This window comes from Mirounga leonina, unplaced genomic scaffold (assembly GCF_011800145.1).
Source record: "Mirounga leonina isolate KUSES-001 unplaced genomic scaffold, KU_Mleo_1.0 Mir_174, whole genome shotgun sequence".
NCBI lineage: Eukaryota > Metazoa > Chordata > Mammalia > Carnivora > Phocidae > Mirounga > Mirounga leonina.
In genome coordinates this window covers 15715594-15859772 of record NW_023270451.1, presented here as the reverse complement: position 1 = coordinate 15859772, position 144179 = coordinate 15715594, and the positions used below count along the sequence as shown (strand labels likewise).

At 40.0% G+C, this 144179-nt stretch overlaps 1 protein-coding gene and 1 pseudogene across 1 annotated transcript; both read left to right on the top strand.

Annotated features, from left to right (window-relative positions):
- Positions 1–22576: 22576 nt before the first annotated feature.
- On the top strand, positions 22577–137996 carry ABCB1 (ATP binding cassette subfamily B member 1). Its single transcript, XM_035020489.1, has 28 exons — positions 22577–22762; positions 23190–23260; positions 28609–28660; positions 45897–46068; positions 59450–59501; positions 61942–62133; positions 62537–62708; positions 71812–71936; positions 78321–78492; positions 87615–87728; positions 88050–88160; positions 88342–88467; positions 88577–88780; positions 89110–89280; positions 95450–95611; positions 96483–96659; positions 97600–97746; positions 100029–100136; positions 104876–104953; positions 107593–107676; positions 114856–115059; positions 120614–120714; positions 121964–122104; positions 125608–125764; positions 126258–126455; positions 133237–133443; positions 136457–136603; positions 137394–137996. Exons 2-28 carry the CDS (start codon positions 23196–23198, stop codon positions 137595–137597), a joined length of 3843 nt encoding a protein of 1280 aa, XP_034876380.1. The 5' UTR covers positions 22577–22762; positions 23190–23195; the 3' UTR covers positions 137598–137996.
- On the top strand, positions 101131–101903 carry LOC118021241 (annotated as a pseudogene).
- Positions 137997–144179: the final 6183 nt, after the last annotated feature.

Genomic DNA, 144179 nt, shown 5'->3' with positions numbered 1-144179 from the left:
TTCATGAGCTCTGTGTCACCTTGGGGAACTGACATTTCTACGTCCTTCAGTTTTCTGATCTCTGAAGTTTGTATAATGATGACAGTACCTATTACATAGGGTTTGGAAGAGATTAAATGAAATACGAATGAAACTCTTAAGACAGAGTGTATAGGAAGTGTTTAACAAGTGTTAGCTATTAACTATTATTATTAATTGTTCTTCCTGGAAGAAGAACCAGAGCATCAAGCCTGGATTCAGCCAGTATCTCTGAAACTGTATTACGTGGCTTAGCAAAGGCTTTGTGAAATTGACCTTAATATTGTTTTCTTTCTTTCTTTCTTTTTTTTTTGAACACAAGAAATTGTGTCAGTTCCAGATTGGGCAGAAGATCTATCCTTCCTTATCAGACATTTCCTCTTCATAGTTTTATAAAGAATGTTCTCTAATTGTCCAGTTTGCCCAATTGGTTATTCTGAATCATCTTTGTTGTTTTCTTCTATACACTCACACTGCACAAGACCTCCAAGAACTCACAACCCAGAAGTCACAACTCAGTAACAGCTCAGGATATGCTCATCCTTAAGATGCCTTATTATTCCAAGTAATAGAAAATACCAAATATAAGATATAAATAACACTCAGGTACATAAGTTTCAGGGCAGATGCTTCTTATTATTTTATCCCATTACTATTACATCAAAGTTTATGTTAAAAATCTACTCTCCTTGGGGCGTCTGCCTTCAGCTCAGGTCATGATCTCAGGGTCCTGGGATCGAACCCCACATCGGGCTCCCTGCTCAGTGCAGAGCCTACTTCTCCCTCTCCCTCTGCTGCTCCCCTGCTTGTGCTCTCTTTCTTTCTCTGTCAAATAAATAAATAAATAAAATGTTTAAAAAAATCGACTCTCCTTAAAATGTCTTATACTTACTTGGAGCAATAGCCATAGAGATACAAATTACACGTTCCATTTACTATGAACATACTTATTTTTTTTTAATTTTATTATGTTATGTTAATCACCATACACTACATCATTAGTTTTTGATGTAGTGTTCCATGATTCATTGTTTGCGTATAACACCCAGTGCTCCACGCAGTACCCATCACCGGGCTAACCCCTCCCCCCCGCCCCAGAACCCTCAGTTTGTTTCTCAGAGTCCATAGTCTCTCATGGTTCGTCTCCCCCTCTGATTTCCCCCCCTTCATTTTTCCCTTCCTACTATCTTTTTTTTTTTTTTTAACATATAATGTATTATTTGTTTCAGAGGTACAGGTCTGTGATTCAGCAGTCTCACACAATTCACAGCACTCCACATACTTATTAACAAAGCCAAGAACAAGGTTAATTGTTAGGCTCTCTCTCAATGCTCTCTTCGGTAATCTGAGTATCCTTCAGCCCCACCAGCCAAGGAGATTTTGTAGATCTGTACTTTCTGTGGTCTGTATTGAAAAATCTTTTTTTCCCCAATATAAAACTAGATTAAACGTACCTTTTCAAATTTATCAACCTTGGAAATTCTGATATGACCACTTGCCCTTCTTCTCCTTCCTCCTTTGGTCACTTCTACAATCTTGTTGGCAGTGTCTTCAAAATATATGGAGAATCTGAACATTTCTCATTACCTCCACTGCTACTCCTCTGGACGGGCTTCCTTTCTGCCCTGGTCCTCCAACAGTCTCATTTCAATTGAGCAGCCAGTGATGATTATGTTACTCCTCCGCTCCAAACTCCCCAGTGGTTTTCTCTCTCCAAGTGAAAGGCCCTACAGGATCTAATTATATGTCACTGTTAATTCTATGACATGGTATCCTACTGCTCATGCCCCTTGGTCACTCTGCTCTGGCCACACCAGCTTCCTGCTGGTCCTTGGACATTCCAGGCATGCCTCGGGGCCTTAGGGCCTTTGTACTGTTGTACCCCAGATAAGAACAGGACCCATGCTCTTTCTTCTTTCAGTCACCTACTCAGCGAGGCATCCTGATACCCTATTTGAATTACAAACCCTATTCTTCCGGATTCCCTATATTTTTCTTTTCACTGCTTTGTCTCTGCAGCACCTATCACCATCTTAATACTATATTATTTTCCACTCATCTATTTGTTCCTTTTCTATCTCTTCTCACTATGACATAAAATTTCACTAATGCAAAAATTTTGGTGTTTTGTTCACTGATGTAGAACAGTATTTGACATTTGATAGTTGTTCAATTGTTACTTTTTGAATCAATGAGACCAGCCTCAGCTTTCTTTTCCTACTTTATCTCCCTTTTTTTCATTCACTCATCCTTGATGAGTGCTTGTATTCTAAGTATTTTGCTGGCGTTACAAAAATTAGTAAGACAGCTTCTTCCCTCCCTCGAAGTGCTTGGACTGTGATAGCAGTTGAGAGTCATCGAAATGTTTTAGTCAGAAGAGTACCCCGGTTAGATTTGTTTTTCTATCAACCTTAAAAAGGTCACTCTGGTGCAGTATAGAATTTGAATGGGAGGGGATTGAGATTGGGGGCAAGGAGCAGGTAGATTATATTACAGTAACTCCCCATTTTTGCCTTCTTCATTTCTAGGCCTCTCGTTAACTCCATGGAGTGAATGAACAGCCCAACCTTATTCATTCATTAAGTCAACCAGTGCAGATGAAACCCCTATTCTGGGCACAGGCTTTGAGGAATTACAGAAGTGGACAAGATACAGAGCTCTTTCCTTAATGAATTTACAGTGTAGCAGGAGAGACAGGAAACAAACCAGTAATACAAATAAAAGGTGAAACCAATAGTTTAATTGTTGTAAATATCTAAACTGGCTGACCTTTAACACACTATATTTTGCTTTATTTTGGATTGCAATGCTCTTCTTACTTAATAAGATTTACCTTGAGAAATATCGTTATTTGATCTGATGCTTTGCAATGCAAGGTCATGCGTGAACTTTGAAATGCTATAAACTAGGAAATGTTGTAAGCTACAGTACATAAATACTAGTCAAGTTTTTTTTTTCATCATATTATAATTTTATTTTTTGGTTTGGGATAGAGAACTAACTTTATAAAGTAAAAGAATTATTACAGTATTTAGAGTAGCTTGGTTAAAATGAGGAGCAAGCAAGTAAAGGAAATTAGATATTATCATGAACCTAAAGGATAGAAATAGCTGTTTTTACAGGTTAATAAACAGAAATAAAGCTTTCAAAGTTGGCAATTTCCCATTTCAGAACTAATATTTGACTGAAAGAAATTCAAGTTTTATTTCTGAGCAAAGAATATTTAAAATAAAGTTTCTGTAATGTAGTTCAGATATCTCTGGGAAATAAATTACAAAAAGACAAAAACAAAGAGAAGAAAAACAGAAAAGAAAGTTTATGTGGAATAGTTGTGTTTGAAGTATTTGCTCTGTTCTTAAGAGCTGTAATGAAGTTTTCCTACTGAACCTGGATATCAGATTGTCCTCTGATGGAACAATTTTAAAACCTACATGTAATGACTCAGAATAAAAATATACCAAAACACCCTAAAACCTATGGAAAGCAAGATATATTCAATATATATGGAAGTATTAATAAGGAAAAAAATGGGAACAGTTAGTACCTAGCTTAAACAGCCCTGAAAGCTGTTTTTTCAAGTGTTGGCAGAGACCAGTAGAGACCCATTCGTGTGAGGAGTGCCCTCACTGAAGGTGCCTCTTTGCCCCTTGGGACAAGTAATTCTCCACTGTGCACCTAGACATAAGATATGTGAGTTTCAGGGCGCCTGGGTGGCTCAGTTGGTTAAGCGACTGCCTTCGGCTCAGGTCATGATCCTGGAGTCCCGGGATCGAGTCCCGCATCGGGCTCCCTGCTCGGCAGGGAGTCTGCTTCTCCCTCTGACCCTCCTCCCTCTCATGCTCTCTGTCTCTCATTCTCTGTCTCAAATAAATAAATAAAACCTTTAAAAAAAAAAAAGATATGTGAGTTTCAGTTAAACCTAAATGTAATAGTTTCCACATATCCTCATTCACTGTCTCCATGAGCCTTGACATACCAATAGGTAGGCATCTCAAACTTAGTCTTATGCTTCAATAACTCAGAACCAAAGTTTTAAAGGGTGCGTTTCTCCTGTACTAAATTCAACTATAAAAAAGAAATCTTATTATATGGCAACACTTCATTTATTCTACTAATTGTGAGTTTCTTAAAGCCAAGAGCAAATTTGTATTCTTCTTTATCTTTTTTATCTGAAACATGGGCCACAGAGCACAATGCCTTGCCCATTACATAAAATCAAATATTTAAATGGGAAAACTGACATTAAATGGGCTTTTAAAAATATATAAACTCTTCATTTTAAATAATAATCCTTTATATTCTGGTAAGACTTTATGAAATCAAAAGCTAAAAGCATAAGTTTTTCTTTCAGTAAAGTTTTACTTAAAGTTATATCAGGCTTCTCATAAAATAATAGTACATGCTTATTTTTAAATTTTGGAAAGAATAATTCACATTTTCTTTACCCAAATATTCAGGGCTTTTTTGTGTGCAAAGATTATTATATAATTGTAATCATATGCTAAAAACAATTCTATACCCTGTGTTTTTTACTTACTTGGATCGTAAACTCTTGCTGTGTTATTTCAGAGTCCTTTTGTATATGAAAGTGGTCATAAACCATAATTTACTTTTATATCCTTATTGTAGGATAATTAATTAGTTTCCAGTGCATTACTTGCACTTCAGATAATACTGTGATAGTCACCTTTGTCATAAAGCTATTTTGTATTTAGAATTACTTTTCTCAAACCATTATCTAGTAATCTAATTACTAGAACAGATGTTAATATTTGTAAGGTTGTTTTTTTTTTTTTTAAGATTATTTATTTGAGGGAGAGAGAAAGAGTGGGGGTTGGGGGGAGGGTACAGGGAGAAGGAGTCTTAAGCAGACTCTGCATTGAGCGTGGAGCCTGATGTGGGGCTTGATCTCACAACTCTGAGATCATGACCTGAGCCGAAACAAAGAGTCAGAAGCTTAACTGACTGTCACCCAGGTGCCCCACTTGTAAGGTTTTTGTTTATGTCTTTTGGGTTTTTTTTTAAAGCCAAATTGTTTTCTAAGAGATTTACATTAATTTGCAAATATAATGGCAATGCTGGGGTGCCTGGGTAACTCAGTTGATTAAGCGTATGATTCTTGATTTCGGCTCAGGTCATGATCTCTGGGATGTGAGATCAAGTCCCACCTCGGGCTCTGGGCTCAGCAAGGAGTCAGCTTGTCCCTCTCCCTACCCCCCGCCCCTCCCTCCACTCTCTCTCTCTCTCTCAAATAAATAAATAAATAAAATCTTAGAAAAAAAACCAAAAACAAATACAATGGCAATGCATAAAAATGCATGTTTCACCACACCTTACCAGTTAGATTACTTTTAAAAAAGTCTTTCCATAGAAGACAGGCAAACACAAAACAACAACAAAAAGGCTAAGTTATTGTTACTAAGTACCAATTATTATTTTGCCCTTGGATTAAATATTTCTATCTTTTAAAATGTCTAATTTTGTTTAGCCAAGAGCCACATGCCATGTATCTAGTGTTATCTCAGCACTGTAAAGTCATTAATTTTCTTTATATTTGTATAATGGGAAACTAAAAATAAACTCATTAGTTGCTTACTATGTGCTAGGACTTGTACATACATTATTTCATTTAATTCAAATAAAAACCCTATAAGAGACTGTTTTATCTCCATTTTGCAGATGCAGACATTGAGACCTAGTAGGAATTCTCTATAATAGAATGTTCACTGGTCAGTAAAGATACTGATTTTTGGTCTTTCATGTCTGCTGTAAACATTTTCTCTAGTCTGGCTTGCCTTTAAATTATTTTGACCCACAGAGGTTTTATGTCTTTATGTTGTCAAATCTGTCAATCCTTTCTTTTGTGATTTTTTTCTATTACTTCTAAATTTACAAAGTTCTCTCTTTGGAAGTTTGATATGTATCTAATTATATCTTCCAATTCGTCTGTGCTTTCTTTTTTATTTACTTTAAAGCACGTGTCCAAAATAACCTTGGTAGGTGGTATGAGGTAAAAATCTAAATGGATCTATTTTTACATAAATAGCCAATTGCTCAAATAAAATTTATTGAAAAATCCTTCTTCACCATTACTTGTAATGCTTCTTTTACTACATGTTATTTTCTAATATACAACAGAGTTAATTTATGAGTCACCACACTGTTGTCTTCTGATTATTCAGTTTGTGCCAGTATCATCTTTCAGCACTATAAAGAAAATAAAGCATTGGGGCACCTGGGTGGCTCAGTCGTTAAGTGTCTGCCTTTGGCTCAGGTCATGATCCCAGGGTCCTGGGATGGAGCCCCACATGGGGCTCCCTCCTCGGCAGGGAGCCTGCTTCTCCCACTCCCTCTGCTTGTGTTCCTGCTCTTGCTATCTCTCTCTGTCAAATAAATAGATAAGATCTTTAAAAAAAAAAAAGAAAGCATTAATTTTTTTAAGTGCTTCTCTGAAATTCTTTGATCTGTGCAGATTTGGCTTTTGGTTTTGTGTATATTTTGCAAATAAAAGAATCAGGACATGAGGTTTCATGAAGAAATCATTTTTGATTTATGACTACATAAATATGTTACAGAGGTATACATTAATCATGTGTAGTTATGCATATAATGAATTACCCTTATTGAAGAAAATTACATAATTTGGAATGTTTTTAGATATTCTGGTATGATCAAGATTTGACCAGTATTGGAAGGAGTTCCTTGCTCTTTGCCACCACATACTATGCCCTGGTAATCTGATCCCAAAGGAAATACATTATTTTAACATTTTTTAATAGAATGTTGCAGATGTTCCTGGAGATCTAAGAATCCTGTAACAACAACATTTGACAAATATTTATTGAGCAATTGTACTGAGCACTCTGGATACAAAGAGAAATGAGTTAGTCCTTTCCCTCAAAGGAGCTCCTAATGCGTTTGAAGGAAGGAAATAAAAATAATGACTAATATTTTTTGAGCTATAAATCAGGTGTTTTTTCACACAATCCTGACACAAGCAGGGCTATGATTATATTCATTATAAAGAAAGGGAAATGAAGATTCGATGAAATTAAAAGGCTGTATAATACCACACAGTGAGTGAGTGGCAGAACAGAAATTTGCATCCAGGATCCCAGAAAGAAATTTGAATTCTAGAATCCATATATTTAACCACCTCTCCATGCTTCCTCAGGTTCAGAACATTACATGTTTAAGAAACAGAATTTAGATTTTTCAGACAGCTAGTGTACTACTTAAGGACTTTTTTTTTTTTTGAGAACCCATATTTCCATGTTTGATTTTTCTCCCCTAAGTAGACCACATAAGTTAATACGAAATGTAACTATATCAGTTTGAGAGGATAAATATTCGAGGTGCATTGTTTTGTTGTTGGAAGGAGAACTTAAAATGGTCTCCATCAAGGTGCCAAGGAAAGCAATTTGAGCTCATGAAGACTTCAAGCCAACCTGAACTAGTGATTGTTATGTATTTTCAAGCTTCTCAAAGGTAAAATTAGGCCTAATAAAACTCATGAGCTGGAGTATATTTGAATGATTTGATGAGTTATTTTCAGAGTTAGTTTCTGGATGACATAGCACTCAGGATAGATAGCCTTGGGACATGGGAAGATCAGTAATTAAATCCAGAAAGGTGTTGTCAGAGTCTCTGTGAGTGGAGTGTGTGTGGGAACAGTTTTTAATACTGGGAGTAATGACCTGGGAGTAATGGCATGGAACCTTAGTCTAGATGTTTGATTTGTACAATTCCATGTATTCCTTCATGTCTTCTTGACTAAAAGAGTAGACTAAAAGAGTATCATGTATGATGATTCTAGGATGGTGAAGAAACACCAGTATCCTACTTTAATGGTTTTGTGGTTTTTAAATGTTTTCTTCTACAATTTAAAGAAAGGGTGTTTAAGAAGCAAAATCCTGGAGAGTTAATCCCTAGTGGATCTAAATGTCAGTTTGATCAAGGTATCCTTCCTAAAGTCCTTCATCCACAATACTAGGGTCATGCCAGTGTTTGTAAGAAAGCATAAAGGAGTTTTCAATCTATGTGGCAGTGAGAAAATTCTACTCCAAGAACCTCAATCTTACAATAAACTTCATGAAAATTTGCCTTATTTGTTCTGATGAGGCAGTTCAAATCAGGATATAAATTAAAAGTTAAACTTTACAAAAGAAAAAAGCCCCTCTTCTTTCTAAAGTCTTCTCCATCAAGAGGGTTACAGGATTTATGCAGTTATTTCCTTTAAAGGAGGCAAGGGAAGTGTCTGAGAAATTGGGAATAATTGGGATAATGAGGAAAGACATAGAATGGGAAGGTATGAATGCATATGTTTTAAAATCTTTTTTCCCCTCCACATTCTGACATTCCATAAGCCCATAATTTTTAATAATGAGTTGATGGAAGATAATGGCTTTACATAATACAGTATTCCGTGAATATTATCACTGTTATCACTGTCCTAAACATGGTGTGTAAGAAAGAAAACTTCAGCCAGAAGCATAGACCTTTTCTCAAGGTATATAAGAGTTACTATGATTTCTTAAAAGGAAAGTTAATGACGAGCTATTCTATACTCAATGAAATGAGAACATTGCCTTTTTAGCTGATTCTCTGTAGTCAGGTGGTCAGTGAATATCTTATCTTTCAGAGCTTATAGAAATGCTAAAACAATCTGTTTTAAGCATCATCTAAGAGATAATACTCAGATACCATGCAATTGATATTGAGATGTATTTGTTTATAGAACATCATTTAGTTATAAAAGGTGTGTACATGTCACTTAGTTTCTATCCACAAAACTTGCATACTACTTCAAACCCTAAAGATGGAAGATGTCCAAATCTAATAACAAGTATTAAGGAAGTATTAGCATTTCCAAGTATAATTAATTCAACATAAGCCCAAAAAGCAAATCTCCATAGATCCAAGAATTTCAGACATGTTCTAGCCAATTTTTTAAAAAAATACTAATGTGTTACTTTCTTCCTAGTCTCAAGAGATGGGGCTCTTTCTGAGGATGACAAATGAGAGTAGTCATGTTGTTTGCCAGCTAAGATCTTGTAATATTGTTCTACAAACGTGGAATGAAGATTGAAAAACAAGGGTACCCAGTAGGATATAATGAGGGGGAAATGAGGGGAACTAGCAATGATATTAATTTAGTCATTCCTTCATTCAAACAAATATTTATGGAGTGCACACTGTGCTTTATTTGCTGGGAAACAGAAGAACAAAGCAGAGATAAACTGTGCTTATAGAGCTCACATTGGAATGGGAAAGACATTTTCTAATGAGCGGAAGTTGCGATTGTGATGTGAGAGAAATATAAGATACTTGATGAACTACTATCAGGGGGCCCAAATCTAATCAGGAAGCATAGGGAACATTTCCTTGAGGAAGTGATTTTTACACTAAGCCAGAAGAATGAATGAACATTAGCAAGGTGATGAGGTGTGTGTGTGTGTGTGTGTGTGTGTGTGTTCATGCAAACACATGTTGGGCAATTGGGAGGGGTGGGAGAGGGTACAGAAAGACTGTGTCAGAAGTCCAGGCAGTAGGAACACAGGGCACAGCAAAGCTCCAAGGAGTTGCCAGAAGGCCAGCATGGCTGGATCCTGAAGGAGCAAAGAGAGAAGTAGCCTGAGTCTAGAGAGATGAGCAAAAGCCAGATCATGGAGGGCCTTCACAACAGAATCTGAGGGCAATGGGAAACCATTGCCAGTCTTACTTGGGGGTGTAACATGGTCATATGTGCATTTTTATAAGTTGTTTTGGCTGCTGTGTGGGGAGTGGATTAGAAGGGATCTACAATGGAATTGGAGAAACTAGTTAGGAAGCTCTGATATTAGCCCAAGTAAGAAAGAATAGTGGTTATAGTGGTTCGGACAAGGTTATTGTCACTGTTGAGAAGAAGTTGGATTCAGGAACTGGACAGAGAAAGCAGGGAAAAGGGGTTCCAAGGATGACTCCTGTCCACCCCCAGGTTTCTGACACAAAGTAAATGTTGTGTATTGAGATGTGCTTACTGAAAGAGAAACCAACTTGGGGACAGGATCAAAAGTTTAGTGCTCAACATGAGACCTGTTGAGCCACCCAGGTGGCAATTTCCACAGAATGAGCTTTAGAATTTACTATCTTTAATGGTAACAAAGATGACTGGGGATGAGGAAAACTTGATACAGAATAGTAAGAAGGTTTGCCTTTGCCATATGATGAAATTATAGTTGGCTTGGGTGAGCACTATTTGATTTTAATGCATAAATGCATAGTAATCAGTAAAATAAAAGGCACAAAGCTGGAAATGATAGCAGAATATTAATTGCAAACTCTATTATCAGTTCCCAGAAAAAAGCACTGTAATATGAACGGCCAATTAGAAGGAACACGATAACCACAACGTCATGCCATGCCATATCACGCAACAGAGACAGGACAGTCAAATATTTGGCAGAATTATAGAATACCTCATTGGGAAGGACTAATGCAAGGGAAATTAAAAGATAAGAATCAGATTTCATCAGCATATCATGAAAAGGTCACACAATAAAAGTTTTATGATTTTTTTACGTTATTGTGGTTAGCATCATCCCCTCAATTTATGTGTTAATACTGAAGGTATTTTCATAGATCCTCTTACTAGTAGTTGCAACAAAAATGCAACTTGTAATGAGCAATATTTTTTTCATCTTTTTCTAAGTATTGAACAATAGAATAAACCTCAGGCCCAAAATTTTACATAATTGGACTGCAGACACCATTAAGGCAAATAAATAGAATGCACTCTGGAACTGATAGCCCTTCTCCTGGGTCCTGAAGGATGGTAATTAAAACAGACTACTCTGATTGATCAAAGGCAAAAACAAAATCAAAATGAGAGAAACTTTACTTAAATATGAAGTAAAACAGCCAGAGAATATGAATGTACCTGTTCCCCTAACGTGTATCCCATACCAACCAATCTGAAATCCTCACCATCAGAATCCGCTCTCAATACGTTAAAAGAACAGCAAACTCAGTGTCAGAAAACCTATGTTGTTGGCTCGATCCTTTTTCTAACTGATTGTGTGGCCTTGGTCAAGTGTCTTAGCATTTTATTTTTTATTTTTATTATTTTTTTAAGATTTTATTTATTTATTTGAGAGAGAGAGAGAATGAGTGCACAAGCAGGGGGAGCAGCAGAGGAAAAGGGAGACCAGGCTCTCCACTGAGCAGGGAACTGGATGCAGGACTCTATCCTGGGACCCTGGGATCATGACCTGACCCGAAAACGAGAGTCCAGTGCTTAACTGACTGAGCCACCCAGGTGCCCCAGTTTCATAGCGTTTTAGAGACTTGGTATAATGAAGGAACTTCATGCAGTGACCTCTACTTTCTCTTATAAACCTTAATATCCATGAATCTAGAAACACTGGAGCATGAGAATTACCCTACAATAGAAACCATTTTACAGAAATAATTTTAAGTGTTAATATTCATGGATTTCCAAGAGTTTAACTCCTTACTCACATCTTTCCTCATTTCTAGCCTGTCTTGGCTCAAATGAGGTCATCCTACTTAAAACTGTGATCTTTCCTTGACAGGTACACCTGGTCTCCTTCTGATCTGTTTTCCCCGTAGCACTGTCCACATTTTAACGTACTAAATCACTTATTTTGTTTTATGCTTTTGCCAATCTGCCTACCCCCATCATCAAATATAAGATCTACCCGGGCAGGGATTTTTTGTTTGCTTTGTTCATGGCTACATGCCAACCTAAAATAGCACATGACATATAGCAGGTGCTCAAATACTAGTGTTGAATGAATGATTGAGTGAATTCCCAATATAAATTTTTTTTAAAGATTTTATTTATTTATTCATGAGACAGAGAGTCTCCCCCCCAATATAAATTTAAAATAAAACATTTCTTAACTTAGGTTATAACCGTAAAAGCAGATCTAACCAACCATACATTGGTCTATTAGCACAATGTTCCTTACATATGGAAGTATATTTTAAGTAGATGTGAAATAATACAAACCTTAAAAAAAAAATGAGTGAACGGGCGCCTGGGTGGCTCAGTCGTTAAGCGTCTGCCTTCGGCTCAGGTCATGATCCCAGGGTCCTGGGATCGAGTCCCACATCGGGCTCCCTGCTCAGCAGGAAGCCTGCTTCTCGCTCTCCCACTCCCCCTGCTTGTGTTCCTGCTCTCGCTATCTCTCTGTCAAATAAATAAATAAAATCTTTAAAATGAGTGAACATCAGCTCATTGAACTGATCTGACCTTGTCCCCAGGAGAGAGTTCATTTCAGATTAGACAAGTTCAAAGTCAATGAATCATAAAACAATTAAAAAACCAAAAAAGGAAATGACTTTTTTTTATGAACTCTGCAAATTCAAAAACCATTTAAGGACATGTTATTATTTTTATGTTAGGAATTCCTCAGTGCTGATGTGTGAGGGCAAAAGTTTGGCTGTTAAGTAAGACAATGATTGAATAGATACTATATACCAGGATTGATCTAACCAAATAAGTATTGAACTTCAAAAGAATTTCCCTTTAGGAAGAATCTTTAGAACAAATTTACCAAGCACACAAGAAAATTGGGCTCATTCCCTGATAGCAATATTTCATTTTTCAACTGAAACTTCTCTCAAGTAAGTCCCTTACTAGTCTAATAATAACAATAATGAAGAGAACAATAGAAGTAAACGTTCAAAACTTACACATCCCGGTACTAAGCGAACTGCTCTACATTCACGATCTCATTTTACAATTGAGGAATTTCACTTGCCGTGAGAATAAATCGATGGTTTGATGTCAATTGACCAGAACTTAAACTCAAACTGTAATGGTAAAGCCCACGTTCTTTGCTGCAATGCTAGGTTGTCTCTTGTTTCTAAAGCTTAAATTTATCAGTAAATTACAGAATTTGTTACTATTGAGGACATTCAAAACCTATTTCTGCAGACTGTGAAGACAAATTTTTAAAAAGCTCAAACGACTTTATTTCTTGGCAGGCATCATTAAATTGGTTCATAGCTTCCTTGGGTGTTGACATTGAAAAGGACAGTGATCATTTTAGATGTGAAAGTTGAGTTTTGTTTGTAAAAAAACAAAAACAAAACTATTACTGTAAATTGCCCTGTACACTAAAATTACAGTAATAGTTTTCACTCCTGAAAATACACACACACACACACACCTTGACAGACATTGTGCCTGTTTATCTTTATATCATCAGCATCTAGCAGAGTGTCTGCCACATAGTATTTGCCGTTTGCTCCCTAATAAATAGCAAACTCCACTGAGAGATGGATGACAAGAACCGGGATCCTGGACCCACTTCCTTATCCCCATCCGCAAGCTTTACACAATATTTCATTTAATTGTTTATCCATTGTAAAAATAATATACTTTCATTTTTTTATGTAATTTCTAGTTAACATAGGGGGCGCCTGGGTGGCTCAGTCAGTTAAGCATCTGCCTTTGGCTCAGGTCATGATCTCAGGGTCCTGGGATTGAGCCCGCATGAGGCTCCAGGCTCAGCTCAGTGGGGAGTCTCCTTCTCCCCATGCTCCTCTTCCCTGCTCAAGTTCTCTCTCAAATAAATAAATAATATTAAAAAATAAATTCTAGTTACCGTATAGTGTAATATGAGCTTCAGGTGTACAATATAGTGATTCAACTCTTCCATATAACACCTGGTGTTCATCACAAGTGCGCTCCTTCATCCCCATCATTTATTTCCCCCATCCTCCCACCCCCTTCCCTCTGGTAACGTCAGTTTATTCTCTACAGTTAAGAGTCTATTTCTTGGTTTGCTTCCCTCTCTCTCTTTTTCCTTTTGCTAATTTGTTTTAATATAGAAAATTGGAAAAACAGAAAAGTATAAAGGAAAAAACTGACATAACTTCCATCATTTAAAAAAACCACAAAAAACCATTCTTCACATTTTCATATATTTCTAGTATTACAGCAACTGATTTGCTTTACACAGTTCATATCATGCTGTTGCAATTTTCCCCTGCCCTTTTCCTTGAATATTAACATATGTATTTTTGAATGTCATTATAAATTCTTTGTGAGCACATTTTGTATTATACTTTCTTTAAGTGAACATATCATAATTTATTCAACCACTCACATGTAGTTATGTACTTAGGTCACTTCTCATTTTACACTGTTATCAAATAAAGCAGCAATGAACATCCTTCTGCCTGATTTTTTTCTGTACTTTGGATTATTTCTTTAGGACAGATTTCCTAAAACTGAATTGAGTCGAACATATTAAGATACATGTTGCCACATTGTTTCTTTATTCATTTTTACAGTTTTCACTTCCTACCTATTTTACTTCACTTTCGTGAACACTTAATAGTCTCATCTTTTCAAAAAGTCTTTGCTGTTTTAATTTGCGTTTTTTTATAGTTAGTGTGAACATTTCACTCCATCGCTCTTCTTTCACCAGTGTGCTGATGCCTTTTTCGTGCAAAATGCCTTTTTGCGTCTTTTGCCCAGTTCTATTTCAGCCTTTGAATTTTCTTATCAATTTATATGAGCTCTTACTATATTAAGAATATTAACTCATTGTGATATTTATAATGAATAGCTATTTGGTTAGTTGCTGCCTTTAAATTTGAATTTCTTCAATATAATTTTGATGTTCTTTTTAAGCTTTATTTAAAACAATTACTTATAATTATTTCCATATAATTGTTTTCTTTTATGCCCATCACTAGCCCTTTCTAGTCACGACACTTTTGCTCTTGAGTTCTTAATTTTTACTCTTGTCTTGGTAGTTCCTGGATCATCTGTTAGGATATCTGAGTAAAAATCCTATTTACTCAATACCAAACACTTTTCAAGTCTTACTTCTTACACAAACCTACGTGGATTCTCTTATTGTCTCCCTTTTCAGGAGGGAGAAGTTAAGGTTTTGAGAGGCTGAGTAACTTGTCCAAAGCCACTCACCTGATAAATGATGAAGTCGGAATTCAAACCCTCCTGAGCCTCCCTTCATTCTTACCTTTCCCTTCATCCTACTCCTTTTTCCTCTCTCCCATTAATTCTGTTATTCACTAAAAAACAAAACAAAACAAAACAAAACAAAAAAAAACACCCCTTCTTGTGCTATTATGGTAGATTAATTTTAAGAGAGAACAATGACTCAGTTTTAAGGCTGGTAGAGACTATAGAATTTTCAAAGGACCTTAATGGTAACCTGGGCAGTTAGCCTGCTGGTCTAAATCCTGTAAAACTCTCTGACATCAGACTCACAACACTTAATATTTTCAACAAGCATTTATTTTGTGTAAGTTGCTGTACTACTAAATTATTTTAAAAGTCCCAATCATAAATGACATTAATGATAAATATCAAATAAGAGCTACAGATAATGAACAACAGCTGGATTAGGGAGGGGGAGAAATCACTTCTGGCTGGTATAGACAGAGGGGGGTTCATAGAGGGTTAAAATTCAGGCTTCTATTTGCCATTGACTGAAGCATGACTCAGTAATTTATTTTTAAGTCAATTTATTATCACCTGGTCACTATTTCAATGTTGCAGCTTTGGCTAAATGATATTACCAGAAATAACCTCTTTGGAGATGAATAGAGTCTGTTAAGTGTCTAGCTTTTTGCTTCTTTGCTTTTGTTTTTAGACCAGTGGGGGTGGGGTGGGGACAAAGGGAGAGGAAGGGAGAATCCCAAGCAGCTTCCAGGCCCAGCACAGAGCCTGACATGGGGCTTGATCTTACGACCCTGAGACCATGACTTGACTCAGACGCTTAACCAACTGAGCCACCCAGGTGCCCTTGTTTTTGTTTTTTTAAGTGCACATATGCATAGAAGCTATCTGAGATAATCCAATGTGAGTTCACATACAGGCATTCAGTGTCCCTTGTCATTAAGACAGTCATGTGTTTTTCATACATAAAAAGCAATTGCACCCAAATGGATGGAGAATATGTTCACCCTTTATTGTTATTGCTACAACTGAGTCATTTGTCTTGATCTTTGGGCTGGAAATTTCACGTATGTTCTTTCTCTGACTCAGGTCAATTAAGTTCATTGACATGAACTTGTATTTCTTTTTTCACAATATTGAATCTTCAATTCAGACTCAGATTGGCGAAATAAAAATTGGGAGCCAGGAGAAATAGAGGACATGAATTATTGGAGATCAGGGAGAGAAACACACAAGATTTATAACAAAAGAGGGATGGGAATAAACTTCTGAAGAATTAAGAATTCCCTTCTTAGGAGAAGAAGGGAAAGTAGGTGAAAGCATAAAAGACAAATTTTTTTTTAAAGATTTTATTTATTTATTCATGAGAGACAGAGAGAGAGAGAGAGAGGCAGAGGGAGAAGCAGGCTCCCCGCTGAGCAGGGAGCCCAATGCGGGACTCGATCCCAGGACCCTGGGATTGTGACCTGAGCCGAAGGCAGAAGCTTAACCATCTGAGCCACCCAGGCGCCCATAAAAGACAAATTTTAAGAGAAGCTTGGGAAAATAATAAAGGGCTGAAGGAGCTAAGATACAAATATTTATCTGAAAATACAACCGGAGAGCCTGCACTCCCTTCACAGTACATTTTTACTCAATGTTTGTTGATTTGTAGAAACACATGTAATGGATTTTCTATTCAGGCAGAATGTTAAGCTTTTGAAAATTTCACATTTAAGAAATATAAACAATTTTTTGCAACATACTTGCAGAAACTAAAAAGGAAGGAATTAGAACTAAGATTTATTTGTGCATTGTTTAACAGGCTGGGAGGTAAGGAGAACTAATGAGAGTAGCTAAAACACTGGTAGGCCTTCCACATCTAACATCTAATCTTTTAATGCACCAGGAGAAACTCACTGCTTATGGGACTTAACATGGCAAGTACTCTTGACTTGTAAGATTGAGTTGTTTGGTAGATCTCTGCATATTCGTTTGCTTGAGGGAGGGTAGAAAGGTATGTTTCCAAAGAGGTTCATGTTACTTGGATGGCAAACAGTTTCAAAGAAAAGAAGGCAACTAGCCTGATGATAATTTTGATAGAATCTCCACCCTTAGAGAAGCAGTATACTGACTGCTATTCAAACAAACAAGTAAAACACACGATCCCAGCCCATCTGGGCCAGCCAAACATCTACAAATAAAATAATCTACACTCTCCCTAAAGGCAGAATATAATGTTTAAGTCATCCGTCACTATAATCAGCACAATGTTTGGCATACAGCAGGCACTCAGTAAATGTTTGTGGAAGAAATGTTGACTGAACTGAAGCCCAGATCCATGAAGAAACATTCCAATAAGCATTAATTATTTTCCAATAATTAGAAACATTTTAAGAAGCATACAATTTAAAAACAATGTTCTAGCTTAGAATCAAAAGCTTTTATGTAATTGTAGACTTAGTCCACACGTTCCTGAGTCAAGTGGCTCATTCATTTTTTTCATTCATTTATTTAACATATCTTTCATGAGCATTTACCATGTGCCAGACACTTTCTAGGTGCTTCAAGCAAAATAGCGTGACATTTGAGTAAAGACCTGAAAAAAACGAGGAAATGAGTCATGCTATATAGCTGACTTAGGGGAAGAGAGTTTACGGCAGACGTACTGGTAAGTGCAAATGCCCTGAGGTGGGAGCATGCTTGCACGTTCAAAGAACAGAGGCTGATGAGGGGCGCCTAGATGGCTCAGTTGGTTAAGCAGCTGCCTTTGGCTCAGGTCATGATCCTAGGGGTCATGATCCCAGGGGCCTGGGATCTAGCCCTTCTTTGGGCTCCCTGCTCAACGGCAAGTCTGCCTCTTCCTTTCCCTCTGTCCCTCCCCCTGCTCGCACTCTCTCAAACAAATAAAGTCTTTGAAAAAAAAAAAAGGACAGAGGCAAATGAGAGACACCTGAGTGGCTCAATCGGTTAAGCCTCCCACTCTTGGTTTTAGCTCAGGTCATGATCTCGGGGTTGTGGGATCAGCCCCCTGGGGCGCTGCACTCAGTGAGGGGTTGGCTTCCCCTCTCCCTCTCCCTCTGCTCCTCCTCCCACTGGCTTGCACGCACACACATACTCTTTCTCTCTCTCTCTCAAATACATAAATAAATCTTTAAAAAAAACCCACAAAGAACAGAGGCCAATGAGACTGGAACAGAATGAGGGAAGAGTAATAGGAGATGAGATTAGAAGCGAGAGGGGGCCAGACCACACAGGACTTACAGGCCACAGGGAGTATTTTGGATTTTACTCTGAGTACAAGAGGAAACCATGGGCTGGTGTCAGATTTTGACTTGACTTAGTCTTAACAGTAGACTCTGCGGGGGAGACGGTGGAGTAAGACTTTTAGGAGTGAAGGTAGAAGTAGACCCGTTCTGAAGTTATTGCAGTATTCAATATTCATGGTGACAGATGCCGGGGGGAGTGGCAATGAAGGTGTACAATGGGATTCACACCTGGATTTCCTTTCTCTATTACTCTACAGAAAGTAATAGAGGGTACATAAATGTAGCTACATACATGGGTGCTGAAGAGTGCCAAGGAAGGGCAAAAATCAATTGAGAAGGGGTATTATTACTAATTCATAGCAGTTGGTGAGTATTTGGGGCTGTTTCAGGCACTGTACTAGCCTTTTAAATGCACAGATGGCCTAATCTTTCAATGACAATATACAGTACCATTACTCCCCCCTCTCCACCAAAGACGTAACTGAAGGACAGAAAAGTTAAGTAACCCGTTCAAACTTAGGCAGCAAGAACAGCAGAAATGGGTATTGAATCTGTTTTCCTGACTCTAAATCCCAAATTGTTTAGTGGAGTCAGACACCGAAGATGGAAATTGTTGTAAATCAATTTAGTTATAGATTTACATGTGGAAAGATTCCCACTTGGAATGAAGGAAAAGAGCCAATCGTCTGAGGCTGAAATGGAACAAATGTGTATGTATGTACTGGGGGTAAGGGAGAGAATAGAAAGAGGTGAGATAGATGAAGATGTTCACAGAGCTGATGTGTTGCTGTCTTTCAAAGCTACGTGGAAACTCTGAGATATGATCCAGGGGGTGGTAGGGAGCCATTGCAGGTTTTCTAAGACGGTGTCATAAACGAAAATGTTTCATGGGGCCCAAAAAGCCGGTAGAGTGGAGTGCACTATAATAGCATTCGGCAGGGTAGAGTTAAGAGTGTAATTAGGAGGGCTGGACTACTCTGAGGTCCTGGGTCAGCTGCTAATGTAAACCTCAGTTTCTTCCCTATAAAATGGGAGCAACAAATAATAGTCCCTACTTCATAGGATTAGGATTCTTGTGAGGATCCCACGAGTTCATCTCTTTCAAGTGCCTGGGCAGTTCCTGGTACATGGCCAGTGTTTAGTATACGTTAGCTAGTATTATTAATCCCACAGGGGTGAGCAGGGACACAAATGTTGAGTGTTGGGAGAGCAGAGACAAGCTGAGGAAAGGACTGCATGCCAGTGGAGGACAGGAAGGTGCAGAATTATGGGGAAACACACTTCTAAAAAGAAAAGTAGCTGCTTGTTTGAAGGTGTGTGAGGGAAGACTTGGGTTTCACTGGAAATTAATGAAGCTCAAGAAGGAACTGCCAAGTTCAGCTGTTTGATATTACCAGGAGTGGTGGGCAGAAATGCCTGCCAGGAGTCAAAATCTTTAAAGAAGTCAAGACTGTGGTTTAGAAGTAGCTAGAATAGTCCATTGTTTTAGGTCCGTCATATTTTATATCCATATTTTCATGGCAGTGGAGTGAAAAAACTCAAAGATATATATATATAATAGAAAAATAGGGGCGCCTGGGTGGCTCAGTTGGTTAAGCGACTGCCTTCAGCTCAGGTCATGATCCTGGAGTCCTGGGATCGAGTCCCGCATCGGGCTCCCTGCTCAGCGGGGAGTCTGCTTCTCCCTCTGACCCTCCCCCCTCTCATGCTCTATCTCATTCTCTCTCTCGAATAAATAAATAAAATCTTTAAAAAAAAAGAAAAGAAAAGAAAAATAGAGCTTTGTTAAAAATCTCTGGGCTACAGATGTCCATCAACAGAGGAATGGATAAAGAAGATATGATATATATAAATATATATATAACTGAATATTACTCAGCCATCAAAAGGAATGAAATCTTGCTGTTTGCAACAACATGGATGGAACTAGTGTGTATTATGCTGAGCGAAATAAGTCAGAGAAAGACAAATACCATATGATTTCACTCATATGTGGAATTTAAGAAACAAGACAGATGAACGTAAGGGAAGGAAAGGAAAAATAAAATAAGATGAAAACAGAGAGGGAGGCAAACCATAAGAGACTCTTAACTACAGGGAACAAACTGAGGGTTGTTGGAGGGGAGGCTGTGGGGGGATGGGGTAACTAGGTGATGGGCATTAAGGAGGGTACTTAATGTAATGGGCACTGAGTGTTATATGCAACTGATGAATCACTAAATTCTACTAAAACTAATAGTACATTTAAAATGAAAAAAAAATTTTTTTAATTTAAATTCAATTTAGTTAACTAAATTGAATTTAAATTTAAATTTTTTTAAAATTAAAAATTAAAAAAATACTCTCTGGGCTATTCTAATCCTTAAACTACTTATGTTCTTGATAGAGGTTTTCACTTGAAGCTCAAGCCTGTAGGCATAGTATTACCATAATACTAAAAAAAAAAAAATCCTGCATTGTTTTAGGGAGGATTTAAGGCCATTTACATGGATACGTAAAATATAACAAGACCACATAAGCTAAAGGTGGGACAAAGTAAAACAACAGTGGAAACAGAGAGCAGTCATAAATCAGATTAAAAACGGATGTGACAAAGATGAAAGCTTTATATATTTGCCCCCGGTGGACCATAGGGTTGGTGATAGACCTTTAACCAGTGAACCCATGCTGTTCACATGCATATCCAATTACAACATAGAGAAAATTAGTGGCCTGTTAGAAAATCTAACTGATAGCTTGTAAAGAAACCTGACAGTATGGCTAAGAAAAAAAAAATCAAGGTAGAGGATATTTGGTAAAAGGTGAAAGATTTATACAATCTAAACAGAAACCAGAGTATGGCGTGGAATATTTGGAATAAAAGATGGAAAGAAAATTAGGGCTTTGAGGTATGATTTTCTTAAAGAAAGTAGGGAAAGTACACTATGCAGTAAAATAAATAAAGGTTTTTCTTCTTTTAAACTTTTGCAGCTAGCTGAGAGGCTCAGGTGTAGGTCAGAGAATGAAGACTAAAGGTGACAAAAACATCTATTTCCCCTAGGTTTATAAGAAGAAAAGCTCTGATGTGAGTTAACACTGCCTTATGAATTTTTACTGTGAAGATTGCACTCACTTTTCATCAACGTGAAAAAACAGTGGACAAGAAAAAATAGTAAATGGTAGCAGTAAATATGGAATTAGATTACAACTAAAATAATATGTTAAAGTACACGATCCTTTTTTTTAAATAAGCCGAATTAAAGTATGAGTTTAGAAATGCCTTGGGGAAAACGTGGGCATTGATCTGATGGCTACAATCTGTAAAGGTCACATACTTTTAAATATAATTTTTACCCTGAAATGTCCGTTTCCATTTACATACTTAAAAATCTCCCTATTTCCTTCCATTTATCTTCAAATAAAAGATGAACAGCTACACCTCAGAAACTGCCAAACATACTGAAGAAACACTTGCAGAAAATTTTTGCCTGGCTTTTTTTACAGGTGCTGCTAGAAAGGAAAGTTTAACTGGAGTTAACTACAGAATGGGCGAGGTCAGAGATTGTTTTATCAACTGTATTAGATGCAATGGCAAAGAAAATTTCTCTTACCTACTGGAGACGCATAGAAGCAATTGGGTTTCACTGGAAATTAACGAATATAAGGATTTCCATGGATATGGAGCGTTATGGAGATATGTAGAGACAGGACTCTTTAAAGGTTAAGTGTCCCCTATGATTCAGCTGATATGCATTTCTCTCCTGGCTCTTCCACTGAGGAGCAACAGGAGAGAACGTCCTGCAGCAGGAATGTCCTCTCCTTTCTGTTGATATGCTGATATTCAGCTGATATGCATATTCGGCTGATATGCGTTTCTCTCCTGGCTCTTCCACTGAGGAGCAACAGTCCTGCAGCAGGAATGTCCTCTCCTTTCTGTTGCTCCTCAGTGGAAGAGCCAGGAGAGAAACGCGTATCAGCTGAATCATGGGGGACACTTAACATTTATAGAGTCGTGTCTCTACATATCTACATAACGCTCCATATCCATGGAAATCCTTATATTCGTTAATTTCCAGTGAAATCGAACCATGAGAGAGGATGGACTCTGAAAAACAAACTGAGGGTTCTAGAGGGGAGGGGGTGGGAGGATGGGGTAGCCTGGTGATGGGTATTAAAGAGGGCCCGTTCTGCATGGAGCACTGGGTGTTAATACGCAGTGAATCATGGAACAGTACATCAAAAACTAATGATGTACTGTATGGTGATTAACATAACATAAAAAAAAATCCAACCTGTTTCGGAACTTGTCTTCTAATCAGCATTCAGGCGAGCAGGGCCGGAGCACGCGGAAGTGGTGAGGCTGATTGGCTGGGCACAGGGGCGCCAGGGTGTGGGCTGTGCCCTCTCCTCTCACTCCCAGAGACGCAGGAAACCAGGGCGCTTTCGAGCAGCGGCTCCTCCTGGCTCTAAGAAGCCGGGTCCGCTATTCGCGTCCGCCGGGTCTTTCCTTTAGAGTCAGACTCTCTTCTTCCAAAATTCTCATCTTGCTGGATGTTCCGAGGGAAAGCCCGAGGTAGGGGAGCGCGAAGCAGAGGGCTAGATGGGGACAAGTTCGCAGGAAGGGTCGGGCTCCCCAAGTTCCTGAGCTTGGTCCCTGTGGGAGAAGGGCTTCGGAGGGGAGGGAGGGGGAGACTCCTCGTGGCCAGTCCCCCGGGAAGCTCCTGGAGCACCCCAGCCCACAGTCTTCGGCGCTCGCCACGCGCGCACTGGGTTATGCTGCCCGGAACGCGCAGAGCCGCGCGGTGCGGAGAGCGGCTGTCGGAGCGGGCGGCAGGTGCCCGGGGCAAGCGTCACCGCCCCGAGAGGAGCCGGGACCCAGAGCCGCACCCGCGGCGGCCGAAGTCCAGGATGCGCCGCCGCCCTCCCGCGGCCCGCATGGAGCGTCACCTCCGTATCCTGCGGGTTCCCCATCTGATCGGTGGCCTGTGGTTTCTCCTCAGGTCACGATGGATCTTGAAGGAGGCCGTAATGGAAGAGCAGAGAAGAACTTCTGGAAAATGGGCAAAAAAAGGTAGCCAGTTTGTTTCACTTTCATACTTTTAAGTGGCTTGAGAAATTTTGGAGATGTATTTCTAGTCTCCAGCTCCGAAGTAAATGAAGACGGTATTTTTTTTTTCTTTTTATTTTTTATTGTTATGTTAATCCCCATACATTACATCATTAGTTTTAGATGAAGTGTTCCATGATTCATTGTTTGTGCACAACACCCAGTGCTCGATGCAGAACGTGCCCTCCTCAATACCCACCACCAGGCTAACCCATCCTCCCACCCCCCTCCCCTCTAGAACCCTCAGTTTGTTTTTCAGATAAAGACGGTATTTTTAACCTTAAACGCAAGTGGTTTTTCGGCAGAAGTTCACTGGCTGAGTGGAGGACAGCGTTTACACATTCCCACGGCCTTGATGAACTTCTTCCTCAGGCTTACTGCCCCCCACACGCCAGTGCTCTCACATCCTTCTCTGTGGTTTAGGAACTTTCTGCTTTACGAGCGCTGTTGATCGCCCACGTCCCGGGACATGGGCTGCTTGCGCTCTGCTCCGCGGTCCAGTCTCTTGCTTCTGGTGAAACAAACATTCTGGACATAGAAACACTGCATGTTTGTGGCATGGCAGATGGGACAGAAGGCCAAAACCACATGTAGGTGTTAAAAAAAAAAAAAAAGGCAATGACTATCTGACCGAGTAGAAGACATTCTGGAAAGAGAACACTGCAGTACCAAGGACACTGCTAGCATTGTGTGAAATTATTGGTAATGGAACCACAAAGGGAAATAGTAAGCAAATTTTGATCACAGTGCAGTGTCCGTACAGGAAATTTTAAACTTTGCTCAATAGTTTCATTCTTATTGTAAATTGTAATAAAAATTAAAAAATAAAGTAAGTATATTAATATTATTAGGAACCAAGCTTTTCCGTGTAAAAGAAAAAGACAAATAGGGACATCAAATAAGTTTTTAAAAATAATATTAAATTTGAACCGGACTTCAGTATGCACTCATGATTTTTTAAATAGTTCACTTTCTATCCACCAAAGGGGACAGTAGCAGTGAGTACACTCATTGTCAGATCTTGGTTTCTGAATACCATTCCTCACTAAATAGAATCTGTACTCCATGGAGAAGTGGCTAATTACAACCATGGATGTTGGGATTGGGGGCAGATACAAAATGAGCTTGGACTATCTTGTTGTTCAAAAAGAACACAAGAGCTGGCATCACTGTGCTTGACTGTGAAATACTGTATAGAGTATAGTCCATGAATCTTTAATACAATTCTGAAACGAGGAAAACAAAACAAAAAAGGTGGGAAGAGGTGGGGAGAATAAAGGAATATCTTTTTTTTTTAATAGAAAAATGCTATCGTATTGGAACCTGTGTTATCATTGATTCAGGCAAGGATTGTTATGGATCTTAAACCATTCAAAGAAAAGTTGTATCTAAGACATCCCAGATTTTTGCTAGGAAAAAAGGAAGTGGGGATTTTCACTGGAGAGATTTTTGCAGTTAGCAGTCTTAACCAAGTGATCAGACCTGGCGTCACTCATGGTGGAGTCCTGTGTTAGTGACATGACACCACCTGGGAAGTATGTTTGCAAAAACATTTAGTCTGATTCCTATCAAGCTTCTAGACTATGCTGTCCAATAGAAATACAATGTGAGACCCATTTGTAATTTTTAATTTTCTAGGAGTAACATTAAAAAAAGTAAAAAACAAGTGAAATTAATTTTGAAAGTATATTCTAAAGAAGCCAGAATATTTAAAATCTTATTTCCATATGTAATCGGAATTATTAATGATACAGTTTACATTCTCTTTTTCATACCAAGTCCTCAAATAGGCTGTGCATTTTATACTACTGCACATCTCAATTTGGACTCAGTTTGACACTGACATATCCAAGATGCAGGACAGTCTACAAGACATCTTGTTACTACAAAAAGTCAGTGTGGGTGGAGGGGGCAGAAGGACATCTAGATTTAAAGAAGAGACTGGAGACAAAACCATATAATGTGTAAACCTTGATTACATCTAAGTTCAAAATCAAAAAAGGAAAAACCTATAGAAAACATTCTTGGGCAATTTGAAAGTAGGTTGGATATTAGTTGATATAAAAATTGCTATTAGTTTTCTGAAATGTGAAAATGGTAGGAAAATGTGAAGTGCCCTGAAAGTTTGCAACTTACTTTCAAATTACTCAGCAAAATATTAACAATGATACTGTGTACTTACATAGATAAAGAACATAGGGTCAAAATGTTAACAGTTGTTGAATCTAGGTGAATTTTGTGTGGGTAGTCATTATTAGCGTTCTTTCAATTTTTCTATTTGAAAGTTTTCATAATGAAAATTTTCATATACACAAAAAGACTCCGTATAGTGGAAGGGAGATATTGCCCTTTTTGTTTTTAGGTTGTTTGTTTTGTTTGATACCTTAAAGAACTATGTCCTTAATACACAAACACTTAGGGATATTGGAGTAAGAAGTACTGAGGGTATGTGGAAAGAAATGGTAAAGAAATTCGTTGGAGCCTGCTCATACCTTCATTTTATTATTGATTCTTACCATGCCTACAGACTTCTTTTGAACAAAAAATTGTTTTTTTAGGTAAGTAATTCTTATTAAGCTGTCCTCATCATCACTGATTTAAATCTGTTCTTAGTACAACTATATATATTTTCCCTAGTCTTACTGAGGTATAATTGACATACAGCACTATGTAAATTTAAGGTATACAGCATAATGGAGTGACTTAAACATATTGTGAAATGATTATCACACTATGTTTAGTTAACATCTATCATCTCATACACATACAATAAAAAGAAAAAGCAAAAAAAATTTTTTTCTGCTTGTGATGAGAACTCTTAGGATCTATTTTCATAACAACTTTCATATGTATCGTACAGCACTATTAACTGTACTCATCATGTTGTAACACCCCTGGGACTGCCTTATCTTTGTACCTTTGGCTCAAATTCCTCTAGTAGCCACCCCCTCTCAGCCTCTGATAACCACGAATCTGATCTCTTGTTCTATGAGTTGTTTTTTTTTTAACTATATGTTCTAAATTGGAATTATAAAGAAGCATGTGGCTTTGCTAATATATATATAATACTCAGATGATAGTATCATTTGGAATATATGTATTTCTAAAGGTCTGATAAGCGACTTGCCTTTTGTTAAGTCCTGTGTTTCAAGCTGATGAGGATATATTAATGATCTAGTAGGGATGAGAGATCAATGTGGAAATGCATTTCTATATAATGCATTATCTTAGAAGTCTGAGGTTGTACTGAATAAAATAGCTTAGTGTTTAGGGGATAGGCTTTTCCTTTTAAACTTGGCTTTGTTCCAGCTGTGTGACCTTGGACAAGTTCATGAACTCTGTTCACCTGCAGTTTTCTCAGCTCTGACAGAAGGACAAAAATGTGCCTGCCTCATAGAGATTGAGATAAGATTAAATGAGATTGTGTTTGGGAAGTGTTTACTTAGCCAGTATTTGAAATATTATAAAATTTCCAGAGTAGGAGCAGTTTTAGAGAATGAAAAAATAAATAAAAGGCTTGGAGCTAAAATTCAATTATGTGTGACTGCTTTTTTCCTCTCATCCTGGTTCCAGAGATACTGAAACCATGCTTTAGTGGGAATAGGGTGGGACCAATTCTGAAGAGCTATGTTTGTGTATTTTGTGTGTTTTCATGTCCGTCTAACATCACTTTAAAGCCAAATATGGGGTAAGCTGTGGATTTTTTTTCCTTTAGAAGTCTCTTCAATTCTTTGACCTCGCTTAGCGTAAAGAACAAAGACAAAGATGAATTTAGTTTTGAACTTGAAAATCTGTATAAAAATAATGTGATTCTTCTCTGGAATAGTCTTTCATTTGTACATATGAAAATAAAGATGCAGAGGCTGCTTTTGGTCAGTTTGCTTGCATGCTCTAGGTGGCCGTCACACAGAGTGGAAAACGGCTTATAGCTAGAGTCATTTGAATCTGGACTCAAAATAATAATTAGCCTTCTTATTCCTGAGGACAGCTTTCTGATAGTTTACAGACCATCTTTTTTGATTATAGCTTTTCTAGATTGGAATTTATTGCCATAATGGTACATTTAGGGCTCCAGACATCCTTTCAGAATTAGATTGGCTCATAGAGAATGATTTAATTACCTTTCTTCTTAGGTTAGTTTATCCCCAGTATTTGATTGCCACTACTCTCCATTCATAGAGAATGATTAAGGATAATATGTAGGTAGTATGTAGATAGAATATCTACTGCTAGAATCACTTAGATGATAATTAAGAGAATTAACTCTGGAGAACATGAATGATTTTGTAATTACAGGTCTTCCTTAACTTACCATAGGGTATTTCCCCATAACCCCATTGTGAGTTAAAAATATCGTAAGTTGAAAATGCCTTTAATACACTTAACCTACTGAACATCGTAGTTTAGCCTAGCCTACCCTAAACATGCTCAGAACATTTACATTAGCCTATAGTTGGGCAAAATCATCTAACGCAAAGCCTGTTTTATAATAAAGTACTGAATATCTCATGTAATTTATTGAATACTGTACTGAGAAACAGCATGGTTGTCCGGGTACAGCATGGTTTTGAGTGTATGGGTTGCTTACCCTTATGATCTCATGGCTGACTGGGAGCTGTAGGTCACTGCTTCTGCCCAGCCTCACTAGAGAGTACTGTGTGCATATTGCTAGCCCAGGGAAAACATCCAACTTCCATACTGAAAGTATAGTTTCTATTGAATGCATAACACTTTCTTACCATCCTAAAGTCAAACCATTGTAAATCAGGGACTGTCTGTAGAATAAAAACAGGAAGCTCTCTTTTATTATTATTATTTTTAAAGGTTTTATTCTTTTGAAAGAAAGAGTACAAGCGGGGGGTGGGGCAGAGGGAGAGAGAGAAGCAGACTCCCTACTGAGCAGGCAGCCCAACATGAGGCTTGATTCCAGGACCCCGAGATTATGACCTGAGCCAAAGGCAAATGCTTAACCATCTGAGCCACTCAGGCACCCCAGTATTATTGTTTAATAATTGCAAAAGTTGTATGTCTGTGTATTCATCATAGAAAATTAGGAAATACCAAAGGTACAAAGAAGAAAATATTTTGAAAGAAATCTTATACCCAGTGATAATCACATTTACAGATTTCTAAGATACATGTAAATATGTTTAAACTTCGTAAATGGGATCATACTATTAATGTATATTTTTATGGAATAATATAGACATGTTTCTTTGTCCTATTATTAAATGTAGGATCTATGTTAATACGGTCATTTAAAAATTTACATAATTTTAAAGGTTTTGTGTAATCTTGTTGCTGTTTTTCAGTAAAAAAGATGAGAAGGAAGAAAAGAAACCAACTGTCAGCACATTTGCAATGGTGAGTCTGAATTTATTCAGTGTTCAAAATGCTTTGGAAATTTGACGTCTTCCCTAGAAAAGAGATATTTCATCTGGTATAATCTTTTCTTGGAACGTATGTTAATGGAGAGGTAAAATGAATAGGTTTAATTTAGCTTGTTTTCAGTGGAATGCCAATCATAATATGCCATGTAAATTGAGCCTCAACAGCCACTCTTCATGGCCTACATTCCAGTATTCTGCTAATTTTTTATGTGGCCAGTGGTCTGTTATCTATGCAAGCACTTGTCCCTGTGATGGTCTCAGCCATCTAGATAGAGGAGACCAGCCCCAAGGGAGTGTGGTTCTAAAAGGACACAGGGTCCCTTGTCATCAGTGGCTCTCAAATTCTGGCAGGTTTGAGGTCGAAGTCTCAGGCACCCAAAAAATAGAAGTTAACAATGCATTATTTATTACTATGAACTTAGCACATGTCATTATTCCTCTTTGCTGAATAACTAATAATCTCAAATTTGAACCTTTATATAATTCATCTCACTTTCTGGTTGCATGGTGGTTGCGTAGGATCAGGCTTGGAATAAGACAGGGATTTTATAGGTGTGGCTGGATGATGGTCTCTCTCTACCTGGATACTTCTTTTCTTCTTTCCCAAGAACCTGGAACACTACTGAACCACTTAAGTCTGGCAGTGAGTGCATACTTTATAATTCAGTCATAACACACCAGATAATTTTTAAATGGTGGTGGTGGGGGAGGGATAGGCTATCTTGTAAAATGGATATTAGCAAATGGATTATAAAAATAGTTACAGGCAGGAAAAAAACAGTTGCCTGACTTTGACACTGGGGACTCTGTTGTTACTTTACATGATCATCTTCTTGCGCTAAAGTTGCTCTGGCTATGGTTTCACCTTTTGTCCTATCACTCCTCTCTTTGGAATATTTTGGGAATGAGACTACATGTTTAGGTCATTCTCAAAAAGACTCCTTGGGAGGGTGTGTGCCTGAGTGGTTCAGTAGGTTAAGTGTCTGACTCTTTATTTCGGCTCAGGTCATGATCTCAGGGCTGTGAGATTGAGCCCCATGTTGGGCTCCATGCTCAGTGCAGAGTCTGCTTGGGATTCTCTTTCTCCCTCTCCCTCTGCCCCTCCCCCTGCTCATGCATTCTCTCTCTCTCTCTCTAAAATAAATAAATCTTTAGGAAAAAAAGCCTATTCAAAAGGGGCAGTTTTTGTTTTATATTTCATTCTTATTTATTAAAAGAACGTTTTATGTTAAAGTAGGGGTATTCCCAAGATTTAATTTCAGTTTTGTCATTTTGAGGCCAAAATGTTTCTGTCTTTTGTAGTTTAGTTTTTATGATTTGTAGCTTACATTTTTTTTAAAAGTCTTATTTTAGAAAATCTAACAGATCTAATATAGAGAGGTAATAATATCGATACAATTTAAACCACCAAAGAATAAAAATCCGGGGTTTAAATGTGAGGGAATGACAACACATACAGTATTATATGCCATGTGTTGTTCTAAGGATATAGAACTCATTCAACTGCTGCAACTCCCTTTGAGATAGATACTATTATTATTCTAATTTTACAGATGAAGAAACTGAGGCCAGACATACTAGTTTGCCCACCTGATACACAGCAGGGCCAGGATTCAAACCTGTAAAGTTCATGTTCTCAATCACAGTGCTCAGGATGGCACAGAAGGAATATACTGTAAGACTTTTGAGGAAGAGAAGTACTATTTATGTGGCTTTTCTTCATGTCTTTTTCCTGAGGAGTCTGACATAGAAAACGAAACTGGACTTGTATGTCAAACCTATAATTGACATGAGGACACATTCAGAACGTTTAACAGTTTGGTGCTGATGTTATCAGTTAAGACAAAATTCATGTGTCGGGGCTCCCCAAGAACCCCAGGTTCTATGATTCACTAGGAAGAGTGACTCTCGGGACTCAGCATATTGTCATACTCTTTTTTTTTTTTTTTAAAGGTTTTATTTATTTGACAGAGAGAGACAGGCAGAGAGGGAACACAAGCAGGGGGAGTGGGAGAGGGAGAAGCAGGCTTCCCGCTGAGCAAGGAGCCCGATGCTGGGCTCGATCCCAGGACCCCGGGACCATGACCTGCGCCGAAGGCAGACGCTTAATGACTGAGCCACCCAGGCGCCCCATATTGTCATACTCTTGATACTCATGGCTAGGATTTATTACAGCAAAAGGATACAAAGCAAAATCAACAAGGGGAAAAGGAAAGAGGGAAGCAGAGCTCCAGGAGAAACCGGGCATAAGCTCCCGGAGGCTTTGCCCGGTGAAGTCACACTTAACTCTCCCAGCAATAAATTGGGACAACTATGAAATGCTACCAGACAAGCTCATTAGAAACTCAGCACTCAAAATTTGTACTAGGGGCTGATCACATAGGCATGGCATATACCAGAATTCCAGACTCGTAGAAGGAAGGCAGGTATTCAGCATAAAGCACTTTGTCCAAATAATTTGGCCATTTTTATCAGTTAGGCGATGTTAACCCCTAACCCCAAATCCAAGTTCTAGATGCCCACCAAGGGCCAACCTTGAACACAGGTCTTGTGAAACAGCAAGTCTCAGGCTTACAACGTTAAGTTATTTCTACTATGAGACTTCCTGGGCGCCTGGGTGGCTCAGTTGGTTAAGCGACTGTCTTCGGCTCAGGTCATGATCCTGGAGTCCCAGGATCGAGTCCCGCATCGGGCTCCCTGCTCGGCGGGGAGTCTGCTTCTCCCTCTGACCCTCCCCCCTCTCATGCTCTCTGTCTCTCACTCTCTCTCTCTCAAATAAATAAATAAATTAAAAAAAAAATTCTACTATGAGACTTCCTGGCAGTCTGGACAAAGTGATGAAAAAAGAGGTAAGTAATTTCAAGTTTTTCTATGAGCATTTTTTAAAAATATTGGGCCTTGTTTCCAAAGAACAAGAAACATAAAAGTAGAATAAAATCTAAAGCAAGTAAGGAGGGCGCCTGGGTGGCTCAGTTGGTTGAGCGACTGCCTTCGGCTCAGGTCATGATCCTGGAGTTCTGGGATCAAGTCCCACATCGGGCTCCCTGCTCGGCGGGGAATCTGCTTTTCCCTCTGACCCTCCTCCCTCTCGTGCTCTCTCTAATTCTCTCTCTCTCAAATAAATAAATAAAATCTTAAAAAAAAACTAAATAAATAAAGCAAGTAAGGAAATGGGACAGATGGAAATCAGGACAGGAAAAATACCAGTGGGGCTGCAGTTCCTACACACAGCACTCCTGAAAGATAACACGCCCTTGGCAGGAAGGTGCTGCAGATTCAACTCTGAGCATGCTACTTCATGTATCTCATTGAAAAATTAATTTTTTTCAGAAGAGTTAATAGCTATTATCTATCCAGTGCTCCCTCTGTGCCAGGTACTTGTGAAGCACAGTGACCCAATGACATAGACGCTTGTACTGTTCTTACACTAGATGATGAAACAGAGAAGTTAAGCAATGCATCCAAAGTCCCAGATTGATTTAGCTAGTAAGAGGGCAGGCCCAGAATTTGCCACAGTCTGCTGACTCCAGAGCATGAGCACGAGCAGGGGGAGGGGCAGAGGGAGAGGGAGAAGCAGACTCCCCACTGAGCGGGAAGGCTGACTTGGGGCTCCATCCCAGGACCTTGAGATTATGACCTAAGCCAAAAGCAGATGCTTAACCCACTTAGCCAGCCAGGGGCCCCTCCAGAGCTAGAGCTTTTTTTTTTTTTTAAGATTTTTTATTTATTTATCTGAGAGAGAGAATGGGAGACAGAGAGCATGAGAGGGGGAGGATCAGAGGGAGAAGCAGACTCCCCGCCGAGCAGGGAGTCTGATGCGGGACTCGATCCCGGGACTCCAGGATCATGACCTGAGCCGAAGGCAGTTGCTTAACCAACTGAGCCACCCAAGTGCCCCCAGAGCTAGAGCTTTTAACAACTTTAATCACTTATGATAGTTTATGATCGGTTAAGCTTTTATCTGCTTGGAATTAAAGAGTTCTCTTTTGATACTGTGATCTTCTGGCCACCTGGTCATTCCTCAGTCATTGAAGATTTTACCACCAGGTTCAGTGTCTCCCTTTCCACACCCAGAGCTCCTACTATCTTGGGTAACTTTTATGGTGTTCTGGGTAACAGGTGCTCCGTGACCTTCATAGGCGCAGTCATCTGTTTCTCCCCTTCACCCCAGCCATCTGCCTGTATACTCACATCCTGAATTGTATTGTGTTTCGAAACTGTTGTGCCTCCAAAGTGACCAACTGAAGCAGCAGCTGAAATCAGTCAGCTATCTCTTTTCTTTTCAATCTGCTCACTATTCTCTCTGGATATTTGGCCCATTGACCCATCACTTTTCCATCAGCCCCTTCTCTTGCCCAAACTATAAACATCCTTTCACTTGTCATCCCAGCAAAATCACTGTCTGCTTTCTTTCTTGCTTTCCTTCATCTAATTGTTGTAGCACACCTCACAACAGGGTGTATTCCCAGCCGAAATCCTACTCTTCTCAGTGACTATGTCAGACCTCTACACTTTTCAGATTTCCCACTTCTCTTCTTCCCCCTTTTGTGGATGAGCTCTCCTTTTATTTCACAAACAGAATGGAAGCCACCTGACAAAAGATCATCCTCCCAATCTACAAGCATATCTCCCCCTGGATTAGATCCTTCTTCCTTCCCTCCTGATGTACCAGGAAGAATCTGGTTCTTAAAACTAATGACTCATTAGGGGCACCTGGGTGGCTTAGTCGGTTAAGCATCCAACTCTTGATTTCAGCCCAGGTCATGATCTCAGGGTCATGAGATCAAGTCCCATGTCAAGCTCTGCACTGAGCTTGGAGCCTGCTTAAGATTCTCTCTCTCCCTCTCCCTCTGCCCCTCCCCGCCCCCACACGCACTTTCTCTCACACTCTGTCTCTTAAAAAATATGTAACTCACTCATTTGTACTTTGACTCCCACATCCTCTGCCTTCTCAAGGACCTTACATTACTATTATTATCATCCTTTCTCTTCTGTATCTACAATCTCTCCCTCTCTATGGGGTCTTTCCCATTGGCATTTTTATGGGAGGTATCTTCAGTTCCACTAACCATCCTTCAAGCCACCCTCTCTTGCTCGCTTCACACACAGGAGCTGCCTTTACTTGTGTCAGTTTCACTTTGCATTCACTTCTTAACATATTATAACTTGGTTTCTGTTTCCACCACTCATCAAATTCGGTAGACATGTCTGGATTCCATCTTGACTTTTAAGTCTCCACCGTATTCTTTCTTCTCTTCGCTTCCATGATGCTACAGTCTGCTGATTTGGGTCTTATCTCTCTTTTTAATTTTTTTTAAAAAGTTTTATTTATTTATTTGACAGAGAACATGAGCGGGAGGAGGGGCAGAGGGAGAGGGAGAAGCAGACTCCCCACTGAGCAGGGATCCCGACGCAGGGCTTGATCCCAGGACCCCAGGATCGTGACCTGAGCCAAAGTCAGATGCTTAACTGACTGAGCCACCCAGGCACCCCTCTCTTATCTCTTTTGTCCTTTTGTCATTTTAGTCTGTGACGTTAGAGTTCCTTAACCCCTTATCCCAGGACTCAATGATTGTGTTGACATTTTCATACTTTCACATAGACATTTCCAAATTGTTTTCATGCAAAACTTCTTTTTCATTTGAGTTTCATTCCACACAGTTTTAGTTTCTATCCATTTGCAGTGGTTTCCTTTACCAATTTGTAGTTACTTTTGTTCCTCCATTGATGAAGTTGGCATGTAATTGCTTCTACTTCTCTCAACTATGCTCTCATTCTTCTTCTATTTGGGTAACCTTAATAATGACTCCTAGGCCTGATGTTCCTTGACCTTTTCAGTTCCAACAACCTTGACTCCTGCTCCTTTAGTAAATTACACTTGTGAACAAGGACCTTGGGTTTATCACCTGGGTGGACTCCCATCTAAGAAGTTGTAAACTCAAAGGTATCAGTCTTCAACTTTTCAACCTCAATTTTTTATTCCTTCTAGCTTAGCCTTTTTTTTTTTCAAAGATTTTATTTATTTATTTGAGAGAGAGACAATGAGAGACAGAGCGTGAGAGGGAGGAGGGTCAGAGGGAGAAGCAGACTCCCTGCTGAGCAGGGAGCCCGATGCGGGACTCGATCCTGGGACTCCAGGATCTTGACCTGAGCTGAAGGCAGTCGCTTAACCAACTGAGCCACCCAGGCGCCCCTAGCTTAGCCTTTTAACTTTGTTATCTTTTTTTGGACTTTGTGTACTCATTTCCTATTGCTATTGTAATAAAGTACCACTAATTTAGTGTCTTAAAACAACACAAATTTATTACCTTATAGTTCTGGGGCCAGAAGTCTCACTGGGCTAAAATCAAGGTGTCAGCAGAGCAGGATCCCTTCTGGACACTCTAAGATAGAATGTTCCCCCCCACCCCCCCAGCTTCTAGAGGCTGCCTGCCTTCCTAGACTTATGGCCTCTTCCTGCATCCCTCCAGCCTCTTCAGTCATCATTTTTCCTGCCACTGAGTCTGAACCCCTTGCCTCCTCTTGTAAGTATCCTTGTCATTACATTTGGTCCACTTGGATAATACAGGATAATCACCCTATCTCCAGACACTTAACGTCTGTAAAATCCCTTTTACCATGTAAAGAAACATTCACAGCTTCCTGGGATTAGCATATAGACATGTTTATGGAGCAGGGGCCTTATTCTGCCTACCACACCTGGTCAAGACTTTGCTTTCTCAATGACTCTCTATTGCTGGTCCCCTTACTCCATTTCTGCTCTTCTAAAAAGCCATTCTATCAATAGTAGTCACACCAAATCTCCTCAGTTCCTGCCTTTCCTTTGCATTTAGTTGGGAAGTTTAGAGTAAAACCCAGACTCCCTCCTCTGGCTATAAAGGCCCTGTGTAATCTGTCCTCTGGCTCATCTCTGACCTCACTGCAGAGAAATCTCCTGCACTCTGCTCTTGCCACAGTGGTAATTCTGTTTGGTCCTTGAGATACCATTTGTTTCCTTTATTCTGTAGGATGTTGTTCATTTCGGTTTCCTTCCTGTATTTTCACCAATCATCTCTGTGACTGATGTACCCATAAACGTGTGAGACGTCATTAAATAGTCTGTCCTTGATGTTGCTTCCTTGTCTGGTGCCCATTCTCTTGCTTTACCTTTTGCCCCAAGATCATCAAAAGGACAGTCAACATGCTGTCTCTATTACTTCATTTTCAAATGATTCTTAACCTCACTCTTTTTCTCTTCCTGCATGATCTTATCCAGCTCCCATGACTTCTGCTATATATGCTAGTATCATGAAACTGCATTCCAAACTCTGAATTCTCTCCATGTGCTTCTCAGATAGCACTTCCAGGATGAGCCATCAGATAGCACAAAATGAGATTTCCCTGTGTCCATTCCCTCCAAACTCTTGCCTCCTCTGGTTTGCCCTAGCTCAATGAAGGGTGCAAAGTCAATCAGCTTTTTATTACTGCTTCTATACCTCATACCCCAATCTTCTCTGAGCATACTGCTCTGCCTACTGTTCTTTCTGGCTAGAATGTCTTCCTTCTTGTTTCTGAATATATGCCAAACTTGCAAAGCTGGGAGGATGCAAAACGTCCTCTGTGAAGCTTTTCCACAAAGGGGGAAATGACCATTTGCTCAGTTCTCTGCTTTACTGCATACACTATGTTGTCTTAGCATGCAGAATATAAATTATCCTTCTTTGCTTTGCCTTCCTCCTTCTCTTTAAGCACTTTGAAGGCAGGACATAAAGCTTTGGTATTTATCTGTCTTTTATCAGCCATTAGGTAGGCATTGAGTAAATATTTATATTCATGGCCTGCTTGGTTTTATTATGGCCAGTGATTAGCTTTGGAAGTAAAAGATCCTGTGAGAGTAGGGAGAAGTGGAGAGAAATCCTTGTATAACAACTCTTTTCTCTTCCTCTACTGAGGAATTTGATATTTTATCTACTTTAATGGAGTCTCTAAGAGAAGATGAATGGCTTCTGCCTATCTCTTCCTCCCTTATTTGTGTTTTTTTAATTTTTATTTATTTTATTTTTTACTGTTATGTTGATCACCATCATTACATCATTACTTTTAGATGTAGTGTTCCATGATTCATTGTTTGTGCATGACACCCAGTGCTCCATGCAGAACGTGCCCTCTTTAATACCCATCACCAGGCTAAACCATCCTCCCACCACCCTCCCCTCTAGAACCCTCAGTTTGTTTTTCAGAGTCCATCGTCTCCCATGGTTCATCTCCCCCTCCGATTTCCCCCCCTTCATTCTTCCCCTCCTGCTATCTTCTTCTTTTTTTTTTCCTTAACATATATTACATTATTTGTTTCAGAGGTACAGATCTGAGATTCAACAGTCTTGCACAATTCACAGCATTTACCAGAGCACATACCCTCCCCAGTGTCTATCACCCAGTCACCCCATCCCTCCCACCCCACCCCCCGCTCCAGCAACCCTCAGTTTGTTTCCTGAGATTAAGAATTCCTCATATCAGTGAGGTCATATGATACATGTCTTTCTCTGTTTGACTTATTTCACTCAGTATAATACCCTCCAATTCCATCCACATCGTTTCAAATGGCAAGATCTCATTCCTTTTGATGGCTGCATAATATTCCATTGTGTATATATATACCATATCTTCTTTATCCATTCATCTGTCGATGGACATCTTGGCTCTTTCCACAGTTTGGCTATTGTGAACATTGCTGCTGTAAACATCGGGGTGCACGTACCCCTTTGGATCCCTACATTTGTATCTTTGGGGTAAATACCCAGTAGTGCAATTGCTGGGTCGTAGGGTAGCTCTATTTTCAACTTTTTGAGGAACCTCCATACTGTTTTCCAGAGTCGCTGCTCCAGCTTGCATTCCCACCAACACTGTAGGAGGGTTCCCCTTTCTCCGCATCCCCGCCAACATCTGTCATCTCCTGACTTGTTAAGTTTAGCCATTCTGACTGGTGTGAGATGGTATCTCCTTGAGGTTTTGATTTGGATTTCCCTGATGCCAAGCGATGTTGAGCACTTTTTCATGCATCTGTTGGCCATTTGGATGTCTTCTTTGGAAAAATGTCTGTTCATGTCTTCTGCCCATTTCTTGATTAGATCATTTGTTCTTTGGGTGTTGAGTTTGATAAGTTCTTTATAGATTTTGGATACTAGCCCTTTATCTGATATGTCAATTGCAAATATCTTCTCCCATTCTGTCGGTTGTCTTTTGGTTTTGTGGACTGTTTCTTTTGCTGTGCAAAAGCTTTTTATCTTGATGAAGTCCCAATAGTTCATTTTTGCCCTTGCTTCCCTTGCCTCTGGTGATGTTTCTAGGAAGAAGTTGCTGCAGCTGAGGTCGAAGAGGTTGCCGCCTGTGTTCTCCTTTAGGATTTTGATGGACTCCTGTCTCACATTTAGGTCTTTCAACCACTTTGAGTCTATTTTTGTGTGTGGTGTAAGGAAATGGTCCAGTTTCATTCTTCTGCATGTGGCTGTCCAATTTTCCCAACACCATTTGTTGAAGAGACTGTCTTTTTTCCATTGGACATTCTTTCCTGCTTTGTCAAAGATTAGTTGACCATAGAGTTGAAGAGTCCATTTCTGGGCTCTCTATTCTGTTCCATTGATCTATGTGTCTGTTTTTGTGCCAGTACCATGCCGTCTTGATGATGACAGCTTTGTAATAGAGCTTGAAGTCCAGAATTGTGATGCCGCCGGCTTTGCTTTTCTTTTTCAACATTCCCCTGGCTATTCGGGGTCTTTTCTGGTTCCATACAAATTTTAGGATTATTTGTTCCATTTCTTTGAAAAAAGTGGATGGTATTTTGATGGGGATTGCATTGAATGTGTAGATTGCTCTAGGTAGCATTGACATCTTCACAATATTTGTTCTTCCAATCCATGAGCATGGAACGTTTTTCCATATCTTTGTGTCTTCCTCAATTTCTTTCATGAGCATTTTATAGTTTTCTGAGTACAGATCCTTTGCCTCTTTGGTTAGATTTATTCCTACATATCTTATGGTTTTGGGTGCAATTGTAAATGGGATTGACTCCTTAATTTCTCTTTCTTCTGCCTTGTTGTTGGTGTATAGGAATGCCACTGATTCTGTGCATTGATTTTATATCCTGCCACTTTACTGAATTCCTGTATGAGTTCTAGCAGTTTTGGGGTGGCTTTGGGTTTTCCACATAAAGTATTGTATTATCTGCAAAAAGTGAGAGTTTGACTTCTTCTTTGCCAATTTGGATGCCTTTTATTTCTTTTTGTTGTCTGATTGCTGTGGCTAGGACTTCTAATACTATGTTGAATAGCAGTGGTGATAGTGGGCATCCCTGCCGTGTTCCTGACCTAAGGAGGAAAGCTCTCGGTTTTTCCCCATTGAGAATGATATTCGCTGTAGGTTTTTCATAGATGGCTTTTATGATATTGAGGTATGTACCTTCTATCCCTATACTCTGAAGAGTTTTGATCAAGAAAGGATGCTGTACTTTGTCAAAAGCTTTTTCTGCATCTATTGAGAGGATCATATGATTCTTGTTCTTTCTTTTGTTAAAGTATTGTATCACGTCGATTGATGTGCGGATGTTGAACCAACCTTGCAGCCCAGGGATAAATCCCACTTGGTCGTGGTGAATAATCCTTTTAATGTACTGTTGGATCCTATTGGTTAGTATTTGGGTCAGAATTTTTGCATCCGTGTTCATCAAGGATATGGGTCTGTAATTCTCCTTTTTGGTGGGGTCTTTGGTTTTGGGATCAAGGTAATGCTGGCCTCATAAAATGAGTTTGGAAGTTTTCCTTCCATTTCTATTTTTTGGAACAGTTTCAGAAGAATAGGTATTAATTCTTCTTGAAATGTTTGGGAGAATTCCCCTGGGAAGCCATCTGGCCCTGGGCTTTTGTTTTTTGGAAGATTTTTGATGACTGCTTCAATTTCCTTAGTGGTTATAGGTCTGTTCAGGTTTTCTATTTCTTCCTGGTTCAGTTTTGGTAGTTGATACATCTTTAGGAATGCATTCATTTCTTCCAGGTTATCTAATTTGCTGGCATAGAGTTGCTCATAATATGTTCTTATAATTGTTTGTATTTCTTTGGTGTTGGTTGTGATCTCTCCTCTTTCATTCATGACTTTGTTGATTTGGGTCCTTTCTCTTTTCTTTTTCATAAGTCTGGCCAAGGGTTTATCAATCTTGTTAATTCTTTCAAAGAACCAGCTCCTAGTTTTGTTGATCTGTTCTACTGTTCTTTTAGTTTCTATTTCATTGATTTCTGCTCTGATCTTTATGATTTCTCTTCTCCTGCTGGGTTTAGGCTTTATTTGCTGTTCTTTCTCCAGTTCCTTTATGAATAGGGTTAGGTTGTGTACTTGAGATCTTTCCTGTTTCTTGAGAAAGGCTTGTATTGCTATATACTTTCCTCTTAGGACTGCCTTTGCTGTATCCCAAAGATTTTGAACAGTTGTGTTTTCATTTTCATTGGTTTCCATGAATTTTTTTTAATTCTTCTTTAATTTCCTGGTTGACCCATTCATTCTTTAGTAGGATGCTCTTTAGCCTCCATGTATTTGAGTTCTTTCCAGCTTTCCTCTTGTGATTGAGTTCTAGTTTCAAAGCATTGTGGTCTGAAAATAGGCAGGGAATGATCCCAGTCTTTCGGTACCAGTTGAGACCTGATTTATGACCTAGGATGTGATCTATTCTGGAGAATGTTCCATGGGCACTAGAGAAGAATGTGTATTCCGCTGCTTTGGGATGGAATGTTCTGAATATGTCTGTGAAGTCCATTTGGTCCAGTGTGTCATTTAAAGTCTTTATTTACTTGTTGATCTTTTGCTTAGATGATCTGTCCATTTCAGTGAGGGGCGTGTTAAAGTCCCCCACTACTATTGTATTGTTGTTGATGTGTTTCTTTGCTTTTGTTATTAATTGCCTTATATATTGGCTGCTCCCATGTTAGGGGCATAGATATTTACAATTGTTAGATCTTCTTGTTGGATAGGCCCTTTAGGATATAGTGTCCTTCCTCATCTCTTATTACAGTCTTTGGTTTAAAATCTAATTTGTCTGATATAAGGATTGCCACCCCAGCTTTCTTTTGGTGTCCATTAGCATGGTAAATGGTTTCGCACTCCCTCACTTTCAATCTGGGGGTGTCTTTGGGTCTAAAATGAGTCTCTTGCAGACAGCATATCGATGGGTCTTGTTTTTTAATCCAGTCTGATAGCCAGTGTCTTTTGATTGGGGCATTTAGCCCATTTACATTCAGGGTAACTATTGAAAGAGGAATTTAGTGCCATTTATTGCCTGTAAGGTGACTGTTACTGTCTATTGTCTGTGTTCCTTTCTGGTCTATGTTGCTTTTAGGCTCTCTCTTTGCTTAGAGGACCCCTTTCAAGATTTCTTGTAGAGTTGGTTTCATGTTTGCAAATTCCTTTAGTTTTTGTTTGTCCTGGAGGCTTTTTATCTCTCCTTCTATTTTCAATGACAGCCTAGCTGGATAGAGTATTCTTGGCTGCATATTTTTCTCATTTAGTGCTCTGAATATATCCTGCCAGTCCTTTCTGGCTGGCCAGGTCTCTGTGGATAGGTCTGTTGCCAATTTCATGTTTCCACCATTGTAGGTTACATATCTCTTCTCCCAAGCTGCTTTCAGGATTTTCTCTTTGTCTATGAGACTTGTAAGTTTTACTATTAGATGTCAGGGTGTTGACCTATTTTTATTGATTTTGAGAGGGGTTCTCTGTGCTTCCTGGATTTTGATGCCTGTTTCCTTCCCCAAATTAGGGAAGTTCTCTGTTATAATTTGCTCCATTATACCTTCTGCCCCCCTCTCTCTTTCTTCTTCTTCTGGGATCCCAATTATTCTAATGTTGTTTCGTCTTATGGTATTGCTTATCTCTTGAATTCTGCCCTCGTGATCCAGTAGTTGTTTATCTCTCTTTTTCTCAGCTTCTTTATTTTCCATCATTTGGTCTTCTATATCACTGATTCTCTCTTCTGCCTCATTTATCCTAGCAGTTAGCACCCCCATATTTGATTGCACCTCATTAATAGCCTTTTTGATTTCGACTTGGTTAGATTTTAGTTCTTTTATTTCTCCAGAAAGGGTTTCTCTAATACTTTCCATGCTTTTTTCAAGCCCAGCTAGTATCTTTAAAGTAATGATTCTGAACTCTAGATCCGACATCGTACTAATGTCCGTATTGAGTAGGTCCCTGGCAGTCAGTACTACCTCTTGTTCTTTTTGTTGAGGTGATTTTTTCTGTCTTGTCATTTTGTCCAGAGGAGAATAGATTAATGAGAGAACAAAATGCTAACAGGGTAAAAACGTCCCCAGACAATATACTCTAAACAAATCAGAAAAGACCTGAAGCAGGGGGAAAAGAAAGGGAAAGAGAGAAAAAAGAAAAAGAAAAAGATAAAGATAAAAACGAACAAAAACAGAAGAAAACAAAACAAAAAATAGAATATGATCAAATATGATCAGGCTGGTATATAGATAAGTGCCACACACTAGATTTTGGGTGTATTTTGGTCTGTTAGAAGAAAGTGCCTCCCAAAATTTTAAAGAAAGAAACCTTATATATGTACAAAAATAAGGGTTGATATGATGAAGGGATGGAATATGACTGAAAAGATGAAAACTATAAAAAATTTTATAAAAGGAATTGATAAGAAGTTGTTTGAAAAAAGAAAGAAGAGGATTTAAAAAAAAAAGAAAAAAAAAAGGGAGAGAATGTGATCAGGCAGGAGAGTAGAAAAAAACCATACATTAGAGATTTAGGGTATATTTTGATCTGTTAGAAGAAACTACCTCAAAATTTTAAAGAGAGAACAACTTATATATATATGCCAAAAATACGGGTAACTTCAATGAAGGGATAGAATATGACTCTAAAAATGAAAAATAAAAATGTTTTCTTAAAAAGGGATTGATAAGATGTAGGTTAAAAAAGGGAAAAAGAAAAATTCCAAAAAAAAAAAAAGACAGTTAAAAAAAAACTAACTTTGAAAAACTAAAGAATCATGGTAAAAAAGCCATGGATTCCATGTGCATTATTCCCCTAGCGCTGGAGTTCTGCCATTCTCATTGATCGGTAAACTTGGTCTTGGCTGGCGGTTCTTGCTGATCTTCTGAGGGAGGGGCCTGTTGCCGTGGTTCTCAAATGTCTTTGCCGGAGGCAGAATTGCCCCGCCCTTGCTGGTCCGGGCTAAGTAATCTGCTCAGGTTTGCTCTTGGGAGCTTTTGTTCCCTGCAAGCTTTCCCTCCAGCTTTGGAGGCTGAGAGTGAAAATGGCACCTTCCCAATCTCTGCCCCAGAGGAGCCGAGAAGTCGGGGCCCCGCTCCTCAGTGAGCCCCCATAGAAAAGCAGTCAATCACTCCCGTCTCCCTGGTCTCCGGCTGCACTCCGTGCTCACCCAGCCTGTGACCTAGCATTTCTATCTCTGGCACATGACCCTGTGTGGAGTCTCCAAGCCCAGTAGATCCCTGTGGTGCGCTCCCGCGCCTCTCCTCCCCGGGGAAGAAGGTGAGTCTCCCCGGATCTGCCGCTTGTTGGGTCCCTGCTGGAGGAGCAGTGGCCCAACTGTGCCCTGGATCATGGTTTATGGCAACTCCGAACTGAGAACCCATGCCTCGGCTCCATCTCTGCAGCCGGCTTCCCTGCTCCGATCCCTGGGAGCTCTGCCGCACTCAGGTACCCCCAGTCTTTCTGTGACCCCGAGGGTCCGAGACCACACTGTCCTGCGAGAGTTTCACCCCCCACTTAGCCACTGGAGCGATGTCCCTCAGCAGAGCAGACTTCTAAAAGTTCCGATTTTGTGCTCCGCGGCTCTATCACTTGCCAGAAGCAGCCGTCGGAGGCCCCTCCCCTGCCGTCTATCCTCCCGAATATCACCTCAGATTCACTTCTCTGCACGTCCTACCTTCCAGAAAGTGGTCGCTTTTCTGTTCAGAGAGTTGTTGCTATTCTTTTCTTCGATCTCCTGTTTGAGTTTGTAGGTGTTCAGAATGGTTTGATCCCTATCCAGCTGAATTCCTGAGACCAGACGAAATCCAGTTCTCCTACTCCTCCGCCATCTTGCTCCGCTCCCTTATTTGTGTATTTTTTAAAGAGGTGGATGAATGCTTAGTTAAGACAAAGTAAATAATGGTAAAATTTAGCCTGTGTTTCAATGAAATGTGAAAAAAATGTCAAAGACATATTTTCCCTGTTTTAATTTGTAAAGAAGAGAATGTTATTGATTATGGTTATGTCATTAACTCAAACTTGAGCTTACTTGATTATATTTTTAAGAGCTAGAGATATTTTATATATTTTTTAAAAAAATATTCATTTGAGGGGCGCCTGGGTGGCTCAGTTGGTTAAGCGACTGCCTTCGGCTCAGGTCATGATCCTGGAGTCCCTGGATCGAGTCCCGCATCGTGCTCCCTGCTCAGTGGGGGGTCTGCTTCTCCCTCTGACCCTCTTCCCTCTTGTGCTGTCTCTCATTCTCTCTCTCAAATAAATAAATAAAATCTTTAAAAAAATATATTCATTTGAGAGAGAGAGGCCTTTGTGCTCTGCCCCTCTTGGGGCAGAGAGAGAGAATCTTCATGCAGACTCCACACTGAATGTGGAGCCCAGTGCAGGGCTCAGTCTCACGACCCATGAGATCATGACCTGTTCCGAAACCAAGAGTCAGATGCTTAACTGACTGAGCCAACCAGGTGCCCCTAGAAAAAATTTAAATGCAAATGCCTAAGTATATATTAGATATTCTTCTTATATCAAACTTGAATTTTTGCTAATTTTTTCAAAAAAGATTTATTTATTTATTTGAGAGAGAGAGAGAGAATGAGAATATGTGGGGGAGAGGCAGACGGAGAAAATCTTCAAGCATACTCCACACTGAGTGCAGAGCCTGACTTGGGGCTTGAGATCATGACCTGAGCCAAAACCGAGAGTTGGATGCTTAACCCCGAATTTTTGCTAATTTTATAACTCAGCTTTACTAGTTCTTTCCTACTTCGTGGACTGCCAGTCACTACTGCCAAGAACCATTCTGCTATTTATTTCTCCACTTGTCAATTTAATACTTACTTCTACTTGTTACTACTGTAAGTTCCTTTTTAGCTAACTTTAAGATTAGCTTCTGTCTCTTTGTCTCTAAAATCTTTCTGCTGATATGTCTTTTATGTTGCCTGATCTTGATCTTTGTTTGAGTTTATGTTCCCTGACTAGACCTATGATTTGTTTTTTATTCACTCTCCTCCCTAGCTTACAAACCTGCTGACTCTACCTCATGCATCCACAGGACAGCCACCTGCATTGGGTTTTATCCACAAACCCCCACAGAAGACTTCATCTGTCTCTGGTGCTTTTTTGTTTTTTGTTCTTTCCGTTTTCTTTCATTGTTTTTCTTTTGGTCCTTAACTAGTTCCTTGAATTATACAGGCAAAGTATTGATTGCTTCTCAAGTGGACTGTTAAGAGCCCTGAGCCCATTCCCCTTACTGTGTCTTCTTATCATCACTTTCTGGATGCAGAGAAGTCTGTCTTTACTTTTGACTTGCCTAGGATTAAAGAGATTATGCACATCTCCACAAGTCAGTCATTATGGCCATATTCTATTTTTTCAGGAAATCTCTTTTTTGGGAAGCGTGCAACTGATTCTTCCTTTCTCCTTCCTTCTTACTATTGGGGCCTAATTGCATTCAGATCATTTTACATTCATGCTAATTTCATTATGCAGCAGATCTTTTCTTTTACTCAAGCCACTTTCATAAAGCAGCAAAATATTTCCTCAGTGGTGTCCTCAGGGGCCTTTGGCAATCAAGATTTTTTTCTTGGTTAAAAAAAATCTTGAGATGAAAAGTGGTTTCAATTCTTGGAAATCAGAGCAACAAATACATATTTCTATAGTTGTACCATTAAAAACTTTTACCATTTCCCACAATGTCCCATCCATCTCATCAAATCTCATATATCAGAAAAGAAGACAAACTGAGTCCAATATGAAAAAGTAGGTCAGAACTCAATAGAAGAGCCAAATGCCCATTTCTAATTAGGTTATTATAATTGTTTACGTTGGGCCAGGATGGTAGTAGTAGTAGTCTGAGAAATGTTAGGATTTTGGATATATTTGGAAAGTAGAGCAAACTATCCATGAAACTGTGCTAATTGGTCCTATTCTTTACGTTTTCTTTCTTTCTTTCTTTCTTTTTTTTTTTTAAGTTTCGCTATTCAAATTGGCTTGATAGGTTGTATATGTTGGTGGGGACAATGGCTGCCATCATCCACGGAGCTGCACTCCCCCTCATGATGCTGGTTTTTGGAGACATGACAGATAGCTTTGCCAATGCAGGAATTTCAGGAAGCACAACTTTTCCAAACACAACTAATGGAAGTAAGTATTATTTGCAGCACTGATTTTATTGGAAACTCAAAGAAAAATCTGTTACTTAGAAGCGATGTTTAACTCTTATGAAATACACTAGTGGGTTTACTTGTGTGGGAGATGGAGGGATCTCAGCTGTAGTTCATACTGGTAATGAGTTTGAGAAGATAATATTCACAAGCATTAGAATCCACATTGGAAGTGTTGGCAGAGATATGTAGAAAAAGACAGCTCTGTTAAGTCAGAAAGATCCTAGGAAGTTTCAGAAGAGGTAAAAGAACCACCTAATCTAGACGTCAAATGATAAGTAGGAATCTTATTCTCTGACATAATGGATATGGGTGTCAGAGACAGGAGTCTAGGATGATTCTAAAATTTGTAGCCTGAGAAACAGGATAAACTGGATGTAGTTACAATCAACTGAGATAAGGAGGGTGGAGAGAGAGTAGGTTTGGGCAGTAAATACCAGAAACTTAATTTTGGGTATTGTCACAGGTTGGGCTCTTTGGAGAAATATGGCCAAGAGAAGTCGTGTGGGTGTGTGCGTATGTGCATGTGTGTGTGTGTTTTAGGATGGAAAAAATAATAGCTTGTTTGCATGCTAATCGAAATGATCCCAAAGAGAGAAGAAAATGATGCTTTGAGAGAGAGGGAAGAGATTTGTTTGCATGATGTCCTTGACAAAGGATGGAATATGATACCCAAAAGGAAATACTTGCTTTAGGTAGAAGCATGGATAACCTTATCCAGAGTAATGTGTGGAAAGAGAGAGCATGTGAGTGCCAGTGTCCAAAGCTGAGTTGATGAGGAGGTGAGAATTTGTGGAAGTTTTCTTGGGATTACTTTAATTTTCTCAGTGAAGTAGGAAGTAAGACACTTGGCTGATCAAGAAAGGAGATCTAAAAGAGTCCTCCAGGAGAGTGGGAAAGTGATTGGACTACTGAAAAGATTTGGTGTCACACACACTCTCACATTCACAGTTGATTGAGGAGGGACTGGTTGATAGCTCTGAGCTCTCATGTCACCTTTAGTCAAGCCTCGATTGATTTAAACTCAGCTTCCCAAAGACTTACAACCTGGTGGGTGCTCAAGGGGTAGAACTTTTGAAAATGCCTATTTGAGAATACACTTGAGAATACATGGATATTCACATAGCTTTTTCAACTTTTAGTCCCTGATGAATGTTATAAATCCTTTCCCCAAAAGTGTGCATATACATATTCATACCATTTTGGGGTATTTATGGATCCTAGAAACCCCTTTTTTGTAATTCTGAAGAACACGTTGTTTACCCTGAGGCAGGCTTACTTCAAATCTGTGAATGCAGGTACGAGTTGGGCCAGAATATTTTATAGTATGTTTGAACTATGTAAAATCCTATGGATTTATTATGTCCCTTTATGGCATTCAGAAGAAGCTGCCAGAAGATGTACCACCTTGGAATGGCCCCTTTTTTTTATACCATTCACCCAAAGGAAGTTCTCGGTGCTCTCTAAATTTATTGGTTCCTCCGCATGCTGTATTTGGCAATATTCTTTGGAGTTAGTTCTCCTACCACATTACAGTGGAAGAATCAAATCTTAGAGCACTCTCTGGTAGGCCAGCAGACCTTATGTGTACATCTGTTCCCATTCTTTTTTGTTTAAGATTTTATTTTATTTTATTTTTTTGAGAGAGAGAGAGAGCACACAGGAGTGGGGCAGAGGGAGAAGCAGACTTCCGGCTGAGCAGGGAGCCTGATGTGGGGCTCAATCCCAGGACCCTGAGATCATAACCTTAGCCAAAGGCAGATGCTTAATCGACTGAGCCACCCAGGTGCACACATCTGTGCCTATTCTGATCCTTAACTACTGTAATGTCCAGCGGTCTTTTTTTTTTTTAACTGCATTAACATTTTTATACACTGTATCTCCATCACCCGGATATTGTCTCTTACTTTATGAAAAAATAATTTATTTCTTTAATTGGGAGTACTAATCATTACTATGTCTACCTCCTGTAGACATGTTGAGATGGATAGTATTCAGATTCAGTTATCTAATAAGCATGTATGAGTTCCCAGGCGGTAGTCCAGCTGCAGAGACTAGCTCCCTGAGAGGCCCATGTTTCTGCCTATTGATCAGTCTCCTGGGCTGGAGAATGGCTGCACGGTCTGATCACAGCAGGCTTCTTCATAGATGCCTGCATCACATGGTTTCCAGCTGGGGTTGTAGTTCACGTTGCATTCCTTGCCCATCTTCCCATTTTTCTCACTCTTCTAATCTTGGGAAAACTTTGAAGTGTGCTTCTGTCAAGCTCTTAGGAGGTACCACATATTTAACTGTTAGGAATCAGGCCCTGGAGTTGGACTGCCTGGCTGTAAACTGCACCCCCCTTACCATCTTTTAGTTTTGAGTTTTGGGGGATTTCTTCATACTCTAATTTCCTTATCTATAAAAAAGTTGATTAGCTGTAGAACCTACTTCATGGAGTGATTGTGAAAATTAAATGGATTCGTCATTTAAGACTCATAGAACAGGGTCTAGATATTTAAAAAGCACTCAATAAATGGTCATTACAGTGGTCGTATCATCAGTGAACTCATGCTTCCATGTTCCTCACAAATGAACCTATATAACTTGCCATGATGATACTGTTCTTTATATCATTTCATCTTTATAGAACTCTGTGATACTCAATTTTTATTATTGTTTAAAGCTTGGGACATACCTAGAGTTACTCAGTTATAGATGTGGATAATTGTCCCTTTCAGCAGCATTTCCTTAGTAACTGTGGACCACTAGCCATGCCTTTCTGGGAAGGTAAGGGGTCTCAAACGATGGCCCAAGGGAGGCCAGATCTGGACTGTTGCCTCATTTTGTACTGCTTGTGAGCTAAAGGATGGTTTTCTATTCTTAAATCATTGGAAAAAATAATCATAAGAATAATATTTTGTGACATGTGATAATTACATAAAATTGAAATTGCAATATCTATAAATAAAGTTTTAATAGAATACAGCCATGTCCATTCATTTGCATATTTTCTGTGGCTGCTTTCACACCCCACTGGTAGCAGTAGAATAGTTATGACAGAGACCATATGGTCCCCAAAGCCAAAAATATTTCCTTTCTGACTCTTTTCAGTAAAAGATCACCAGTCTCTGAGGTGGTGCATTGAATAGGGGGCGGTTATTATCTTCAACCGTTATATCAGTAAATTTGTGTTAAGCTGGTCCATGTGCCAGGCACAGTACATGTCCTAAGTATTCATTCCCAACCCCCAAGAAACTTAGTAGAGTGGGAGGAATGAACACATGAACCAACAAATGTAGTCGGATATTAGTACTGTGATACAGAGATATACAAAATACCTGGGAAAGGAGAGAAAGGGCTCCATATATAGGAATCATGGGAGGCGTCCAAGAGAAGGTGATAACCAGGTCTCTCTCCTGCACAAAATAAACATGTTCTATGTAACAAGTGAAATTCTTTTAAAATAAATATTAAGTAAAAAATAAGTTAGTATCCTCCTCTCAACACCACCCCTTACTGTCACTACCCTGCTGTTTATCCTTCCATGTCTTTTCAAAAGCAGCATGTAATCTGTACTGTAATTTTTAGTCTGGAACACTCAGTTCCCTGTCACTAACCTGCTTGTCTGCAGATTCAGATTTCCAGATATCAGATCATTTGTGGGGACAGCCTCAAAGGTTTTGATGCTGGTCCTAGAGATGAGAGCAAATGAGCTCTCTGAGGTTTCTGGAGGGAGAGCCTATCTACTGGACTCCCAGGACCCCTGATGCTCTGACCTTTCTTCTTTTGCCCTCCCCCTGTAAAACCTCATTACCTCTCCATCGGGGTAGAATAAGGACTAGATCCTCCTTGTTGGACAAGAAGTATTCCTTGTGTAGAGGAGGCTTGGATTTGCTAAGGCTCTTCAAAGCCTGAGAGTTTTACACTAAACGTTGGATTTAACTAGACAGCTCTAAAAAACTTGGAGTGAGCAGATCCTTGTCTGCTGCTACAATAAACCCCTATGAGGGGTCTTTCTTTTCTCCTGATGTCTTGTCCTGATTATCAGACACTGGCCTTTGTCCTGATCTTTTTGTTGTGGACCTGATTTCTTGACACCCTACTCCCATCCGTCTTTATCTTGTTTTTAGAATTTGCTTTTGCCTGAAAATCTCTGATGACTTGGGCCTAGGGAACTCTCTGATCCTGCCATACAACTTTGGTGAACAGCACTTAACCACTGCTGAATTTTTGTGGTATTCTGTGAGTTCTCATCTTCCTCAGGAGACTGACAACTCTCTGGAAATGAGCCCAGATAAAGACAATTGTGATTTTAGACATGCTCTGTTGAAGGCGACAGGTTGGGTGCAAGTGTAAATGACAGCCAGGCAGTTGAAGAAATAAGACTGAATCTTGGCCTACAGAAAAAGACTAGAGAATTGGCAATATTTTAGTGAAAGGGATCTTAAACCTCCTGGGATAGGATGTAGAGAAAAGTAGAAAGAGTGGGAGCCTTAAGCCTTGAGAACAGACTCAGTCGTTTGCAATAACTAAAGCTAACGTTTATTGAGCATTTAAGATGTGCTGTTCTTAGTACATTACATGTATTGACTCCTTTATTCTTGACAGATTAGGACAGGGGTCCAGAGGGTTGAGTAAATTTAAACTGCCTCTGGTCATAGAGTTGGTAATGAGGATTCGAGCCCTGGTAGACTGGTCCCAAGCCCAGGCACTGAAGGAAACGGAGGGACACCCAGAAAGGAAGACACTGATGACATGCTGATCCAGAAATTAAGGGACATGGAGGATATTTTCTATGTCCTGTGGTAGTTATCAGCCCGAGATACTCTTTCAATAAACACTTGGTTATTTATTGTCTCTAATGCTTCCATTTATAGTACATCCACACTGATGGTTTTTTTTCTTTCTCCATAACTATATTATGGTTGGCTCTGTTTAGTCTCCTACCACATGGTGGGCTGAGGAATAGAGAAAACGTGAGTCACTCAACATCTAGTACAATTTCATAATTCAGACAAAAAGCAGAAAGTGGAAAGAGCTTATTTTCATATATATCATTATAGTTATCATTTCCATTTCCCTGCTCTAAAACTCATGAGGAACATAAAACTATCTGTAAAATTATCCTCAAAATAATACCTGTATTTTGCTGCTTACACTATGAGTGCATAAATCATGTACAGATATTGAGTGTGTGTTTCGAGACTTTGGTGTACACAAAGAACACATTGCCTTGTATGTCCTCAAGGCCACATTGTGTATGCTCCAAAATAGAATGATAGGTACTACTTGAATTCTAAGTATTTCATAAAAATTTCCATAATCGAACTGTTGTCTTGCATTTGCTCACGGCTTTCCTCTGCCCCTAACCATTTCACTGGAAAAATTCTTAGACGTAAATTTCTGGAAAATTGATTACCCAATATTGACAACACATTTGGAAGTATACTGTTCAGTGTGGCAGTCTTTGAAGTTTGTATTAACACTAAAGATATGGCTAGTTTTTCTAGAATAGTAGTACAATGTAGCCAGATTTTTTTTTTTTTTTTTTTGCTTATTATTAGGAGAATGCTTTTTCGGGTGCCTGGGTGGCTCAGTTGGTTAAGCGACTGCCTTCGGCTCAGGTCATGATCTCAGGGTCCTGGGATCGAGCCCCACATCGGGCTCCCTGCTCGGCGGGGAGTCTGCTTCTCCCTCTGACCCTCCTCCCTCTCATGCTCTCTGTCTCTCATTCTCTCTGTCTCAAATAAATAAATAAGATCTTTAAAAAAAAAAAAAGAAGAAGAATGCTTTTTCAAGCCAAAAAGTAGATTAGCTATGATGTCATCTCTACAATATATAATAAAGACAGCATAAAAAAAGATACACAGATAATAATTGACCTTTTTTAGATACCTAAGAAATGGGATGAACCTAATGAAAGATTGAATCGTGGGATTTTGTACGTGAAAAGAAGCCTAGAACTTGGCCCAAACCCATAATTTTATAGATGTAGAGGGCAAGGCCAAGGAAGTTGAAGCAATGTAGCCGTAATGGAATTGCTTGCCAGTTGGCAGAGCTGCCTTTTAATCTGATATTTTGTCCACTCTTCTAGTAGTGGTTTCAAACTTGGCCTAAAATTATGGCAGACAGGGGGCGCCTGGGTGGCTCAGTTGGTTAAGCGACTGCCTTTGGCTCAGGTCATGATCCTGGAGTCCCAGGATCGAGTCCCGCATCGGGCTCCCTGCTCGGCGGGGAGTCTGCTTCTCCCTCTGACCCTCCTCCCTCTCATGCTCTCTGTCTCTCATTCTCTCTCTGTCAAATAATAAATGAAATCTTTATATAAAAAATAATAAATAAAGTTTCATTGGGCACCTGGGTGGCTCAGTTGGTTAAGCGACTGCCTTTGGCTCAGGTCATGATCCTGGAGTCCCGGGATCGAGTCCCGCATCGGGCTCCCTACTCAGTCGGGGAACCTGCCTCTCCCTCTGACCCTCCTCCCTCTCATGCTCTCTGTCTCTCATTCTCTCTGTCTCAAATAAATAAATAAAATCTTTAAAAAAAAAATTATGGCAGACAATCTTTCTCTTGGTCTTTTCTCCGCTTAAGATGCCATCCTGTAGATTTGCTTATAGGTACGTCAAGCAGGGCGGCCATGCGGTATAGCTCTTCGGGCCAGGGGTGTGAAAACAGCACACCTGAGGAAAATGTCGCTCCTGGAGTCACCTGTCACCTGCAGTAAGCCCAACCTTACTGCGTGGCAGGCTTTAGCCTGGGCCAATGCCAGAGGGATTGATTATCTAGGTAAAAGGTCCAAATTCCTCTTGCCCATGGTTGACGGAGCTTCCTGTACATGAAGACTGGAAGAATTGGACTCCTACTGTTCTTGAGCGAGGATGCACCTTGTGGATCATCTCACTCTGTAATTTACTGACTCTTCTTTCATCATACCGCGCCCCCACCGCCGCTGGGTATATAATGTCTCTCATGGAACTTCTTTTTCATGGACAGGCTTCCTTGGTTGAAAGAGGCGGAGGGAGCTCAGAGCCAGGATCTCTGCTAATTGCTCTGCTACCACCTGGCCGCAGTGCTGAGTTCACTCCATGTAGAGCCCACCGCACGTATCTCTGGCTGTAACCTGTGCACGGAGTCAGCCTCGTTGCTGCCTACACGACTCTAACTTCCTAACTCCACTGTTGCCCGGCTACATCCAGTTCTCTACACACTGTCACAGTGAGCTTTTACAAACCCAAGTCAGGTCACAGCTCTCCCAGTGGTTTTCTGTTGCATGGAATAAATAGAAATTCCTTACACTGGCCAGTATGGACCACGTGACCCCGCCCCCTCCTGCCCATCAGTCTCATTGCTTATTACCTACTCAGCACAGCCCACCCGTAGCGGACTTCTCTCTGTTCTCTGAGCACTCCCGGCTCCTTCCTGGCTTGGGGTGTTGCAGAAACTGCCCATCTCTCTGTAAGGACTTCTTATCATTCACTTCTCCCTCAGAAAGAGCTTTTGTCCCCAACCCACCTGAAAGTCACTCTAGCCTTGTCGCTTGCCTCGACAAGATTTATTACTCAAAAATTATCTTGTTGATTTATTGGATTACTTGTTTATTACAGCTTGTCAAGTGGGAAGAAAGGCATAGAGAGGAAAAGAGGAAGTTCCTGGGAAGAGCTATCTTAGAAATTTCAGCAGTGGTGCCCCGTCACATGAGGTTTGGGGCTGAAAGTAAAAGCATTTCCTGCGTGCGCAGAAATCCACCAAGATTAGAACAAAATGGCTTTCTCGTGCTAGGTTGTGTCCCCAGTGTCTGAAGCAGTGCCTGATGTGAAAGCTCTGTGGGAGATGGTCTGACAATCACCCTTAAAACACAATCTCCTTTTACCACTTAGGAAATCGCAAGTGTATTTATGTCTCATACTTTTTATTCATACTGTTCTTAAGTGTTCGGTAGGTAAAATTATTAAACCTATTGAGATATTTGGGTCAGATAAAAATGCAATGTAATGTGATCCCTAAATGGTATGGAGTCTTTAATCATGGTGGTGGGCACTGTTCAGTTACAGTTTCTTTGAAGTCTTGCTTGCGTAGTAAGGTACTGGTTTAGTGCATCTCTCTCTCTTTTTTTTTTTTAATTTTTAAAAAAGATTTTATTTATTTATTTATTTGACAGGGAGAGACACAGCGAGAGAGGGAACACAAGCAGGGAGAGAGGGAGAGGGAGGAGCAGGCTTCCCGCTGAGCAGGGACCCCAATGCGGGGCTCGATCCCAGGACCCTGGGATCATGACCCGAGCCAAAGGCAGACATTTAATGACTGAACCACACAGGCGCCCCTAGTATATCTCTTTTTAATCTTATATGAGATACTTAAATACAAAACAGAATGATTGGATGGAATATTTTGGGCAATGGTCTACATGTGTGGTGGGTCTGTGAAACCACTTGTAAACCTTTGGGACAGGCTAGGTTACAGCAGTTAGAGCAGAGGCTGTGTACTGGGAAGACAAAGATGACCAAGACAGTCCAGTTCTGCAGGGGCTCACGCCAATGGGAGTGGGAGGAGGAGACAGATATCGACCCCCATACTTCTAGCATTGACTTAGTAAATTGAATCATGTGTCAGTTACTCTGGAGTTCCATGACAAGATGAATCACTCTACTAAGGGTAAGCCATTTGAGAGGAGGTCATATTTGAGCTTATTCATGGAGGAGGAATCATTATCAGAAGAAAAAAATGTGGTAAAAGGCATTCCAGGTAGAGAGAGGAGAATGAATAAAAGCTTGGAGGAAGAAAGCTGTCATCACTTCTCTCCTGAATCTCTTCTCAATATGTGGAAAATATTCTTTAGTCTAAAAGGGTGGAGCTCAGCCTCATGACATTTAATCAAAATACTTTGTCATGCTCTGTGTATTTTCTAGTCCCAAGGGTAAAGGTTTCAGGAGCACAGAAACCAAGAAAACACTTAGGCACTATTTTTTTTTTTTTTTTTTTTTTTTTTGCTGCAGCAGACCTCCCTCCAGACAGTGACTGCACAACGCCCTAGTACTGAAATGAGAAAGGTGTGGGGGTAAAGACAATGTTTGGAAAATCATTTGTTGACCTTTTTTTTTTTTTTTAAAGATTTTATTTATTTATTTGACAGAGAGAGACACAGCGAGAGCAGGAACACAAGCAGGGGGAGCGGGAGAGGGAGAAGCAGGCTTCCTGCCGAGCAGGGAGCCCGATGCGGGGCTCGATCCCAGGACCCCCGGATCATGACCTGAGCGGAAGGCAGACGCTTAATGACTGAGCCACCCAGGTGCCCCATTCATGGACCTTTCAGAAATGTTATCCTGCCAGGGATATATTGTGGCAAGACTGAAAAGGTGCTAATATGACATGTTATGGATTTTGGACTTTATCCTTGATGCAGCGACTGTCACTGAAGGCTATATATATATATTATATATATATTTGAGAGAGAGCGTGAGGGGGTAGGGGCAGAGGGAGAAGGAGGAAGAGCATTTTAAGCAGACTGCATGCCCATTGTGGAGCGTAATGCGGGGCTCGATCCCACAACCCTGAGATCATAACCTGAGCCCAAATCAAGAGTCAGACACTTAACTGACTGAGCCACCCAGGTGCCCCAATATGATTATATTTTTGTTTGCAAAAATAAAATCTGATGACAATGACCTGATTGGGTAGAAAAACCAGTTAGGAGCTCTTATTAGAGTAGAGGTAAGGGATGATGTGGCCCAGAACCAGAGCAGTGACCCTGAGGAAGGAGAGGATTTGAATAGCTCCAGTCCAGATATGGGAATCCCTAAAGCTCTGGAAGTGGCTGAGGAGTGCGCATGGAGTTCTGGGAAACACCACCTTGTAGGGAGAGGGAGAACACGAGGAACCAGTGAATGACACTAAAAAGGATCACAGTCATGGAGGAACCAGGAGAAGGAGGTTCTGGAAGCCAGAGAAGGAGAAGCAAGAGTCTAAGCAAGTATTTTATTAAAACAAAAGGCGCACTTAAATATTTGGCTTTCCTGTACTCATTATTTGGTTGATATTGTTAGGTTTACACACACACACACACACACACACGTTATATAGAGAGTTTCTGGCTTTTCCCACTGAAAAACAGTATTAATATTTGGATACTATTTAAACATTCTTCTTTATAACTAATGGTTTGGGCAGTAACCCTTGAGATCCATACAAGTAAAAAGTCACTGGACTATAGGATCTCTCCTGTTAATTTCAGCTTTAAAGTTTTGATTTTGTGGGGCACCTACGTGGCTCAGTCAGTTGAGCGTCCAACTCTTGGTTTCGGCTTGGGTCATGATCTCAGGGTCATGTGATCTAGCCCCGTGTCAGGCTCTGTGCTCAGTGGGGAATCCGCTTGAAGATTCTCTCCCTCTGTCCGTCCCTCCACTCATGCACATGCTCGCTCGTTCTCTCCAAAATAAACCTTTTTAAAAAAAGTTTTGATTTTGTGAAGGCATGCCTAAGGATGAGCCTTTTGTGAGAAGCTCATTGAGGCAGGAAAAGTCTCTGGGGCCAGAGAGCTTTTAATTAACAAGATTTGATCGGAGGAAAAGAAAAGTTGGTTGGAGGGAGTCCAATGTATGTAGCATTTTTATTTCATTGGTCAGTAGAGATTATCTCCGTCAGATGATCTGAATGCTCCGTTGTTACCCTGACTGGTACAGTGTGACCCTACTGAAGCACAAGTAAAAGGCACTTGGTGCTGAAGTTTGAGTCTGACGACTGAATCTATGCATGCGTATGCATATACATGTAGAGATACATATATACACACATATATTTTACGGTATTGTACATACAATGTACACTGACTCCTTTATGTTTTTGTACAATACATGTGTATGTATTGACTCCTTTATGTTTTTGTACGATACATACATGTATCGTACAAAAACTTTTAAAGGAGTCAATTTTGACCTTTAACATAGTTTCTTACTTTTCAAACAGTCTAAAGTGACCATGGACCTAGAAGCCATCATTACCAAAGAACATTTGTTTAAATTCTCTTGGTTCCTTACCTCTAGAATTGAGAAAACTGGTAGTAGCAATGATTAGAAAACAGACTTCTAGTTAGATTTGGAAATTTGTCTTGCTTTGGGAGTAATACACGCTAGCAACAATTAATACCAGTTAGAAACATTTCCTGGCTAGATAGATAAAATTGAAAACCCTTAATGAGGGATCTTCTAAGACTCATGCGGAGAAAAACCCTCACTCAGCTAGCTATTTAATATTTTATCCTTGAAAATACAGAGCAAAAGTAATCTCATAACTCATTTAAAAAATCAATCTGGACACATGTTGTTATTGCCTTGCCAAAGGCAATATGGAGCAATCCAGGTTCTCTGCTATGTGCTTAGCGGGGTCGCCTCTGCATCTTTTTATTACTTCCTTACTTTCTGTATTACCCCTAAATGTAAATTCCCCAGGGTTCTGTGCTTGGTCACCCTCTTCTCCTTAGCCCCTACCCTGTCCTCACATGTAAGGAGAGATGGCTTTTTTTCTTTCCTGAATTTAGCTCTGGCCTCCAGCACATGACTCCTAAATCATTCAGATCAGAACTCTCTCCAGAACGGGAGCACTATAGTCTAAGTAGTTACTGGACATCTTCAGTTGAATGTTCCGGATACCACAGAATAAAAATCTTCAAAACTGAACCAATAATATTCTCACATCTGACCAGACCTGCTTTTATTTATTTATTTACTTTTTGCTGACTTATTTCCCACCATGATACCACCACGCTCCAGATGCTTAGATCCTGATTGTTTCAGCAGTTCCTAGAACCTGTAACTTCTTCTCTGAATCTTATGGGTACTTTCCCTCTTTTCTGTTCTCATTTAAGTGATTTTTTTTTTATTTTTAAAGATTTTATTTATTTATTTGAGAGAGAGAGAATGAGAGACAGAGAGCATGAGAGGGGGGAGGGTCAGAGGGAGAAGCAGACTCCCCGCCGAGCAGGGAGCCCGATGCGGGACTCGATCCATGGACTCCAGGATCATGACCTGAGCCGAAGGCAGTCGCTTAACCAACTGAGCCACCCAGGTGCCCCTTTTCTGTTCTCATTTAGACCCTCTGTGCTTATGTGATTGCAGTAGCTCACATTGCTCAGTCTCTCTCTAGTCCAGTTACTCTTATACGTTGCTACCAGGTGCATTGCGTCATCCTTGACCCCGCCTCTAATCACATCCTCTTCTGCTCAAACTGTTGAGTGAATACGAGTTTTATATGCTTTACCTGTGGGGCCCAGATGATCCTTCTAGCCCCATACCCACCTTCTCCCATCCATACAACACACCCACACCCCAGCCAAACTGGCTTACTCCCTTTTCAAACATGCGGTGGACTTTTGTCCACATTGCTCCCTTTGCTAGAAAAACTTTTCCTCCCCTTTCCCATGCCTGTCAAAATCAGACTCATCCGAACGAGGCCCTTTATATTATGACCTAACTTTTGAAATGACTATGAGATTTAAAGTGTGCTTCCCCATTGGTCCAGCAACCTTGATTATGATAATTTATCCTATAAAAATATATACTATACATTCCTATGTAATATACCTGTGTGGGGATGTTTAATGCCCCATTGCCTGTAACAGTAGAACACTGGAAACAACTGAAATAGATCCAACTTTGAAAAAATGGAGATACACGTTTATACACACAGATTGACAGAAAATTGGCCAATGGTTGTGGGCCGTGATTTTTTTCAAAACAAGCATGTATGTGCATTTATGTGTGAGTAGACATGCATACAGTTAAAGAAACTGAAAAAATACACACCAAAATATTGAACAGTAGAGTGTGTGTGTGTGTGTGTTGGATGGGTGGTGTTGAAGTTTTAATGTACCTTGTCTAAAAATGTCGACATTTGCTAATCTTGCATGATGAGCTTGGTGGTGCTTATTATATAAACTTTTGTGTTTTATATTTTTTAAGTAAAAATAAAAGCTGGGAAAATGCAGTGTTAGATTTTAAATGCTAAGTGCTTTAGTGTCAAGTATGCAGATATTTAATTATCAGGATAGAGGCCCTAGGGAAGAGTTTTCTCTGTGTCATATTAGAGTGGTATTTCATAAAATATTTTAATTCATGGACACCAGTATTCTGGCTGACACAGTGCTTCTTAATAAATGTGGATTTCTTCTTGCAAAGAAGCTTCACTGAATTAAGTGTGTGTGTGGTTGCACGTGACCAACAGTGAAGCATTTGACTGGATGCCATAATGTTTTCACATAGTTAAAACATCAGTTTGACCTATTTTTGTGTAAATTATTAAGTGACACAAGTTTGATTCATTTTTATATGCTTATTTTTGATGGAGAACAAAGAGACATAATGGTATATGTTTGTTTTGTGGTGATATAGGTATTATGAACGATGCACCTTTCATCCACCTTCTGGAGGAGGCAATGACCACGTAATTAGACATTTTCCTTACTATTGTTAAGCTTTTCTGTATCCAGTTGTAGCATTGTATTTTTGTAGCATAAAATTTTGCATTTTTATAATAAAGAATCAGACTTTTAAGAATAATACCACTATTGGGCGCCTGGGTGGCTCAGTTGGTTAAGCAACTGCCTTAGGCTCAGGTCATGATCCTGGAGTCCCGGGATCGAGTCCCGCATCGGGCTCCCTGCTCAGCAGGGAGTCTGCTTCTCCCTCTGACCCTCCCCCCTCTCATGCTCTCTCTCTCTCTCATTCTCTCTCTCAAATAAAAAAAAAAAATCTTAAAAAAAAAAGAAAAGAATAATACCACTGTTAGTTTTCTAGGAGGATACAATATAAAATTTTTTATTTTTTTAAGAAAAGAATTTGCTGCATGAGTTGTTCTCAAGTTAAGGTTAAGCCTAGATTACATTTATAGATTTATATATGCATTGTAAATATAGAATATCATAACAGGGAGATTAGAGGAGTTCAAAGTGGCTTTTAAAAATGTAGTTAAATTAAGAATCACATATTGGCTTTGTAATTATTAACTTGCTTCTTGGACTTTTTTAGTCATGGTATGATGAGGCCAGTTAACACAGTTTTTTCTTTAACACAGCATCAAATTCTAAACAATGAAATAAAGCATTCCAGAATAAATATAGTCCCTCTGACCTTTATTCACCCTGGGAAGCTTTTGTTAATGATTTATATATCTTGAAGTTTGCTCCCCAAAACAGCTTATAGGAGATGTCCAAAGGTACGAGTTGGTTAATCAGAAGGTGATGATTCCACATTATCCTGTAAATTATCTGTTAGGTTTGAAGAAAATAGAGACTCCTGATCATATTTTGAAAGATGAGAAGTACATATTCCTATGGAGAGTCTTTTTTTTTTTTATATTGAGGAAGATGAAACAGTGCCTTGTAATCATCTTACAAATGCTTAAATATAAATATATTTTGTTTGAATTAATGTGGACTGATGGTTTAGAATACATTAACTCCTCAAGCATTCTACTTGTTAAGTGGGGTTTCTTTTGAGCTATTTCTTGCTATATCATTAATGCTTGGATAATAATTACTGAATTATCTATTAGCTGAAATTTAGTATTCTCATTACATCATCCCAGATAAATACACTGTAGTCACAAGGAATAGCTTGGGGGAGATGTGTTTACCAAGATGCCTGCTGGGTTGAACACCGTCATGTGAACAGTAATATCCATGACTCTCTGGTTATTATGTAATCATTTTTATAGCTTCTGCATGGCTTGGCTCATACCAGCCTTTTTATTGGAAGGTGGCAAGTAGTGAACTTGTAAAGTTGGGAATATTGGAATCCCATATTTAATTTTAGAATGTTTGTCTTAACCTAAAAATGAATTTGCTTAGTAGGGTGCAAGACTTGTTTGCTTTTTGTAAATATAAAGATTCAGAGCAAAGAAACATAAATTCACTATTTCTAGATGATCAAGGGTGGTTTTAGAAGATGGTCAAGCTTTTTATTGTTCGAGTTTAAACTTAAAGGTGTGCTATTTGATTCATTAGCATTTTAGGGTAACTCAAGAAGGCTAGTTGGGCAGATGATGTAAAAATACTTTTTATTTGGCTTCTGTGTTCTTCCAGAAGGCCAAGGGACCATTTCCATCTCTTGGTTCCACTTTCTTTCTTTTTTTTTAAAGATTTTATTTATTTATTTGACAGAGAGACACAGCGAGAGAGGGAACACAAGCAGGGGGAGTGGGAGAGGGAGAAGCAGGCTTCCCGCCGAGCAGGAAGCCAGACGTGGGGCTCCATCCCAGGACCCTGGGATCATGACCTGAGCCGAAGGCAGACATTCAATGAATGAGCCACCCAGGTGCCCCTTGGTTCCACTTTCTGACAAGTTCTGTCGCTTCTTTCTATTCTCCAACGTGCAGTACCCACCTCAAAGTGCTCATCAACTGATCCCAAGGCAATATAAGTAGACAGGAATACAGCGGTTGGTCCTACTTGATGCTGTGATGCTTGAAGGCACAAACAAGTCTTTCACAGTAACTGGCATATCCTCTGAAGCTTACTAGATGCCGGGCACTGGCCTAAGCTCATGTCACGCACTGCTGCCTTACTACTCTTATCCGCCTTTTACTGCAGATAAGAAGTTAGAAGACTGAGCTTTAGAAAGGTGAAGCAGCTTGCCTGGGATGATACAGCAGTTAAGTGAAGAGCTGGGATTTGAGCCAAAGCCAAAGCCACACTGCTAACCATCCCACTCTATTGGTGTAGACGTAGTTGGATGCCAACCACCAATTCTGCCTATCACCACTCCTTCTAATTTAAGGATGGCAAGGTAGCCAGGTGACTGAGAACATAAGTATGAGTAGTCTGTGGGGGAAAGCTGCAGTGATCGGAAAACTGCGTCTGTGGAGTGTTCTTGTTGCTTTGCAGGTATGCCTATTATTATAGTGGGATCGGGGCTGGAGTGCTGGTTGCTGCTTACATCCAGGTCTCTTTCTGGTGCCTGGCTGCTGGAAGACAGATACTCACAATTAGGAAACAGTTTTTTCACGCCATCATGCGACAGGAGATTGGCTGGTTTGACGTGCATGATGTGGGGGAGCTTAACAACCGGCTCACGGAGTAAGTACCTCGTTTTATGTTTAACTCAGACACGGTTCTTATTCTTACTTAAAAGAGATGTTATCAGATCTGTTCAGAGATATTAATGCATAACTCAGGAGTTATTATGAGACTGAATTCCTTCTGAGCAGCAACTATGTCTTACACATCCTTTGGTTCCCACTACCCTGGCAGGGCCTGAGGGGACTTGCATGATTAGCAATGAATGAGGGAGAACTGCCCGACTCAAAAAAGTCATCTGAGAGTGGTGTGGGAGAGCAACAATGTGATATTTTCTGAGGCAGTTTCTGAGCAAAATCCTGGATATAAACTAATTGTCCCACACTCAGAACACAACAGCTGAATGGATTCAGTTCTCTGTTTACAATTCTCATGTTTATTTCTAACACTGCTGTTCTTTTAGTGATGTCTCCAAAATCAATGAAGGAATTGGTGACAAAATTGGAATGTTCTTTCAGTCAATAGCAACGTTTTTCATCGGTTTTATAGTGGGATTTATACGTGGTTGGAAGCTAACCCTTGTGATTTTGGCCATCAGTCCTGTTCTTGGACTGTCAGCTGCTATCTGGGCAAAGGTGGGTAAGGCATGTAAATCCAGACTTTATACTGTCCCCACTTCACCCCCCCCCCATGGTGGAAGGCTGTTTTTATATCACATGATGACCTAGACTCTATACTTGATACTTGGTTTTATTTTATTTTATTATTTATTTTTTTATTTAAATTCAAGTTAGTTAACATATAGTGTAGTATTGGTTACAGGAGTAGAATTTAGTGATTCATCACTTACATATAACATCCAATGCTCATCACAAGTGTCCTCCTTAATACCCATCACTCATTTAGCCCATCCCCCTCCTACCTCCCCTCCAGCAACCGTCAGTTTGTTCTCTATAGTTAAGTCTCTTATGATTTGTCTCCCTCTCTCTCTTTATTTTATTCTTCCTTCCCTTCCCCTATATTCATTTATTTTGTTTTTAAAATTCCATATATGAGTGAAATCATATGACATTTGTCTTTCTCTGACTGACTTATTTTGCTTAGCATAATACACTCTAGCTCTATCCATGTCATTGCAAATGGCAAGATTTCATTCTTTTTGGCAGTCAAGTAATATTCATATATATATATATATATATACATATATACACACACATACACACACACACACATACACAAACACACCAATTCTTCTTTATCCATTCATCAGTAGATGGGCATTTGGGCTCTTTATAATTTGGCTATTGTTGATAGTGCTCTATAAACACTGGGGTGCATATGCCCCTTCGAATCTGTATTTTGTACCCTTTGGGTACACACCTAGTAGTGTAATTCTGAGTTGTAGGGTAGTTCTATTTTTAACTCCTCCATACTATTTTCCAGAGTGGCTGCACCAGCTTGCATTCCCACCAACAGTGTAAGAGGGTTCCCCTTTCTCTGCATCCTCACCAATGTCTATTGTTTCTTGAGTTGTTAATTTTAGCCCTTCTGACTGGTAGTATCTCATTATGGCTTTGATTTGTATTTCCCTGATGATGAGTGATGCTGAGTATTTTTTCATGTGTCTTTTGGCCATTTGTATGTCTTCTTTGGAGAAATGTCTGTTCATGTCTTTTACCCATTTCTTAACTGGATTATTTATTTTTTGGGTGTTGATTTTCATGAGTTCTTTATTGATTCTGGATACTAGCCTTTTATCTGATATGTCATTTGTAAATGTCTTCTCCCATTCTGTTGGTTGCCTTTTAGTTTTGTTGATTGTTTCCTTCACTTTGCAGAAGATTTTTATCTTGATGAAGTCCCAGTACTTCATTTTTGCTTTTGTTTCCCTTGCCTCTGGAGACATGTCGAATACGAAGTTGCTGCAGCCGAGGTCAAACAGTTTGCTGCCTGTGTTCTCCTCAAGGATTTTGATGGATTCCTGTCTCACATTTGGGTCTTTCGTCCATTTTGAGCCTATTTTTATGTATGGCGTAAGAATATGGTCCAGTTTCATTCTTCTGCATGTGGCTGTCCAATTTTCCCGGCACCATTTGTTGAAGAGACTGCCTTTTTTCCATTGGATATTCTTTCCTACTTTGTTGAGGATTACTTGACCTTAGAGTTGAGGGTCCATTTCTGGGCTCTCTGTTCTGTTCCATTGATCTATGTGTCTGTTTTTGTGCCAGTACCATATGTCTTGATGATTACAGCTTTGTAATACAGCTTGAAGTCTGGGATTATAATGCCTCCTGCTTTGCTTTTCTTTTTCAACTTTCCTTTGGCTACTCAGGGTCTTTTCTGATTCCATACAAATTTTAGGATTGTTTGTTCTAGTTCTGTAAAAAATGCTGGTGGTATTTTGGTATTTTGATCAGGATTGCATTCAATGTGTAGATTGCTTTTGGTAATACAGATATTTTAACAATATTTGTTCTTCCGATCCATGAGCATGGAATGTTTTTCCATTTCTTTGTGTCTTCTTCAATTTCTTTTGTAAGTGTTCTATGGTTTTCAGTGTACAGATATTTTACCTCTTTGGTTAGGTTTATTCCTAGGTATCTTATGGTTTTTTTGCACAATTGTAAATGGAATTGATTCCTTGATTTCTCTTTCTACTGCTTCACTATTTGTGTAAAGAAATGCAACAGATTTCTGTATGTTGATTTTATATCCTGCAACTTTGCTGAATTTGTGTAAGTTCTAGCAATTTTTTGGTGGAGTCTTTTGGGTTTTCCACATAGGGTATCATGTCTTCTGCAAATAGTGAAAGTCTGACTTCTTCCTTGCCGATTTGGATGCCTTTTATTTCTTTTTGCTGTCTGATTGCTGCGGCTGGGACTTCCAGTACTATGATGAACAACAGTGATGAGAGTGGACATCCCTGTTGTGTTCCTGACCTTAGGAGAAAAGCGTTCAGTTTTTCCCTGTTGATGATGATATTAGCTGTGGGTCTTTCATATATGGCCTTTATGATGTTGAGGCATGTTCTTCAATCCCTACTTTCCTGAGGGTTTTTATCAAGAAAGGATGTTGTATTTTGTCAAATGTGTTTTCTACATCTATTGAAAGGATCCTTTCTTTTATTAATGTGGTGTATTATATTGAATGATTTGCGGATATTGAAACTTACCTGAAGCCCAGGAATAAATCCCACTTGATGGTGGTGAATAATTCTTTCAATGTACTGTTGAATTCAATTTGCTAATATCTTGTTGAGAATTCTTGTATCCAGGTTCATCGGGGATATTGGTCTGTAATTCTCCTTTTTAGTGGGATCTTTGTCTGGTTTTGGAATCAAGGTAATGCTGGCCTCATAGAATGAGTTTGGAAGTTTTCCTTCCATTTCTATTATTTTGGAACAGTTTCAGAAGGATAGATATTAACTCTTCTTTATTTTATTTATTTTTTCTTTTTTAAAGATTTTATTTATTTATTTGTGAGAGAGATAGTGAGAGAGAACATGAGAGGAGAGAGGGTCAGAGGGAGAAGCAGACTCCCCACTGAGCAGGGAGCCCAATGCGGGACTCAATCCCAGGACTCCAGGACCATGACCTGAGCTGAAGGCAGTTGCTTAACCAACTGAGCCACCCAGGCACCCCAACTCTTCTTTAAATATTTGGTAGAATTCCCCTGGGAAGCCATCTGGCCCTGGACTCTTGTTTGTTGGGGGATTTTTGATTACTGCTTCAATTTCCTTGCTGGTTATGGGTCTGTTCAAGTTTTCTATTTCTTCCTGTTTCAGTTTTGGTAGTTGATCTGTTTCTAGGAATTTTTCCATTTCTTCCAGATTGCCCAATTTGTTGGCATATAAGTGCTCATAATATTCTTTTATAATTGTTTGTATTTCTGTGGTGTTGGTTGTGATCTCTCTTCTTTCTTTGTAATTTTATTTGTTTGGGCCTTTTCTTTTTGGTAGTCTAACTGGGGGTTTATCAATTTTGTTAATTCTTTCAAAGAACCAGCTCCTAGTTTCATTGATCTGTTCTACTGTTCTTTTTTTTAATTTCTATATCATTTGTTTATGCTCTAATCTTTATTATAGCATTTTTTATTTTGGCCTGAATAGATTTTAGGTCTTTTATCTCTGCAGCAAGGTTTCTCTCGTGTCTTCTATACTTCTTTCAAGTCCAGCTAGTATTCTTATGACTATTGTTCTAAATTCTTGCTCAGATATATTACTTACATTGGTTTTGAGAAAATCTCTGGTTCTGATTTCTTCTTGATCTTTCTTTCATTCTTTCTTTCTTTCCTTTTTTTTTTTTTTGATCTTTCTTTTGAGGAGAATTCTTCTATCTTGTCATTTTGTAGGTTTCCTGTTCCTGAGAGTAATGCTATATTAAGAAGGTGTCATACACTGTCCAGGGTCTGGTGCATTAGGAAGTGTTTGTTGTGTATGCTGTGCTCACTCAGCTGTTATGTTTTGGCTGTTCTTTACCATAGGTCAGTCCTCTGCAGAGTTCCTCCTTGCTCATAGTGGGGGCTATTTGGACTTTTAGCTAGGTGTGCTTTGATTTATTTGTTAAAATAAGCTACTTAGGGAAATGTCCAGGAAAACTGCAGCAAAGCTCCGTCCTCAGCTGGTCAGGTCTGTCAGGTCCTCCCTGAGGACGTGGTCTAAATTGTCCTGAACCTGTAGGAGCACCTCAATTTGTTCAAATCAGTGGGAATAAGTGGCTGTAACCTCACTAAGTCCTACCCCTGCCAGGACTACATGCTGTCCTGTACCATGTGGTTATTTGAGAAAGGGATAAGCTAGAAAGAGGAGCTCTCACATCTCATCCCCTGACTTCATATAAAAGGCATGCTCAACTCTTTTTTTTTTTTTAGATTTTTTTTTTTTTTAAATTTATTTATTGGAGAGAGAGAGAGTGAGAGAGAGCATGAGAGGGGAAAGCGTCAGAGGGAGAAGCAGACTCCCCACTGAGCGGGGAGCCCGACATGGGACTCGATCCTGGAACTCCAGGATCATGACCTGAGCCGAAGGCAGTCACTTAACCAACTGAGCCACCCAGGTGCCCTTTTTTTTTTTTTTTTAAGATTTTATTTATTTACTTAAGGTGGGGAGGCAAGCAAGAGAGGAAAAGCATGACCAGGGGAGAGGGACAGAAAGAGAGGGAGAAACAGGTTTCCCGCTGAGCAGGGAGACTCACATGGGGCTCGATCCCAGGACTCGGGGATCATGACCTGAGCCAAAGGCAGACACTTAACTGACTGAGCCATCCAGGGGCCCCAAGGCACACTCAACTCTTAAAGAGCTGTGTACTTTGTAGAAAATTCCATATTCACAAAGATTCAAGTTCACTAAACAACACATATGTCCCATTCAGCTAGCATTATTGATTTTAATGTTTTTTAGGTTTTGTTTAATTTGTAAATTGATTTAACAGTTGTGTCAGTGTTATAAATAGTTCTCTAATGTTTAACATATTTAAATCCATTGGTATGAAAATAATTTTCAAAAAATAGATACTTTCTAATCCCCTATGTATGTAAATCCAAGCCTGCAGTTTTTTCTCCCAATCACGAAGGCAAAACAGTATCATTGGCCCTCCCCACCTCTGCACACAGGCCTCTGATGATCTTGTAAAACTTATTTTCCCTTTCAAGGCTGGGTGTGGTGTTCATTTTAAACTGATTTGATGTAAGAGTGGGTGGTGGTAGAGATTGGTCCAGTTTGTAATTTCTGTTGGGTTCACCACAACTTAGAGAAAGCATGACAAATTCATTTGGCAAAAGCATATAAGATACTGGTGGGCCAACCAAAGTCAAGCCTAGCACAAAATAAATCAGACGGTAAATACTAAGAAGTTGTAAAAATTTTACCCTGTAGGATGGATATTATTTTGATGTTACGAACAATAACTACCATTTATTGAGCATCTACTATGTCAGGAAAGTACATATTATCCTTCTGAAGTATAGGTATTATCTTATTTAGCACAGGAAGAAATTGAAGTTCTGAGGACTCTGTTAATCTGTTACTGAGAGTAACAGTGTGTAAATGATACTCTAGGTGGTTAAAATGCATTTCTCTATTGGTCAGCTGAAATACTTGGCAAAAGCTTATGTGCTAATTGGTTTTTCTGTTTACTCTTCATGTCCGTATTTATTGAAGAACTGTTTAATATGCATTGATGTCTGTTCTAGTTAAGTTAGGAAAACAGACAGAAAGTTAATCTTTTAATAACTATGCATTGCTTCGGATACTATTTATTTCATAAATGGAGCTGTGGGCTTATTGCTGGAGACCTAAGTTTTAATCGTCACTCTGCCATAAAGTTTTGGTATGATTTCAGACTAATTTCCCAAGTTCTCTGGCTAGCAGCCATGTTAAAAAAGAAATGTGGGGGGCGCCTGGGTGGCTCAGTTGGTTGAGCGACTGCCTTCGGCTCAGGTCATGATCCTGGAGTCCCGGGATCGAGTCCCGCATCGGGCTCCCTGCTCAGCAGGGAGCCTGCTTCTCCCTCGGACCCTCCCCCCTCTCATGCTCTCTCTATCTCATTCTCTCTCTCAAATAAATAAATAAAATCTTTAAAAAAAAAAAAAAAGAAATGTGGCCCAGCCTGGGAAGCTTCTTTGTCCCTGTGACTCTTTGGCTCTTCTCTCTAACAGGGGCAAGAAGGAAGAACAAGAAGGGACCCAGTCACAGTAAGCTTCCTTTCCCAGTAAGCAGCTTTAGACCAGTATGCTGGAGACTGGTGTCTTCCACCCAGAGACACTGGGGCAGCCAGAGGGCACAGGCAGGGGAAACCCCCACACACTGCCTCTACCGAGAGATAGCTGGTAGGCTGACCTTTTAGAATCCATTTCCACTCCCTCAGGTAGTAGAAACAGAAGCTGTTAAGAGTACCTGCATCTCAAGATAAACCATGCTAACCAAAATAATGCACAAAGGCTCTGAATAGGAAACTGCCACTGGAACCACAGGTCACACAAGTAGGCCAGGAATTTCAAACTAAGCCCACACAAGGTGACGGCTTGCTAAAATTCAGGATTTAAATAGGACCCTTTCTCCTAGCATACCAGACAAAATATCCAGGATACAATAAAAAGTCACTTGTCATACGAAGAACCAAGAAAATCACAACTTGAATGAGAAAAAAAACAAAAAAAACCCAAAAAACAAAAAACAATGAACTGATACTAACACTGAGATAAGTCAAATAGTAGATTTATTGGACATGGATTTTGAAATGGCCACCATAAAAATGTTTCACTAATCAATTACAAATTCTCTCAAAATATAAGAAAAACTGGGCAATATCAGCAATGGAGTAGAAGACCTAAAAACAGGATGAAATGAGGGTGCCTGGGTAGCTCAGTCAGTTAGCCGACTGCCTTGGGCTCAGGTCATGATCCTGGAGACCCAGGATCGAGTCTCACATCGGGCTCCCAGCTCAGCGGGGTGTCTGCTTCTCCCTCTGACCCTCCCCCCCTCATGTGCTCTCCCTCTCTCTCATTCTCTCTCTCTCAAACAAATAAATAAAATCTTTAAAAAAACAGGATGAAATGAAATGAGAAAACGGAAAGATACAACAGCAAAACTAGGGGGCATGGTGGACTGTCTCAGTGTCCCTGAGTGGAGAATCTGTACCTGGAGAGAGAACAGTGGAATTCACTGACCTCTGAAACAGAGAGAAAATGAAAAGAGCTTCAGGGATCTGTGGGACAATAACAGAAATGCCAACATTTGTCACCATTGGAATCTCAAAGGAAGAGGAGAAAGAGAGGAGGGTAGAAGATGTACTGAAACTAACCATAAATTAAAACAGATCTAAACCTTCAGTCCATGAAAATAATATGCCAAAGGAGTACATTTTGGATGGCAAATTCTGCTTCCTTTTAGTTGCTTTGAGACGTCAGGAAGGTCTAGTGCGTAAGTGGGTTATTGCTTTGGGTACCAAATAAGATGGGTACATGCGGCACCATATCTGCACATAGAACATGGTTAATGGATGTTCACTTGCCTTCACCCACCCATTCTTGTTACTGGACAAGGGTCTGTTGCCTCATGGGCTGCATGCCAAATACGGACACCGCTTTTGTGGCAGAGAGAACACCAAACAAGGAGGTGAGAGAAAATTTCTCAATTCTGCCTCCCCGAAGGATTACTGTAGGGTGTATTTAAGGATAAGGGGTTAAGATGTCTCAGGGTGTGTAGGTTGAATGGAATAAGGTGATTGGACCTACGGAAAAAAGGAAGTGTCCTCCTTTCCAAGTGTGTGCATTCAGGAATCATGCCTTCTCATGGGACACATGTTCATTAAATGTCAGCATAAGAAGGACGGGGGTGGAGGTGGGGAGACCGTGGGGTGCATCATCAAAGAGGTTCCTTTTTTTTCAGTCTTGATCCCTTTTGTGCCCCCGCAAGAATTCTTCCTTGATTTGCTCTCGTCTCAGCTGGTCTTACCAATCGTCTGTCAACCTCTGCAAAACAGGCTCATAAGTCAGTCAAATTAACCACAATTTCCTCACAGAGTAGTCATGCATTTGTTAACTCAGCAGCATCAGTTTCATTCTTAAATCTATCACATCTCCTTTTACATTCACATGCAGCAAAAGAAGTGCACTGTTAAAATCAAAACAACTTTGAGCTTTTTACTGATACTACTTGTATAAATGAGTACGCAAATCCTTCGGAATTACTTATTGAAAGAGTGTAATGCTGTTTAATTAGAACTTTATTATCAATTGCTTGCATGTAACCCTTCGGTGGCTGACTACATAAGGCATTCCAGGTACAAATAGTAACATCGTCCTCTGCACATGCTAGTTGATCCCATTTTCACAATAGGGCCCTCTGGGAGCCCAGGTCATATGTCAGTGCGTGGTTGCAGATAGAGAGAGGTTCACGCTCCTTCCTGTCTGTTAATTCAGGCTTTGCAGCCATATGGACTCACCCTTGAATCTTAGATATTTCACTTAGTATCAAATTACTTTAACTTTTTCACCCCTTCATTTCCTCATATGTAAAGTAGGGAAAATAATATCTACCTCACTGTGCAACTGAGTAGAGTAAATGAGATCCTGTGTATATAATCTACCCTGTACTGTTCCACAGAATAAACACTCAGGAACCAATCAGAAGGATCAAAGAGCATGTATGAAATAAAGACCTCCCTGGTGGCTGAGTATATTGTTTTCCTCAGGAGCTCCAGCAAAGGGGAACACTCTCTTTCCCCTGGCCTCGGGAAAACCTTGAAATCCAGGGACCACATGGTGCTTGGTCCTCTGCATTTTTCTGGTCTCCCACCTTGACACTGCTGATCCAGAGGACAAATTAGCAATTGCTGTGTTCAGCTCATACCGTCCCTTTCCTTGATGTAATTAATGCCTTTTTTTCCTCATTTTGTTTATGATTATAGTATATACCTCCTTTTCTGAAATTTAAGATCTCCCCAAAGTCCCAGTTTTATTTATTTAGATGAGGATCCATGAGATAGTTGGTGAAAAAATACGAATTTTAAATTATTGTATACGATCTCAGTCCAAAAAGAATTTGAAGTGGCTAACAGCGTGAATATATATATATATATACTTAAAAACAGAACATCATGACCAAAATCAAATTTATTCTATAGATACATTAGCATACACAGATCATTGGTGTATATATTATATTTATTTTTATTTTACAAAAGATAAAATTAACTTTGTAAAAAATTTTAAATGATCTGAAATTGCATTTTTAAACAGATACTGTCTTCATTTACTGATAAAGAACTGTTGGCATATGCAAAAGCTGGAGCGGTAGCTGAAGAGGTCTTAGCGGCAATCAGAACTGTGATTGCCTTTGGAGGACAAAAGAAAGAACTTGAAAGGTTTGAGTTTTTTATTTTAAGTTGCTAGTAATTTTAAATTGTTTCATTGTATATGCCCTTCATATTCTGGAAAAGTTGTAATTTTAGTTGTACTCTTCTTATATCTGCTAATTCAAAACATTTTCTAGAATGTTCTAGGTGGGTAGTGACAATAAAATAGTTTCTTAAGGCTGAAACATATTTTATAACTGATGATAATTTTTCCCCATTAAGTCAGTTCTTGGTTCTCTAAGACTAAATGAGTATTTTGCATAAGATCTAGGGATACATTTTAATCTGTGGTTTGTTTCCCCTCTTGCTGGGGCTCCTCATCAATTGGGTTATGCTCCATGATTTGGAAGATAAAAATATAACTGAAAAGCACATTTGTACAAAATTTCAAAATCTTTATTATGTGCTGTTTAGTATTTTTTTTACAACTGTCCCCTTTTATTAAATTTCTGAGAGTGTAGATGGTAAATTTATTGCAGTGTATAATATGCATCAGATCCACTGATTTCTGAACAGTGACAGACTCTATTGAATATATGTTACAATTGAATATATGTCATAATCTGATATAGTATTTTAATGTTACGAATGTATGAGTATTTGGATATTAGGAAATACTAAACTGTATTTTTTTGGAACATTATACATTGTTGGTAGAGCCATAAGGAAAACAAGGGAATTTTGATAAGTCAGAATGATAGTTACTCCTGGGGGAGAAGAGGTGTGGGTAATAAGAGTGAGACACATAGTGGGGGTTTCTGTAGTTGTGGTGTAGTATTTTGTTTCTTGACCTCAGTTGTGCTGACATGGGTGTGCACTGCATAATTATTTTTTATACTGTACCTGTGCATTTTTTGTATACTTTTGTTCATATGATATATTTCATACCCACAAAGATGTCCTCTGAGAATAATTTGATAGCTAAGCACCATAGGTCAAAGGAGAGTAATAACTATGTTCTCTCTCAATTCTTTGCTTTTGCCTTAAAATATGTCTGACTAATAAAATGGGAAATCTTGCTTAATGATCAGGCAAGCATCCAATCAAATACAACCCTTCCTCTTTGGAAGTTAAATTCTTTCAAGGGGAGGGGAAGGCTAAAGACAACCGCAAATAACAAACTAATATACCAGTTGGGTAAATATTATTTGGGGATATAAATAGTCTTTTAAAGTCAGGGGGGTACTATTTAGATGATTCAGAAAAATCTTCTCTGAATAGTTTATGTTTGAGCAAACAGAGAATGAAGTTTTGAACTCAGATTCTTTTGCAGTTTTTCTCAGTGGAAAGGTGGACCAGAGAAAGAATACATCCACCAACACAAGGAGACAAATAAAACTTTTCTGCTTCTGCCTAGTTTCTGAGCTGGGGGAGAGCATCTCCTTATAGAAATCAAAATCTCAGGCCTCACCCTCAGGTGCACTTAGGGCCTGAATTTATTAAACTCTGTGAACGAGGGAGTGCTCTCTCCCCAAAACAAGATTTCACAGTAAAAATGAATCTTAGTCCAATGAAACCACTAGGCTGTCCAGGTGAAGAAATGAAAACTTGCTGAAAATTAATTAAGCATCCAAATTAAGAACTTAGAAAAAGAACAACAGTAAAAGAAGTATAAGGAGGGAATAATAAGTAGCAAAAATTAACAGAATAGAAAATAAATGTAAGAAAGTGGAAGCTTGACAAATCCATAAACTAATTCTTCAAAAAGACTAATAAATAACCAAGTATTTGCAAATTTAATCAAGAATAAAAAAAGAATAAATAAGGAAAAATTGCTACAGATAAAAAAATTTTATTTTAAAAAAAGTACAGCTTTATACCAATAAATTTTAAAACGCTGATGAAATAGACAATATCCTAGAAAAATATAGGCTAAAACTCTCACTTAGGGGGAAGAAAACTTGAGTAGATCTACAATTGTTAAAGGAATTAAATCCAAAGTTAAAAATATCCACTTTCTGCCCTTATATACACAGCAAAACCCAGAGAGTCCAGATAATTTTATAGACAAGGTCTCCCAAAACTTGAAGAAAGAGATAATCCTATGTAATAGAAATTGTTTCAGAGAATGAGAAAAAAATATATTGAAAGTTGTGAATTCATTTTATGAGGCCAGTGTAACTTCGAAGCCACAATCAGACAGATATATGAGAAAGGAAAATTATAAAGCAAAATTCACTTAAAACATAGATGCAGAAGGTCTACATAAATTATTAGCTAAACAAATCCATGTGAAAAATATCAGATTAAAAAAAATCTTGAACTTATTAGCTTTATCCCATGAGTGCAAAGATGGCTTAACATTAGGAAATCTATTAATATTATTAAGCACATTAACAGATTGAAAGGAAGAGACGTTTTATATTGATGGGGGGGAACATTAAATACATATGATTTACTCAAAACTAGGAGTAAGAATTAATTTTCTTAATATAGAGTATATACCAGAGATACATAAGGAAACATCATACTTAATGGTGCTATGTGCAAAGCATTCCTTAAAATACAGAATGAAACAGATATATCTGCTGGCATTATTTCTACTTAATGTTGAACTGGTACTAGATAATAACACCAACAAAACAGGTAAGAGTAAGAATAATAAAAATAAAACAAAAAAGAAAATAAAAGCTAGAAGGGTTGGAAAACAAGAAGCAAAATTGTCATTATTCACAGATGATATGATCGTATGCACAGAAATTCCAGTAGACTCTGCAGACTAACAATGCTCAGTGAGATCTCTGGGCATCTGATCACAATTCAGAGAAAATTGCTGTGAAACCAGCAATGAATGATAATAAATAGAATTGCATTGATTCTGACATGCACATTTTTCTCTCACAATGCTGAAATTAAGATAAATTCTACAATCAGTGCCATCTTATAATTGCTGTGGATCTGGATTGAAGTCAGTCCTTACAGGCAGGATTTGTGTTTGCTTGTGCCATTCACTGGGGATGGTATTAACCTAAGACCACCTTACGTGAAATTCTTTGTCTAAGAGTTCAGACCTGCATGAGTATTGTCTGTGGTTCAGATTCTCAGGGAATTGTTTTTTCCTCCCTTTACTTGATGCCAGGGTTGAGACACACGAGTTTCCCTGCTGTCACTCTCCCTGGGGTATGTGCTTATTATACTGAGGCCGTAGTCCTTTGGATCCCAGCTGTAGATTGATTATCCTACTAAACTCCTTAATCCTACAAAAAATAACAGAATAACACTAACTTCTCCCAATTAATGACATCCTAAATTTGATGAATATGATCATTTTTAAGAGGGATTATTATTAGCAATAAGAATTATAATTATGTATGGAATATAACATTAGTAAGGAGGGAAAAGACATCGTGGGAGTTAAGTCTGGTCTTCAGAACTCAGATAAATCTGATCATTTTAGTTCAGGAAAAGTTTAAATGAATTGAGTTTTATTATTTTTTTTCCTAAAGAAGATGGGGATCAAATTTTTATTATAAGAATAAGCAGATGGGCGCACACAACTCTATTCAGAGATGCATTTTCTGTGTCGCATCATTTCTTCAGAAGATATGTTATTGGGATGTGTCTTTGAAAGGATATTCTCCCCTGGTGAATTGGAAATTAGTTTTGCCTTTAAATCAAGAGCAGATTTGGGACTACAACATGCTCGCCTCATTTTCTTTCCAGGTTGGCCATTTCTTGAAAGTTCATTCATTCAACAGATGGAGCCAGTGTCTACCACACGTACATGCCATGCTCTGGGTTTTCAATAATTAATTTTACTTTATGGCAGTCAGGGGAGGGCTCTCTGAGAAGTTTTCATCTAGGCTGAGACTTGAAGGATGAGGAAACGCCTTCCCTGGTGGGAGTAGGGATAGATGAGTCTTCCACAGTTCCCGAGGTGGCAAACATTGGTATGGTCTAGAAGATACCGTAAGGCTTGTATGCCTGGAGCTCTGTTGAGTGAGGGGAGATGGAGAAGAGAGGCAGTTGAAGGTGGTGTGGGCCATGGAGGAGTTAAGATTTACTCCAAGGGCACAGGAGATTGAGGGTCTTAAACAAAGGAATGAGTATCCACATTATGTTTTAAGATTATTTCTCTGCCTGTAATTGGTTTGGTGAATGAGGAGAGGAGTTAAAGATTGGAGGCAGGGAGACCAGTGGAAAGACTGTTGTAGCCTGGGTGAAAAGGCTTATGGTGCCCTGATGTGGACTGCAGGCAGGAGAGGGGAGACAGCTATCTAGATTTCAGATGTAATTTGGAAGTAGGATTGCTAAAACTATTCGTAGACCAAATGTAATCTTCAGTTTTCTTTTTAGTTCTTTCCCTTCCTTTCTCTGCTTTTGCATGGACAAGTAATTAAGGTCTTAGTCTGACTTTCTCTTCCAATTAACAGGTGCAGGAGGAAGATGCTCTCTTGGAATGGAAATTTAACCAGAATTTAGAATGAATTCAATTCCGTAGTATAAGGATAGCTTTATTCTCCTTAATTTTAAAATGATATTTTTCTCTCTTGTGTGTGTCTTACCGCTTAGTATTGATTTTTCTGCCTAACTAAAATTGTTTCTTGCTCTTGTAAGTGGTTGTTTGTGTCACTGATAAATATTTTCATAATATTTAAGAAGAATTTTTAAAAAACATCACCATTTTTGTTATGTATCTTTAATCCATTTTAGGAACTGTGACTTTAATTACCATTCTTATACTAATGCTTTTAATGAGTAGGTGGTTTTAATTGGTGATTTTGTAGTGTGGTATTTTTTATCAAAACACCAATCAGGGGCGCCTGGGTGGCTCAGTCGTTAAGCATCTGCCTTCGGCTCAGGTCATGATCCCAGGGTCCTGGGATCGAGCCCCACATCGGGCTCCCTGCTTGGCGGGAAGCCTGCTTCTCCCTCTCCCGCTCCCCCTGCTTCTGTTCCCTCTCGCTGTGTCTCTCTCTGTCAAAAAAATAAATACAATCTTTAAAAAAAAAACCAATCAAAAAGCCTGTGTAAAAGTAGTATTATTGATGTCTCTTTCCTCCTTATCCTCTTCCTTTTTTCATTTATCTTTTCTTGTATCTAAATGATTTTCTTCCTTGTTGCTGCTGCTTCTGAAAATGTTTCTTCTGGCTGCATGGTACAACAACATATCAGTGAAGTGAGTTCTGCATTAGTCTAGGTAAGCAAGAACTGATAGAAAGTAACAATAAAGGTGTGAGTCATATGCATTTAAGTTCCTTATTTGTAATTATGTATTGTGGATGCCTTCTAATACCTTTTGCCTCAGGTCAACTCAAAAAGTGGGAAATAGATCAACCATTGAAACACGTTACTCAAAAATAATTTTTTTGCACTAAGATTATAACTGGCAAGTTAGGGACACACATTTTTGCAGAGAGAAACTCTAATAGTATGTTACTATTTTATCACTAAAGTTCTGTTTGAATTTGGCCTTTAGTGGATATAGGAGTCATGTATGTTTCATTTGGCAGGCTTTGAACTGGTAAAGCAGCTAGTTAAAAAAAATCACGAAGGCAAGAGGGAACGCATACTTTTACCTGAGCAGAACTTGATCTCTGCTGTACATTCCAACTGGGGGGGGGGGGGGGGCGGGGTTCTGCCAAAGAAAATTAATTTAATACTACATATTTTTATAGTCATGCTTTTATGGGTCAAAGACCTCAAAATATTAATTTTATATGGAAGTAAGTTCTTTCTACAGTTATGAACTTTTTCTTTCTGCAAGGTAATGTTCTAAGTTCCAGGGAGATGTGATTAAGAGGATAAAGAGTTTAAGACTCAATTATAATCTGTTCTATTTCTCTAATAATTTTACCTCAATTCTATATTTATGGAGATTCTTCTTAAGAGATACAGAGATAACCTAATGGGGCCCACATTAAAAAAAAAAAGAAGAAGAAGAAGAAAGAAAGAAAAGAAAAAGAAAAAGAATCTTCCTTAACGTTTCCTTAAACATTCAGTGGTTTAAAGACTTTACTTGTGTTGAGAACTTTTTAGCCTTATATCTGCTTTTTATTATTAAACTTAAAAGGCATGCAGATTTTAAAGGGAAAACACGGATATTTTCATGGCTTCTTTTTGTCTTGCCTATGAAACAGTGCAAGTTCTGGAAGTTTACTAAACATTATTTCATGTATTTCATTATTGTTAAGGCCAGAGAAGAAGCTTTAGAATACTTTCCCCAAATTATTTAATCTCTGTAGATAAGTAAGCCTCAGTTTACTCATCTACAAGAAGGGATTAAAACAGTGCTAACACCACAGGGTCAATGTATGAACAAAAGGAGAAAATGTGTGGTAAGCACCTACCACAGGGTTGGGCACGTTCTAGGTACTTAATAACCATCATGCTATCTCAGCTCATTTCATATGATTTATGAGTATATGTGATAGTTTTTGTTACTTCTCCCAGGTACAACAAAAATTTAGAAGAAGCTAAGAGAATTGGGATAAAGAAAGCTATCACGGCCAACATTTCTATTGGTGCTGCTTTCCTGCTGATCTATGCATCATATGCTCTGGCATTCTGGTATGGGACCACCTTGGTCCTCTCCCATGAATATTCTATTGGAAAAGTACTCACTGTAAGTGGTGTTATTTTAAGAAATGAGTCTCTCGTAAAAATTCCAATGAAGTTGAGTGGTGTTGGCTGGAGTGATGTTAGAGAATAGGTATTGAAGAACTATTGAATAATACAAAGAGCCATGTGCTACTAGATTAAAAAGTGGAAAGGAAATTAGATGTATTGAGCATCTTCTTTGCAGATCCCTTGCACAGTCTGTCTTGAAGCCTAAATAATATTAACATCACTAATCCCTATAGCATGAAATCTCATTTGTTGAGATCATTTCTTTGTGGCAGGTTCAATGCTAAACATTTTATTTTTATTTTCTGGTTGACTATTCACAATGACAAATGACAAAATACACCATTTAACTATTTTTCAAATTCTTTTGAATGACAGCTAGTCCACCTTGCAAAGTTATGGAAGTATTAATTGTTACTCTTCCTTAAAGAATATTCTATTTGTTGGTTCTTGGCCTTATAGAACTTTGTACAAACACAGAAAGCTTGCCATTTGAGCTATCCTCTTTTATTTCAAAGTGGTGAAATAGTTCATAAACAAAACCCAATCTGTATTGTGATCTAATAAAGTACATACTGTTAGAAGGGTCACTCAGTTCCTTTTTCATAGGCTAATAAGCACAAGTATATTGTTGGTGACAGAATTTTGTTGAGTCCCTTAAAACAGTTCCCTTTCTCAGGAACCAGATTTGTAATGTGTATATAATAATTATGTCATCCAAAATGTGCAAGGCTATTTGGTTAAGAATGGCGTTTACCAAAAAGCTTTTATTAGGGTAGTAATGCTATTGGTGAACCTAGGTTGTAATAAGAAATGTGTTCTACTTAATTGTGATGTAGATATGCTGTTTAAAATCTTGTTTTCACTGATCCCAGAACTGCCTCATAAACTGGAAGCATGCAGAATATGAGTAAGAGCATGGGATTTGAAATCAGGCTAACTTGAATCAAATTCCAGCCACTTATTAACTATATGATTTGGGGTGGCCACGTAGACTTTCCAAATTTCTGCTACCTCTTTTGCCAAATGGAAATGGCAGGAATAATTTGCCATAACTTTAGTGTAGTTGTAAGTTCTAACTGAGGAAATGAATACAGAATCACTTAGCAAAATTTCTTCTGTGTAAATTATTGGGTAATTCCTGTGTGATTTAGAAAGAAATTAATAGTGATATTAGTTCTCTGTAACCCTGAAGAAAAATAATTTCAGTTGGGCAAAATGAAAAAAACAAAACCTGTTTATCAGACCTCAAAGAGAACACAGTCTGGTAGAAGGAAAGACAACCTGATCAAGAATAATGCCCTAGGGGCGGAGCAAGATGGCGGAGGAGTAGGAGACCTGGATTTCATCTCCTCTCAGGAATTCAGCTGGATAGGGATCAAACCATTCTGAACACCTACAAACTCAATAGGAGATCGAAGAAAAGAATAGCAACAACTCTCTGAACAGAAAAGCGACCACTTTCTGGAAGGTAGGACGTGCGGAGAAGTGAATCTGAGGCGATATTCGGGAGGATAGACGGCGGGGGAGGGGCCTCCGTCGGCCGCTTCTGGCAAGTGATAGAGCCGCGGAGCACAAAATCGGAACTTTTAAAAGTCTGCTCCGCCGAGGGACGTCACTCTGGTGGCTAAGCGGGGGGTGGAACCCTCCGGGACAGTGTGGTCTCAGGACCCTCGGGGTCACAGAAAGACCGGGGGTACCTGAGTGTGGCAGAGCTCCCAGGTATCAGAGTGGGGAAGCCGGTTGCAGAGGCAGAGCCGAGGCGCGGGCTCTCAGCTCGGGGTGGCCATAAACCGTGATCCGCGGCACAGTCGGGCCCCTGCTCCTCCAGCAGGGACCCAACAAGCGGCAGATCCGGGGAGACTCACCTTCTTCCCCCAGGAGGAAAGGTGCGGGAGTGCACCGCAGGGATCTGCTGGGTTTGGAGACTCCACCCGGGGTCGGGTGCCAGAGACAGAGGCGCGCGGTCACAGGCCGGGTGAGCACGGAGTGTGGCCGGAGACCGGGGAAACGGGAGTGACTGACGACTTTTCTCTGGGGGCTCACTGAGGAGTGGGCCCCCAAGTTCTCGGCTCCTCCGAGGCAGAGATTGGGAGGCCGCCATTTTCACTTTCCACCTCCAAAGCTGTACGGAAAGCTTGCAGGGAACAAAAGCTCCCGAGAGCAAACCCGAGCAGATTACTTAGCCTGGACCGGGCAAGGGCGAGGCAATTCCGCCTCCGGCAAAGACATTTGGAAACCACGGCAACAGGCCCCTCCCCAGAAGATCAGCGAGAACCACCAGCCAAGACCAAGTTTACCGATCAATGAGAACGGCAGAACTCCAGTGCTAGGGGACTACTGCACATAGAATTCATGGCTTTTTTACCATGATTCTTTAGTTTTTCAAAGTTAATTTTTTTTAACTGTTTTTTTTTTTAATTCTTCTTTTTCCCTTTTTCAACCAACATCTTATCAATCCCTTTTTTAAAAAACATTTTTATTTTTCATTTTTAGAGTCATATTCTATCCCTTCATAGTAGTTACCCATATTTTTGGCATATATACATGTTGTTCTCTCTTTAAAATTTTGAGATAGTTTCTTCTAACAGATCAAAATATACCCTAAATCTCTAGTGTATGGTTTTTTTCTACTCCCCTGCCTGATCACATTCTCTCCCTTTCTTTGTCTTTCTTTTTTTTTTAAATCCTCTTCTTTCTTTTTTCAAACAACTTATCAATTCCTTTTATAAATTTTTTTATAATTTCCATCTTTACAGTCATATTCCATCCCTTCATTGTATCAACCTTATTTTTGTACATATATAAGTTTTTCTTTCTTTAAAATTTTGGGAGGCACTTTCTTATAACAGACCAAAATACACCCCAAATCTAGTGTGTGGCACTTATCTATATACCAGCCTGATCATATTTGATCACATTCTGGTTTTGTTTTGTTTTGTTTTGTTCTGTTTTTGTTTGTTTTTATCTTTATCTTTTTCTTTCTTTTTTCTCTCTTTCCCTTTCTTTTCCCACTGCTTCAGGTCTTTTCTAATTTCTTTAGAGTATATTTTCTGGGGACGTTGTTACCCTGCTAGCATTCTGTTCTCTCATTAATCTATTCTCCTCTGGACAAAATGACAAGACGGAAAAAATCACCTCAACAAAAAGAACAAGAGGTAGTACCGACTGTTCAATACGGACATTAGTACGATGTCAGAGCTAGAGTTCAGAATCATCACTTTAAAGATACTAGCTGGGCTTGAGAAAAGCATGGAAGTTATTAGAGAAACTTTCTGGAGAAGTAAAAGAACTAAAATCTAACCAAGTCAAAATCAAAAAGGCTATTAATGAGGTGCAATCAAATATGGGGGTGCTAACTGCTAGGATAAATGAGGCAGAAGAAAGAATCAGTGATATAGAAGACCAAATGATGGAAAATAAAGAAGCTGAGAAAAAGAGAGATAAACAACTACTGGATCACGAGGGCAGAATTCGAGAGATAAGCGATACCATAAGACGAAACAACATTAGAATAAATGGGATCCCAGAAGAAGAAGAAAGAGAGAGAGGGACAGAAGGTATAATGGAGCAAATTATAGCAGAGAACTTCCCTAATTTGGGGAAGGAAACAGGCATCAAAATCCAGGAAGCACAGAGAATATCAATAAAAATCAATATCAATAAAATCGATAAAAATAGGTCAACACCCCGACATCTAATAGTAAAACTTATGAGTCTCAGAGACAAAGAGAAAATCCTGAAAGCAGCTCGGGACAAGAAGTCTGTAACCTAAAATGGTAGAAACATTAGATTGGCAACAGACCTATCCACAGAGACCTGGCAGGCCAGAAAGGACTGGCAGGATCTATTCAGAGCACTAAATGAGAAAAATATGCAGCCAAGAATACTCTATCCAGCTAGGCTGTCATTGAAAATAGAAGGAGAGAGAAAAAGCCTCCAGGACAAACAAAAACTAAAGGAATTTGCAAACACGAAACCAGCCCTACAAGAAATCTTGAAAGGGGTCCTCTAAGCAAAGAGAGAGCCTAAAAGCAACATAGACCAGAAAGGAACACAGACAATAGACAGTAACAGTCACCTTACAGGCAATACAATGGCACTAAATTCCTATCTTTCAATAGTTACCCTGAATGTAAATGGGCTAAATGTCCCAATGAAAAGACACAGGCCGTCAGATTGGATTAAAAAACAAGACCCATCGATATGCTGTCTGCAAGAGACTCATTTTAGACCCAAAGACACCCCCAGATTGAAAGTGAGGGGGTGCGAAACCATTTACCATGCTAATGGACACCAAAAGAAAGCTGGGGTGGCAATCCTTATATCAGACAAATTAGATTTTAAACCAAAGACTGTAATAAGAGATGAGGAAGGACACTATATCCTACTTAAAGGGTCTATCCAACAAGAAGATCTAACAATTGTAAATATCTATGCCCCTAACATGGGAGCAGCCAATTATATAAGGCAATTAATAACAAAAGCAAAGAAACACATCGACAATACAATAATAGTGGGGGACTTTAACACCCCCCTCACTGAAATGGACAGATCATCTAAGCAAAAGATCAACAAGTAAATAAAGACTTTAAATGACACACTGGACCAAATGGACTTCACAGACATATTCAGAACATTCCATCCCAAAGCAGCAGAATACACATTCTTCTCTAGTGCCCATGGAACATTCTCCAGAATAGATCACATCCTAGGTCATAAATCAGGTCTCAACTGGTACCAAAAGATTGGGATCATTCCCTGCCTATTTTCAGACCACAATGCTTTGAAACTAGAACTCAATCCCAAGAGGAAAGTCGGAAAGAACTCAAATACATGGAGGCTAAAGAGCATCCTACTAAAGAATGAATGGCTCAACCAGGAAATTAAAGAAGAATTTAAAAAATTCATGGAAACCGGGCGCCTGGGTGGCTCAGTCGGTTGAGCGACTGCCTTTGGCTCAGGTCATGATCCCGGAGTCCCAGGATCAAGTCCCGCATGGTCTGCTTCTCCCTCTGACCCTCCCCCCTCTCATGTGCTCTCTCTCTCTCATTCTCTCTGTCAAATAATAAATAAAATCTTTAAAAAAAAATTCATGGAAACCAATGAAAATGAAAACACAACTGTTCAAAATCTGGGATGCAGCAAAGGCAGTCCTAAGAGGAAAGTATATAGCAATACAAGCCTTTCTCAAGAAACAGGAAAGGTCCCAAGTACACAACCTAACCCTATTCCTAAAGGAACTGGAGAAAGAACAGCAAATAACGCCTAAACCCAGCAGGAGAAGAGAAATAATAAAGATCAGAGCAGAAATCAATGAAATAGAAACTAAAAGAACAGTAGAACAGATCAACGAAACTAGGAGCTGGTTCTTTGAAAGAATTAACAAGATTGATAAACCCCTGGCCAGGCCTATCAAAAAGAAAAGAGAAAGGACCCAAATAAACAAAATCATGAATGAAAGAGGAGAGATCACAACCAACACCAAAGAAATACAAACAATTATAAGAACATGTTTTGAGCAACTCTATGCCAGCAAATTAGATAATCTGGAAGAAATGGATGCATTCCTAGAGATGTATCAACTACCAAAACTGAACCAGGAAGAAATAGAAAACCTCAACAGACCTATAACCACTAAGGAAATTGAAGCAGTCATCAAAAATCTCCCAAAAAATAAAAGCCCAGGGCCAGATGGCTTCCCAGGGGAATTCTACCAAACATTTCAAGAAGAATTAATACCTATTTTTCTGAAACTGTTCCAAAAAATAGAAATGGAAGGAAAACTTCCAAACTCATTTTATGAGGCCACCATTACCTTGATCCCAAAACCAGACAAAGACCCCATCAAAAAGGAGAATTACAGACCAATATCCCTGATGAACATGGATGCAAAAATTCTCACCAAAATACTAGCCAATAGGGTCCAACAGTACATTAAAAGGATTATTCACCACGACCAAGTGGGATTTATCCCTGGGCTGCAAGGTTGGTTCAACATCCGCAAATCAATCGACGTGATACAATACTTTAACAAAAGAAAGAACAGGAATCATATGATCCTCTCAATAGATGCAGAAAAGGCATTTGACAAAGTACAGCATCCTTTCTTGATCAAAACTCTTCAGAGTATAGGGATAGAAGGTACATACCTCAATATCATAAAAGCCATCTATGAAAAACCTACGGCGAATATCATTCTCAATGGGGAAAAACTGAGAGCTTTCCCCCTTAGGTCAGGAACACAGCAGGGATGCCCACTATCACCACTGCTATTCAACATAGTATTAGAAGTCCTAGCCACAGCATCAGACAACAAAAAGAAATAAAAGGCATCCAAATTGGCAAAGAAGAAGTCAAACTCTCACTTTTTGCAGATGATATGATACTTTATGTGGAAAACCCAAAAGACTCCACCCCAAAACTGCTAGAACTCATACAGGAATTCAGTCAAGTGGCAGGATATAAAATCAATGCACAGAAGTCAGTGGCATTCCTATACACCAACAACAAGACAGAAGAAAGAGAAATTAAGGAGTCAATCCCATTTACAATTGCACCCAAAACCATAAGATACCTAGGAATAAATCTAACCAAAGAGGCAAAGGATCTGTACTCAGAAAACTATAAAATACTCATGAAAGAAATTGAGGAAGACACAAAGATATGGAAAAACGTTCCATGCTCATGGATTGGAAGAACAAATATTGTGAAGATGTCAATGCTACCTAGAGCAATCTACACATTCAATGCAATCCCCATCAAAATACTATCCACTTTTTTCAAAGAAATGGAACAAATAATCCTAAAATTTGTATGGAACCAGAAAAGACCCCGAATAGCCAGAGGAATGTTGAAAAAGAAAAGCAAAGCCAGCGGCATCACAATTCCGGACTTCCAACTCTATTACAAAGCTGTCATCATCAAGACAGTATGGTACTGGCACAAAAACAGACACATAGATCAATGGAACAGAATAGAGAGCCCAGAAATGGACCCTCAACTCTATGGTCAACTAATCTTTGACAAAGCAGGAAGGAATGTCCAATGGAAAAACAACAGTCTCTTCAACAAATGGTGTTGGGAAAATTGGATAGCCACATGCAGAAGAATGAATCTGGACCATTTCCTTACACCACACACAAAAATAGACTCCAAATGGTTGAAAGACCTAAATGGGAGAGAGGAGTCCATCAAAATCCTAAAGGAGAACACAGGTGGCAACCTCTTCGACCTCAGCCACAGCAACTTCTTCCTAGAAATATCGCCAAAGGCAAGGGAAGCAAGGGCAAAAATGAACTATTGGGACTTCATCAAGATAAAAAGCTTTTGCAAAGCAAAGGAAACAGTCAACAAAACCAAAAGACAACCGACAGAATGGGAGAAGATATTTGCAAATGACATATCGGATAAAGGGCTAGTATCCAAAATCTATAAAGAACTCATCAAACTCAACACCCAAAGAACAAAGAATCCAATCAAGAAATGGGCAGAAGACATGAACAGACATTTTTCCAAAGAAGACATCCAAATGGCCAACAGACACATGAAAAAGTGCTCAACATCTCTCGGCATCAGGGAAATCCAAATCAAAACCTCCATGAGATACCACCTCACACCAGTCAGAATGGCTAAAATTAACAAGTCAGGAAATGACAGATGTTGGCGGGGATGCAGAGAAAGGGGAACCCTCCTACAGTGTTGGTGGGAATGCAAGCTGGAGCAGCCACTCTGGAAAACAGTATGGAGGTTCCTCAAAAGTTGAAAATAGAGCTACCATATGATCCAGCAATTGCACTACTGGGTATTTACCCCAAAGATTCAAAAGTAGGGATCCAAAAGGGTACGTGCACCCCGATGTTTATAGCAGCAATGTCCACAATAGCCAAACTGTGGAAAGAGCCAAGATGTGCATCGACAGATGAATGGATAAAGAAGAAGTGGTATATATATACAATGGAATATTATGCAGCCATCAAAAGGAATGAGATCTTGCCATTTGCAACGACGTGGATGGAACTGGAGGGTATTATGCTGAGTGAAATAAGTCAAACAGAGAAAGACATGTATCATATGACCTCACTAATATGAGGAATTCTTAATCTTAGGAAACAAACTGAGGTTTGCTGGAGTGGGGGGTGGGGTGGGAGGGATGGGGTGACTGGGTGATAGACATGGGGGAGGGTATGTGCTCTGGTAAGCGCTGTGAATTGTGTAAGACTGTTGAATCTCAGATCTGTACCTCTGAAACAAATAATGCAATATAAAGAAAAAAAAAAAGAAGAAGATAGCAGGAGGGGAAGAATGAAGGGGGGGGAAATCGGAGGGGTTGACAAACCATGAGAGACGATGGACTCTGAAAAACCGACTGAGGGTTCTAGAGGGGAGGGGTGTGGAAGGATGGGTTAGCCTGGTGATGGGTGTTGAAGAGGGCATGTTCTGCATGGAGCACTGGGTGTTATGCACAACAATGAATCGTGGAACACTGCATCTAAAACTAATGATGTAATGTATGGGGATTAACATAACAATAAAAAAAAGAATGCCCTAGATGTGTGCTTTATCATTTATAAAATATTTTCGTATGTACTGTTTCATTTGATACACTCTAAGGTTGCCAGGTCAGGAAAACAGATAGACTCCTGCCTAGTTTGGTAAATGAAGAAATCAAAGCCTGGAGACTCTAGGAGAGTTGCCTGAAGACATATAGCCGGTTAGGGCTTATCCAGAATTTGGACCTTGGTCTTCTGACACTCATTTTGATATTTGTTTCCCCTATGCCTTGATGATGATCTAAACCAAAATAATTAGCTCTTAAATAAATAAAATAGAATATATATTAGAATAAAATAAATATAATAGAATATATTCTGGTCCGTGGAACTTGTTCCATTGTTTCACCGAGCAAGTAAGATTAATTCTGTATTGTAAATCAAAATGGATTTAAACTTCTAAAATGTTTTTAACACCCAGGACTCATAAGTTGACTTGTCACTTTAAAAGTTAATTAGCAAAAATAATACTACTAATAAAATTTAATTAGCTATGTTAGAAGAAAGATGTATGAAAAAAATGTAATAAATACTACATAACTTGATGATTTTCCTTCACATCCCTCAGGTCTTCTTTTCTGTATTAATTGGGGCTTTCAGTATTGGACAGGCATCTCCAAGCATTGAAGCATTTGCAAACGCAAGAGGGGCAGCTTACGAAATTTTCAAGATAATTGATAACGTAAGTCTGGGCTAGTCATTTATCCATGTAAAAGTTTTTCTTTTTTTTTTTTTTCAGACATCATAAAGGCACATTTTTAATGTTGCTCAAAAGGAATCCTGCTACTTAAAAGTTTGAGAAACATCAGTTCAAAGCATTACTAGAAGAAAAAAAATGCATAACACCATTTTTAAAAATCCTTACACATGAGCCTCTTCCCATACTCATGTAAAAGTTTTTCTAATTAAAAGTTAATTCCTTTATCGCTTTATCCAACTCTCCACAAACGTCACTAAAAACAGCTCTTGTAACCTTCATCTTCTGAAATTTTATTCTGTTTAGAAACCAAGCATTGACAGCTATTCGAAGAATGGACATAAGCCAGATAATATTAAGGGAAATTTGGAATTCAAAAATGTTCACTTCAGTTACCCATCTCGAAAAGAAGTTAAGGTACAATGATACGTGATTAATCAGTGATTCAACCACGTATTGGATGAAGAGTTTCTGATACTTTATTTTAGTGATTTTTTTTTTAAAGGTGTATGTAAACCTCGTTTTGACTTGAACTGTCAGTTCATAGTCCCAGGATCTGTGTATTGCCCTTATGTTTATTTCTCATTTGTCCTGTTAGATCTTGAAGGGCCTCAACCTGAAGGTTGAGAGTGGGCAGACGGTGGCGCTGGTTGGGAACAGCGGTTGTGGGAAGAGCACGACAGTGCAGCTGATGCAGAGGCTCTATGACCCCACGGACGGCATGGTGAGGTGGCTCTTGCTGAAGGCGATGCTGTAGCAAGCAGCAGTCACCATGGCACATCTCACATTCCAAATGGGCAATGCATGGAACTCATGCTTACTTTTTATTTCAGGTCTGTATTGATGGACAGGACATTAGGACCATAAACGTAAGGCACCTTCGGGAAATTACTGGTGTGGTGAGTCAGGAACCTGTGTTGTTTGCCACCACGATAGCTGAAAACATACGCTATGGCCGTGAAAATGTCACCATGGAAGAGATCGAGAAAGCTGTCAAGGAAGCCAACGCCTATGACTTTATCATGAAACTACCTAATGTAAGTCCTTCTCGATCTTTGCCATGCTAGAGGTTCAAAGACTAGAATGCCAGCTTAATGCAGAAGTTGTTAGAAATCTACTATGCATTAGAGGAGACTCCTAAGAAGAGAAATCACAATGACTTCAGATTTTGAAGCTCTAGCACCATCAACTCGTAGTAGGCATATTTGTAAAAATTGGGGTTGGTTATTGCTGAGTTTTAAGGAACTGGATCATATTGCCTGTAGGTTGTTTGTGGGATTACTTCCCATCTTAAAATGTAGCTGACATAGCTTGTTGTTTTGCTAACCACCACCCCGCCCCCTTTATTTTCTGTGTTGTGTTGTAGAAATTTGACACCCTGGTTGGAGAGAGAGGGGCCCAGCTGAGTGGTGGACAGAAGCAGAGGATAGCCATCGCTCGGGCCCTGGTTCGCAACCCCAAGATCCTCCTGCTGGATGAGGCCACGTCAGCTCTGGACACTGAAAGCGAAGCAGTGGTTCAAGTGGCCCTGGATAAGGTCTGTGAGCCTCAATTCAAACCAACCTAATTTGTAAGCATACGGACATCCCACTGTTAATTCTTCTTGATATTATTTTTTAAAAAGGACATTTCTGATAGCTCCGAAAGTGATCCAGTCAAGCATCAAAATCACATCTCCAGTCCTCTTTGGATCTGTTCATTTAATTTCTATTTACTTCTGGGTTTTTTTGTTGTTTTTTTTTTAAATAGAAACAAACTTTCACTGAAAGATACTTGCAAATTTTTTAAATTAAACAAGAAGAAAGAGAGATTCAAATGAAAATTGGTCTTTGTTGTGATATTGAAAACTTGGCTGTATCTTAAATTCCACATATGAGTGAAATCATATGGTATTTGTCTTTCTCTGACTGACTTATTTCACTTAGCATAATACACTCTAGCTCTACCCATGTCATTGCAAATGGCAAGATTTCATTCTTTTTATGGCTGAGTAATATTCTCTTGTATACATGTACCACCTCTTCTTTATCCATTCATCAGTTGATGGACACTTGGGCTGTTTCCATACTTTGGCTATTGTAGATAATAGCTGCTATATAAACCTCTAACAAGAGCTGCTATATTGTAGATAATGGCTGCTATATTGTAAATAATGGCTGCTATAAACATTGGGTGCCGTGTATCCCTTTGAATTAGTATTTTCGTATCCTTTGGGTCAGTACCTAGGAGTGCAATTGCTGGGTCATAGGATAGCTCTATTTTTAACTTTTTGAGGAAGCTCCATACTGTTTTCCACAGTGGCTGCACCAGTTTGCATCCCAACCAGCAATGCACAAGGGTTCCTTTTGTCTACATCCTCACCAATACCTGTTGTTTCTTGTGTTTTTGATTTTAGCCATTCTGACAGGTGTGAAGTGATGGTGCACTGTAGTTTTGTAATTCCCTGATGATGAGTGATGTTGAGCAGCTTTTCATGTGTCTATTGGTCATATGTATGTCTTCTTTGGAAAAATGTCTGTTCATGTCTTCTGCCCATTTTTTATTAGATTATTCATTTTTTGAGTAATGAGTTTTATAATTTCTTTATATATTTTGGATACTAACTCTTTATCAGATATGTCACTTGCAAATATCTTCTCCCATTCAGTAAGTTGCCTTTTAGTTTTGTTGATTATTTCCTTCACTGTGCAGAAAGCTTTTAATTTTGATGAAGTCTCAATAGTTTATTTTTGCTTTTGTTTCCTTTGCCTGAGGAGACATATCTAGAAAGAAATTGCTACAGCTGATGTTAAAGAGGTTTACTACCTGTGTTTTCCTCTAGGATTTTTATGATTTCAAGTCTCACATTTAGGTATTTCATCCATTTTGAATTTATTTTTGTGTATGGTGTAAGAAAGTGGTCAAGTTTGATTCTTTTGTATGTTGCTATCCAGTTTTCCCAAAACCATTTGTTGGATATTGTCTTTCCCATGGGATATTCTTTCCTGCTTTGTCAAAGATTAATTGACCATATAGTTGTGGGTTCATTTCTGATTTGAATAAATACCTATTGAAGACCCTATGGGATCTTTTTGTTGAGGCTAGGCCTTGCAGTACTATGTTGAACAATAGTGGTAAGAGTGGACATCCATGTCATGTTCCTGACCTTAGGGGAAAAGCTCTCAGTTTTTCCCCATTGAGGATGATGTTAGCTGTGGGTCTTTCATATATGGCCTTTATGATGTTGAAGTATGTTCCCTCTAAACCTACTTTGTTCAGAGTTTTTTTCATGAATGGATGTTGTCCTTTGTCAGATGTTTTTCTGTGTCTATTGAAATAAAAGGAAACGGTTCTTATCCTTTCTTTTGTTCATGTGGTATATCATGTTGATTGATTTGAGAATATTGAACAACTCTTGCAACCCAGGAATAAATCTCAATTAATCGTGGTGAATGATTTTTTTAATATATTGCTGGCTTTGGTTTGCTAGTATTTTATTGAGAAGTTTTGCATCCATGTTCATCAGGGATATTGGCCTGTAGTTCTCTTTTTTGGTGGAGTCTCTATCTGGTTTTAGTATCAGGGTAATGCTGGCTTCATAGAATGAATTTGGAAGTTTTCCTTCCTTTTCTATTTTTTTGGAATAGTTTGAGAAGAATCGGTATTAACTCTTTTTTAAATGTTTGGTAGAAATCACCTCTGAAGCCATCTGGCCCTAGGCTTTTGTTGGTTGAGGTGTTTTGATTACTGATTTAATGTCTTTGCTGTTATGAGTCTGTTCAAGTTTTCTACTTCTTCCTGTTTCAGTTTTGGTAGTTTATATGTTTCTAGGAATTTATCCATTTCTTCCAGATTGTCCAATTTGTTGGCATATAGTTTTTCATCATATTCAATTATAATTGTATTTTTTTGGTGTTTGTTGTTGTTTCTCTTCTGTCATTGGTGATTTTATTTATCTGGGTCAAAGCTATTGTTTCCTTGTTGATTTTCTGCTTACATGATCTGTCCATTGATGGGAGGTGTTAAATTTCCCCTACTATTATTGTATTATCAATTAGTACCTTTATGTTTTTAATTTTTTTATATATTTGGGTGCTCTCTTGTTGGGTACATAGATATTTATAGTTGTTATATCTTTTTGTTTGAATGTCTTTATGATTATATAATGCCCTTCTTTGTCTCTTTTTATATTCTTTGTGTTAAAGTCTAGTTTATCCAATATAAGTATTGCTACTCTGGCTTTCTTTTGACATCCATTTGCATGATAAATGTTTCTCCATCCCCTCACTTTCAATCTGTAGGTGTCTTTAGGTCTAAAATGAGCCTCTTGTAGGCAGCATAAAGATGGGTCTTGTATTTTTATCCATTCTGATACCCTATGTCTTTTGATTGAGCATTTAGTCCATTTACATTCAAAGTAATTATTGATAGGTATGTATTTTCATTTTATTACTTGATTTGTCATTGTTTGTAGAGATTTTCTCTGATCCTTTCTTGTCTTTGTTACTCTTGGTCTCTCCTTTACATTCAAAGAGTCCCCTTTAATATTTCTTGCAGAGCTGGTTTAGTGGTCACAAACTCCATTAGTTTTTATTTGTCTGGGATATTTTTTAACATTCCTTCTATTCTGAATGGTAGCCTTGCTGGATAGAGTATTTTTGGTTACAGATTTTTCCCATTCGGCACCTTGAATATATAATGCCACTCCCTTCTGACTTGCCAAGTTCTTGTTGAGAGATCTCCAGCTAGCCTTATGGGTCTTCCCTTGTAAGTTAAGGACTTCTTTTGTCTTGCCGCTTTTAAGATGTCTTTTTAAATCACTATATTTTGCAAATTTAATTAAAATATGTCTTTGTGCTGGCCTGCTTTTGTTGATTTTGATGGGAATTCTCTCTTCCTTCTGGATCTAGACATCTGTTTCCTTCCCCAGATAAGGGAAGTTTTCTGCTGTTGTTTCTTGAAATAAATTTTCTGCCCCCTTTTCTCTCTCTCCTTCTTCTAGGACTCCTATAATATGAATGTTATTACGTTTGATGGAGTCACTGAGTTCTCTCAGTCTATTCTCATGTTCCATAATTCTGCTTTCTCTCTTTTGTTCAGCTTCATTATTTTCCATTATTTTGTCTTTTAGATCACTAATTCATTCCTCTGCTTTTCCCAGTCTGCTGTTCATTGCATCAAACCTGTTTCCAATCTTGTTTATTTCATTCTTCATCTCTAATTCTTTTTTAACTCCCTTATCTTTGTGGTAAGGGTCTCCTTGGTGTCTTCTATTCTTTTCTCAAGCCCAGTGAGTATCCTTATGATTATTGCTTTAAATTCTCCATCAGGCATGTTACTTATATCTGTTTTGCTTAGTTCTCTGGCCGTGGCCTTGACTTGTTCTTTCATTTCAGATAAATTCCTCCATCTTGGCATTTTGTCTAAGTCTCTGCCTTCTTCCCTGTGCTACAAAAGCCATTTATGTCTCCTGCTTCTGGAAAATAATGGCTTTATGAAGAAGAAGTCATGTAGTATCTATGGCCTGGCGCTTCAGCGAGTGTCTCTGGTGTGTGCTGCGTGCGCTCTGCTGTTGTGTTTTGGCTGCTCTATCCTTTAGGCCAGTCATTTGCAGAGGCTCTCCTTGCCTGCTGTAGGCAGTGTTTGGCCCCTGGCCTGAATGTGGTGAGCCTGATGGTTGCAAGAACTCACAAAATTCAGCCCATCTTGTTTTCCAAGCCAGTGGTTTTGGGGAAATATTCTCCTTGTGCGTTCCCTGTGTGCTCCTCTCTCTCTTTCTCTCTGTCACATGCCCTTCTCTGCAATCATGACTTCCCTCCCCACTGCAGCTCCTGTGACCTGTTTTCCCCTAAAACACATCTCCTCACTTCCTGCCTTATTAATGAGGCCTCTTCTCTCTCCTTAGTTGTGGAGTTTGTTCTTTCAGTCTTCAGGGGGATTTCTGGGGTATCTAGGTTGATGTGATAGTTATCTAGCTGTTTGTGGGAGGAGATGAACCTAGGGTCCTCTTACTTTACCACCATCTTCCTCTCCAGAATGTGAAGACCTTTTAGCCCAGAAGTGCCCTGAGTAGAAGTGTCACCGTAGAATTCAAAGATGAACATATATTTGTTCCAGCTTTCCCTTTCTCTAATAACAAAATGACACTGGATGTTCCTTTATACATCCTGTCAATGTGTTGAATAGATTGTTGAGGAAGGGAAAAGCAGGTTACTAAAAACTGAGTGAACCAAAATAGAGGCAGATGGAATTGTGGTTGCTATTTCCCTTTTCACTTTGCTTATCTGTAATTTTACGTCTGTGTTTTCTTGTTATTTTACAATGGAAATATGCATTAAATTATAAATAAAAATGATTTGAAAAGGTTGCATTAAAAATACATTTTAGGAGCACCTGTGTGGCTCAGTTGGTTGAGCATCTGACTCTTGATTTCAGCTCAGGTCATGATCCCAGGATTGTGAGATCAAGCCCCGTGTAGGGCTCTGCACTGGGCATGGAGCATACTTAAGATTCTCTCCCTCTCCCTCTCCCTCTGCGCCCCCCCAAAAAACATTAACTATTAAAAAATGCTTTTCCTTTAGAATGTAAATTTTGGAGGGAGAATTCCACATGCCCCCCCTTAAAAATATCCAAAGAATTGATCCATTATCTTCTCTACCCTCTGTTCGCTACCATCTAATTTTTCTACATGTATTGTTTTTTTCTTGTCAGAGTTTTCCACTTCTCTTCTTTATATTGATCAATATGCCTCTTGTTAGTCTGAGGATTTTATTGCTAGTTCCTGGAGAGAGATACAAAGTCACAAAAGTCATAAGCCTTGGGGAAAGTTACAGAGGTGAAAGAAATCTCAGAAAGTTCTGGTTCCATATTAAACTATGTTAACCTCTTCCATATTAAATAAAAATGACACTGGGCATTTAAGAACATTTGCATAGCTCTTCAGTTTTTCCATAATGCTTCTACCTAGGAATAAGTAACTTTCATTAAGTACTTTTGTATATATATCACAATGCTTTGTGTACATTATATTATTTGGTCATCACAACTATTTGAAGAAATGAATACTAATATTATCTCCATTTTATATGCGAGTAAACTGAGCCTCACACAGGTTAAAAGATTTGGATAAAATTGTGGAATTCATAAATGGCAGAGCTAAGATTTGAGTTCAGATCAATGTGGCACTGAAGACTGAACTTTGCTGCCTCACATTGATTATCCATCTTAATCATCCAGAAGTTCTATGAGATGGGATGCTAGGAGTCCCAGACTGGTGCTATCTAGTCTGTACCAATACCACACACTGGCCTGGGTCTGCTCTGATTGGCCAGTGCCTGGACTGTAGCGTTTTTTACTTTGTATAAGCCCCTGATTATTACTGTAAACTTGGGCTGATAGAGGTTAAGTAAAATTCTTAGAAGCTTACCTAATATTAATATGTGATTTGTGTTAATATGTATTATATTTTTGGATTCACATTTGTGTTAATATGTATTATAATAAAACATCATTTTAATTTGTGTTACATTTATGTTGATATGTATTATAATAAAACATCATTTTAAACCATTATCAATTGACTATACATTTATTGAAGACAGAGACTACCTTATATAGTTTAGATGGTTTTACAGTATCCAAGGCATTGGCATTCAGTAAATGTAAATTGAATGAATTTTTGCCTATCATTGTCCATATATTCAAAAACCTAATTTTTCTCTCTTTAGGCCAGAAAAGGTCGGACCACCATTGTGATAGCTCATCGTTTGTCTACGGTTCGTAATGCTGATGTCATCGCCGGCTTTGATGATGGAGTCATTGTGGAGAAAGGAAGTCATGATGAACTCATGAAAGAGAAAGGCATTTACTTCAAACTTGTCACAATGCAGGTATTGTCCAACTCCAGAGTTTTCCTGAAATATCTCAGGTAAAAACTGATTTGGTGTGATTAGTACTATAAATTAACGTTACTTGACTTGATTATCTTGAGAGGTGAGAAAAATACTTGGGGAATTCAGACCAGATTTTTCTTCCCATTGAAAAGGAGGGAAAATAAAGAAGGATAATTAGAGAAAAATGAAATTTAAAAAGGTTTAAAGGTCATCTATCCATCATACTATCCAGTATCCATCTATCTACTACTATTCACTGTAGTAGCCCCTAGCCTCATGTGGCTATTGAACGCTTCAGTGACAGTTATTCTGAATTGAAGTTTTTAAAGTAGAAAATGCATTCCAGATTCCCAAGACGTGGTACAAAAGAAGAATGCAAAATACCTCAGTAAGTTTTTACGATGATTACATGTTGAAAAGCTAATATCTTGGATACATTAGGTTAAAGTAAAGAGTAAAAATGGATTTATCTCTTACATTTTTTAACATGGCTACTGAGAAAATTTTAAATGACAAACGTGGGTCACAGAATGGCATGCAGCATATTTCTGTTGATAGCACTGGCCCAAAGCAAATAATATCGAGTCCCAAACACCTACAAAAAGGAGATGACAAGGAAAGGACATCATGTTATTTCAGCATATTCACAGGCAATCCCCATTCAGTGGTTTTAATTTTCAAATATATCACACATTAAAAATATATATATATATATATCACATTTACACACAAACCCCCAGCAGCAGTTTAACTTTATCTTTTCCTACAATGATGTAAATTACCACTTTCCTTGATAGCTGATGTTTGACAATTAATTTTCATGTTTTCTGAGCCTAACCTGCTTATGCTTATTTCTTGTTTATTTTAGACAAGAGGGAATGAAATTGAATTAGAAAATGCAGTTGGTGAATCCAAAAGTGAAATTGATGCCTTGGAAATGTCTCCTAAAGATTCAGGATCCAGTTTAATAAGAAGAAGATCAACTCGCAAGAATATACATGACCCACAAGGCCAGGACAGAAAGCTTGGTACAAAAGAGGACTTGGTACGGAGAGGATATAGAGTTATGTCTTCAGCCCTCCCTCTGGGCTAGCACTGGGGTGGCAGGAGTAGGAAGAAGAAAGAATTATCCAGAATCCTCCTGTCCTATTCCCAAAACATTCCACAAACCAAAATCTCAACATTTGAGTCTCAGGTTGCAATTTATGAATGCGTTTATAAGACAAGAATTTTAGAATTACAATTTATAATGTAAAGATATTCTTTTTTTAAGATTTATTTATTTGTTTGAGAGAGAGAGAGCGCGTGCACAGGAGGTGGGGAGTGGGGGGGAAGGACAGAGGGAGAGGGAGAAACAGACTCCCTGCTGAGCGCAGAGCCTGACAGAGGGCTTGATCTCAAGACCCTGAGATCATGACCTGAGCCGAAATCAAGAGTTGGATGCTTAACTGACTGAACCACCCCGGCGCCCCTATATTATAAAGAGATTCTAATGGGGACACTTCTGTTCTTGTACTTGTAAATTTTCCAAATGTCAGGTAAGTGTTAAATGTTTGTGGAAACATCATTTATTTCTTAAAATATAAAGGAGCAATATAATAGAACCTGTCAGCACTTTTTAAAAAATTAAATAGTCATCAGTTCATAAGAAAACATGAATAAGTATCTTCATTTAAAAATTTTGGTACAGGGGCACCTGGGAGGCTCAGTCAGTTAAGCGTCTGCCTTCAGCTCAGGTCATGATCCCAGGTTCTTGGGATCGAGCCCCGCATCGAGCTTTCTGCTCAGCAAGGGCGTCTGCTTCTCCCTCTCCCTCACATCTCCCTCTCCCTCTGCCCCTGCTTGTGTTCCCTCTCTCTCAAATAAATATATAAATAAAATCTTAAAAAAATGTTTGGTACATACTGAAGGACTGTGCATCATTAAATTGATAAAAAGTATCAATTCTTTTTCTAACTAGCCTGTTGAAATATTTTGCTTTCCAGAATGAAAATGTACCTCCAGTTTCCTTCTGGAGGATTCTGAAGCTGAATATAACTGAATGGCCTTATTTTGTGGTTGGTATATTTTGTGCTATTATAAATGGAGGCCTGCAACCAGCATTTTCAGTAATATTTTCAAGGATTATAGGGGTAAGTGTTTATGTCTATTTTTTGGATTTATCTGTGAGTCCTGAGTAAAGAATGAACTGTTTATATTTGTAGCTGGATACATAAGCCACAAAAAAATAATGTACCTTTGCGTGAAACTCAGCAAACTTGAAGATGTAAGTCTGTTTTGGGGTAAGAAGGCTAATTTTTCAAGCCTTCCTGTGTCCTTGCAGTTAGTTGCTCCCTTAGGGCCCAGGTTCCTGAAATAGTCCATGAACCTGACCTGATGAGTATATCTCGCCTGCCATCACTGGGCTCTGAGTAAACCTCATGAAAAGTCCTATCAGTGGTGCGCAGAGAGAGTTCATGGTGTGTTTGTCAGACTGGCTTGAGACCGAGCTCTTGTGTGATACATGCACTTGTCAGGATGTGAGCAGGCTCGGCATGCTGCCTCTGTAAGACATCCATCCCACTTGTTAAGGTGAAAACAAAAAGGAATGGATTCTGAAAGGTTGACGTATGTTGGTTGTACCTGCTTTTACTGATGGCATTTTTAACAGTAAAGCTACCACCTAGGCAGGAACGCTCTCTGTTTCGCGGTAGATGTTCAGATATTAAGCTGAGGATACCCTTGCCATAATGGCTGAAAACATAACGGAGAAAGGAGTTGCTCCCTACATGGAAGAGGCCAAACATTAACTTTTGATGTACCCCCAAATACATAAATATGCAGGTCTCCCCATGCCTGGCTAACTGATTTCTTTTTGGTATCTGTACGTTCAGTGTATTCATTCAAGAAATATTTTTTGCAGTGACTGTTCTGTGCCACATACTGTTCCAGGTGGTAAAAAAAAAAAAAATGCCAAGGAGGAGATAAAGTGTCTGGTAGCATGGAGCATATGTTCTAGGACAGGGGTTAGCAGACTTTTTCTATAAAGGGTAAGGGAGTAAACAGTTTAGATTTTGAGCGCCATATGGTCTCTGTTGCAAATACTTAGCTCTACTGTTGTAGTACAGATGCACCCACAGTGCAGAAACAAGTGAATATGGCGCTATTCCACCGAAGCTTTATATAAACATTTGGCTGGTGGTCCACAGGGAACTGATTCCTGGTCTAGCGTTTGTTGTATAGGCAGGGAGGTAGACAGTGGCATCATCAGGGGAAAAAAAAATGGAAGTGGACTATTTAGGAATGGGTTTGGCTGGGTGTAACCAAAACTCAACCTAAGATTTTATATTTTCTTCATTCCTCATGTAACAGTAAGTCTGGAAGCAGGTGACCCAGGGGTTAGCCCACTGACTCCTAGATATTGGTTAGGCAACCAGTCATCTGCCTCATTGAAGGTTTGTAACACAGGGTTTAAGGTTGTGGGCTCTGAGTTAGATTGATCGGGTTTAAATCTTTGGGTCATCACTTGCTGGCTGTGTTACCTTGAACAAGTTAATTAACCTCTCTGTGCCTCTGTGTAAAGTGGTGATGATAATAAACGTTAGGAGGTGATTGTGAGGATAAAAGGAATGGTATACATGAATTTGTGTAGAATAATATCTATCACAGAATAAGAGCTCACTGATTGTTTGCTATTTTGGGGTGGAATAACTAATCAAGAAAAATGAATTTTATCTCCTCTAAAGGGCTTTTTTTTTTCTTGTACAAAGGATAAAGTTTACTGGGTTAGGTTAGGAATGTAGCTCTGTTATAAGACAATTTTGACCCACTATGAAGGGAGTTGTTTGTTTTCTCTCCCTGTGAATATTCTCTATGTTCTCTAAGCCCAAGACATCCTGTTAGCCTTCTTACCATCTCCAGAAAGGTCTCCATGTGTGGTACTGGGTCAGTTGGCTGTCTAACTGGCCATCCTACAAAAGAGGCTGGCTCAAGGAGGCTCCTTTCTTACTGAGGGTCTGGGCTGAATGAATGACTGCCTCTCTCTGGTTTACCAAAACAGCATTGGCAGGTTTGTCTGCAGCTGGAAGTGTCCAAATTGTAAAACAACAAATTGCCATACGATGTAGTTTCCCACCAAAAGAGGACAGTACTTATTCTCATTTCTACTTTACATAGCTGGTGTGGCCCTTGTGACACTCATTACTCCGACAGGGAGTATAAGCAGAAAAAGTACTGGGACGCTTTAGGAGCAACAGACCCATTCTTGGCCCTTAAGGAGGGCAAAGTCCTCACACCTTTAGGTTTGGCCTTAGGGAAACCAGCCCTGACTTCCATTATACTAAGCCTCTCTTAACCTCCAAATGTTGTGCTTGATGGGAAATGGCTGACTTCCTTAGTCTTTGAACTGAAAAACCTTTAAATATTTTCTCAACAGGTTTTTACCAGAGATGAGGATCCTGAAACAAAACGACAGAATAGTAATATGTTTTCTTTATTGTTCCTAGTCCTTGGAATTATTTCTTTTATTACATTTTTCCTCCAGGTAAGTGTCTGCATTTTCCCTTTATTCATTTTGGGGAATGCATTCTTATTCAGCTGGGGAAATTTCTAAGCATTTATGTAATTTGCTCTATTAACTGGACTATTAGCAACCAAGTTTCTTTGACATATTTAAAACAAAAATGTTTTGGGGCACCTGCTTGGCTCAATCAGTGAAGTGTCCAACTCTTGATTTTAGCTCAGGGTCATGGGATCGAGCCCCAAGTCAGGTTCTGTGCTGGGCATGGAACCTGCTTGATTCTCTCTCTCTCCCTTTCCCTCTGCCTCTTCCCCCTGCTCACACACACTCTCTCTCTTTCTCTCAAAAATAAATGAATGAATGAATAATAAATAAATAAATATTTTAAAAATAAAAATATTTTAAAAGATGTTTTGCTTCCACTGGAGCACTTGCTTACCTTCTCCTCCCCACTATCACCTGCCCCAAATGAAATAGTAATGAAATCAGAAGGAAGAGGGTGTTTGATCTAATATGATGACTAGAAATGAAAGCTGGGGACTCAAAAATGGAATTCAGGGGAACCCTGGGCTTAAGTTTGGATATAAGTACTGCCAGTCAGTTTAAATACTCAGAATGTCTAGGTATGACTTGAAAACAACAAAAAGCAAGACACTAAGCAAGTCACACTTGATTAAAAAATGTTTGAAGAGTTTATCATTCACCTTTTGCCAAAGGAGAAGGAACCTTTTTGAGGATGGAAGAACGTCAGTCTTAAACAGAAACTGTAGACGCATTTGTGAAGAGTCCGATTATACAGCTTGCGCATCATTTGGCAGGAACAGAATTGTAAAGAAGTTAAGGGCTCTAAAAGTTTAGTATGGTAAGGCAGCGTTGGTTTTGGTGTAAGACTCTGGTGTGTGTATGAGTTGCACCAGTTCCTAATTTCGTGGTTTTGCGCAAAAAAATAATTTAAACTAAGCCTCAGTGTCCTCATCTGTAAGATAGGGATATTAGTACCTTCCTCCTGATGATTAAGATGCATAATGTGGCCGGCGTCACGTGCCCCCTCCCTGGGGCGGAGCATCGGAGCGGGCGGCCAGGCAGCTGTCTGGCCCAGCCGGCCGAACCTCCGAGCCAGGCTGCCGAGCAGCGCCGTGGCATCGCGCATGCCCAGAGCCCTCCGCTGCCCTGGCCGGGCACGTCCCCACGGGCGAGGGAGCCATGGCTGCGACCGAGGTCGGTGTCCTCCGAGGTCGTTCATAAGGGCCGTCTCTCCCCAGCCCCAGCTAGCGCAAGGACGTGAGACTCCTCTTTGACCAGCTCATGAAGAAAAGTGAGGACAGCTCCTGGAAACATTTGTCCTCATATAAATGTAAAGCTACTCGGAGGATCAAGACTTCAAAACCTTTTTCCGGGACGCGAAGCCTATGAAAGAGAACAAATGTCACAGACCCAGCTCTTTCCCAGAAGCCTTGAACACACAGCATTCCATAATCAGAAAGGCTCGTTTGCGTATCGTAAGGAGGTCCTTATCTGCAAGGAGCTCCTGGATTCCCTCACGGAGGTGCCACTGCAACCAGGCTTGATGCTACTGTCGGTATGTCTGCAGTTATAGCCAGGGGAATCGTCATGACTGCCAGTCTCAACATCAGTTTTTAAAAGGCCTGTCGCCCTTTGTTCTGTTGTGATAAATAGTCCACTGAAGGAAGGAAATTGTTTCCTGTAACGTTTGAAGCGTGGATGAGAGGACTCCCATCCCCAGAGGCAACAAGCTTATTTGTAAAGCTAGATCCTGAAAAAAAAGTTTGACCTAGAAGAGCTTCTGGTGCATCCCACACCAATCTCTTAGGTTTTCCTTTCCTCCAGAAGAAGCTGTTGTCCCCAGCCCGGCTCTCCTTACTTGCCATTGAGTCCCCCAGAGGGTGAAGCCTGCTCACACCAACCTTCCTGAACAAATCTTCCGAATACAACTCCAGGACCTCTTTGCCCCTTCTACACTCTCTAACACAGAAGCGCTCCTTGTGAGAGTACCAGCAGTTCTTCATGTCGTCTTAGGATAAGTGCCTGGTTCTCATGAATTTGAATGGACTCCTTAAAGTTGCACAAGCATGGTGTCTGCCCCATTGCAGACTGGAGAAATAATTCATATTGAAACTTTTACCACAAACTTAGGAATGCCAGAAAAATCAAAGGAAGGAATGTGTGTGTGTGTGTGTGTGTGTATTATAAATTACAAAGCTAGCTTTATTGTATCCAAACAAATCTTTCTGGCTACAGTAGGAAACACAACTAGTTCCTGTAGGAATGGATACCTCAAATCAGGATTCTAGGAATTAAACAACTGCACCATTAAGAGAGAGAGAGAGAGAGAAAGGAAGGAAGGAAAAGAAAGAAAAAGAAATGATGTGATCAAGTTCCCAGGCCTGCTGTGTGAAGCAGTAGCAAACACTCAGTTACTTGTAGAAGGAATTGATGTTAGCCACGTGTAATTTTTTAAGATAAAATTCTGAATAGGTCTCTTTATTTAATGTGTTGTAAGCATGTATTAATTTTTTTTATATATAGACAAAGGGTTTTTTTGGACATAAGAAATACAAAAGAAAAATGACTGAATGAACTCTTTCATTACTAAGTACTTAAAATCTTATTGGGTAATTTGACCCAAGCATAATAGATGTAACACTTTAACTATAAGCAAGATTGCCATGGCAGCTGTTAATGCCATAGAATGTAAAGATTCCTGAGTGTGAAGTTGGTTAAGGGATTTTGAGGGCGGTAGGCTTTGAGCTGCTCCCTTAAACTTTGGACGTTTGAACTAGTAAAGCAAAGGCAGTGAAAGCAATAGCTTTTTTTTTTTTTTTAAGATTTTTTTTTTAATTTATTTATTAGATCGAGAGAGAGAGAGCATGAGAGGGGGGAGGGTCAGAGGGAGAAGCAGACTCCCCGCCGAGCAGGGAGCCCGATGCGGGACTCGATCCCGGGACTCCAGGATCATGACCTGAGCCGAAGGCAGTCGCTTAACCAACTGAGCTACCCAGGAGCCCCTTGAAAGCAATAGCTTTATAACATGATGATGCTTGGGGAGACAGGAGCCTGACTTGCCTGGCAAAACTGAGTGGAAGCTAAGCTCTAAATTATAAGACCTCAGAACTGTAGAGATGGCACAGCGGTCAACAACATTAGAATGCCCAACCCCTCATTTAGAAACAAAAGGAGGGAGCTCTCTGGGTGATAAAATTTCAGGCTCTGGGTTCCCATTCTAGTTAGGATTCTCATACACCCAGATTCTTCACGTTCCACCTCTGCCAACTTACAATTGGGTCCTCTGGCAACTAAACCTCAGTTTCTTTTGTAAAGTGGTGATTATACAGTTGTCATAAAGGTGACATTCTTCCATCACTAAAAGCCTTGTCCTATGTATACATATAGGTACTTTATTATATAAAGTACAGTGTCAGACTAAGCACTCAACAGCCAGGTCTCAACAAAAATATTGGTAATATTCCTGTAGTGAGCAAGATAATTCACATTTCATTCAGTCTAGTAATAGAAACCTTAATCTGGCCATTTCTAGGTAAATTAAATTGTTTTAGTAATTTCAGGGTTAAATTCAATGAATCTAGCACTTCTCCCTTTCCTTCTTCTCCTGGATCGGTGTCTGTGTTAGCAGAATTGTGCAGGGGGGACGGTCTGTGGACATCATGTGCCTGCCTGCTTCGTGCCGGCAACTGGTAGGGCCCACCTGGCTGTCCTTTATCAGAACCAGTTAGAAGAATTGGCTTTTTCTTCACTTGTCCTCTTTGCCTGTGTTTCTTCCCTCGTTGGGTGCACATGTAACTGCCCTTTTCCACATCTCTGATTCTGCAGGGAATTGGGCTTTTATTAGGGCCTCTTCTCTTCTGATGCGCCATGAGCCATTTCCACTCGGCTTCCCCCATGCCATTGTATGTGAACCTTATCCGTAGACTGCCACTTCCCGGAGCGCCAGAAAGACGGGGAGCATGGTTTCTTCCTAGTCCTGTATCCCCACACCCACTGGGATGAGGGTTCTGTTGCCCTTCCTCCCCGGATGTGGCTGGGCATGGCAGCACACTCACATGGGACTCTTTATTTCCCAGAGTAGCTCCTCCCTCCTCCCAGACACAGAAGGTTAGATCCTTGGGGGAAGGGGAGGTGCAGGGCAGAAAATTCTCTCTTGGTCAGCCTTCTTCCCCAGCCTATTTTGCTCCTAGACTTTAGTTCTTTTTAACTTGGAAACTAGGAATTTGGTATCTTTGTTCTCTGCATCCTTTATGGCTGGAGTGGCTGAATATTTCTGTTTTCCTGGATGACACCTCAGGTCCTGGTGTATTTCTTAACAGCATTCTTTTGGCATTCTCAAAAGTGTCCTGGTTTGGATGACACATAATACAGCCACCCTGCTTCGAGCGCCCTGCCTTGGAAACAACTTGATCTTCCTGGGTGGCAGACCCTGGCTCACTGGGAGAAATAACAAGGATAGGAGTAGGGACAAAGAAACACACTTACTAAAAATCCCTCATCAGCCTGCCAGTAACGGGGCGGTGGCAGTGATCATTTCAAAACTGGGCCCTCCTGGCCACACTCCCAGTGTGGCTATGTACCATGATACCCAGTGACCGAAACATAGCCACGCCTGACGTCGGCCTTTCTGACCTTGTCTCATGTCCCCTCAGCAGTGACACCCAGTCTCCCTCCTTCTGTGTCATCAGTGGCGGGGTCTCTGACAAGTCTCCTTTCTTGTGGCATGTTCTCATTCACAGGGCTTCACGTTTGGCAAAGCGGGGGAGATCCTCACCAAGCGGCTCCGATACATGGTTTTCAGATCGATGCTGAGACAGGTATGTCTGTTGAGGATTGTGCCTGGGCTGTGCAGAGCTCCCTACTCGTACCCATGGTCTCATGTAGTGGGAGTGCGGTCAGGTTACTCAGAGCAAGCTCCTGTGGTGGTCTTCCCTCCGCCTCCCTTCAGAGATGTGACTGGACCGCCCCCCAGGTCTGGCTCAGAAGCCTTGCTGTCTGTCCACTGTGGGCGGGACAAGGAATGGGAATGCCACAGACAGTCCCCAGAGCAGGTTCACCCCCAGCCTTTGTCATGGCAACTGGAGGCAGAGGAGGGAGCACCCCTCATCCCTTTTCTCTCTTCCTTTCCTTCTTTCCCCTGGGAAACCCAAGACATTTATGTTTCTTCCCACTAAGAGATGCTACCTGAACCCTGTCTTTCCACAAATCAAAGTGTATCCCCACTCCCTAGTTTCTTTGCTGGGGTTAGATTGATACAGTAATTCACGCCCTAGTAACAAGTTGGTAAGGGCTTAATGGAATGCCTCTTACATTTCAAACCTTCAAAAACCTAACAACAGGCAGTTGTGAATGTTTTCCTAGGGAAAGGGGGAAGGAACTTCTGGGAATGTCACCCAAAGCAGCCCGGTTCAAAGAGAAAGTTTCTCTACCAATCCTGAAAATTTTGTATGTGACTTTATAACTTTCTATTTTAAAATCACTGATCACTTGCCAGTGAATAAAATGAGGCTCCAGAAGGATGCCCTGGATGTGCCAGGAGTGCTGGAACCCTAGCTGAGAAGCATCGGTTTGCCGTGTTAGGATTTCTAGATGACAGTTACATTTTCCAGGCTGTCTTTGGTTCCTCTATCCTTTCTCACCAGTGCCACCGTGACTTAAAAAGAAGCATATTTGTGGGAATTGCTAGCCAGTGACTGACAGAGCCAGGACTGACTTGAATGAGTAACAGAGCACTATTTGATGGTGGCCCTGTCCTAGGACTCTGAGTCGAACCGTATTTATAACTGAGATTCCATTTAGGATCGAGGCTGATCTTGGTCCAAAGCCAAATGCCCCATTACCCTCCCAACCCCCAGGCCGACTCCTGGGTCCATTATACTTTAGAAGCTGAGTTGATGGTTTGTATAATGCCCTCTCCATAAATTATTAAGTCTGGCAAATACATATTAAGGACCTTCCACTTCAGAGCCATAATATGAAGTATTGTCAGGCGTTCAAGTCTCAACAGTCCCTGTCTTCAAGGAAGTTATGTGATACATGTTATAAGAACTTATAACTCTTTTTTCTTAAATATTTTGGGGAAAATGATAGATATTGCTTTAATTGCAAATCACCAGTACAGATAACAGGACCATAGTTTTTTTTCTTTTTATTAAGGATATAAATTCATGCTTCAAACTCACAATCTTTTTAGTCCTTATGTATTTAAAAAGGTAAATGGATAAATGGCCAACAGACCCATGAAAAAATGCTCCACATCACTCGGCATCAGGGAAATACAAATCAAAACCACAATGAGATACCACCTCACACCAGTCAGAATGGCTAAAATAAACAAGTCAGGAAATGACAGATGTTGGTGAGGATGCAGAGAAAGGGGAACCTTCTTATACTGTTGGTGGGAATGCAAGCTGGAGCAGCCACTCTGGAAAACAGTATGGAGGTTCCTCAAGAAGTTAAAAGTAGAGTTACCCTACAACCCAGCAATTGCACTCCTGGGTATTTACCCAAAAGATACAAACATAGTGATCTGAAGGGGCACCTGCACCCCAGTGTTCATAGCCGCAATGGCCACAATAGCCAAACTATGGAATATTACTCAGCCATCAAAAAACTGAAATCTTGCCATTTGCAACGACATGGATGGAACTAGAGGGTATTGTGCTAAGTGAAATAAGTCAGTCAGAGAAAGACAGTTATATGATCTCACTCATATGTGGAATTTAAGAAACACAACAGAGGATCATAAGGGAAGGGAGGGAAGAATCAAACAAGATGAAATCAGAGAGGGAGACAAACCATAAGAGACTCTTAATCATAGGAAACAAACAGGGTTGCTGGAGGGGATGGGGTAACTGGGTGGGGGTTAGGGGGTGGGGTAACTGGGTGATAGGCATTAAGGAAGGCATGTGATATAATGAGCACTGGGTATTATATAAGACTGATGAATCCTGACCTCTACTTCTGAAACTAATAATATGCTCTATGTTAATTAATTGAATTTAAATAAAATTAAATTAAAAAAATTAAAAATTAGGGGCACCTGGGTGGCTCAGTCATTGGGCATCTACCTTTGGCTCAGGTCGTGATCCTAGGGTGCTGGGATCGAGCCCTGTGTCAGACTCCCTGCTCAGCGGGAGGCCTGCTTCTCCCTCTCCCACTCCCCCTGCTTGTGTTCCCTCTCTTGCTGTCTCTCTCTCTATCAAATAAATAAATGAAATCTTTAAAAATAAATAAAATGGATGTCTAAGTAGCAGGCACTCAAAAAATTATTTTGACAAATAAAATTATTTATGTGTTTGTCTATTAAGTCCCTTTATTGTCTATTGAATGTCAAATCCTGAGAGCTAAATGCAAGGGATATAAGTGATAACAAACCTGACCCTGTCCTTGCCCTCAGAGCTAAGGATCTCATAAGTAGAGTTTTAAGATAATAAAATCATTTTCTGTGCCACAGGATGTGAGCTGGTTTGATGACCCTAAAAACACCACTGGAGCATTGACAACCAGGCTTGCCAATGACGCTGCTCAAGTTAAAGGGGTATGTCCCTCCTTTCTGTTTGTCTTAATTGGCCATTTTGGATCTCAGCATGAAATTAATTTTCTCATTATAGGTGTTCTCATTATCATTATAATATTAGATAAATATTTAACACAATAAGTCATGTGCCTCATAGCAAAAATGTTAACTATTTAAACATAAACTGTATAGTGTGTATATAATTTGCAAGCTTCTTTTGTTATTTACTAGTTAGACCTCCTATTAACAGGATACACATGGAAGGACAATTATTTATAAAAGGCAGTATTTATCAGCATATCATGCAGGATCAGTCTGAACAGAAATCAACAGAAAACTATAACTGCTACTAAAAAAAGAATGTATGTAGTTTCTGTATGAATGTTTAGGAGCACTGTAGTTTAGAAGAGAGGGAAGAAAAATCTAAAAACAGGTTGAGGGGCATTTGGGTGACTCGGTCAGTAAAGCATCAGACTCTTTTTTTTTTTTTTTTAAGATTTATTTATTTGACAGAGACACAGCAAGAGAGGGAACACAAGCAGGGGGAATGGGAGAGGGAGAAGCAGGCTTCTTGCTGAGCAGGGAGCCCGATGCGGGGCTCGATCCCAGGACCCTGGGATCATGACCTGAGCCGAAGGCAGACACTTAACGACTGAGCCACCTAGGCGCCCCAAGCATCAGACTCTTGATTTCAGCTCAGGTCATGCTGTCAGGGTCTGAGATCCAGCCCCGCATCGAGCTCCCCGCTGAGTGGGCGTGGAGCCTGCTTAAGATTCTCTCTCTCCCTCTCCCTCTGTCCCTCCCTGCCCATACTGCTTGTGCATGTGCTCTCTCTCTAAAAAATAAAAAATAATAATAATAATAAAAACAGGTTGAAAGAAATGAGAAGCACATCAAAAAATTAAAGCAGTGGTAGAAGGAACAACTTTATCAGGTTATAAAGCTCCAATTTTACTGCTCCATGACTCTTTAATTGCTCTAACTAGAAACTATTGAACCAGGAGGTGTTGATTTGTGGAGGGAGTGACAGTTTCTTCTACAACTACAACTGTTGGTAAAAAAATCCACAAGATGATGTAGGATTTGAAAAAAAAGCAGGTGGTCTCTACCATGTCTTTCCCTCCCTTGAACCTTATTAATCTTTTAGTTTTTCTATATGGTAGCTCTATATTAAAATTTGTTCTATCAAATACATGGGGCTTCTGTAAGTAAAAATTAGGTTATGAATGTGGAAGCACACAGAGTTTTAAATTACAATATAAATCTTGGGAATTGTTTTAATACAGATTTCTTTGCTTAAAGCAAACAAATCAACAAACGTTGAGGTTTAGACCAAATTGTATAGAACCTAGAAGGGCCAAATATGCACTGCTTGAAATAACTTTGAACTTCCTAAAGCAGACAACCCTGGCCTTATGGTGTCTACACAGTAGGTCAGATCATCATTAAGTGCTATGGGAAAAAAACAACCAGCAGGAAGTATAGGTAGGGGCTTTCTGGTTGTCAGGTAAGGAAGGCCTCAAAGATAAGGTGGTATATGCAAGAGGCCTGAATGAGGGCAAGGTACTAGCCCTGTAGATGTGGAGAGAGGTATGTTCTTTTTTTTTTTTTTTAAGATTTTATTTATTTATTTGACAGAGAGAGAGGGAACACTAGCAGGGGGAGCGGCAGGCAGAGGGAGAAGCAGGCTTCCTGTTGAGCAGGGAGCCCGATGTGGGGCTCGATCACAGGACCCCGGGATCATGACCTGGGCCAAAGGCAGATGCTTAACTGACTGAGCCACCCAGGCACCCCAAGAGGTGTGTTCTAAACAGAAGGATCAGCAAGTGCTAAGGACCTGAGGCTGGAGCATTTCCGTAACTGTTCCCAAAACAGTAAAGAGGATAGTGTGGCTGGAGTAAAGTGAGTGAAAGGAAGAGTCATAAGAATTGAGATCAGCATTATATCTGGAAATAGATGGGAAACCATTGTAGGATTTTGAACACAGGAGTGATGGGATCTGAAAGTTTTAAAGGCTGCTGTATTACTAGGCTGAAGGGGGCAAGGGTGGAGGCAGAGACTCTATTGCCATAAATCAGGGGAGGGATGATAATGTTTTAGGCTGGGGGGTCATCGTGAAGGTGACAAAACGTTAACAGATTCTGGACATAGTTTGAAGGTACAGCCAACAGAATTTGTTGGTTATATGTAGGGTATAAGAGAATGGAGATATAGAATGTCCCCACAATTTTTGACCTACATCACTTGAAAAATGGAGTTGCTTTTTAATGAAACTGGGAGACTGTTGAAAGAACAGATTTGAGGGAGAGTTTTGAGAGTTCTTTTTGGAACATGGTATGTTTGAGATCCCCAATGAGATGTCCAAGAAGAGATGTCAAGAAAGCAGATTAGATGTGCAAGTCTGGAGCTGAGCACAGAAGTCTGGTCTGGAAATAGACATTTGGAGATTTTTTGGTGTGTTGGTGGCTTGTAAACCAGGAGACTGGGTAAGATAGCCAAGGAAGCATATGCAGGTAGAAAACATGGCAAGTCCTGGTCCCTGAGGTCAGGGCTATGAGGATGGACCTGCAAAGAGGACTGGAAAGGAGCAGCCAGTGAGGGAGGAGAGCAGTGTCCTAAAAACTACATGGAAAACGCATTTTCAGGAGGAACAATTTAGGATATCAGATACTGCTGATGAGCTTGCAAGGTTATTGAACATCTTACCATGCTACAGCTGCACGGAGGTGCTGATGGTTCTGACAGGAACTGTTTCAAGGGTGTGGTGGGAGCAAAGCCTGTTGGGAGTGGGATCAAGAGAAAAGAGAAAAGAGGATGAACACAATTGGATACATTGTTAAAGGACTTTTTGGGAAATGGTGGAGAGAAGTGGGTGGTAGGTAGAAGACATAAAGTATTAGTTTTTTTTTTTTTTAATTTAAATTGGCATGAGAATCAGTCAGTGAGCTTGGGCTCAATCCATTTTGGTCCCTCCCTTCAAGAGCCATTCTTGGGGATCATGATCAGTGTGGACAAATTGTATCCTGAAATTTCTGAAATCCAATTTTCCCTAAACTTTGCCGCCATCACTTTAGTACGCCCTTCACAGAGACCTGGTTGTATGTGCTCGTGGGCTCACACGGACACACACGTCCCATACCCCATTTGGTGTGGAGGACACAGCTTAGAGGAAACGCTGACTCTGTCCTGGGTGGCAGAACCCTGAGCAGGCAGAGTGTGGGCATTGTGTGCTCGCAGTCCTTCCTCCCTCCCCTAAAATTCCTCTGGGGTTATGGCCTGTCCTAAGCCACAGTCCCTTCCTGTATCTGTGGGACTGGCAGCCAGCCCTGTCCCCTACTGTTGTTTGTGAGCTCCTCAGGCCCTGGCAGGAGCTCTGGTAGCCCCCGATTGCCTCCTGGTGTTGACCGGCTGCTTTCCATTTGTTTCTTCAAACTCACGCTCTCACAGCTGCGCTAGCCTTCACACCCCTGTGTGAGCCACCGGGTCAGAACTGTTCTCCAGAACTTCACACGGTGGCTCATCAAGAAGGACCAGGGAAGAGGAAGCAAGTAGGTCTGTGAGTGCCATCAGAAGCACGGAAGTCCCATATAGCCGTTACCATAAATTGGCCAGGACAGGACAGTTGTATCCACTTACTGCTACCAGCTGACTGGCTTATGATGGGGCAGATGTGTGTAGTGTGTAAATATATATACACACACACACACCCATCTCTGTGGGTATCTCTATTCCACAGTGGGAAGTAGTGAAATTAATTTTTTATATAAAAAAATACCCAAGGTAAGCAGTACTGTCAAAAATCATTCTACCCAAGGCAGGGCTAACTCAAGTTTCTGTGTATATAGTTGGTGATAATGCTTATCTAGGTTAAATTTTCCTCATATTTAACTTGACCGTCAATGACACATTTTCTCAGATGTATTTTTTAGTCAGTAGCATAATTCTGCTAGAAAGAAATCAGGAGAAAATATATCTCAATATTTTGCCTATGAAATAGTGAGCTTTTAAGTTTTATTTTGGTTTTAGGACTAGAATTCTTCAGGGAAAAAAGTAAATGAGAGCCATGTAGAGATCAAAAGCCACTATGTACTTAAGTTTTTTCCCCCGCCCACCCTGGAGAAAGTGGTTGAGGAGAAGATAAAGTTATAAATGTTTCTAATTTCAGAAAGAGGCTCAGGAAATAGGATTTCTTTTTCAGTAAGCACAAATGTTTCAAATTAGATTTCCAGCAATATGGCCGTGTTTGGAAGCAGAGGAGGAAGTAAGATAGAATTACTTGAGTATACAGTGGGGTGGAGAGGTAAGGAGGGTTCTTAGTGGGTTTCGAGTGCCAGGCTACTTTTGTCTGACCCTGTTTCACACTTAGGCTGTGGTTTGGGGGAGTGTTATCTTCTCTCAGCTCTACTTTTTGAAATGAAAATTACCAGGCTACTACGAATCTATGCTGTCCCATTCATTGTGATCTGCAGAGCTCTAGACTCCTACTCTATGTGAGGAATAGATGTGGAACCGTGTTAGTCTTTAGAATAAGGAATGGTACCAGTGCCATGACCTCTAAGTGCTAAATCAGGTAAAGCCAACGACCTTAATCTCCCCATACCCCACCAGCTTAAGGTCCTTGATCTTTTCGTTCACCCTTCATGTACAGGAGAGAAGAATTTGTCATCTCTGATCCATTTTACTTATTTTCATGGCCTTGACTATCATGCAGACCTGAACATTCATAAGTCTGAAAGGTTCATGTGCTAGAACCATTCACCTGCCATGAACTTGGGGGATGTTCTGAGCACTTCTCTCAGTCAGTTGCTGTGGGAAATGAGTTCTGGGTAGGACTTGTAGATTCTGAGAACAGGAGCAGTCTACATTGTCCCTGTGCCACGGACTCTGTCTGGGTTGTAACCTTTGACTTTCAGGTTGAAAATGTGCAAAGGGAACCTGGGTGGCTCAGTCGGTTAAGCATCTGCCTTTGGCTCAGGTCATGGTCCCAGGGTCCTGGGATTGAGCCTCTCATCAGGCTCCCTGCTCAGTGGGAAGCCTGCTTCTCCCTCTCCCACTCCCCCTGCTTGTGTTCCTGCTTTCACTATCTCTCTGTCAAATAAAAAAATGAAATCTTAAAAAAATAAAAAAAGTGTGCAAATGCAGAGAGCTGGCTCTGAAATCCACTTCATTTTTGACTTAAGCCAAATTTGGTTAAGCATCCCTTTGATATAAACTCAGTGACTGCATCAAATAAAAAAAAAAACAACTGCTGGGCGCCTGGGTGGCTCAGTTGGTTAAGCGACTGCCTTCGGCTCAGGTCATGATCCTGGAGTCCCTGGATCGAGTCCCGCATCGGGCTCCCTGCTCGGCAGGGAGTCTGCTTCTCCCTCTGACCCTCCCCCCTCTCATGTACTCCCTCTCTCTCATTCTCTCTCTCTCAAATAAAAATAAATAAAATCTTTAAAAACAAAAACAAACAAACAAACAAAAAAACCAACTGCTCCATTATTCATGCTGTCTGGTGCAATTCCTGGTATAGAATTTAACGTACAGAGGCTCCTGATAGTTGTAATACCCTTGCCTCCTAATTACGGGTCTAGTGTTTCTATCACACAAGTGTTGAATGATTTCAGTGGGTTGATACTGGAGTGATGCAGAAGGGGTTATAAAGGATTCTGTCCTTAACATTTAGGGCTGAAAGACGTTTTGGTTATTAAACAATGTATTCGCTCATTTTGAGGGTTGAGAGAAATTTGTCAAAAGTCACAGAGGAGGTTGTGACCAGTCTGAACTCCACTGCATCGTAATCTGTACCTGAGTCTGGTCCCACTCAGGCAGAGGGAACTTTGGGAGTGGAAAAAACATGGGCTATTTCCAGATCTGGGCACCATAGCTGGACTTTGGAATGGATTGAGGGCTTGGGTGTTTCTAACGTAGAGGAGAGAAGTACGGTATGGAGTAGTAGACTGAATTGACTTAATGGTTTGACTTCTGGCTTTAGAACTGGAAGTCACAGCATGCTACTGAAAGTCATGCTTCACACCCCCTCTGGCATTCAAACTAAAGGCTCTGTTGCCCGATCAATATCTAAATTAAATTCCATTACTTTCAGCTTTGTGTATTTTTTCCAAATCAACTGCAGGTTAAATTAAACACAATAAGCATGTCAAATAGGCCCAGATATATTTGCATATCCATTTTTTTAAAAAAATATTTTATTTATTTGAGAGAGAGAGAGCAGGAGCAGGGGGAGGGGCAGAGGCAGAGGGAGAAGCTGACTCCGCACTGAGCAGGGAGCTTGACTCCGGGTTCGATCCCAGGACCCTGGGATCATGACCTGAGCTGAAGGCAGATGCTCAACCAACTGAGCCACCCGGGCATCCCATATTTGGATATCCTTAATGACAAATATTAGGCTTAACTTATGAGTAGTTTTGCATCTCATGTTGGAAATTTCCAACATTTCCAGTGCAACTGTCAGACTATTTTGTCTTGTTGATTTGAAGAGCTTGCTTTAGTGATCATGGTTTCATTGATTAACGAAAATTTTCTTGGTATTAAAAATTAGAAGAGAGGGATGCCTGGGTGGCTCATTTGGCTAAATGTCCGCCTCTTGATATCAGCTCAGGTCTTGATCTCAGGGTCGTGAGTTCAAGCCCCACATTGGCATGGAGCCTCCTTAGAAAAAACAAATTAGGGGCGCCTGGGTGGCTCAGTCGGTTAAGCAGCTGCCTTCGGCTCAGGTCATGATCCCAGGGTCCTGGGATCGAGCCCCACATCAGGCTCCCTGCTCGATGGAGAACCTGCTTCTTCCTCTCCCTCTCCCTGCTGTTCTGCCTACTTGTGCTCTCTCTCTCTGTCAAATAAATAAAATCTTTAATAAAAAAAATAATTAAAAAATTAAAAAATTAAATAAATTAAAAAAATTAAAATAAATAAATAAGAAAAAAGAAAAAACAAATTAGAAGAGATAGAAATATGTAATTTAACTCAGAATTATTGATCTTCTTCTTTCATTTTTTGCTCTGAAGTCATGGAAATCTTCATTTTAGAAACCAAATAAACTTATAAGCAAACCTTTTGTTTTTATTTTGTAACTGAGAAGATAATTAATAGAATTTCATGAAGCTGAATTGTCATAATCCTAAAGAAAATACAGGCATGGGTTTTAAAGAGAATATGAAATTGTTTCTCTAATTTGTTTTGTGTCTTTTTTTGTAGGCTATAGGTTCCAGGCTGGCTGTAATTACCCAGAATATAGCAAATCTTGGGACAGGCATTATTATATCCTTAATCTATGGCTGGCAATTAACACTTTTGCTCTTAGCAATTGTACCTATCATTGCAATAGCTGGAGTTGTTGAAATGAAAATGTTGTCTGGACAAGCACTGAAAGATAAGAAAGAACTGGAAGGTGCTGGGAAGGTGAGTCAACCTAAATACAACTGCTGATCTAATACAGTAAAATATTCTAATCAGTGTTGTTCTGTTACTACTTACTATGCTTGGAGAATGTTTTTATAACCATTCCTTAAAGCAGTCTCATTGCACTGGAAGAAGATTGGAAACTGAAGAAAAGGAGCCAGACAAATTCTGAGGCTCACAGGCTGACAACTAATTTTATTAGGCTTTTCTCATTTCAAACCATCGTCCTTCATGCTCTTCCTTTACGCCCTCTCTCCCACACCCTCCCTCTCTCTTTCTTCCCCTCAAGCAAGCTGAAATCCATTCTTTTATTGAGGAAAGCAGCCCCATTTAATTACGTATGTTGAAGGGGAATTAAAATATGGAAAATCCAGGTGCCTGGGAGGCTCAGTTGTTAAGCGTCTGCCTTCGGCTCAGGACCCTGGGATCGAGCCCCACATCGGGCTCCCTGCTCAGCGGGAAGCCTGCTTCTCCCTCTCTCACTCCCCCTGCTTGTGTTCCCTCTCTCGTTGTGTCTCTTTCTAGCAAATAAATAAATAAAATCTTTTTTAAAAATGTGGAAAAGTCCTAAAGGTATTAATTCTATCAGGCTTAAATTATTAGCATTCTTTCCTTTTTATCATACCCCCTGCTGGCATCTTATTTCTGTTTCTCTTTACCCTATAATGGATAGTGCTGCTACTACTACTTTTTCTTCTCCTCCTCCTCCTTCTCCTCCTTCTCTTCCTACATACTTGTTTATTTGTTGTTGTTTTTAAACAAATACTTGTATGGCATTTACCTTGTTTCCTCCACAATGTTTTACTCCTCTTTGTGACCCTAAGAGGTAGGCTCTATTATTAGTTCCTTTTTCAGCCGAAGCTGAGGCACAGGTGGGTCATGGCCGCAGTGCCTTAGAGCTGATAAGCCTCAGAACCAGGATCCAAAGTTGTGCCTCTGTGAAGAAACAGGGAGGTCTGCTGATGGCCAAACAAATCCGATAGCACATGGTTTGTATCATTGCGGAAATACAAGTGGTCAGAGCATGACCGACCCCCAAAACTGGGTAGGGATACATCTATTAGTGAACCCTCCAAGGTTCCTAAGAGTTGGGGCAGAGACCCAGAAAGATCCAGTGGCTCTGGCTCTCTAGGCCATGTGTCTGAAGTACTTTGTTTTGGGACCAGGCACTGCACCAGAGAATAAAGAATGATGAAGAGGGTACTTCTTCATGGAGGCTGATCATCACCACTGACACTTTGTCTTCTACCTCCCAGACATCTCCTCAGACTTTTTATCCTGTTTCCTTAGAATTCCTTCCTGAATTCCTTTGGACCAGTTTTAGTGCTTCCTAACTAGTGTCTATGGGAGAAAGACCTCATGTGAGGCTTCCCTTCAGGCTATTAGAGGCCCAGTCTCGAGCTTCAGCAGGCATCAGGTTGTGGGTTGGCCCCTGTCACATCGGCCCCTGTCAGGGAACATGTTCTGTGACCAATCACTTCATTTCATACCCTACTGTCTTGTTTTTTCTACCTGTGGTGTTGACTTTTCATGTGAGGAGAAGATGGAAAAATCTAGGACAAAATGTATAAAAAGAAAATGTATTAATATTTAGTAGTTTCATCATTTCCTGAGGGGTTCAGAATGTCCCAGAGAGGAGCCTCAGGTTGTTTAGAGGAAGAAGGTGATCAAGATACTCAGTTATAAGATAATTCATTAGACATCACAGGTTAGCACTTCTGAGGTGGCCCATCAGATTTAAGACTCTTGGAGTTCTGTCCCAGGGTGGCAAGGAAGTGGTGCAGATGGACATGGATATGTGCGAATGTGGCAGGTTCACTGAGCAAAGGTCGGAGGTGAGATAAATGCTCTCAGTGGTGTTTCATGAGACTGGTAAAAGCAGGTAGGGAAAGTGGTGGTCCAGGACCATCTGGTCCATGTAGTTTTGAAAATCAACTCCCAAAACTCCCCATTCCCAGATTACCACTAAGTATTATTATATGCCAGGCATCATGTGAGGAGCTCTGCATGCATTTTCTCATTTGATACTCTTAATCACTCCTTTGAATTCTTCTTATTAGATGATAAAACCCACAGTTCAGAGAAGTCAGGTAACTTGCCCAAATCACACAGCAATAGTTCTAACTGATCTCCTTGCTTCCACTCCTTCCTTTCTTGTCCACCCACTTTCTACATTCTTCTCACAGAAGTCACACTGATCTCTTACAAACACAAATAAGATCACACTAACTGGTTACCAACTTAAAACCCTCCAGTGGCTTCTGACTGATCACACTTGGAAGAAGATCAACATTTTACCCTGGTTTATAAGACTCTGCCTGACCCAGCCCCCTCTGACAACTTCTATGAAAGCATCTTTCACGACTCTCTCCCATGCCCACTCCGCTCTGGCCTCATGGGCCACCTTTCAGTTCCTGGAACATTCCAAGCTGGCTCCCTCTGATCTTCCTATGGCTGGTTCCTTTATATTATTCAGATCTCAGCATTATGACCTCTTTGGAGAGGGCTTTCCTGACCCTTGAATTAATTCATGACACTTCTCAGCACTTGATGTTTCTCTATTTCTTTGTTTATTGATTAGTGGACTGTCTTCCCTACTAAGACAAAAGGTCCATAGGGAAAGGGCTGTGTCTGTTGGTTTGCCCTTACAGGGACAGAGCAGGCCCAGGATTCCAGAGCAAGATTGTGTGGTGGCAGCCTCCTCATAACCTCTACCCTGCCTGTGCTCTGTAGATTTCTGTCACATTATTATTGACTAGTGAACATCTTAATAAAATAGATGCTTTTTCCTTTTCAGACATAAAAGCCATAATCAAACTTCAGTTAATTTGAGGATAAGGAGAGAAGTGCGAGGAGGGTTTTTTTTTCTTCCTAGAAAAAAAAAAAATATATATATATATATATATATATAATTTTTCTTCAAAATTATTTAGCTTATGATGGCTACTGAAAAAAACTCAATGCTACTTACTCTTCTCATATTAGAAGTTCTCTTTCCTTGGAGCACCTGGATGGCTCAGTCTGTTGAGCGTACGAGTCTTGGTTTCGGCTCAGGTGATGATCTCATAAGTTGTGATCTCATGGGTCGTGAAGTTGGAGCCCCAAGTCAGGCTCTGTGCTGGGGAGTCTGCTTGAGATTCTCCCTCTCCCTCTGCCCCTCCCCCGGCTCTGTCTGTCTCTAAAATAAATAAATAAATCTTTAAAAAAAAAAAAAAGTTCTCCTCACTGGGTTTCTATTTAAAACTCTTGGAGAAAATGAAGCTGTGAGGATGCAGAGTACTAATTAAGCCTTTTCCTAATTGCTTCATCATGAGGCAAGATAAAGATGGTTGTGAAGTGATTACTATATTGTTTTACTCACTATGCGAGGTCTGTGACTCATAAACTCACTTGTATTGGGCTGTTTACACCCTCTACTAAGTGACCACATTTACAGACCAAATCACAACCAAAACACACTTGCCTTAGAAAATGGTGCCACAGAAAATATTTCTTAGAAGCCACATTGAAATTTACAGTAAAATCTGTTTTTCAGCAGACTTTGTTATAATTTGTTGAATTTCCTTACTAATGCAAAGAGCATTTCTGTTTGTTTGGAGCATTATCACTGAACATATTTCTAACATGGGTCTGTACAAGGATTGTGTGCGGGTTTGACTGGAGGCGAATTTGTTCCTCTTTTTATTCTGTACTGTTCTGTACTGTTCCTCTTTTTGTTCTGTACTTATAGGATTTTCTAAGATGAATGTATATTATTTTCATAGTGTGTACAGATTTTTATAAAGTATTTTAACATGAATTGAATCTGGACATTTTCCTATCTTTGTCAGTAGTTTATGGTAAACATAGGTCAATATTCTTGGCCTAGTCGGGTCAGAGTATGATATTTTTAACTTTATTTTTTAAATAAGTTTTTGTTTTTAAGTACATGGTATTATTGTTTTTCTTCTAATAGCTCTTTGCATTACTCTTTAAAACTGACTTATGTTGTATCAAATATTTGCTTTTCTCTTTGAAGTTAGGTAGTTTGTATAGGATTTAGTAAGAAATAAGTGAGGTTTCATGTTTATGATTTTTAAGCTGTAAATCATTCAACTGTAAATGAATGTGTCCTTATTAGAATCACTTCTAAACATGGGGCACTTGGGTGGCTCAGTCTGTTAAGACATCTGATTCTTGATTTCGGCTCAGATCTTGATCTCAGGGCCGTGAGATCAAGCCCCATGATAGGCTCTGCGCTGGGTGTGGAGCCTGCTTAAGACTCCCTCCCTCTCCCTCTGCCCCTCTCCCAGCCCTAAAAAAAAAGAAAAAGAAAAAAAATCCATTCTGACCAGTGTACAGACCAGAGAAAGGAAGAACATCTTCATAGAAGAGTGATTTCCCTTACTCACTGATTTATAATTTAGACTTACAGTTTTAAAAGTTATTTCTCTTAGAATTACAGAGTTAAAAGGGACTTCAAGACCCTCTTGTCCATCCCCCTCATTTTACATATGAGGAGACCAAGACACAGAGAGCTATTTCAAAGTCCCATGGCTGATGCAAGCTGAAATCTTCATTTTGTGCACTGGAAGTTTTCATATTTTCCACAGCCCTTTACCCAGTCTCCAAGAGGATATATTTGTCCTAATTACAAAGACTTGTTGGAAGTTGCATTCAATTAAAACAATAACTGAATGAGAGAAACTTTCTGGAAAACAAATGGATGATATGTGCCACGTTTCTTAAGAATTCGTTTATCCCCTTTGACCTCGTAATTTCACTTTAAGAAATTCTCTCAAGAAAATAATTTACTTTGGACAAAGGTTTATGTGTAAGGATGTTTATCACAGCATTATTTTTAATAGGAAGAGAATGGAAAACCTTGTTCAACTGTAAAGGAATGCTTAACTGGCTGGGATATTGTGTGTCCCATTAAACATCTCATTATTAATGTATATTTAATGACCTTGGAAAATGCTCTTGATATTTATTAAGGTAAAAAATAATGATGTAAAAGCCAAAAAGAGAATTTGGTCCCAATTTTGTTAAGTACATATATGCTTAGAAAAATATATATATATAAGCTAATATATAAGATACACATATATGGAGCTTTTTATTCACCTTTTTTATCTTTTCAGTATTTTCCAAATATTCCTCAGTTGTCATGAATGATAATTATAAAGAGAAAAATATAAGCATCACATTTAAAATATATGTAAAATAATCATAAACCTAAAATGTGACTGTCATAGAAGAAAGAGTACTGTGATAAATGTAAAATACTGAGTTCTCAGGTGAATTTTGCCCCTATAAAGAAAGCAATGTGGCTTTAGCTAAGTGTCCCCATCTGTTTAAGCCTTAGCTTCTCTCTCTATAAAGAGGAGACTGAATTCGCCAATCTTCTTTCCAGATCTAAAATTTGATTTGATAAATTAGTTTCAGTGAAGAAGCTTATAGGTCATAATAAATGATACGTAATAATAAAATTAATTTTATTAATCTCTTTTATGGAATTCACACTGATCACCACTATTCATTCACCTTTGTGCCTGGGGGCTCTTTGTTACAGATTGCTACTGAAGCAATCGAAAACTTCCGAACTGTTGTTTCTTTGACCCGGGAGCAGAAGTTTGAATACATGTATGCACAGAGTTTGCAAGTACCATACAGGTAATAACCACTGAAGAGTGGGAGGGGAGTGTGGGGAGGCTTATCAGTCATCAGATTTGTTTTCAGAAAGGTTACTTTGGCCAGAAGGTAAGGAACAAGTGGAGAAGCTGCTAGAAGGGGACCAACTGGGAAGCCCTTGTAATTATCCAGGAGAGAAATCACAAGACCTTGACCTCTCCGAGGTAGATCCTGTAACAGCAGGCAACTGATGGGAAACAGAGGGGGAGAGGATAGACAGACAATGACTCTCTGATGCCAAGTTTGGGTAATGACCCAATTATTTGCTCTCAGTGGGGCTGAGTTCTCTATGGAACCTGAAATGTGATGCATCTGTGGGGCCTGGGTAGAGGAGGTGGTGCTCCTTGAGTATGCCTTTCCTTTCTCTCTTGAGGCTTCTCTAGTGGAGAACTTCCGTATTTCCTTCAATGCACTTATCCAGTGACAGTTCTAAAAAGTAAGCCCAACCTCTCTGAGTCTCAGTTTCTTATATAGTAAAAGGAGAGAGCTGGACTTGGATGATGGGTTTTCAAACATTTTTTTAAAATAGGAGTCTTTTTTTCTGAAGATCTTTTCATTTGAAATCCCAATATATGAAACAGATGGAAATGGAGTTGACGTGGTTGAGGCAGAGGTAGGAGGCCCACAGGGCTGCCCACTCACTAGCCTGCTCTTACCTCCGCATCACCCAGGTCAGGTGGCTCAGAAAATCCACCAACATTGACGCCTTTGTGATGCCTTCTCTCACTCCCCCAGAGAGTTCAGTGTGTCCTCGTTTCTTTCCCTAACATGTTATTTATAGGGTACCTTCACTGCATAATTACAGGCAACTTGACTGGTGGGTCCCCAAAGGCAAGAATATGAGTGATTGCTCTGTGTCACCAAGCATGGTCCCTGCAGCTTGTAGGTGTTAGATAAATGTGTGTTGGATGAACGTTGACTCTAGAGTGCATATATTTTGTATGTGCAAAGTGGGGGGAAAGGGAAGGAACTTCCATTTATGAACCCCTAGCAGGCTCTTCATGTTTTCCTTGGCTTATTTTAACTTTACCTCAACACTTTAAGGTATAGTTAATCCTCTATTAGGAAGTTTCCTAAATTTTCACAAGTAGGAAAGTGAGGACCAAAGTTAACTTTTTTGGAAACTGAACCCATTTTTGTCTGCCACACCCCACTGCTGATCTAGCAAATGTTATGTTTTAAGGGTTGAGCAATGAAAGTCAGGTAAGTTTCATTAACGTCTCCTTTTCAGAAACTCTTTGAGGAAAGCGCACATCTTTGGGATCTCATTTTCCATCACCCAGGCAATGATGTATTTTTCCTATGCTGGCTGCTTCCGGTTTGGTGCCTACCTGGTGGCAAATAGATTCATGAACTTTCAAGATGTTCTGTTGTAAGTACTGGGTTAATATTGGCAGTTGAACTCTAGAAATAAAACTGAGGTGAACATGCTTCATGCCTGGATAGAAAACCTTACTGTAAAGCTTCATAAAGAGATTTTGGTGAATCAGAAGGTGGAATTTTGCCTGAGTCTCTGTGTATTATCACGGAAGTACCCCATTTCTTTTGCGGAATCAATGACTGCCCCTCTCCCCAGTGCTGACTCATACATTTGGCCTTTCTGAATCTGTAGCTCAGTGGGGTAGTGAATCAGTGAGGGGTTTCCAGGAGGTTTTGGCATTTGGGAAGAAGCCTAACCCTGCCCAAGGGCCTGGCTCTTTTTAAAGAAGTCTCTGAACAGAGCAGCTAAAGAACAGGTGTGGGACACTGAGTTCTGCAAGCCCTGGGAGGTTCTAGGATAAATTCGCTTTCCTTGATACAAGAAGAGCAATTAGAAGGTAAGGGCTGATGAAATTCAGAAATGACAAAGGAAAAGCTAGACTGGGATTTCTGTTCCCTTGCTATGAATGCAAAAAATTGTACTTCAGTCAGGGGAAGACAGACCTGAACTTAATTATACTTCTGAAGTACTCAAATGTGCAGTTGGGTAGTGAAAAGTATGTATAACCTTTCTGAGCATCTAGGTTTTGTGATGGGTGAGACTCTGCCCTTTGATAGCATACCATCATTAGTGGTTAATACAGTTTTACATTTAAACCAGAATCATCTCAGCCTGGCTAATCTAAGGTGTTAGTGTAATGTTGCCATTCTATTGAGACATTTGCTCGTGCATGCATTATAGTTTGCTCAGGACGACCTCAACAGAGGATTTAAAATTTCTACCTAATACCTCTGTCTGACAAATGATATGCAGGAACTATTTATGACTTGGACCAAAAGATCAAAACTAGGCATCATTGTCATTGGGGCTTCGATTAGATAATTATTTGATATATTGCTTTACTTCAAGGTAAGGCATTGAACTGATGAAAGTTGCTGACACATGGGCATTTAGATTGAGAAAATCGATCTTCCAAGTGAAGGAAAGGAGAGACCTGTCTGAAGAGTAGTCCATTTTTAAAAGATCTCAAGAGTAAATGATGACAAGTTGGAGATTAACCATTTGTATAATTTTCTAGAGTCCAGAGGAGAGGATGTGATGGGCTCACAGTATTCTGGGAGGGTTACCAAGCACTATGTTAGTTCCAGGCCCTCGGTACACACACACACACACACAACGCAATATTACTCAGCCATAAAAAAGAATGAAATCTTGCCATTTGCAATGACATGGATGGAGCCGGACAGTAAAATGTTAAGCGAAGAAAAAAGTCAGAGAAAGATAAATACCATATGACTTCACTCATCTGTGGAATTTAAGAAGCAACACAAATGAACATGGGGGGGGGAAAGAAAGGCAAACCAAGAAACACTTTTTTTTTTTAAAGATTTTATTTATTTGACAGAGAGAGAGAGACAGCCAGAGAGGGAACAGAAGCAGGCTTCCCGTGGAGCAGGGGCACCGATGTAGGGCTCGATCCCAGGACCCTGGGATCATGACCTGAGCCGAAGGCAGACGCTTAACGACTGAGCCACCCAGGCGACCCCCAAGAAACACTCTTTAACTACAGAGAACAAACTGGTGGTTGCCTGAGGGGAGGTGGGGGGTAGGGAATGGGTGAATTCGATGATGGGGATTAAGGAACTCACTTGTCTCGATGAGCACCGGGTGTTGTTCGGGAGTGTTATGTTAACTACCTGGATTTTAAATAAAAACTTGGAAAGGAAAAAAATATTAAAAATAAAATAATAAAAAGGCATATTGAGAAATGAGTCCAGAGGAGAGCAACTGGAATGTTGAGAGGGAAAGGATTTACCAAAGAAGCAAAGGGCCTTTTTGACAATATTCCAGATAAGGACTGGATTATGCAAAAGGATGTACACTTTTCTTCCATCTGAAAAAGAACTTGTTAATAATAGACTTAATCAAACTTGCTACTTCCTAAAACAAAGGATGGAAGCCGACTTAGGGGAAGTTGCCTAGGGAACAAACATTGAGAACTGGACTTGATACCCTGTAGAGTCCTTCCCAGCTTTAAGCTGCTATGATTCTCATGTCATAGGTTAAGCATGTGGATTGCATGGAGCATGATTTTTGTCTTGCGAGGAGCACGATACCTGTCTCTCTAAGGAGCTCACTCTTTGCTTTACAGCTCCCATGTTTCCTAAGAACCCCAGGTAATTTCAGCACCACTGCCCATATCTGTTATTTTTTTTAATAGTTGACACACAATGTTGCATTAGTTTCAGGTGTGCAACATAGTGATTCAGCTTCTCTATACATTATGATATGTTCACCACAAGTTCAACTACCATTCCTTATCATACAAGGCTATTATAATATCATTGACTGGATTCCCTATGCTGTACCTTTTATTCTCATGATTTATTTATTCCCTAACTGGAAGCCTGTCTCTCCCACTCCCCTTCATCCATTTTGCTCACCCACTCCTACCCCCTTCCCCTCTGGCAACCATCAGTTTGTTCTCTGATTTATAGGTCTGATTCTGCTCTTTGCTTATTCATTTATATTTTTAGATTCCACATGAGTGAATTCATATGGCATTTGTCTTTTTTTTTAAGATTTTATTTATTTATTCGACAGAACAGCAAGAGAGTACAATCAGGGCGAGCAGTAGAGGCAGAGGGAGAAGCAGGCTTCCCGCCGAGCAGGGAGCCTGATGCGGGGCTCAATCCCAGGACCCTGAGACCACGACCTGAGCCGAAGGCAGACCCTTAACCATCTGAGCCACCCAGGCGCCCCGCATTTGTCTTTTGCAATCTGACTTATTCCACTTAGCTTAATATCCTCTACGTCTGTCCATGTTGTCGCAAATGCCCCCATCCATTATTGACTGCCACAATCACACTGCATAACAACCAACCCGAAGCCCCAGTGACACACAATAATAAACATTCATATTTGCCCACAAGTCTGTGAGTAAGCTGGGCAGTTCTGCTGCGCTGGGTTGGACACAGCAGATCTTTACTAGGCTCACTCGTGTGTGCGATGGACTACAAGCCAGTTGGCTGGAGCTCACACAGCTTGCCTCCATCTGTGCCTTGTCCTCTAGCAGGCTAGCTGGGCTTGTGGTGGTGCTGGAGAGTGAAGGCACACAAAGCCTCCCGAGTCACAGGCTTCAAACTGCCATCAGTCACTCCCACCACATCCTGTTGGCCACAGCAAGCCAGATTCAAAGGCTAGGAAAACGAATTCCCCTTCTTAAGCAGAGGAGTTGCCAAATCACATTACGAGAAGGCGAGGAGAGAGAAACAGGAAAAATGGGGCCATTTTACAATGTATTACACTGACATGAACTGTATGAGGACAACGGTTTGTTTTATTTTTTAACTTCTGTTTTCCGTTGTGTGAGGCAATGCCCTGTGGTTGTAGAACTGTCAGCTGTCTAGCATTATGCTCCTAATTCTGCACATGCTTTGTCTGTGTTTTTGCAGGGTATTCTCAGCTATCGTCTTTGGTGCCATGGCGGTGGGGCAGGTCAGTTCATTTGCTCCTGACTACACCAAAGCCAAAGTCTCAGCAGCCCACATCATCACGATCATTGAAAAAACCCCTCTGATTGACAGCTACAGCTCAGGAGGCCTCCAGCCTGTGAGTTTGATGTTTTGACGATAAGATACATTCCTAACGGATGAGTGGAAGTATTCTAAGAGGAAATTTAATAAAATCTGTGGGGTTTTTTAATCTGCTGGGAATGAAAAGAAACCTCCTAGATCACGAGGGCATTTTAATAAATGCTAATCATGTATGTTAACATCCAGTACTTTTGTATAACAAGGCTACTAAGGAGATAGGTAATACTGCCCAATTTATAAGCAAATCCTGTTTATCAGGTTTTATTATGTGTAGGTTACTGTATTCTTGGGGACATATTTGAGTTAGCATATCTGTGTTGTATTAACAATACATGCTATAAAAACACTGACTCTTTTAGATCTTATGGATTGCATTCCAGCAGTTCCAAATGCAGCCTAATTGTGATAAAAGTTCACTGTCTTTGGATACCTAGTGGTAGAGGGGGTTCTCTGTACAGTGAGTTTTCGAGATTGCAATAATCATCTTTTTGTTACTGTTCTGATCTTAGAATACGTTGGAAGGGAACGTGACATTTAATGAAGTCGTGTTCAACTATCCCACTCGGCCAGACATCCCCGTGCTTCAGGGGCTGAGCCTCGAGGTGAAGAAGGGCCAGACGCTGGCTCTGGTGGGTAGCAGCGGCTGTGGGAAGAGCACGGTGGTCCAGCTCCTGGAGCGGTTCTATGACCCCTTGGCTGGTACAGTGGTGAGCACGCTTTCTTACCTCATTTTAACTTTTTCATCATCTAATTATATTTAACGTATTTAATTCTTGACTCTAAGCCATAGTTTTCCCAACCTTTAAACAACAGTCTCACTTAAAGTCTGACATCCTACCTATGGACTCCAAGCTGTGTCTTTCCCAGGCAGCTTCTCCAGCCTCTCTCAAACTGCCCCTCCACCCTCCTTCACGAGCAGCCTTTTTATCACCCCTCTCCCTTCCCTTGGCTAGGTTCCTGCTTACATGAAGAGATCTAGCAAAAAATGTAAGTAGCCAGAAAGATTAGAGGAGGGGGAGAGGTGCTAAGAGAGACAAGTAAGGTGGGAGCCAAGGAGGGGGACTGTTTCAAGAAGGAAGAGGGTAGGGGTACCTGGGAGGCTCAGTCGGTTAAGCGACTGCCTTCGGCTCAGGTCATGATCCTGGAGTCCCGGGATCAAGTCCCGCATCAGGCTCCCTGCTCGGCAGGGAGCCTGCTTCTCCCTCCAACCCTCCCCCCTCTCATGTGCTCTCTCTCTCTCATTCTCTCTGTCTCAAATAAATAAATAAAATCTTTAAAAAAAAAAAAAAAGGAAGGAAGAGGGTAGTCAGCAATGACAGATGCTGTGGACAGGTAGAAAGATGAAGCCTGAAAAGACATGATAGGATTTGGCAAGGAATGGGCTACTTGTGACATTTTAAAGTATTCTCAGTGAAGTGGGGTGGTGGTGGGAATGAGTTTAGTGTGGCTGAGGCACGGCAGGAAGGGGAAGTGGAGATTGAGTGCAGACTATCTAGAAAATCAAAGGTGAAAGAATGACTATCAAGAACAGCAGTGTGAGTGGGGAGGCAGACAGAGTCCAGGGGAGAGGTTCAGGAGGGGGAAATCTGGAACATTTTTATGGCTGAGGATGAGATAAAATCATTGAGAGAGGGTATTAAAACACCTTCTAAGGAGAGAAAAAAAGTGAGATCAACAAATTTAGGGAGCAGATAAAGAATATAGAGGGATTCCCTTTCCTTTCATGAACTAAAAGAATAAATGAAGGGTCACGTATATTTGTTCAACATTCAACAAACATTTACTGCGTGCCTATCAGGGACTATCTTAGGTCCTGAGATGAGATAGGAGTCATGAAGGGAGTGGTGAAATTTTAAATGGCTACAAGGGAAAATAGGAAAAGAATCAAATTAGGAAGGAATAGAAGAAATTTTTATTATGTAGTTATGTAGTTATTGGTTGTACTCAGAGGTGCTATTAAAAATATTTAACGACAAGGGGGCCTGGGTGGCTGAGTTGGTTAAATGTCCCGAGTCTTGATTTCGGGGCAGGTCATGATCTCAGGGTCATGAGATCAAGCCCCACATTGGGCTCCATGCTGGGCATGAAGCCTGCTTAAGATTCTCTTTCTCACTCTCCCTCCGCCCCTCCCCATGCTTCCCTTTCTAAGAAAAAAAAAAAAAAATTAACTACTAGAATGTCATGGGCAAACAGAATGGACACCTCTTCTGTAGTCATATTGATGCCCCAGCTCCATATGGGCCCCACTTGCATTAATGACTGTCATGAAAATAGAGCTTTCAACCTATAGTCCAGGGCTCTTTTTAAATTCAGTCACGCTTAGTCATAAATATTTCTTTATTGTATTCTGTTCGGTCTGTTTCTTAACAGCTACATAAGTTTTATCGCTTATTTTTACTTTCTTATTTTATATTTTCTGTGAATTCTGATTTTATGCTTCAGTTGTGCTGTTAAAGTTTGAACAGAGGACTCTAAAGAAGAGACAAAAGAAGTAATTGCAGAAGGAAATGTTAGCTCTCAGACACTGATTATGCCCCTTCACAGATGTTGAGTAAGCAGTGTATTAAATGTTGAGCTCTAATGAATTATAGGTTATGATGTCTGCACTCCATGACTTTACCTGAAGAGATGGGGCATATACTTCCATGAATCACATAAAAGAAGATAGGCCTAGAGCTGGCTCTTAAGGGATAAGTAGAGCTTATCTACTTAGTTGCCTCAGAGTGAAAGAGTGAGCAGTCAGGAGGATGTCATTTGATGCAAGAGACAAACTGAGGGTTGCTGGAGAGGAGGTGGGTGGGGGGATGGGGTAACTGAGTGGTGGGCATTAAGGAGGACACGTGATATAATGAGCACTGGGTATTATATAAGACTGATGAATCACTGACCTCTACCTCTGATACCAATAATACATTATATGTTAATTAATTGAATTTAAATTTTTAAAAAATTCTTAAAAATTTTAAAAATAAATACTAAAAAAAAAATAAATTTGAAGTGGAAAAAAAAAAGATAATATGAGCTGTGGTTGATAGTTGATTTGCTCCCAATGTCCTTATAGCCTATTTTGGCTGAAATAGCAGATTTAATGAGAGTTGTGGTTCTTAAACTTTTAAATTATAACCTATTTAGGAAGAGCAAGAAAAAAAAAAAAAATCTCATGACCTCCCCACTGCACTCATAGTCACATGTGTTAGTTTAGCACTGCTACTAAAGAGAATCAGCCTATGCCTTCCAGATTTTGCACAGTACATCTCGCTGGTAGAACCACGGTTACTTCCAGAACCAGAAGGGAATCTGGGAAATAGTCTTTAGCCTTCCACTCCCTTCGTATATGGAAGGGTAGACAGAGAAGAATATGGAAATGAATGCAGAGTGCACAGGGCAATAACCGTCTCAAGACAGTACTGAACACACAAGGAAAACAATGTGTCCTTGTCTATTGTAGGAACACTGTTACCTGCTCCTGTACATTTATTTGTGCTAGAGCTTTGAAGTACTGCCAAGTGGTCATAGCAGCCAGCATTCTTAGCGGAAGTGTCCTTAAGAAGCACGAGTAAATGTGCCAAGCTTTGTTTATGAATATCAATTAGTACCCCTTAGTAACCCAGTTAGTAGGTGACTAGTAATTAGTTCTTGTTGCCATGTAAAACTGAGTGTGGATCTGAGCATGATCACTCATAGTAACTGAAGAAAGATGGGACTCTGAGGTCAGGACGTCCTCATGACCATCAGTGGGCCTTGAATGATACTTTGAGACATACTGACTGGAGCTGTGGTTCTTGGAACAACTAAAGAACACAGCCACCCTGGCTCATTCCACTCCGTCAGGATCTGGCCTGTTAATTTTTACAATTTTCCCAGATGGATTCTGATGCCAGCCATCGTTTGAGAACCACGAAACTGATAAATTTGAAAGGTGTAGGTTAAATTGTGGAGAGTCTTAAAAAGTGAAGCTGCTGAGTTGTAGAGAGGGGGCATTCCAAGTTTTGTGGGGCCTGCAGGTTATACATTTCTAGGGACTCTACTTAAAAAAATACAAAATTACGAATGTAAAATTAGGCACAAAAGTGAATATTTACTTCTAACAAAACGAATCACAACAAAATATTGAAACCTTAAAGATTCAGGTCCCTTTTCTCATTTATATATTTATTTATTTGAGTGAGAGAGAGAGTGAGCACAAGAGGGAGCATGAGTTGGGGGAGAGGGAGAAGCAGACTCCCCGCTGAGCAAGGAGCCCGGACCCTGGGATCATGACCTGAGCGAAAGGCAGATGCTTAGCCGACTGAGCCATCCCAGTGTCCCTCAGGTCCCTTTCCTTTTTAGGCTGATACATAAATACTCACCTGGAAGAGCACCCTGACGTCAGCCTGGCCTCCCTCCCCTGGAACACAGTTTAGCTGTCAGCAGTTACCTGCAGTTCAGGACCCTCGAAGCCAAACTTCATTACCTTCCTGTTAAATCGCCTCTGATCTAAGTCTTCCCCAACCTTTCCTTTCTCCCCTCCAGTCTATCACATACAGAAGTCCTGTTGTCATAGTCTGGGTATTACCAGGTGGGCCCCTGAGCTAACATGGGGCATTCCTCTGTGAGGGAGGACAGAGAGTATTTTTCAATTATAAGGCACTTGTGTTACCAAAACCCAACCTATACTGTATAAATTCAATCCTAGCTCCCCTGGTTACTGTGTGATCTTGTGTAAGTTACTTAACTTTGCTCATTTTTGAATCTGTAAAATGGAGATTAAAACCACACCTACCCCAGGGACACCTGGGTGGCTCAGTCCGTTAAGCGTCTGACTCTTGGTTTCAGAGTTCAGGTCAGGATCTCATGGGTCGTGAGATGGAGCCCCAGGGTCGCTTAGCAGGGAGTCTGCTTGGGTTTCTCTCCCTCTGCCCCTCCCCACCACTCACCACACACACTCTCGCTCTCTAAAATAAATAAATAAATCTTTTTTTTTTTTTTTAGATTTTTATTTATTTATTTGACAGAGAGAGAGATAGTGAGAGCAGGAACACAAGCAGGGGGAGTGGGAGAGGGAGAAGCAGGCCTCCTGCCGAGCAGGGAGCCCAATGTGGGACTCGATCCCAGGACCCCGGGATCGTGACCTGAGCTGAAGGCAGACGCTTAACAACTGAGCCACCCAGGCGCCCTCTAAAATAAATAAATAAATCTTAAGAAAACAAGAAAAAGACACAGCTACCTCACTAGAGTTGTTGTGAAGATTAAACAAGAGAATGCATGAGACATGCTTATCACTGGACCTATAATGTAGTCAGTGCTCAATAATTTATCTGTAATCATGATTTCAGAGTAAATACGTAGAGCAGAATAATACATATTTTTAACATTTGATTGTGCTAATGAAGGCAGCAGTGCATTTAACGATCTAGGAGAGAGATAGCTAGTCATTTAACCTGGTTTTGCCTTATTATTACCAAGGTGTTTGCTTTTCTGGTTAAGCTTTATTTAGGTCAGTATCTTTTGAACAGTGTTCACCAATTCCCCAAATATCCTTGGTCTTCCCTCAGACCATCACCCATGCCTCAGCCAAAGAACCTCTGCATTGGTATCTTTTACATTTAGGCTTCTAAACGTGTTTTCTCTACAGAAAGGATGCTTCAGGTAGCACAGGCTTTAAGTATTTGCAATTCCAGTGCATCATGTGGGCATGAGGAGGGCCAAGAGTGTTACTGTATTCAGTGTGATAGAGAAACTCATTAAAACTTGATGGGATCCTTCACATTTGTCTAATCATATTAGTTAGGCAGTGTCTGTTTTCCCCCCAGGAGCATAAGCTTGGAGAAAATTATGCTACTCCTTCCCTGAACTTTCCATTTCTCAAGTACAGTGTTCACCTCACAAGATCTGCTGTTTTGCCACATTCTTGTATGGTTTTTACTGCCTCTCTCCAGCCTCTACTTCCCACCTTCACTTAACACTGTAAGGAAGCCTAGAACATAGATGCTGAAAGAGTCTCCATGGCAACTGGGCTGGGTACTAATAAGGTCGTGACTGTGTTTCCTATCCCTGCACTTACCAGCTTTACAAACAGAAGCTATGTTCCCGCGGCAAAGACTGTACCTTACCCCTGGCTAGCTGTCTCCCAGGGACAGCTGGCTGGGCCCATGGGATCCAGAGAGTATATATAGCACGGTAGACACTCACTCACCAGCACTATGGGAAAAGCCTGAAGCTGAGTCACTTGCTTCTTCAGAGGGGATGAATAGCTCTCTCCCTTGAATACCAGTTCTCTTGCCAAGTAGATCGTTTGGGCAGACTTACGTGCATCCGAGCAAGGCTAGAAGGAGCACTCCCCAGGCTCCTGCAGGGTAACCCCAGGAGCCAGGTCATTAGAGAAGAGGCAGCTTCTCCCTCCTGTTCCGTTGGCCCAACGTTGTAGATATCTGTCCATCATTTCGGCCGCCCAGCCTGCGTCCAGTCACTGTAGTTTTAATGACAGCGACGCAGAGTTACCAATCTCTGGCAGGCTCAGAGCACAAACGTAGTGCCCAGCACTGTGTTCAGTGGGGTCTAGACATGATCTCATGCAGGCCTCAGTCCTACGAGTTTAGGAATTATCATAATTCCCATTTTACCCGCAAAGAAGCTGTCAGAGAAATTAATTCGTTTCCCCAGGATCAACAACTACATGGAGATACAGGCACCACCTGCCCACACTTCTTTTCCATTTAACTGCTGCATCCCATTCGTCCAAAACCTGACTCTTAGAAACCTGACCTGCAAGCCTATCATGTGCTCACAGTAGTTACTGATTTCCAGTCTAATCTCAGCTACTTTTCTTGTGAAAAACCGATATGTAAGAAGAAGGATGCCGGCAAATTTCATGGTATAAAGCCGTACAAACTTACTATCTTACAAATTCTGGAAGTCAGATGTCTAGAACGGATTTCACCAGGCTAACCTTAAAGTGCCACCAGGGCGGTGTTCCTTCTGCAGGCTCTAGGGGACCGTTTTCTTCCTCTAGCTCCTGGCCCCTTCCTTGAAGCCAACAATGACTAATTGAGTCTTGGTCATATTGCACCGCTCTGATACTGTCCTGCCTCTCTCTTGCACAGTGAAGGACCCTCATGATTACACTGGGCCCACCTGGATCATCCAAGATCATCTTATTTTGAGATCAGCTGATGAGCAACCTTATACCTTAACTCCCTTTGCCATGGGATGGATGTAGCATTCAGAGGTTTCATGGATTAGAATACGGATATCTTGGGGGTGGGGGCATTATCCTGATTACCACATGCATATATCGGAAACCAGGGTTAAAACAGAATGAGCATGACAGTTCATCAGAGCATACAATTATGACCTTGTTCAGTTGACTTTGACAACCCAAACTCAACAGAACAACAAAAATGTCGTCCCATGGTAACTTGACAATTTTAGTGTACGAGATAACGATACTGATTTTGCTAAATTAAAAATGTGCCGGTCCTGAAGTTACCTATGTACTCTCGTTTTCAGCTAATTGATGGCAAAGAGATAAAACACCTGAATGTCCAATGGCTCCGCGCACACCTGGGCATTGTGTCCCAGGAGCCCATCCTGTTCGACTGCAGCATTGCAGAGAACATTGCCTACGGAGACAACAGCCGGGTCGTGTCACAGGAAGAGATCGTGCGGGCGGCCAAGGAGGCCAACATACACCCCTTTATCGAGACACTCCCTGATGTAAGTCTTCCTCCAATTTAGGAGCCCAAGAGCCTGTGGCAACCTCCCTGGCCTGCACTTTGATTTCTAAAGGGCTGGTTTCCCAAAGGTGAAGAGAAGTGAGCAACCGAAATACACACCTGTATACAACATCTTGCTGTACTTCCTATACCCATTTGTTTTTTGTTTTTTTTTTTTAAGATTTATTTATTCATTTGAGAGAGTGAGAATGAGAGAGAGTACATGAGAGGGGGGAGGGTCAGAGGGAGAAGCAGGCTCCTCGCTGAGCAGGGAGCCCGATGCGGGACTCGATCCCAGAACTCCAGGATCATGACCTGAGCCGAAGGCAGTTGCTTAACCAACTGAGCCACCCAGGCGCCCCTCCTATCCCCATTTGATACTGTGTTTGCATGATCACCCGACTGGCTCCCCCTGTGAGCAAGCCTGACCAAAGAGTGCATATTTGGAGGAAGCCTTTCCCTCTGAGCCTAAGTACAGCACCCACAGAAGCAGGCACCAGCCCCTCCACCCCCATTTCTCTCCTGACCTTCCTTCTGCCTCCTTGCTGCTCTCTCCCAAGCTGCAAACCTACCTCTGTGGAGTCAGGCCAGGCTGGGGAACTGAACCCATGTCAGAAAGACGGCTCTCCCTCAATAGAGCTGAGCCCTTGGAGTGAGTGTGGTATTATGTAATCTCTCATCATTGCACATTTCATGACCCCCAAGCTCTGCTTATAGGGCTGATTCTCAAAACCTTCCTTGGGGTTCCCTGAGCTGTTGTCCATGATGCCCCCAAATTCTTCCTGGGAAATTAGATAAAAGGAACCTCTTGCCCTCTCTTAAGCCCCTTAGGTGCTGCATTTTGAAGTCACCTTGACCTGGCTTGTCTATACGCCCTCCCATTATCACCAGTTAGTTTCTTTATAATAAGGAAACACTCCTCAAAAATAAAGCTCAGTAGCCTCAAACCAGCAGGGAAGGCAATTTCCTTATGGGGAAGGATGGCGATACCAGCTGGCCCTAACTCTTTCCCAAACTTCCTTTTCTTGAGGCTCTTCTGATAACTGTTGCCACCACATCATAGACCCCCAGGAGGAGGAATTGTTCCTTTCCCCTCCATTTAACCTTCTTGCCCAGCTGTGGATAATCGGTCTTTCCCAAGGCTAGAAAACTTGAAAGATAAAGCTTCAATCCCTTTACTAATGATCTCAAAGTATGGGCCTGAACCATCACATTAGAACCTGCTGGATCAAAAACGTTGGAGGTAGAGTCTAGCAATCTGTGTTTTAACAGCCCAGATACCAGGCTGCAGTGTGAGCACCACTGGGCTAGGGGTTAACAAAGACAAACACAGAGAGTAAATATTAACTTGCTTATTAAATATACCTTGCCCCTCTGGCATTCATTTGTCTGCCACAGGGACCCAGCCTTTCTGGGCTCCCGGTCTTGAGCCCTGTTTTCTTTTTCTTTTTTTTTTTTAAAGATTTTATTTATTTATTTGAGAGACACACAGCGAGAGAGGGAACACAAGCAGGGGGAGTGGGAGAGGGAGAAGCAGGCTTCCCGCCGAGCAGGGAGCCCGATGCGGGGCTCGATCCCAGGACCCCGGGATCATGACCCGAGCTGAAGGCAGACGCTTAACAACTGAGCCACCCAGGCGCCCCTTGAGCCCTGTTTTCTGACCAAGGACCCACTTCTTTACCTGAGCGATTCCTACTAGAATTTAGCTCACCCTGCAGGAAGCTATTCTGGTTACTGACTTCCTTCAGGGCTACAGCCCTGCCTTTACCTGCTGCAAGAGGATCATATGGTCTCAGTGCAGCCTGGGAACCCCTGCCCTCACATGGGACACACAGTGCTCCTACCTCCTGAGGCACCTGCGGCCCTGGGGTCCTGGGACTCCACCTGCAAGTGCAGATCTCAGTCTGACTGCTATTGAACTAGGGCAACCAGATATAGCCAATAAAAATAGGCAATCCTATATAGAACATAAATTTTTAAGTAAAACTCCGGGGGTCAGAATCAGAGCCCATGATTTGACTAAAATTCCAGCCTGGCAAGGGGCTGAAAATGATGATAGTATTATGATAGTATTGTTCTCTAGGTTACACCTGCTGTCACGTCTTGTTCCTGCTCTCCCCTTCATATCCTTTTAACTCCTGTCCCTGTCATCCTATTGAGTAGTTAATGACAATTATCTACTGTGGGACACAATATGTGAAGAACTTTGAGAGAACTCTAAAATCAAAAAATTTAAAAAGGAGATTTTAGCTTTTAAAGTTAGATATCAAGATGGAATTCCTTAGCATCCATTAAAGTTTTTGAAGTCTTAGAGATTTATAAAAACAGATACCCGAAGGCTAGCTAGCATCCCAAGAAATGGCTTCCCTTCCTGACTTCAGTATAGAGAGCACCACCTGCTGGTTGTAAGTAAAATGAGCTTCATTTATTGCATAGCCCCTTTAAGTCCGATTTCCTTTCTCGAACCAAACTTGTCCCAAATATAATGAAACCAGAAGACTGGAAGAGACTAACATTGTAACAGTATTCTTCCTCATAAAGATATTGACTTGTTTACGCTAAAACATAGCTCTCAGACCAAAATGTTTATTTTATTTAAAAAAAAATTCTTTTTAAAGATTTTTATTTATTTGAGAGAGAGAGAGAGAAAGAGAGTACACGTGAGAGCACCAGCAGGAGCAGGAGCAGAGGGAGAGGGACAAGCAGACTCCCCCCTGAGCAGGGAGCCCAACATGGGGCTCGATCCCAGGACCCCAGGATCATGACCTGAGCTGAAGGCAGATGCTTAATGGACTGAGCCACCCGGGTGCCCCCCCAAATGTCTATTTTCAAGAAGAGAGATCAGACCTGCCATTTAGAGCTACATTTTTGATGTTTAAGCCTCTATGAGACCATTCGTAGCTTCTGAACCAAAATTTGTCTGTTTATGGACGTAGTCATCCTATTTTCTGTGAGCAAACTCTTTTTTAGGATTATCAGTTCTCTGTTTCATACTAACAAAACCCTATTCACAGAAATATAACACCAGAGTAGGAGACAAAGGAACCCAGCTCTCTGGGGGCCAGAAGCAGCGCATTGCCATAGCTCGTGCCCTTGTTCGACAGCCTCATATTTTGCTTTTGGATGAAGCTACATCAGCTCTGGATACAGAGAGTGAAAAGGTAAGCATTTAAATTGGATTCATCACCCTTGAATTGGTTGTCCTTAAATGCTTCTGTCTTCCACAGTAGAGAACAAAATTCAGCCCAGATATGTTGTTACTTACATCAGCTTTCCAGTGTCCAGAAAGTGGACACTTTCTGTAGCTCTTATTCAGGAGACCTAAGACAAAATAAGGGAAATCAGTCTTAGAGCACTCAGGCTCCAAAAAATAGCCTTGGATCAGTTTGTATTGACCAAAGACGCCATGTTCAGGAGGCCACTTTCCCATTTCTACCAGTGGCATCTCCAACTCTAAAGAAGTGGGAGGTTAATACACTATAAAAGCTGACTCTACCTTAAGATAAATATTAGCAATCATTTTCAATTGGAGAAAAAGTTGACTATTCAGGTATCTGAAAGACAAATTAATTCTTTACTAAAATCCCAAAATTCAAGGAGCCTGTGTTCAGCCTGTGCTCAGTCTCCCTAGATTTGCTGTAGAGCTGGACCGGAGGGTGGCTCTGAAGGATGTTGTGTGGATGGGCACACCAGTAAATGTCTTCAAATGATTGCACAGACTGTATTTATTGTCATAACTTCAAGAGTAGATGACTCCTGCCTCAGAACTAATCCAGACTAGGATTCCCTTATCTTCCAATATGACAAATTCTTTGCTTTGTGAATTCTGTGATATTTCACTGATCCCGTCATTAAGGAAAGACCTCTTGTTGGAAGACTGTGGGCCTTATTATGGAGGAGGAAGGGAGAGGACAGTTTTTATCAGAATTAATTTATGTGGTTATTGATCAGGTTGTCCAAGAAGCCCTGGACAAAGCCAGAGAAGGCCGCACCTGCATCGTGATCGCTCACCGCCTGTCCACCATCCAGAATGCAGACTTAATAGTGGTGTTTCAGAATGGCAAGGTCAAGGAGCATGGCACGCATCAACAGTTGCTGGCTCAGAAAGGCATCTATTTTTCCATGGTCAGTGTCCAGGCGGGAGCAAAGCGCTAGTGAACTGTGACTATAGGAGCTGTTAAATATTTTCTAATATTTGTGTTAAAACATGGCATTTAATCAAAGTTAAAAAGTGAGCGCTTACTGGAAAAACTCTGTAGAATTACCTGTTTAACATTTCCTGCCGCAACCAAAGATTATTTCACCAAGATCAGAGTCTTCAGATTTTGTAATTAAAGGAACCAAAAGAAACATTATCAAATGGAATAAAATACTGGTGTTAATTGCATTATAAAACTTATAGAATAATTCAAAGTAGACTTTGTTAATAAATTGTATAGTTTTTGTTTATATTTTCTTATTTGTAACTTACTGCCTTGCTGAAAGATTATAGAAGTGGCAAAAAGTACTGAATGTTTGCATTAAGTGCTATAATAAAACTAAACTTTTATATGACCGGAGTCATCTTTTTTTTTTTTTTAAAGATTTTATTTATTTAGTTGACAGAGAGAGACACAGTGAGAGAGGGAACACAAGCAGGGGGAGTGGGAGAGGGAGAAGCAGGCTTCCCGCTGAGCAGGGAGCCCAATGCGGGGCTCGATCCCAGGACCCTGGGACCATGGCCTGAGCCGAAGGCAGGCGCTTAATGACTGAGCCACCCAGGCGCCCCATGACTGGAGTCATCTTGTCTAAAATGCTTATAAATACATCATCTCCCAGTTGGAATATTAAAGATTATTTCTGCATTTGAAAGACTTCTTTAAAAACTTCCATTAATTTTTGTGAGAATGGTTAAATAGTGTCAATAATTCCGATTGCACATGTCTTTTCACAGTGGGTCCTGCTGAACCACCAGTCTTCATTCTTTGTGGATGTGATCCTGCTGGTTCTTGTGTTTCTACATTATGGTGGCTCTCAAACCAACCACACACATCACTGCAGAATTCTAGGGGTTGGGCTGGAGCCCAGGATGTGCAGTTGTGAAGTGTATACTCTGATGTACGTCAAATATTTTGCCTTGCTCTTATAAAGGGCTCTTACCGGATTTTAATATTTCTGCACTTTAAAAAATATAACAACTCTTTCTCTGTTTTGATAAAAAAGACACAAGCTGGGGGTAATATTTGCCATATTTATTGCAAACAATTGATATCCTTACTATCTAAAGAATTTTAAAAGGAAAAAAAAATGCTATCACCTCCAAAGAAAAATGGGCAAAGGACATGATCATGACCAAAGAAGAAATATATTAGAAAAAAAAAAAAGAAGTGCACAATCTCAATAATGCAAGAAATGTAGATTAAAAGAAGATACTCTGGAGGAGTAATGGCAGCCTCATGGGGAAATAAGATTTCCCTTGTTTTTGTCCTCCCCCCTCAATGACAATAATTTAGCATCCATCAACAGACAGAAGTGCCTCTGTGGGAGCTGTGGGATCCAGCACCATAAGCCAAGGGTCCTGAGAAAAGTCTCACCCACCTGTGTGTTGGGTAATAGGCATACAGACTTTGGTCCTGGCTATGGACCCTGTGAACTGGCTCTAGGCCCTCTCAGCCACAGTCCTAGAAAACACTGTGTTAGACCATCACCCATGGATGAGAGAGCTTTTGTAGAAGTCGAGTCCAGAGGAGAAGTTCCAGCAAAAAAAAAAAAAAAATAGAGCAAAAAAATTCTAGTTTGAATGCATTGGAGAGGGTAAGAAGAACAGCTTGACTTGACTTGTACCACTCCTCTCCCAAGGCAACACAGCTGAGGACCCAAGAGGGATCTTAGCCCCTGACTTCTCTTGTGGAGGGAGATGAAAGCATGAATGAGTACCTGGCTTCCCCAGCTGTGCAGAATGCCACCAAAGAGGTTTCTTTTCCTCTTTCCTCCTTTCCAGAGTACTGAATCTTGAGCTGCATGACTTCGGGGGGGGGGGGGGGGCAGGGGTGGGAAGAAACTGGGAAAGCAGCAGATAGGGCTCTCAGAGGGCATTGAAGAGATATAGATCCTACCAACTGTGTCATAAACTCTATCAAGAAACTCAACTACAAACCATGGGAGTACCTTGCCTGTAGATCCCCTCAAATGGCCCATGGAGTACCCCAGTGCTCAGTGTTCTCCACTCACACACACATAGCCCCTGCCCAGTCCTGTGGCTGGTTCTTTGTACAAGTTCCAAAAGTGGTGGCAAGAGCAAGGCTTGGCAGACAGCTAGTGAGCACACACAGAAGGCTGGCCTGAGTATGTGGGCCAGAGAAAGGCCACAGACTTGAGCTTTACAGCAACCTTTGGTAAAACAAAAGGAAGGCAGTCACTACATGGCCTGGTGTGGAGTCAAGAGAAGACACATAAGCTTAAGAACTCTGCCAATACAGGGAACAAGAAGTGTGCATCAGCTGTATTCATAGAGGGTCTGATGATACCTTCAAGTTACTAGAGGAGCTGATGGAAGATAGGTCTCTCCTGATGGCAGCGATTAAAGACTGGAGGTGACTGCTACTTCATATAGGAAGACAGCAATGCAAAACTTCACAAAACATGAAAAAAGCAAGGAAGCATGACACCATCAACGGATCACAGTAGTTTTCCAGGAACTGACTCCACAACATGGAGCTCTGTGATTTATCTGGTAAAGAATTCAAAATAGCAGTTTTAAGGAAACTTGATGAACTTCAAGATAAGACAAAGAATTCAGCAAAACCAGGAAAACAATACATGAGCAAAATGAGAAGTTTAACAAAGAGATAGAAAATTAAAAAAAGAAACGAGCAGAAATTCTGGAACTGAAGAATACAACAAATGAAATGAAAAATGCACTAAAGATCATTAGCAGAAGAATAGATCAGTCAGAAGAAAGAATCTGTGAGACAGAAGACAATGACTTTGAGACAATCCTGTCAGGGGAGAACAAAGCAAAAAGAATGGAAAAGAGTAGGGAAAGCCTATGTGATCCATGGAATACCATCAAAAGAACCAGTTTCTGAATTATTGGGGTTCCAGAAGGAGATCAGAAGGAGAAGGGGGCAGAAAATTTATTTAAAGAAATAATGGCTGAGAACATCCCAAGCCTGGAAAGAAATTGGATACTCAAGTTCACAAAGCTCATGGGTCACCACATAAAATCAATTTAGATCCCCTTCAAGACACATTATAATAAAGCTGTCAAAAAATTAAAGACAAAGACTCTTAAAAGTAGCAAGCGAAAAAATAAAAGCTTGTAACTTGTAAGGGGCCCCTATAAAGCTATCATTGGGTTCCTCAACAGGAACCGTGTAGGCCAGGAGAGAGTGAGCTGATACATTACAAGTACTGGGAAAAAACATCCCTGCCAACCAAGAATACACTGTCTGGCAAAGTTCTTCAGAAAAGAGGGAGAGAGATTTTCCCAGACAAACAAAAGCTGAGGGAATTCATCACCACTAGAACTGCCTAATAAATGCTGAATTGAGTTTTTAAAGCTGAAATGAAATGATACTAATTAGTAACATGAGAACATATAGAAATATACTACATACTGGAAAAGCTAAGTGTGTAGTCAAATACATAATACATAACAATATAGTATTATAATACTATAATATGGTGGTGTGTTAACTGCTTAACTCTAGTATAAAGGATAAAGGACAATAGTGTTAAAAATAACTATAGCTGTAATAATTTGTTAATGAGTCCACAATATAAAAGAGGTAACTTGTGACCTCAAAAACAAAAAGGGGTAATAAAAGGTTAGTGTTTTTTATGCTAGCTTCTGTGTGTTTTGTAAAATACACTGTTACACCTATAAGATGTTTTATGTTAGCCTCATGGTAACCACAAGGCAAAAACCTACAGTAGATTCACAAAAGATAAAAAGAAGGGAATCAAAACCTACCACTATGGAAAATCATCAATTCGCACAGGAAGGCAGCAAGAGAGGAAGAAAGAAACAAGGGAACTACAAAATAGCCAGAAACCATAAGATGGCAATGTAAGTCCTCTCCTCTCTATCAATAATTACTCAGTGTAAATTGATTGAATTCTCTAATCAAAAAGAATAGAGTGGCTGGATGGATAACAAATCAAGACCCAACTATACGCCGCCTAAAAGAGACTCACTTCAGCTTTAAGGATACATGTAGGCTAAAAGTGAAGGGATGGAAAAAGATATCCCATGCAAGTAGAAAGCAGGGGTAGCTTATCCTTGTATCAGACAAAATGGACTCTAAAGCCAAAAATGGTAACAAAAGCAAAGAAGGTCATTATATAATGATAAAGGGGTCAGTTCATTAAAAAGATATGATAATTGTAAATATGTATGCATCCAACAACAGAGCATCTAATATATTAAGCAAAATACTAAGAGATTTGAAGGGAGAAATAGACAACAATACAATAATAGTAGGAGACTTCAGACAATACTGGAGGACTTCAGGACTCCACTTTCAATATTGGGTAGATCATGCAGACAGAAAATCAACCAAGAAATGTTTGACTTGAACTATACTTTAAACCAAATAAGTTAACAGATATGTAGAGATCTTTCCATCCAATAACAACAGAATATACTTTCTTCTTAAGCACACATGGAACATTCTCCAAGATAGGTCATGTGATAGGTCACAAGTCATAGCAAATTTAAGAAGATTGAAATCATACCAAGTATCTTTTCTGACCACAATAATATGAAACTAGAAATCAGTAACAGGAGGAAGTATGGAAAATTCATAATCATGTGGAAATTAAACAACATGCTCCTCAACAACCAATGAGTTAAAGAAGAAATCAAAGTGGAGATCAAAAAATATCTTGAAACAAGCAAAAAAAAAATATTCAAATAAATTAAAATGGAAACACAACATACCAAAACCTATGAGATGCAGCCAAGGTAGTTCTAAGAGGGAAATTTATAGATATAAATACCTACATTAAGAAAGATCTAAAATAACCTAATTTTATATCTTAAGGAACTAGAAAAAGGAAAACAAGCTGAGCCCAAAGTTAGCAGTAGGAAGGAAATAACAAAGATCAGAGGAGAAATAAATGAAATAGAGACCAGAAAAACAATAGAAAAGATCAATGAAACTGAGTTCCTTTTTTGGAAAGATAAACAAACTTGACAAAACTTTCATCAGATTAAGAAAAACAGAAGATTCCAATAAAATCAGAAGTGAAAGAGGAGACACTACAACTGATACCATAGAAATAAAAAAGTTTATAAGAGATTACTAGGAACATACACCCTAGAAACACACACCCTACCAAGTCTGAATTGTGGAAATAGAAAATCTGAATAGACCGATTATACAAGGAGATTGAATCACTAATTGAAAACTAACAAAGAAAAGCCGAGGACCAGATCGGTTCACTGGTGAATTCTACATTAAAGAAGATTTAACGCTATTCCTTCTCAAACTCTTCCAAAAAATGAAAACACTTCCAAACTCATCAGGCCAGCATTGCCCTGATATCAAAGGCAGATAAGAATACTGCAAGAGGGCGCCTGGGTGGCTCAGTTGGTTAAGTGACTGTCTTCGGCTCAGGTCATGATCCTGGAGTCCCGGGATCGAGTCCCACATCAGGCTCCCTGCTCAGCAGGGGGTCTGCTTCTCCCTCTGCCCTCTTCCCTCTCGTGCTCTCTGTCTCTCATTCTCTCTCTCTCAAATAAATAAATAAAATATTTAAAAAAAAAAAAAAAGAATACTGCAAGACAGGGATGCCTGGGTGGCTCAGTCAGTTAAGTGTCTACCTTCAGCTTAGGTCATGATCCCGGAGTCCTGGGATTGAGTCCCGAATCAGGCTCCTTGCTCAGCAGGAGTCTGCTTCTCCCTCTGCCTGCCACTCCTCCTGTTTATGCTCCCTCTCTCTCTCTTTCTGACAAATAAATAAATAAAATCTTAAAAGAAAATACTACATCTGAAACTAATATAACACAATACATTAATTATACTGGATTTAAAAATAAAATTAAATGAATGAATGAATGAAAAATAACACTACAAGATAAGAAAACTACAGGTCAATATCCCTAGTGAATATAGATGCAAAATTTCTCAATAAAATACTAGCTAACTGAATTCAAAAGCACCTTTTAAGGATCACACACCATGATAAGTGGGATTTATCCCTGGGATTCATGGATGGTTCAACATGCAAATGAATAAATGTGGTGCACCAAATTAATAGAATGAGGGATAAAAATCATATCCTTTTAATACATAAAGAAAAAACATTTCACAAAATACAACATATTTTCATGATAAAAATTCTCAACAAACTGTGTGTAGAGGAACATGCTTTAATATAATAAAGGCCATGTATGACAAGCCCACAGCTAACATCATACCCAATAGTCAAAGATTGAAAGCTCTAAGATCAGGAATACCATAAGGCTAACTCTTACCACTCCTATTCAATATACTACTGAAGTCCTAGCCAGAGCAAAACAAGACAATTTTACTTCTTTCCAATTTTATTTCTTTTTCTTGCCTGGTGTGTGTGCACGCATGTGTGTATAAAATACTAAAATATATATATATATATATATATATATATATATAAAATACTAAAAGCCCCACCAAAAAAATTTTTCTTTCTCTGTCTGGCTTATTCCACTTTGCATAATGCCCTCCAGTTCATCCATGTCATCACAAATGGCAAGATTACATTCTGTTTTAT

Bases quoted from the DNA above. Each gene is read 5' to 3' on its own strand.
- ABCB1 (XM_035020489.1), top strand. From the start codon at position 23,196: ATGGATCTTGAAGGAGGCCGTAATGGAAGAGCAGAGAAGAACTTCTGG. The intron at 122,105-125,607 runs GTAAGTACTGGG...GTGTTTTTGCAG, and splicing joins AACTTTCAAGATGTTCTGTT to GGTATTCTCAGCTATCGTCT. The intron at 126,456-133,236 runs GTGAGCACGCTT...TCTCGTTTTCAG, and splicing joins ACCCCTTGGCTGGTACAGTG to CTAATTGATGGCAAAGAGAT.